The sequence below is a fragment of the Vipera berus genome (genome assembly GCF_964194415.1).
Source record: "Vipera berus genome assembly, chromosome: Z".
Taxonomy (NCBI): Eukaryota; Metazoa; Chordata; class Lepidosauria; order Squamata; family Viperidae; genus Vipera; species Vipera berus.
Window position 1 is genome coordinate 17,877,325 of NC_138205.1, and position 144,179 is coordinate 18,021,503.

A 144,179-nucleotide genomic window follows, 5' to 3' on the forward strand; every position below is an offset into this window, starting at 1 on the left:
TCCATCCAGCATTCTATATCCAGATTTGCAGGTCACTGTCATGAAGTCTCCAAACACATGGGATTCCTGGGCCAAATGTGTCTCGGCATTATCAACTGTCATGGGCCATGGACATCTTACGGCTTGGATGAACACAGAAAGAGCGACATGAGCACAATCTGGAAGGATCTAGTGCTAGGGATAGGCAACCTTGGCTCTTTTATGACTCGTGGACTTCAACTCCCAGAATTCCTGAGCCTGCATGGCACCAAGGATGGAAGCACCAAGGATGGAAGATCTCCATGATCTAAAACAGGGACCAGCAATTATGGCCACTTTATGACCTGTGGATATAAATCCCAGAATTCTTGAGCTCCAAGGAATTCTGGGAGTTGAAGTCCACAGGTTGTAAAGTGGCCATAGTTGTCCTCCCCGATCTAATGAATGCTTTGAAAGATAAACACGGGAGATTCCTTGTCAGACAAAACAAAATGTAATGAAAGGAAACATAGAAGGTTTTTTACTCTGGCAGGATGTCCCGCCTTCCTCTCAGAGGGCAGATAATCTGTCATTTACAACCCTTTTTTTAAATCAACCTTTCAAAGTTACAATGGCATTTTAAAAAGTGACTTGTGGTCACATGAGCAAAATTTGGGCACTTGGCAACCCGCATGTATTTATGACAGTTGCAATGTCTTGGGGGTGGGGGTGGTGTCATGTGATTGCCATTTGTGGCCTTCCGAGCCAGCTTCCAACAAGAGTGCTGAAGGAATATAGTTAGTCCTTGGCTTTCAATCATTTGTTTAGCGACCATTTGAAGTTACAACAGCACTGAAATAAGTGACTTATTGGTTGACTCAGCCTTCCATCCTTCCAAGGTTGGTAAAATGAGGACCCAGATAGGGGCAAATATGCTGACATTGTAAACCGCTCAGAAAGGGCTGTAAGCACTATGGAGTGGTATACAAATCTAACTGCTATTGCTTATGACTGGTCCTCGCACTTATGACCGTTGAAGCAGCAGCATCAGGGTTACGTGATCAAAATTCGGGCAATAGGCAACTGAAACTCATTTACAGTGGTTGCAGTGTTCCGGGATCATGTGATCGCCATTTAAGACCTTCCCAGCCTGCTTCTGACAGGAAGAGTCCATGAGGAAAGCCAGATTCGCTTAACAGCTGCATGCTTTACTTAACAACTGCAGTGATTTGTTTAGTAACTCTGGCAAAAATGTCATAAAATTGGGTTCAACTCATGTAACAATGACCTTGCTTAGCAACGGAAATTCTGCTCCCAATTGTAGTCATAACTCGAGGACTAGTTATAATGGGCTGGTTCAGCATAGAATGGGCATTTTATAGCCCGTGGACCACAACCAGCCCTTTGGCTGTCCCCACCAGGCCACAGCACCGGGGGAAGGGCTTAGGGGAATGGGGGATTAGCAGTGGGGGGGCAGGGAATGCTCCCACAAGTGGGGCGTTGCCAGGGGTGGGGCAGCAATGGCGGCAGGGGGTGTGGCATTGAAGGGGTGGGGCAGGGGAGAGGGCAGGGGGAGAGGAAGTAGCCCTCCAAAACAGTCCCAATTTCTCATGTGGCCTCTTGGGAAAATTAATTGCCAGTTAGAATAAGAATAACATCACTGGAATTATCTGGGAGATGAATGAAGACTGTAAACCAATATTTCTCAACTTTAGCAACTTTAAGATATGGTGGACTTCAACTCCCAGAATTCATGGCTGGCTGGAGAATTCTGGGAGTTGAAGCCAACACATGTTAAAAGTTGCTAAGCTTGGGAAATACTGCTGCAAACTATTTCAGAATCCTGCAGCCCTAAAAAATGATGTCAGTATGTACCTACCTGGAGAAATGCAACTCAGTCCACATTTACCATCGCACGCACACTTTCTGCTTTTCGAACATTGGCGGCGTTCACAGCTCCTCTGACATACGTGTCCTGTTCGCATTACAAAACTCTTTTTCCGTGAAGGACATGTGGTTTCAGTGATATTCCTTGCTGGAGAAAAGTGAAAAGTATAAATGTTTTATAAGATGCAACTGAAAAAAAGACTGGGTGTGGGAGGAGGAGGAGCTGAAATCCGAATATATTACACTTGATTTTAAAAAAAATATTTTATTTACTTTTTTAAAAAAACTACACAGAACATTTACAGCAGCAACAGCAAAATTATGAACCAAACCAGATTTTTAAAAATGGCAATATACACCTGTCTAATGGATAATCTATTTCTAGTTTGGTGCAGTGGTTAAGATGTTGATCTAGTCCTAGACAAAGGGAGACTGTGAATTCTAGTCCCATTTTAGGCATGGAAGCTGGTTGAGTGACTTTGGGCCCGTCAATCTCTCTCAATCCAACCCACCTCACAGGGTTGTTGTTGTGAAGAAAATAGGAGGAGGAAGGCATATTGGAATGCTAATGACTTTGAGTTGTGTATAAATGTATATATGTGGGTGTACTTATAGATACACACACACGCGCGCACACATATCTGTACAGGTAGTCCTCAAGTTAGAACCCTTTGTTTAGCAATCATCTGAAGTTGCAACAGCTCTGAACAAGTGGTTACTCACACTTACAACTGTTGCAGCATTCCCGTGGTCGCATGATCAAAATTCAGCTTAGCAACTGATAAGATACCAAGCTGATAAGAAACCTCTTAGCAACTGATATCTATTTACAACAGTTGCGGCAACCCCCGGATCATGCAATTGTCATTTGTGACCTTCCCAGTCAATGGGAGGGGGGGGGGAGTGGATTCACATAATGACCATATGATTCACTTAACAACTGCAGTGATTCACTTAACAACTGTGGCAAAAAAGGTCATAAAATTGGACATGACTTACCTAAGCCATGCTTAGCAAGGGAAATTCCAGTCACAATTGTAGTTATAAGTCAAGGACTGCCTCTATAAATCTATCTATCTCATAACATTTAAGACTGAGATTACAGTGGAAAAACAGAAGCCCCCCAAAGACATTCTCTGCAGCATACTAGTTCAAAAGATGTTGTTATTCAGATTAAAAAAAAACTAGATATCTTCCCTTTTCATTGTGAGCTTAAAAAAAGGGAAGAAAGTATCCCATTTGGCCTTTTCTAATCTAGATGAGGCATCCGAGAATGATGGGCCTTGTAGCGCAGAGACCAATAGAACAAAAGCTAAATTAGAAAATTTGTCAGGAATTAAGCTGTCTGTTAGTGTGACTTTGCCCCCAAAGGGGCTTTCTGATGGGAAACGTGATTTTGCTTTTTCTCTCTATCCTGTGACACATAAGGTAATATTGGTGTTTGGGCTCATTTCCTCTTTGTGTACTTTTTAAATGTCCCTCAGCAGAACCTTTTAAACTCTGCCTCATTAGCCTGTTGTTGGCTTTGATTCATTCCCCCAGAGCAGATTCCTGCAGATTTTCCAACAAGAAAGATGTCAAGCTGAAACTTAATCTAAACTGAAAACAAAGAAAGCCAAATTCAAACCAAAGCTCGTTCCCCCCCCCCCCACACACACAGTCTAGCAGAAGACGTGAAGGTGTGAACAGAACGTGAAGGAACAAAAATTGGATTCCTGTGTGATAAACACTGCTTAAAAGCAAAATGTCATGGATATTGTCTGGAGGGTCGGCTGAATAAACTTAAATACATAAATAAATAAATAAGAAAAACAACAATAAAAAAAACAGCCAGAGACTCCTTCCTTACCTGCTGCATATTTTAATTTTGCTGTTGATGATAGGAATTTATTTTAAGATTGTTCACTCATTGAGATGAGTGAATAAATGAATCAGTAAAATATGATGGGCTGTTAACTCAAGCCCCACCCCAGATTACACCCTTCGACTTACAACCATTTGTTTAGTGACTTTAGTTACAACTGCAGTTGAAAAAAAGTGACATGACTTGTTTTTCACACTTAGGACCGCTGCAGCATCCCCATGGTCACGTGATCAGGATTCAGATGCTTGGCAAATGGTTCATATTTATTTATTCATACAGAATTTATGACGGTTGCAGCATCCCGGGGTCACGTGATCAGCTTTCGCAACCTTCTGACAAGCAAAGTGAATGGGGAAGCTAGATTCCCTTAACCACCGTGTTACAAACTTAACAGCTGCGGTGATTAACTTAACAACTGTAGAAAGAAATGGGGCAAAACTCACTTAACAAATATCTCGCTTAGCAACAGAAATTTTGGGCTTAATTGTGGTCGTTGAGGACTACCTGTAATCATGAATACAACATTATTTTGACTATTTCTAGACCCTTCCCCCCCTTTTCTCAGTTTGTTTCCAGAGTCCTCTATCAGTAGGTAGGCAATAAATTACAGTATTTAAAATCTAATACGAAAATGAAGGAAACTTAAAAAAAAACCAGAAATAAACAAACATGCAAATTGAGGGAATATTTTTTTTTAACTCCACAAAAGCTAAAAAGTAATACAGTTCCCCCAGAGGCCAATAGATGTTTGTGGACTTTCTCCCTCTTCTAATTCAAAAGGAGACTTTGGTCTTCTCTCAGAGGGAAAGCTAATGTCAATTTTTTTTCCTAGTTTTCTTCAGAGAAAAGGAACGGGAAGAGAGATGACAGGGAAAGGCTGTCTGCTACTAGGTCAAACATACCGGTATTCTAATTTGGGGAGAAAATTACTTGTCCTGGGCCCCAATTATGGACCTTCCACGAAGAAAGTACAGGTAGTCCTTGACTTACAACCATTCATTTAGTGACCGTTCAAAATTACAATGCCATTGAAAAAAAATGGGGGTCTGACGGGTTCTTGCACTAAATCAGCATCCCCAAGGTCATGTGATCAAAATTCAGGCACTTGGCAACTGGCATGTATTTATGATGGTTGCACTGTCCCAGGGTCACACACGATCACCATTTGCGACCTTCCCAGCTGGCTTCTGCCAAGCAAAGTCAATGGAGGAAGCCAGATTTCCTTAACGACCACATGATTCATTTACTTCAGGCATGTCAAACTTGCGACGTCGTGTGACATCGCGCGAGGTATCGGAGCTTTTTCCCCATTGCCGGCAATGGGGTGGGTGCGGTTTCGTTGTGACGCGTCCGGCCCGCGGGCCGGCAGTTTGACACCCCTGATTTACTTACTTAACAGCTGCCTTGCTTAACAATGGTAATGTTGGACGTAATTACGATCGTAAGGGAAAGAATACTTGACCAAGGGGTTGAACTAGATGACCTCCAAGGTCCCTTTCAACTATTCTATTCTATTCTATTCTATTCTATTCTATTCTATTCTATTCTATTCTATTCTATTCTATTCTATTCTATTCTACTCTACTCTACTCTACTCTACTCTACTCTACTCTACTCTACTCTATTCATAAAGGGAAAACATCTTTCTCCACCTTGCCCTAAGAAGGTCTTGGATATCTCAGAGACATTTCAACTTCGGGGTCTTCCAAGTTGAACAGTAGAGATGTTCAGACACATTGGTACTGAAGATTTCCAAGAAGATGCCCGGCACATCTTCAGATAGAGTGCAGTTCAAGATTGCAGCGTCCCCCTTTTTGTTTTTACATAATTCTGATTAGAAAAGTACTTGGAACTGATCAACGTGAGTAAATCTTAAGGGCAGAAATGCCTAAGGGTATTACTGGGTGAGGAGGGAAGGGTGGTGTGGAGTTATTTATTAAAATGTCAACAACCAGGAATAACCTAGAGGAGATGATCTATGGGGCTAGAGAATTATTATGAAAGTCTAGCAAACCCCTAAGTAGCCTGATACCAAGGGTGAAATGTGCTGAAGGCTTTTTCTGCTCTGGCAATTATTAACAGGGATTGAATATAAAGTAGCTGGTAACTGAGGAACAATGGTGGAGGCAAGCAGAAATCAGCAAGAGGGACAAAATAGTGTTACTGGGAAGGCATTATCTCACCTATTACAACACTGGTAAAGTACAGGAGGTTCTCGACTTACGACCACAACTGAGTCCAAAATTTCCATTGCTAAGCAGGACAGCTGAGTGAGTTTTGACCCATTTTATGATCTTTCCTGCCACAGTTGTTAAGTGAATCACTGCAGGTGTTAAGTTAGTAACACGGTTGTTAAGTGAATCTGGCTTTCCCCACTGACTTTGCTTGTCAGGTCACAAAAGGGGATCACATGGCCAAGGGACATGGCAACCGTCATAAACACACGCCAGTTACCAAACATCTGAATTTTGATCATGTGACCAGAGGGATGCTGCAGCAGTCGTGTGAAAAATGGTCATCAGTCACTTTTTCCAGTGCTGTTGTAACTTTGAATGGTCACTAAATGAATGATTGTAAATCGAGTATTACCTGTGGTTTTATCCTTACCTGCCAGTTGATGTCTTATGCCTTTTCTTCAAAGCTCAACCTGTCTGAGAAGTGAAACTGGTTCCAACATACAGAACAGTTTTCAAAGCTTTCTGTTTGGGTATTTTAATTTTGGAAATCCTCCTTAATATGGAAAACTTATAGTCGTATGAGAGGAAAAAAATCAGTCCAAAAGCAAATTAGCTTGAGAACTAAGTTTTCTTGCATTTCCAATGAATTTTATTTTAGAATCCCAAGGCCAAGCAGGGCATCTCTCTCACTTTTTTTAGTGTTCCCAAACCGAATATCTAGTTCTCTGTGGTCCTATATGGGTCTTTGTATTGTTTGGCCACCAACTTGCTCCAAAATCTTTCACAATCATTTAATGACCCGTACTTTGCAGTGTTGGAGCACTCTTGCAAGATGGTTGATGGATTCACATATCATGTTAAACCATTGTTTAATGAAAATTAAGTGCACCACAACTGGCTAGGTTCATACAATATGCTGCCACAAACGATAGTTTATAGAACCAGAATGGTTGGGTGTAACACATTAAAACAAATCACCTTCTGGATTGGCTGGTATGTTTACTCAATCTACTATTACAGAAATTTAAGTTCCAATCGCTCTCCCAGGTTTAAATATCATCCAGGACAGTGGTGGGTTTCAGCCGGTTCTCACCACTTCGGCAGAACCGGTAGCTAATTTTTTGTTGCCCTGGCCCCGAATGGACTTCTGGAAGCACCATCCACACATAGAACCAGTTGTTCACATATTTGAATCCCACAACTGATCCAGGGGAAAATATGTGTTGACTTTTGAAAGAAGACTGATAGTTAAATTGGTTTTATTTTTCTAGTCTATACTTCCCACTGAACTCTGCAAACTAAACCACAGTTCATGAGGATTTGTGTGTGTGTGTGTGTGTGTGTGTGTGTGTGCGTGTGCGCACGCATGCACGCACGTGATGGAAATAAACTTTACCAATTCTTGTTTAAAACAATTCTAGCTCAGATCTGCATTATTTAACTATCACCCTTGTGTCTGGGTTTGCAATCCCAGATTGCACACATTTGAATGTCCCCCTTCTTCATTTGCTTGAGCAAAAGACAGTCAAACCTTTCTCTTCAGTGATTGTGAGCAGAAGGCACAACTTGTGTTCCTGTGCTTTTAACAGCCTTTTAATATCTAAGGAATTGTCATGGCTATATAAAGCAAAAAATCACCTGCCCTTGCACACAACCTTAATTGTGAAGAAGGTGACAATTCTTAATAAGATGCTAATGAGAAGTAACACCCATTTTCAAAAATCCCTGAGACTGCACTTTAAATATATCCTATATGGAAAGGAAGGGTGTGGGGTTAAGAAAGAAAATAGGTTTTGTTCATTAAGCATATCTTTTCTTGCATTTAATTTAGAAGAATCCAGCTGGAATATATCCAACTTTGAATGATTTTACTAAGCTAAGCTGGGTCAGACCTAATCGGGTCTGGCTGGGAAAATTTCATTACTGTAAATATTAGGACTAAAGAGCTGAAAAATATACAGGAAGAAGGCCAGTTCCATATTGGTGCCTAAATTGACTGTAAAATAACAAGCTCAAAAAATATGTTTTAATATACAAGAGGAAAGTTGCTTTACCATCCATGGCCACCAGATGGAGAACTATATTCTGAAACTGACAGTTTTATATTAATTTGCAAGAAAAAAATATCCCACACATTTATGTTCTGTACCTATTTGTTAGTTACTTCTGTCCTTTAGCCTATTTCTTTTTCTCAGAGATTCCATTACTGTGGAATCCAGTGGGCAGTAATGTATTCTGGAGTATTTCTTCATATTTTGCACCTTTATAAAGATTTTAAAACTTAGTCACTTTGGGGATAAATAAACCAAGCAATGAAACATAATCCAAGTTATTATGTATAGTATATTCCAAACAGAGAAAATACAACTATTATTAAACTTTTGCTCAGTAATAATATTGATGGAGTGCTATTTTATACAGTTGTGAAACTAGCGAAGCTGAATGTGAGTTCCATTGTTTACTTTGTGTAGCCCCACAAATAAACAATAGAACCATATCAATTGGACTACCATTATATAGCACATTCAAATCTATACTAAGTAGTTGAAAGGTATTTTCTGTGATGGTGGAAAATGGCATTCACATATAGTATGATTTTATATATATAAAATCTGAATACATGATTAAGCTTGTACTTCCCTAAAATAAGACATGCTGGCTTAAATATTTCTGGATCTTTCTCAGATGCATTAAATCTCTGTAGAAAATCAATAATTATGTAATTATAACATGTAATTACAGACACGCACACACACACATATATACATGTAAATGTGATTATGGAAAACAGCTTGAGTATATCTGAAGACAAATGAATGCGTAGATTTCATACAGTGTTAGAAAGTTAAATGAGGCATAAATACCTTCATTTTAGAAATATTTGCATTTTAGAAATTAACCATTGGATGGACAGAGAGAGAGAAAACGTGTGAAAGTATGCATGTAGAAGTTTATAAGTACAGACTGGCAATATTATTCAGTGCTTAGAATGTGGCATTCAAGATATGAGAAAGCTGAGTAGATAAATGTCATAGCTGCCTTGAACCATTTATCTGTGAAGCCTCAATTTTGTATCTGTAAAATAGCTTGAAAAAGGCTAAGTGTCTTCAGTAGATTTTTCAGAATAAATAATTAGATCCCCCTGGTAAGATCCTTTTATTCAGGGCAGTTTGCTTTGTGTCTTTGTATCCTGATGCAGGAAAAGTTTTTTAAAAGTATCTAATATCTCAAGCAGGGACGCGGTGGCTCAGTGGGTTAGTACACTGAGCTTGTCGATCAGAAGGTCGGCGGTTTGGCGGGTCGAATCCCGAGTGCCGCGTAACAGAGTGAGTGCCTGTTACTCGTCCCAGCTTCTGCCAACCTAGCAGTTCGAAAGCACGTAAAAATGCGAGTAGAAAAATAGGGACCACTACGGTGGGAAGGTAACAGCGTTCCGTGCGCCTTTGGCGTCCAGTCATGCCGGCCACATGACCACGGAGACGTCCTCGGACAAACGCTGGCTCTTCGGCTTTGAAACGGAGATGAGCACCGGCCCCTAGAGTCAGAAACGACTAGCACGCATGTGCGGGGGAACCTATACCTATACCTATAATATCTCAAGTCTTCAATACAAATATTGTTTTTATGTAGTTTATTATATATTTATTATTTTATTTCCACCTGAGTGGAAGAAAAGAAACAGATAATTAAACACATGTCCTTAATTTATCTTCTGGCAGAAGGGCTGACAATTATTTTTGCTCCTATGTCCAACTTGAGCTACAAAGCTGATAAGGCAAATCAGTGGAGGGTAGTCATATTTTAAACCAGGTATGTCCAACCTGCAACCCATAAGCTACATCCGGCTGTGGACAGCTAGCAATGCAGCCTCCCAAGTTAATAAAAACATGCCAAAAAATAAAGGAAGTTTGTTATTTATATACGTTCAGCATACTATATATTTTACAGGCGGCCCAAGATAATTTCTCTTCACTCAGTGAGGCCCAGGCAAGCCAAAAGGTTGGACAACCGTGTTTTAAGCAATCCGGAAGCTTTTATAGTGTCACAGCTGATGCTAGGTGTGCCACTCCATCAATGCACCTTAAAAATATTTTGGGCTGACTGTGGCTCACTTAGGCTAACAGCCAAGTTAGGATTGGTCAGAGCAGACCCAGGAAGGCTAGATGCTGAAGAAATAATCAACCTTACATTCTGCTTTAAGCCATGCTTTGTTCAATTCATGGTCTCTTGAATAAAAAACCCAGAGTTGGCTGGCCTCACTAAGCTCACTATGTGGCTGGGTTCATTTGGATACAGTAAGATTTAAGATTAAGATTTATTGAGATTTTTATACCGCCCTTCTCCCAAAGGGACTCAGGGCGGTTCACAGGGCATAAATATAAACAACAGTACAAACATTAAAAGATAATTAAATTAATGCCCAAGTTAAAACCAGAATAATAAAACAAACCTATAAAAAACCCAAGTACCCCCATCAGGCCAGACCCGCTAGTTCAAATAAATGGGTCTTCAACCCACGACGGAAGGATCGGAGGTCTGATGCCATCCGGAGCTCAACCGGCAGTTGATTCCATAACGCCGGAGCACCCACAGAGAAGGCCCTCCCCCTGGGGGCCACCAGTCGACATTCCCTGACAGGAGGCACCCTGAGGAGGCCCTCTCTGTGGGCGCGCACAGGGCGGAGGGGAGTCGACGCCGGCAGCAGGTGGTCCTCGAGGTATCGCGGACCCATGCCATGTAGGGACTTAAAGATCATAACCAAAACCTTGAACCTTACCCGGAAGACAACTGGTAACCAATGCAGCTCACGGAGCAAAGGTGTAACATGGGAGTACCGGGAAACTCCCAAGACAACTCTCGCGGCCGCATTCTGTACCAGTTGGAGCCTCCGAGTAGTCTTCAAGGGAAGTCCCATGTAGAGAGTGTTACAGTAGTCTAGGCGAGAGGTCACGAGCGCATGAGTGACCGTACACAAGGCCTCCCGGTCCAGATAGGGCCGCAACTGGCGCACCAGGCGAACCTGGGCAAAAGCCCCCCTAGTCACGGCCACTATGTGATCTTCCAAAGTGAGTCGTGAATCTAGGAGGACTCCCAAGTTGCGAGCCCTATCCACAGGGGGTAAAAGCTCACCCCCCATAGAAAGAGGTGGAACATCCCAGGTGTCTCGGGAAGCTGGAATGTACAGCCACTCAGTCTTGTCAGGGTTGAGTTGAAGTCTGTTCCTCCCCATCCAGACCCGAACCGCCTCCAGGCAACGGGACATCACAGCGAGGGCATCACTGGGGTGGTTTGGGGTCGAAATGAAAAGTTGGGTATCATCAGCATATTGATGATACCCAACTCCAAAACCACGAATGATCTCACCCAGCGGTTTCATATAGATGTTGAACAGGAGAGGCGAGAGGACCGACCCCTGAGGAACTCCACAAACGAGAGTCCTAGGGGTCGACCTCTGCCCCCCTGCCAACACCGACTGCGAGCGTCCCAGGAGATAGGAGGAGAACCACTGAAAAACCGTGCCTCCCACTCCCAATCCCCTGAGACGCCGCAGCAGGATACCATGGTCGATGGTATCGAAAGCCGCCGAGAGGTCTAATAGGACTAGGACAGAGGAATACCCCCTATCCCGAGCCCTCCAGAGATCATTCACCAGAGCGACCAATGCCGTCTCCGTGCTGTGCCCGGGCCTGAAACCTGATTGGTAAGGGTCCAGATAATCCGCTTCATCCAGGACCAGAGGGAGCTGATGCGCCACCACACTCTCAACAACCTTCGCAAGAAAGCGAAGGTTGGAGACTGGACGAAAGTTGTTCAATACAGCTGGGTCCAAGGCAGGCTTCTTGAGGAGAGGTCTCACCACCGCCTCCTTCAAGATGGTGGGGAAACAACCCTCACTCAAAGAAGCAGATATAACCGCCTGGAGCCAGCCTCGTGTCCTCTCCCTAGCTGCATAAACCAGCCAAGAAGGGCACGGGTCCAATAAACATGTGGTGGAACTCAGCTTCCCCATAATCCTGTCCACTTCATCAGGGGTCACAGAATCAAACTCCTCCCAGATAACATTGACAAGACCGCCCGTGTCCTGATCGTCAGACTCTGCCCAGCTGGAGTCCAAACCGGTCCGAATCCGAGCGATTTTATCCGACAGATGTTGACCAAACTCCTCGGCACGACCCTGCAAGGGATCCTCCCTCACCTCCTGATTAAGAAGGGAGCGAGTCACCCTAAACAAGGCGGCCGGGCGATTATCTGCGGACGCGATGAGGGTGGAGAAGTAATTACACCTCGCCTCCCTCATCGCAGCGAGATAAGACCTAATGTAGGTTCTTAACCGCAATCGGTCGGGTTCAGATCGGCTGGACCTCCAGCAGCTCTCTAGGCCCTGTTTCCGACGCTTCATCTCCCGGAGCTCCGCGGAGAACCATGGAGCTCGCTGGGATCTGCGCCGGGTCAGGGGCCGCAAGGGTACAACCCGGTCGAGTGCCTCAGTGGCTGCCCTTTCCCAGGCTTCCACTTTCCCAGGCATCCGCCGAGCTGTGAGCAATGGAGGCAGGTGGAGACCCCAGCGCCGCTTGGAATCTCTCAGGATCCATTAGGCGTCTGGGGCGGTACCATCTAGTTGGCTCCGTACCTCCACGGCGGGGGGTGGCAAAATGGAAGACCAGCCGCAGGAGGTGATGATCGGTCCATGACAGGGGCATAATAAATGGAAAGCCCCCACCAAGATCATCCAACCACCGTCCAGATAAGAAAATCAGGTCAAGGGTGTGGCCTCCCTCATGAGTTGGCTCAGAAATTACCTGCGTCAGGTCCATGGCCGTCATGGAAGCCATGAACTCCCGAGCAAGCTCAGATGAACCTCCCAGGGATGGTAGGTTGACGTCTCCCAAAACTATAAGTTTGGGGAACTCAACCACCAACCCTGAGAGGACATCGAGCAGCTCGGGCAGGGCTGCCGCTACGCGACTAGGCGAAATGTACACGAGCAGCAAGCCCAACTGCGCCCCAGAGCCAAATCTCATGAAGAGAGACTCACACCCGACTATCTGAGGAACGGTGGTCTCCCGCGGACATAAGGTCTCCCTAACGATCACCGCCACACCCCCACCCCTACCCTGAGCTCGAGGCTGGTGTAGCACCCGGAAGCCTGGTGGGCAAAGATCAACCAAAGGGACCCCACCCTCTGGGCCCAACCAAGTCTCCGTGATGCAAGCCAGGTCCGCATGCTCACCCTCAACTAAATCCCTAATAAGGGGAGCCTTGTTGACCACGGACCTGGCATTCAAGTACACCAGCCGGAGCTCAGGAGGCTGCACATCATCGCTCCCGGAACCTCGGGAAAGAAGCAGAGGGTCGGAGCGCCCCACCGCTTGCAAATAGCGGAGACGGCGCTCCCGGTAACGATATGGCCCCCTGTCTATCCGCCTGCTGCCATTCCCCGTCGTGGGAATTGGTAATCCCACGACCCGCTCATGAGCCCCGGAGACAACGACCCCTCGTTCTCCCCCCGCGCGGTCAGACCCAAGTCTGGCCTGAACTATGGTTGATTGGCCGCCCCCCAAAGCCAGACAACCCTTATCTCCCACCCCCCTCCCCAACCCCGTAAAAATTTTTGATAAAAACAAAATCAGGGGCCTCTTATTACATTTATGTTGACGGCCCCTACCCCTGCCCAGCCATCTCTCAGAGACCCAAAACTCGGGCCCTTCATCGAGGTTAGAATTTAAAGAGGCGGGTCGCACCCAGGCGAGGGGGGCACCCCTGAGGGCGAGCAAGTCCGTGCTAGTATATTGTCGCATGTTAGTCCAGCAAGTCCAGAATAGGTAGTCCTGGAGATGATCAAGTCCATAGGAGGGTCGAAGGCCGGAAAAGAAAATATCTGGATCCACACCCAGCTGCACTGCCACTTAGCTGGGTGCCCCAGTAAACAGGTCACCCCTGCCCTCTCACGGCAAGTTGCAACTCTGTACCTGGGGATGGTCAAAGATATACTCTGGGTAGGCATGCCCCATAGAGCTCCCACCTCTATGGGGCTGCAGATGTAAAAGTCAGCCACTCTCCCACCATGGCTGATACCCAGGACCGACCAAATCCAAAGGGGAGAGGGGGAGTAGTGGAAACCCAGCTCCTGTGTTCCTAACCCAGTACTTTGTGTTAAAAATTAGCAATTGTAGACCCCGGGGGAGAGATATGAAGGAACTCACCTTCTACGTGCTTGGAGCCTTCTGAGATCTGGCAAGAAAGAAGCAGGAGAAACAGCAGAGAGGCAAACCCAGACATGATACAAGATACAAGAAGTTTCTTGGGAATCCTGTGTGGGGGCAGGAGGTGGGGGGCTGCTTTCCGAGGGTGGGACACAGTGATCAGGTCAGTCCTATGTAAGGAAGGGCTGACAGGAAAGGGGTGAAGACCCAAGATTCTCCGGTGCTCTAGGGGCTGATCCGAGATTCTCTTCTGAAGGGTGAGGAGCAGGAGTCAGCCTTACAGGTTGGGACAACTGTATAAGATCCAGCAGGGATTCTCCCGTGGGATTATATACCGGTATATCCATTTCTTCAGCCCTGCGGCCAAAGTTATTCATTAATAAGTCCCAGAGAGCGCCCTGCCAAAGGGCAGGCTGGCTTCCACATTTGTCACCAGGAACTCTGAACTCAAAAACAGGGATCAGGAGATGGGGATGGATCCAGGAGTACAACTTCTCCATTCATCAGATTCACCCCACCACCACCACCACCACCACCACCACCTGCCACATCATTCATCCAGGAAGAGGCCCGGGGAGCAAATTCAGAACTTCCTGACCCACAACACCCCATTTCCTTGCTCAGTCTGTCCTAATTCTGCTTCTTCTGCAACCCCATCTTCTTCTTCTTCTTCTTCTCAACCACGTTGCTTTAGACCCACCTATTGGCTTGTCTTACAACGTGCCTTGAAGAGATGGGCTTTGTTTTGGGTGGGTGGCTGGGTTAGGTAGGTGGGATCACTGAACAGGAGAAGGCTGGGAACCTGGATTCTCTAAGGAGATATGGTGCAATTAAAAAGGAATTTAGAAAGAGGGGTGTGTGTGTGTTGTGTGTGTGTCCTGCTGGCTCCTTGGAGAAAGGCAACCGTTATGCTTTCTCTTTAAACTCTAACTCCTCCTTCCCAGCCTCAGGCCCCCCCTCCCCCCCCAAACCTCCCTGAGCAAGAGAGGCAGATCAGTCACAACCTGTTTCTCTCGCGCGCCTTCCTCTGCTGCTCCGTATCTTCCTCCGTTTTCTCCTCTCCCTTCTTCTCTTTTCCTTCTTTGCTCCACTCCCCACTTCCTTGCTCTTCTATCCAATTGCTCTCTTCCTCTCCCATCCCTCCCTCGGCATCTCCGGATTTTTCCCTCCATCCTTTCTGCTAGCCCCTTTCTTTGCAAACTCTCTTCCCTCTCTCTCTCTCTCTCTCGACCAAGCATCCCTTCATCTTCCGTCCGTCCTCTTTCCCTGCCCTTCATCGACCCCCATCTCCCGCTCTCATTTCCCTCCTCTCTTTCCCCGGCAGCCCTTCGTCTTTGTGGGTCAGGGCACCGGGGCTTCCCCCAGGGGGCAGCATGGCGCTCCTGAGCTCCCCCACCGAGACCGAGTGCTTAACCAAGCCGCTTTTCTGCCGCAAGGGGGCGCTCCGTCAGAAGGTCATCCACGAGGTGAAGAGCCACAAGTTTACCGCCCGCTTCTTCAAACAGCCCACTTTCTGCAGCCATTGCACAGACTTCATCTGGTGAGAGAAACCTCAGCCCCTAACTAACCCCTCCTTCCCCATTTGCCTTGACCCCCCCCCCTCTGGACCCTTTCCTGCTACCCAGCTCAGATGTTACCACCCTGTGATGGTTTGGGGCGTTATTGCTTTGCCCCAAAGCTGTATTTTTAAAAATTCCGTCCAGGTGCTGGAAAAATGCAGAACTGAGCAATAGATGCAGAATTTAGTAGGCTTGTTATTATTTATAGATTTATTTAGTGGCATAGATGTGCCTTCCTGTGCAGATCATCAGTTTCAATTAAAAGCCTGAAGATGCAAGATGCAAGAAAATGCAGAATTTGGTCAGGTCACAGATTTTACTGCTCTTTGCTGGAGAATTTATAAAATGTCAGCCCAGAAGGATTTTCTTTTCTGTCCATGTTGAATTAACCAGTGGTTTCTATGAGTGCTTCCAATTACACAGGTCCTAGCACTCTTAGCCAAAATATGTTGAATGGTGATACCACCTTGCCATCTTTACAAGATTTTATCTGTAGGGATAATGGATAATATAGAAAAACATGAGAGACTGACACGAGGAAAAAAGCCTCCTTATCTGCGTTGTAAAATTCTATAAGTAAGGCAAGATGTTTACACTTAAGGTACACTTTGCTGATAAAGGAACTTTCTGTGTTAATGTGTTGCCTTTAATGATCTTGTCAAGCCCGAACGAATGGCTTCATGCATGTATGAACCCTTCCTTCCTTCCTTCCTTCCTCTATGTTTTTCTGTAGCTCCATAGATTTTTGAGGTGCAACCTGATAGTTTAAAATCTATAACTCTGCTGCTGTAATTCTACCACTTTGCCTCTTCAGGCTTCTGTTCTTCAAACATAATTCCATATTTCTATTACAGTCCACATTTGTTCTTCAAACATAATTCCATATTTCCATTTCTGTCCCAATCCACAATTCTACTTCATTGACTCAATAATCCTATTTAACTGTTCTTTATTCTGATAGTCCTCTAAACCTTGTGGCACATTTGGCCCTCTTTCTCTCCTATAAGCAATCCGGACTGGTCTGATGGGTTTGGGGTTGGGTTTTTAATATGGCTTTAACTATTGTATATATCGGGCATAAATTATTTAATTGTTTTTTAACTTTTGTACTTTGTTTTTAAATATTTATTGCCCTGTACACCGCCCTGAGTCCTTCGGGAGAAGGGCGGTATAAAAATTTAATAAATATAAATATAAATATAATTTGTGGTCCTATGTAATTGTAGTTGATCCCATCCATAAATTCATCTTAAGGAATGAGTTAGGTATGTCCTCGGCTTCAGTCAGAGTTCTGCTTTCTGGAAATTCTGTAACAGACCTGGAAAGTATACCATGCTATGTTATCATAGACAAGATAATTTGTTTAAGAGGCTTGGCTCTGGATACTTCATCTTATTGAAGTTCTAGATATTTCTGGTTATTTTTTTCTGCTCAGAATGCTATCTTCCATTTTATCCCTCCATTTTATCCCACGGGGTGTGTGTGTGTGTGTGTGTGTGTGTGTGTGTACACACACACACACACACACACACACACACAGCATATTTCTAGAGCTAAAAAGAACACAAGTAAGGCCATGAGACTGATATGTTTCTAACTTGTCATCTGATGAGCTACAGATGCATTAACTGCTTTAATGGAGAAGATCAAACGGAATCTCAAGAGGCTTTTTGAGAGTGTGGGCACCTTACCATTGAAAAAAAAATCATGTACAATGAACCTCCTATGTTGTCAGGACCCACCCCAAACCACGTCTTAGGAAGCCAAATCTTAGTCCAAAAGGAATCTTTACTATGACATGCTTGGTTGTAGGAATACAAGACAGGACTTAATATTGTTCTACAAACTAAACCCTTATAAAGAGTTCCCGGTTCAACCCCCCCTTAACCCCATTTGGTCAGTCCCCCATCATTTACCTCGTATCATCCCTCTTGTGGGAAAAAGGAAGTTAGGATCTTTTATGTTTATTGCTCTCTTCCGTGACACAAGCCAGATGCTCCTACCCTAACCCCCCCCCTTTTGTTCCCCCAGTTCAAAAGGCTTCTCTTTTCCTTTGAAATGCCTAATACAGTCTCAATACACATTCGTTCCCTCTTCCTCGGGAGATGGCAGAATCCATGGAATAATGTTTTAAACATACATTTATGAATATGATATAAATGGATTCTGACATATGTATTAAATAGGGAGGTAGAAGATGGGTCCTTCCTTTCTGATGATCTGTATATATTCCATTCCTACATGGCAATTCCAGCATTCAAAGTGGGTGTGGCAGATAAAATAAGAAGATTGCAGTATTCAAAGAACAGTGTGGCCTAATTATACCTCCCTCCACGGGGCATCCCTTGTACAGTGTATCTGCACTGGGAAATTAATTCTAGCAAGTAGCATGTCCTTGAATTCTCTCTCTCCCCCTCCCACAGCCAACCCCCAGTCTCCAGCAAATAGTGACAACCTTCACACATGTTTTATTTCCTCAGCTGATAATGGATAGAGATCTTGAAATGTAGGAAAAGCCAATAGGTGGGTGCCATTGTCCATTGTCGGTAAGGTTGGCAGGATGAATCAGAAAGGCTGGATTGGTACCCTCAAGAGAAGGAGCAGAGGAGTGGGATTCTCACTTAAATGTCAGAAATTGTTATCTAATTGATAAACCTCCCCATCCTCTCTTTCATCACGTTTCAAAGCAAGGAACATCCTTAGTATGATCATCACTTCTCTAGCTCTATTAACTTCAGCAATCCAAAGACCTTTTCTTAAATGATATAGCTTGTTTTGTTTGATGCCTCTTGAGAGCCCGAACTATCTCCGGATCATTGGTTTGGTACCCCCTCCCGTTGTTTCTTCCAGTCAGAACTCTAGAAGGCGCATTTAGTACCCATCTCCCATTGGGACAAGTAAACCAGAATAGGTCAAAATGATTTGGGGCAAAATTACGGTAGTTGCTATTCCTTTTTCAAAGGCTCCCTTTGCCATCCCATTCTGCAACAAGCTTTCTCAAGATTTGCAAAAGTCACGATCTGTATAACTGTTGTTTGTTAAATAAACTACATTGGGTAGCCAGTGAATTTGGTGTAGAGGTTGTGTAGTTTGGTGTAGAGGTTGTGGCCTAGAAACCAAGGAGACAGTGAGTTCTAATCCCTCTTTAGGCATGAAAACTGGCTGGGTGAATTTGGACCAATCATCAGAAGATGGTGAATTATAGTCACCCCCTCTTAGAAATCAAAGCCAGCTTGTTGACTTTGGGCCAGTCTCTCTCTCTATATCTATATCTATATCTATATCTATATCTATATCTATATCTATATCTATATCTATATCTATATCTATATCTATATCTATATCTATATCTATATCTATATCTATATCTATATCTATATCTATATCTATATCATCTATATCTATATCTATATCATCTATATCTATATCTATATCTATATCTATATCTATATCTATATCTATATCTATATCTATATCTATATCTATATCTATATCTATATCTATATCTATATCTATATCTATATCTATATCTATATCTATATCTATATCTATGTTGTTGTTGTTGTTAGTTGCGAAGTTGTGTCCGACCCATTGCGACCCCATGGGCAACGTTCCTCCAGGCCTTCCTGTCCTCTACCATCTTCTGGATTCCATTTAAGCTCAAGCCTACTGCTTCAGTGACTCCATCCAGCCACCTCATTCTCTGTCGTCCACTTCTTCTATTGCCCTCAATCTTTCCCAGCATTAGGCTCTTCTCCAGTGAGTCCTTCCTTCTCATTAGGTGGCCAAAGTCTTTGAGTTTTAGCTTCAGGATCTGGCCTTCTAAAGAGCAGTCAGGGTTGATCTCCTCTAGGACTGACCGGTTTGATCGCCTTGCTGTCCAAGGGACTCGCAGGAGTCTTCTCCAGCACCAGAGTTCAAAGGCTTCAATTCTTTGGCGCTCAGCCTTTCTTATGGTCCAGCTTTCACTGCTTTCATATGTGTGTGTGTGTGTGTGTGTGTGTGTGTGTGTATGTGTATGTATTGCCCATATTTGCTGCCTTGAGTTATTTGTAAAAGTAATGAAGACAAGATAAAAAATTAAAATAAATTAATTAAAATAGAAAAAAGCACAGCAAGACTTAATATACTATGTAAACTAGGCTACCTTACCCTTGCTCAGTTTTTGGTAGAAAGCTGAAAATGTTTGGCTCTGCTGATGACTCCCTCTTATTTCACAGATACCCAGGGCTTTTTTTCTCATAGAACACCCAGAACGGAGTTCCGGCATGTTTTTTGGATGGAACCTTGTAGGGTAGGCAAGGCAGGTTGTATGACATGTGTGAGTTCCGGCACCTTTTTCTTTTACAAAAAAAGCACTGCAGATACCTATAATCATTTTTTTATTTAAATGAAAGCAGTAAGAATGTCAGTGGAGAGGGTGTATGTGTGAGGGAGTGAGAGAAGTATAGTGTGTGTGTGAGAAAAAGGAGAGAGAGAGAATATAAATATATACAGCTTAACTCTTTTCATTGTAGAAGTTTTTTTTCCCCGCAGCTAATTTCTCCAGCAATATTTCTCATTTTGTGTGGATGCAAAAAATAGAGGCCTTGTCCACTCTATTGGCTGAAGTCATTTTAGGGCTGAAATGCAATCTTTTTCTCTCCCTTCCCCCATTAAAGCTACTACTGTACCCATATTGTTGCTTGACCCAGAGAGCAAACTTACCAGTTCATCATATGAGTGCTTACACATTTTATCTTGCAAAGCCAGAAGCAGCTATGTCCATAGATTGCATCTGTTTTTGTTTCCCCAACCTAGATCTAAATCTCTCCTTTTGCCTATCAGCTGCCGCAATTTACTCAAACTTGTGAACACAGATCCTATCCTACTGTAGATCTTTGACATCCTGTCCTGAGCAGACTTCATACGGCATCTCTTTTCTGTTTCTCTAATGCCAGTGTTTCCCAACCGTGGCAACTTGAAGATGTGTGGACTTCATCTCCCAGAATTCCCCTGCCAGCCATGTTGTTGAAGTTCACACATCTTCAAGTTGCCACGGTTGGAAAACACTGGCATTAGAGAAACAGAAAAGAGATGCCGTAAGAAGTCTGCTCAGGACAGGATGTCAAAGATGTTCTGAGGTTCTGCTTTCTAGCCGAATGACATCTGAACAGGGTCAGTGCAGAGTATATTTTATGATGGCTACTTCTGGGATTCTTTATGTGGCTGGTTCCACAGCTCAGCAAGTGACAATGAAGCAATAATAAAGAGGACTGGCCCGATATGGTGGGGAAAAGTTTGGTGGTTCAGGCAAAAGCTTTGATAGAAAGACAGCTGCATGGCAGGAAGCAGCATCGAGTTAGTGTCAGGCCCTTGTTAAACTGGGAAGATCTCAAGTGGCAATCACATGACTCCAGGACTGTCAACCGTCATCAATCCATGCTGATTGCCAAATACCTTAATTTTAATCAGGATCGTGGGGATTAATTCGTGACTCCTTGTAGACAGCATAGAAACAAGTCTTTTTAGTGATCAGCTCTGCCAAACTGCCAACATTTTCATTCCGGTTGAAGAGGGACCACTAGGATTTGTGGGACCTTAAACACCAGTTCTTACCCTCCTATACAGCCATTCCTTAACTTATGATCACAGTTGGTACCTAGAACTTCCATTGCTAAGCTAGGCAGTCATTTAGGTGAGTCATGCCCAATTTTACGACCTTCTTGCTGGGTTTATTAAGCAAATCACCATAGTTATTAAGCGAATCATGCATTCATCAGGGGTGTCAAACTCAATTTCGTTCAGGGCCGCATCAGCATTGCGGTTGCCCTCAGGGGGCCGGGTGGGTATGGCCAGGGTGGGCGTGGCCTACTGGGTGGGCGTGGCTGGAGTGCGTATGGCCTATTGGGTGGGCACGGTCAGCTCTACATCGTTCGCATCAAGGGTGCCTATGGTGGCCTGGGCAGGAATGGGACAGATCTGAGGGTCTCTGGCAGAAGGAGATGGGATTGGGGCAAGTGCCAAGGCATGGTCCACTGGAGAAGCCTCACTGTTCCTCTCAGGCCATGGGGGGGGGGCTGGACGGTGGCACGGAGGTCAAATCCCCAGCCAAGCCCTCAAGCACCCGCAGCACTAAGCCCAGCCCCACTTCCGCAAGGGGGCACCCAGCTGCGCTTACCTCCTCCTCAAGGCTGCTGCTGCTGTGCTTGCTCTCCTTAGCCAGGTTGCCCATGGTGGGTACGAGGGCAAAGTCAAGAGGGAGGCCAACTCCCTCTCCATGTCAGGAGACCTGGCTTTGTATCCAAAGCTTCCTTAGCAATAGGATGGGAGACCCTGCAGGATAGGCCAGGAGGAGGGGGCAAGGGGATGGTGAAAGGGCAGCAGAGAAGGACTAAGGCAGGACTTCCCTCAGACCCTCCCTCTCCTTCCTTCCTTCCTTCCTCCCTAAGAGTGGTGGGAAAATATTTGAGATGAGGGAGGAAGAAAAACAGGCAAGAAACACAGCTGGGGAAGTGTCATCCTTTGTGAGGAATGAAGAAATGCACCATCGCCTGGAAGTGGCCAGCACATGGCCCTCACCTACTTCACATATCTGGCTTGGTGGGCTCTCGGGGAGGGGATGCCATGAGCAGCATGAGAGTCGATGTTACCTGCACAATTCTGCCTAGCCCCCAGCCTCCCCAGTTTGGGCAGGCAGCGGAATGCTCTCCTCACAGTGCTGAGAGGCTGAGCCAGGTGGCATGAATCTGAAGAGAAGCACAACGCTGCCCAGCCCCTAGCCTGCCCGAAGTAGGCAGAGCCATGTGCTGGCCACTTCCACGCAATGGTGCATTTCTTCATTCCTCACAAAGGGTGATACCTCCTCAGCGTGCGCCCAGGGGGCGGGGCCAACGCAGCGCGGGCCGGTTCCTCGCTGTTTCCAGACAGCTTTGTGGAGCTAAGACTGAATGCATTTCAGCATAGATGGCCACCATGAAATTGTACATTGGCTCCCGGTCGGCCTGGGCCAGGGCCAAGGCAGCAGGGGCTGTTCCCTCACTGTTTCCAGGATGGGTTCGCAGGCCACATGAAACTACTTCACAGGCCGCATCTGGCCCCCGGGCCTTGTGTTTGACATGTCTGCATTAAGTGAATCAGGCTTCCACCATTGACTTTGCTTGTTAGAAGCCAACTGGGAAGATCTCAAATGGCAATCACGTGACTCCGGGGCTGTCAACCGTCATCAATCTATGCTGATAGTCAAATATCTTAATTTTAATCATAAGGTCATGGGGATGCTGTATGTCTCTCTTTTTCAGTGCTGTCATAACTTCAAACAATTGCTAAATGAATGGTTGTAAGTTGAGGTCTACCCGTAACCCAAATTTGGTGCTCAAATGGATCTGTAGTACATATATAAATCCTTTATAGCTTGAAACTCAGGTAAATATAATGAAAAGGGAGGGGATTCTGAAAACCTGAAACAGGGAAGCAAGCAAGGATGACTCAATACCGTAGTCTGCAGCAAAGAAGATATGAAATGTCAGGTTGCAGTCTTCCATACTTTCAGGAAAAGTTGGCGGAGTAGATTTGGCGGAAAATAGCACAGCAGTAAACTTCAAAAGAATGGATTGATAAAGGCATGAGAAAACAAAAACGTTTCAGTTGGCAGCAACTGCACGTAGGGAAAAACCTGGCCATCGTCTTCCCAAAAAGTGGAAGTCTAAGTGGAAATTTACCACTGCTTGTACTTATTTAAGGCATGTATAGTTTGCTCTTTTGCTGGTGAGACGATTAATAGAAACAGGATAGTTCCTGCCCTTGTCTTGACAAGCCCCGAAAGACATAGCAGAAATGGAAAAGGTGATGGGGAATGAAAAAGGGCCCGAAAATCCACTTTTTAATTGCATCAGTTGCTAATAATGACTACTTGTAATATTGGGAGAAGTTATTAGTGTTCATCTCACAAACCGCTATAATGGAAACCAGCAAAATTGCTGGTTTCTTTGCTGCTTGGTGACAGAGGGAGACGAATCAGAGCTCAGCTAAAGTGCTTGGCTTCTGAGCAGGGCTGTCGGTCTCTCTGCCTCCCTCTGTGCAGCCTTGCAACATATTCTCGCACAGTTAACCAGCCTAAAAGATGAAATATGCATGAGGGAATTCGGTTATTGACTTTAAAGTGTAGCTGGAAGGGCCTCTAGTTTAGAAGTGTATTTTAACACGCAAGCACTGCCTTCAGACTCTGTTAAAATTGTCACGGTTGGCAGCCAAATAAATAGGTATCTGTGCATGCTCACCCATCTATTTAAATATATCTCCCTCCAACTTTTCTTTTTCTTCTTACAAGCTGCTAGAAAAAAATAATAAACCACAGGCTATTCTTCTAGCTTTAACAGCAGCTTTATCTTCAGATTAAAGCTGGTGAAAAAAACACTAAAGGTGGAGAGATAAATTATCACCTTGCTTTAAAGTAAGTTCTGCGTAAATAAAACAGGAGCAATGCAAACTACAAACCACACAGGTGCATGCAGGCATGCAGGATGTGCCAGTTTATTTTGGCATCACCTTTTAAAAGCATGCAGGCCCAAGCAAAAAAATAAGCCTCTAAGTGAGTCAAACATCTGGCTGTTATACTGATTAGCATGACAAAAAAAAAGCTGCTCCACCTACTCACACATACAGCCCGAATACTTATATCTTGCTATTCTAAAAAAGCAAAAGATTTGTACAATCTGAAAAAAAAGCCAGAGAAAAGAAAAACTTTGCCTTTTCTTTAGTATCTCTTTAGGTTACTGAACAGGTAAATGTAAAAGGAAGCTTGAAGGAAGACCTAGTTAAGTTTTAAAATTGTGTATCCCTCCCCTCAGTAAGCTATAGGCAGCTCCTGAAATCACATCCATGTAGCAGACTCTTCCTTATGTAAACAAAACCAAACCATCTTTTTGATTAAATAATTGTTCTGTGTCCTTTATCTTTAAAGAACAGAATATATACTGAGTCCCTATATACAGCTCCACAGGGGCAGTTTCATTCTAAAATGCAGCTGCTAAGGAGAGAATGGGAAATGGGAAATGTTCACTCCACTTGAAATGTGGGGTGTATTTCACATTTACTCCACATTTGCAAAAAACCCACATCTTGCAACCCCAGGCAGAATAGGAGATATTATAAAAGCTGTGGATGTTTTTTTTAATCGATTGCAATACTGTAGTGCTGCAACTACAGATTCCTGTTGTTGTTTGCTTTTAAATCAGATTTGCAGTTTGCAAATGTACAGAAGCCTTCATTTTTTTTTAAAAAAAGCAATTAATACCAAAATAAATGTATAAGTAACACTTCTCTACTCAATAATCTCTTAAAGGAAGCAGTGTACATAACTATCCCATCATTCTCTTAGGGATTTGCCCATTTATCAATTTGACATCCTGGTTTAACCACATTGTTGAACAAATTGTGGCTTAATTCACTTATGCTTAGACATACACCATGGATTAGAAACTGCAATAGCGTCTTTTCACATTGTGTTAATCCCAAACCAAATAATTTCATTATAGCTCAACTCAATATGTGAACTAGCTGTTACTTTCCATTGTTTGGCAGACACCTCCATCTATATGAAACTAGCCTTGGGATAGCTGTTCAAGAGATCAGAACCATTCCTGGATTTTTTTTTCCTGCCAGTCAAATGTCATTTTTCACTCCATTCTTATTCCTCTAACTCTCATGCCTGAAACCAATAAGTTCACTGTACAATTGCTTAGTTTTGCAACGCTTTAGAAAATTCCCTGGTTTGATTTTCTCTGCTTATAAAAGTAGTGTATCTGGCATACATGAAGGCTGTGACTGGGTGGAAGAACTTTCATAACATCAGCCAGAGAGAAAATAGATCTTTGAGTGGGAAAACATTGTTAGGAGGGCTGGGTGAAGTGGAGTGCACTGTCTGCAATATGTTTTTAGTGACTAATAAACCAGTGGATCATAACCCAATAATAATGTTTTTTAAATGTATTACAGCCACCCACCCCAATGGGCAGCTTACAAATACAGTACAATAAAATATTTTCAGTGTTTTTTAAACTTGGCAACTTCAAGAGGTATAGACTTCAACTCCAAGAATTCTGGGAGTTGGAAGTCCACATCTGAAAGTTGAAAAAATATTGGAACATGCAACCTTAGAGACACCACAGACAAAAATAATCAAACACCAACAAACCAACCAAGTCAAGGGCCCTACATATATTCAGCCTTAGGCCTGAGACCAAAGTCGGATCTTAAATGCTTTTTGGAAATCTAAGATTGCTGTCTGTATCGGGGTAGGGCATCTTGTCCCCAACATCATCTGTGACAGAGATTTCTTAGGAAAGAAAGGAGGTTTAGTGTAGAGTTTGCTGTGGAATTCTTTATTATTGTAAAATGTGTGGTGGAATAGTAGTAGCAATAATTTTCATATAATTTGTGCTAAGACAATGTTTCTCAACCTGAACAACCTTAAGATGCATGGATTTCAACTTCCCAGAATTCCCATGCTGCCTGGGGAATTCTGGGAGTTGAAGCCCACACATCTTAACATTGCCAAGGTTGAGAAACACTGCCCTAGTCCAGGGGTAGGCAACCTTGGCTGTTTTATGACTTGTGGACTTCAACTCCCAGAATTCCTGAGCCAGCCATGCTGAGGAGAAATGGAGAGATTTCCAAGCTGAGCCATGCTGGTTCAGGAATTCTGGGAGTTGAAGTCCACGAGTCATAAAAGAGCCAAGGTTGCCTACCCATGCCCTAGGGTATCACGCCATTCTAAACTATAAAAACATACATGATAAGATAGAAAAATGTGGGTTAGATAGCATCACCACCAGATGGATTCGTAGCTGGCTGACAGGCCGTATTCAGCGTGTGGTCCTCAGTGGAACTGCATCTACATGGAAGGAAGTGTGTAGTGGGGTGCCCCAGGGCTCTGTTCTGGGCCCAGTGCTCTTCAACATCTTCATCAACGATTTGGATAAGGGGATAGATGGGGAACTCATCAAATTTGCAGACGACACGCTGGCAGGAATAGCCAATACTCCAGAAGATAGGCTTAAAGTACAGGAGGATCTGGACAGACTCGAACACTGGGCGCTATCTAACAAAATGAAATCCAATGGTGAAAAAAGTAAGGTTCTACATTTAGGCAGGAAAAATCAAATGCACAGGTATAGTATAGGTGGTACTACCTTGCTCAATAGTAGTAACTGTGAGAGGGATCTCGGAGTCCTAGTAGACAATCACTTCAATATGAGCCAGCAGTGTGCTGCAGCTGCCAAAAAAGCCAACACAGTGCTAGGCTGCATTAACAGAGGGATAGAATCAAGATCAAGTGAAGTACTAATACCACTTTACAATGCTTTGGTAAGGCCACACCTGGAATACTGCATCCAGTTTTGGTCACCACAATCTAAAAAAGATGTCGAGACTCCAGAAAGGGTACAGAGAAGAGCAACAAAGATGATTGGGGGACTGGAGGCTAAAACATATAGGGAATGGTTGCTGGAATTGGGTATGTGTAGTTTAATGAAGAGAAGGGTGAGGGGTGACATGATAGCAGTGTTCCAGTATCTCAGGGGCTGCCACAAAGAAGAGGGAGTCAAGTTATTCTCCAAAGCACCTGAAAGCAGGACAAGAAGCAACGGATGGAAACTAGTCAAGGAGAGAAGCAACCTAGAACTAAGGAGAAACTTCCTGACAGTTAGAACAATTAACCAGTGGAACAACCTGCCTCCAGAAGTGGTGAATGCTCCAACACTGGAAGTTTTTAAGAAGAGACTGGACAGCCATTTGCCTGAAATGGTATAGGGTTTCCTGCCTGAGCAGGGGGTTGGACTAGATGTCCTCCAAGGTCCCTTCCAACTTATTATTATTACCCTGGAAATTTTAGGAAGATTGGTAACGGGAACGGAAAAGTCAAATGTTTTTTCCACTAATTTTTCCTTCCTTAAGAGAAAATGGGTTTTAAATTTGTCTCCTTCAAAATATTTGTCAAATATGCAGAAATTAGCCTTATTTTAATTGCTCTGTTCCATTTTCTGAAGGTCACCGGACAGAACCTGTGGGGTTTCTGGAGATGGACTGTCTGCCCCCGATCAAGTATTTAGAGACATGTTGATCTGATCTGGAAGTAGTATGTACTTTCCAGCAGAAAGTGATAAGAAATGATATAGTAAGAGCAGTGACTCATTCAGAGACACATGAGCAAACTCCTGTAGCATAAGGGCAGTTTTAGCCAATGGGAAGGCTATAATTATTTAATTGATTTACCTCACGGCATAGCAGTTACGGGTTTAAAACCTTGCTAGTGATGATTTAATAGGGACCCAAGGAGATTGTACTTATTTTGATTCATAGTATAATCCATTTTATGTCTTCCCAGAAGTAATTCTCATTTAATTCAATGGAACTTTCTTCCAGGAAAATTCATATAGGATTGCACTTTTAATTAAAAGGAGGGCCAGCTACCTCTCTGTCATAGAAATCTTATCCCCCACGTCTGCATCCTTATTTATTTATGCTGTTTTCCCAATCTCAGTCCAGAAAGAGGCTAAGCAATTTATAGGTAATGAAAAACATAATAAAACAACAGGAGCAAACACTAATAAGTTATGGTAATAATATAGCCATGGTTTATAATCCCATTAATGTATTAGCTCATACAGACCACCAGTAGCTCCGTACCTCAATCCCAAAAGCCTCCAAACAAATTGGTTTTTATTAGCTTCTGGAAGGCCTTGAAAAATTAGATTATTCTCAGGAGGCTAGCTACATTTATAGGGTTGCTCCTACAGATAAGCTCCTCTCCCACTGCACCTCCTGGTAGGTGTGAATCTTTATGCTGTTGTTCCTTCATAAAAGAATTCTATGCCTTAAATCAGTCTTTGCCAAAGTTGGCCACTTTCAGGTGCATGAATGTCAATTCCCAGAATTCCCCACCCAGCATAGCTTTTTCAGGGAAGAGAAGACATGCTGGCCACTGAAGCTGCATTATAAAGAGTGAATCCAGGAATTTACTGGCTAACACAGGGGTAGGCAACCTTGGCTCTTCTATGACTCGTGGACTTCAACTCCAGGAATTCTGGGAGTTAAAGTCCACGAGTCATAAAAGAGCCAAGGTTGCCTACCCCGGGCTAACCGATAGCTGGCTGGGGAATTCTGGGAGCTGAGGTCCACACATCTGAAAGTTGCCAACTTTGGAAAACACTGTCTTAAATCATAAAAAGGCAGACTTTTCAGGACAAATTGGAAAGCCGGAATTCCTGGATTCACTCTCTATGATGTGGCCAGCATCTCCCCTCCTCCCTGAGAAAGCCGGTGGGAGGCAGTGCACAGCATTAGCAGCTTAGCTGCTGGGGAGGGAGCTTCCCCAGAGCAAATGAGCTGGGTTACATCTGCAAGTCAGAGGCTTCCCAATCCTGCTTTAATGTTTGCAGACATAAGAGCTAAACGTTAAGGTGAGGTGATGAACAAAATGGTCTTGTTGAACAATGACAGTGTCACCCAGCTTCTGAAGGTCTCCATCAAGAGATATCAGGATAAGCACTTATATTATACAGAAAACTGTGTGTCTTTCTTTCAGAGAGTAAGAGGCTGTTTATGATGCTCTGGGAAAATGTAGTGTTACATGGGTATATGGTAAGAATTCATACATGTTTATCGCTCTGGTGAACCAGGCAAGGGGGCCATGTTACACACAGGGGAAGAAGCTGGGAGAACATGCTTTGTGGGCTCAAGACAAACAGCCCATAAGGATGTTGTTCTTGCAGCCTTGCTAAGAATCCAAGACCCTGTCATCTAAATTCTTTCCAAAGTGTTTTAAATATTTTATTATTTCTAAGCTTGAGTTTCACCTCCTCCGATAGCCCAGATGTTGTCCCTGTAAAGGACATACCATTTAGAGATGCACCACAAGGTACTATGTGAGGTTCTTTATGTGTGGTAATTAAATGCTTGCAACCTCATTCTTCTAGCCAATACTATTTGTCTGGTTTTCTTGGTGGAATTATTTCTGTCATAACCTGTTTGGCTCGCTTATTCCTTCTGTGCATTTCTAAATATAAATCCAAGTGCTGAAATTTAAGATGGGAGAAGCAAGTAAGTACTGTATATTGATAAGTCAGAGATAGATAAGACAGAGATAGATAGATGGATTTCTCCTTGTGTATTGACATAAGTTTTGCCAATTTATCACCCACCATCTGCCTCTTTTAGGTATTAATTGATCTCACTGGCAAAATATTTTTAAAAACCTGAATTCTAGTTGTCAGAGATGGTGACAGGGAGATGAATTTGACTAGCTGATTTCTTATGTAGCTCGGGATGCTGGAATCTTTGCTGCACGTAGCTTTAAGTTCCAGTTAAACTGATTTATTCCTCATGCCCATACACAACAATCTATTCAATTTACAGCACTAAATTAGTGCTAGGTAAGTTAATGGAATTCAAGAGGGGCTGAACTTGGATCACTTGTGGGAACATAATGACTCTAGGCTGATTCTTGTCTTGACTCTTCTCCCAGGCTGTGCATCTCCTTTTTCTGCTGTAGGAAAAGCTATGTTAGATCACACCAAAAATCTATGGATCCAGCATTCAGTTCCCACAGTGGTCAGTGGGTGTGTCTGGGAAATCCACAAGCAGAGTGTGAAGTGAGTGGCTCATCTATCTTCCTGCTGGCGTCCTTCAGCTCCTGTCTTTTAAGAACCATGCCCCATTGACCACGGTGGGATGTCTAGCCAAGCATTCATAGCTGCAACATTAACCACAAAGTATTAAAGCTTTTGCTCAATTGAGGGCATGGAACCCTAGGCAGGTTTTATTACAGGTGAACAAGCATTGTCTTATATGGATAAAAGGTACATAAATCTTGATCTTTTTTCTCAGAGATTTTGGCATTTCTGAAATCCATCTAGCAGTCTTCCCAAATGGTCCTCTTTAGAGGTATTGCACTCCTGCTTGCGCAGGGGGTTGGACTAGAAGATCTCCAAGGTCCCTTCCAACTCTGACATTCTATGTTCTATGATTTTTCTGATCATCCAGTATAGGAAATAGCCGTTGTTGGGAATGTAGGGAGCTAATGTCCAATATTTCTGGAGGGTAAGATTGGAGAAAGATGCCATATATTTTTCAGGCATTCTAACCCCTGAGCATTAATATTTTCTCCAGAGTCTAGCAAACTCTTTTCGATCTTTCTTGTCTTCTACAGCATACATGTGCATTTGTTAAGGTCACATTTAAGACATTTGCTAGCTCTGTGCTCTTTAAGCAGGCATCCTACGCTTTGTATAAACTAACCGTTTCTATTCCTTTTTTTTCTTTCTTTCTTTCCTGCAGGGGGATTGGAAAGCAGGGACTTCAGTGCTTAGGTAAGACTTTTCTTTTGACAATGCTCTTGGCGTGGTGCTCTTTTTCCCATTAGACCACCACATGGTGTGGAAGCACAATCAGGCTTATGGAGCACAGCAGCGGGGTTATTGGAGGGGAAGGAGAGGATGTGGGCGCTGCAGCCACATCCCTTTCTCCTTGAGTCCCAAAAGCATAGGGGCCCGGAGAGCATTTGGCGTGCTGCTGTTGACAAGGAGGAATGTGCTCTGCACATGCTCAGAGGCTCTCCTGGTCAGCTTGGTTGGCTCACAGCTTGCTCTTGATTAAAAGTGGGTTTGTAAGCACGAATTGTAATTTTTGTAAATGACAGTCTTGCGTTGGGGGTTTGCATCTTAACAGATAATGAATTCCCGGGGGAAAAGGCTGAATAGGTTCTCTTGTTTGAGTGCAAAAGGCGACCACAAGCTGTGAGAAGGATAAGAGACAATGCTCTGGGTTAATTCTTGGTTTTTGGACTTAGCCACATGCTGGCTGGGGAATTCTGGGAGTTGAAGTTCAGACATCTTACAAATAGCCAAACTTGAGAAACGCTGGTGCATGTATCAAGCTAAGGTCTTGTTCAGAGATAGCTGGGACTCAGTAGTGCTAGATTCTGAGGGCAAGTGAGAAGAGCAAAGGGTGTGGGGGCAGGGGCAGGCTGCCTCTAATTTCCCTAATTCCCATTTTAATCAAGCAATTTTTGCACACCCAGAGAGTCCCCGATCCAGTTTTATTGTTTCTCTGAACTACATTCCTTTGGGTTATTTTAGGACTGTGAAATGTCTCTTTCATTCTTGTATATTTTATATACACATCTATCTCCTGCACTGCCTTCATGCCTGACTTTACCTTCATTTTTCACTTGTCCTGTTGGCTTGTGGTCCCTATGTATTCATGTACATTTGGTCATGTATTCCTGTTTACATTTTGTTATTTATTTACTGATTTGTATTTCATATTTCTAAACCGGCCATCTCCCTGATAGAGAGATATTTGTTCATTTACTGTTCATTTACTTTTTCACTTTTGCATTTAATTTGTTTCATTTATTTCATTCACTCTTTGTTCATTTACAGGGGCCGTTTTACCCCACCAAGACTAGCAATTAATATACCCTGCCCAATGAATGCCGATTGGAGACAATAGGAGTAATTCTTCAGTGTAGCTAGAGAATTTAGTAAAGTTTGATCTTTTGCATATATCAGTTCCTGCCCTTCCAGCAATCTGCCTTTAATATATTTCATGTAATCCCTTTTCCCTCCGAAAGGCCATTGATAGTAGAATAAATTGTTCAGCTGTAATATACACTTTTTCATGCCTTATTTTCACACTGTGTATAAGGTAACCATCCAGATGCAGTGTGGGTGAATATGTCAATATGTGAATTGGCCTTGCGTGGTGTGTCACTAGCTACCTTGTACCTACATTCCCTTGGCCACTTGACTACTTCTCCTACTGTACTTCGGTGTGACGCCAACACACTGTTTTCTACTTGGCACCTTTATGTTTTCCTGTTCTCGGCTGCCACTGGCTCTTTGCTACTACAGAAATAAATCTCAACAGTTAGAGGAGCCAGAGGCTGAATAGTCTGGCTATCCAACAGGGAGATGCAGCCCTATAACTAGCTATGTGGTTTAGTTGGGCATAGATTTGGGTACATGCTTGAACATTTGAAACTGGAAAAGTTAGACTCATTTGACTAGTGCTAGAGTAGAAGAAAGGGACGCGGTGGCTCAGTGGGTTAGGACGATGAGCTTGTCGATCAGAAGGTCGGCAGTTTGGTGGGTCGAATCCCGAGTGCCACATAACAGAGTGAGCACCTGTTACTTGTCCCAGCTTCTGCCAACCTAGCAGTTCGAAAGCACATAAAAATGCAAGTAGAAAAATAGGGACCACTACGGTGGGAAGGCAACAGCGTTCTGTGTGCCTTTGGCATCTAGTCATGCCGGCCACATGACAATGGAGCACTGGCTCTTCGGCTTTGAAACGGAGATGAGCACCGGCCCCTAGAGTTGGAAACGACTAGCATGCATGTGCGGGGGAACCTTTACCTTTTACCCTAGAGTAGAAGAATAAGAATAGCATGAGAAGTGAAATTTGATTGGAAGGAAAAGATCCCAGAATAGGGCTAATAACTTTAATAGCTATCGGAAGACAAGCCCCATATGAATAGAGGTGCCAGCCAAACAAGTAATGCTTAGATTCACAAATTGAATTGAGTCGAGCTATAATGTAGTTATTTGGTTTGGTATTAATGCAATGTGAAAAGCTGCTATTGTAGTTTCTAACCTGTGATTTATGTGTTGTATGTGAATCAAATTACGATAGCTTGTTCAACAGTGTAGTTGAACTTGGGTTTAGCACAATGTGTGAACCCAGCAGTGAAACACTTTGATAATACTGTTCCTAGCAAGGTAGCTATTTTTCAAAATTAGGAAATTGCGGATGGTCAATTTCATGTAAACATTAAGCAAACATTATTTCTTGTTCATAAAGCTGGTAAGAACTGTGATACAGTGGGGCCTTAGCGGTGAGCAGATCTCCTTCATTGAAGGTGTTTAAGGAAAGGCTAAATAGTGCTGTGAGCACAGGTTGTCCTCGACTTACAACAATTCATTTAGTGACAATTTGAAGTTACAATGGCACTAAAACTGATTTATGACTGTTTTTCACACTTACAACCGTTGCAGCATCTCCATGGTCACGTGATCAAAATTCAGATGCATGGCAATTGACTCATTTATGATGGTTGCGGTGTCTCAGGGTTATATGGTCCCTTTTGACAAGCCACGTTAATGGAGAGGCCAGATTCATTTAACAGCTGTTACTAACTTAACAACTGCAGTGATTCACTTAACAACTGTGGCAAGAAAGGTCATAAAATGGGGCAAAATTCATTTAACAGTAGTTTCGCTTAGCAATTGAAATCTTGTGCTCAGTTGTGGTCATAAGTTGAGGACTACCTGTATAGGATTCTTCAATTGAGCCGGACTAGATGACCTCAAAGCCCCGATTTTATGATAGTATGTTATTTTATGTACACCATTTCCCAAGTAGAAAATGGATAACGTATGAAAGGGTCCTAATTTTTAGAATCCCTACAGATTAAAGTGAATCAAATGTAGTTTCTACCAACACATTTTATTTTTCTTTTACAGTAATCTACATGCAATTTTTCCCCTAATTCCTTGTGGAGGACCAGAGGAAGAGAGTCCCTTTCATTATTATCTTTTCAGAGATTTTCCTGCTGAGCTGTTTTTCTTCCCACACTGGGGGTTGGGATAGAAACCTATATATTTTTCTCCCATAGCAGACAGGGCGAAGCTATTTAAGAAGTATCTCCCTGCACTGGTTTCTCATGAAAAATTATAGCTTCCCATCTGCATTTCATGAAAGGAAGGCGGGGGGAATGAGGGATGAGTTGGGAATTACAGGCACCTCGGAGACACGCAGCTAAGGTTTCTTGGTAGCTAAGGCAGAAATCCACTGAAATTGGTTTTATTATATATTTTGACTGGGAACGGTGAGAATGTTAAAGGAAGGTTCCCTCTTCGTCCACAGATGTTGCAATTGATTTGTGAAATACTGTATGCTGACCCCTCTGCTCTCAACATTGCTAACATCTCCACTTTTCTATATCTAAGGTATACAAAGCAGCTCTGTTTTGTACGTTCAGCATCTTGCATGCAAACCAGTGCAAAAAATCCTCACAAATATTTTTGTATGCTGCCTGTCTCACTATATGTCTCCGGGTGAGGGGCGTGCTTATTTTCTCAGGCATGGCATCTTCTGCCTATTTCCTTCTTTGCCCATTGCCCTCATGGTGAACATTTTCACTGATATTTTGTCTTCTGCAGTTCCACCTGAGGATTTAGAAAATCTCCACCCGTCAAAACCACATATCTTACTAATGGAGATATTAATGGTCATCTGGCTCTTGGCATGTTCCTCAGGTTTCGGTCCCCTCCCTCTCAAAAGGCACTGACTGGGCTGTGTGTGCACCATCTCCTTCTTTCCCTGCCCTGAACTGGGATGACGTTCTAGAAATCACTTCCTAAATCTGACGGTTGCTAAGAAACCACCCTAGGGCTGTCAGGGAGATCGCTAGGCGACACCCTCTCCTCACTTTCCAATTACATCACACCTGCCAATCAACTGTGCCCCCCCCCCGTCTCATTCCAAATGTGCTTGGCTCAACCCTGCCATCAGCAACTTGAGCACCCAAACGCTTTCCCGCCCCCATTTTGTCTTCCAACTTCCTGGGGAAGATCCACCGTAGATCCTCCCTCCCAGCTCTTCTAGACCACCACATTCCCTCCCTCCCACATGACTTGCATATTATGCTTACCTTACATAGGCTGGAGATAGGGGATTCACATATAGAGGGGCTTCGGGCGAGGATCTCTGTTACTATGGCAACCCAGGGATGTTTATAGAAACGGCTCAGCCAAAGATAGGGATCGGGGGATAAGGGGGATAGCTGGTGAGGGGATCCTGATGCTGGCTTGCTTCTGAGGTATTCTCCATAGCTTCATACACATGAAAGAGCCGTGAGGGTCAAACTTTACTTGCTCTTTAGAAACCCTCAGCCTTACAATAATGGGACATTACCTGCTCATGGTCCTGAGTCAAGTCTCTGATGAGTTGGTTTAGCTATAAAATGCACTTGTTTGGTGTGTGTGTGTGTGTGTGTGTGTAAGTTAGCGAGAACAACAGAGGAACACTGATATGGTGAATTATATAATTTACTACAATTATATCAATAAAGGAGAACATTTGTAGCTCAGGGTTGAAATGTGTGTGTGGGGGGGGTCCCTTGGTGTTTCTGAGCTTGGTTGTTCTCTTGCAGACGTTCCATTACCCAAACATCATCTTCAGTTACATCATCAGTACTAATCATCTATTGCTAATCACATCATCACTATTTTTATTTTTAATTTTAACTGGGTTTTAATTTTCTCAGGGTTCTATTTAATTTCTTTTAATTTGTTTTAATGTTTGTATTGACTGTTTTTTAAATGCCCTGTAAACCGCCCTGAGTCCTTCGGGAAAGGGCGGTATATAAATCTAAATAAAATAAATAAATAAAAATAAATCACTAGCATTGATGATATTACTGAGTTTGGGTAATGTAACATCTGCAAGAAAACAACCAAGCTCAGAAAGCACCAAGGACCCCTCCTTACAGTTATATGATCACACTGCACAGCAACTCTTGGGCGGCTTACAATTAAAATCATGAATATAAAAATATTAAAAATAAGTCACCTCAGCTCAAAGAGACGGACCGGTTGTAAAGTTGGAGTGAGAGGTCCATTGCTAAAGATTCCTGCTGTTTTTCAGTTAAAGCTTTTAATCTGCAGCTGCTTTGCCTCATTTCTGGAACTTTTAGACCAGGTCTGGAGCAAATTGTCTTTTTTTGTAACTTCTAGTCCTCCCCACCTTTTTTTCTTTTAATATACCACACAAAATCTGTTAAGGAGGGAGGTTTAGGTAACTGCAAAGTGTCTTGATTAGACAGCGAGGAACTCTCCATCTGGAACCACCCTTTTGCAAACATCTTCTTTCCTCCTGCTTCCAGTTTGGTCCAATCTCTTCCCCCGCTGAGCTGGATACTCAGAGATTGTCCCTGCTTGTTGCCATAGAGACCCTCTTCCAAATCTCAGGCCTAAAGCTGCAGAAAGAAGAGGTGGGGGGGGATTGTAGGTGAGAAGAAAGTCATTCTCTCGCCCCACACCTGCCCTCCTGGATTAGCATCTTGGCTTTCTCTCAACAAGTTCCAGTGGCTTGCATTAAAGCAGGAGACTCGATCAATACTGTAAAATATTTGCTGACTTTGCAGACAAACAACTGCAGGTGTCATTTAAAAATTTTTTTTTTATTTTTTATTTTTTTAATTCCATTTATATCCCGCCCTTCTCCGAAGACTCAGGGCGGCTTACAAGCTTAGCAGTAGCCTTCATTCTATGTATATGCCTGCTTATTAGGGCTTTCACACCCACCCCCAAGCAGCATTATTACAAAGTCAGCTTATTGCCCCCAACAATCTGGGTCCTCATTTTACCTACCTCGGAAGGATGGAAGGCTGAGTCAACCTTGAGCCTGGTGGGACGCGAACCTGCACTAATTGCAGGCAGCTGGTGTTACTTAAGGAGGCATTAGCCCACTGCTCCACCAAGTCTCTTGTATGTCATGTCATGCATGTTGGCTCAGAATTCATGCTTTCTGAGCAATTTGGTATGTTTTTCAGAATGTCTTTAGGCCAAAAGAGTGCCTCAGATGCAGCCTTGTATTCTTATACACACACACACACACACACACACACACACACACACACACACACACACGTGCACACAAACCATAGACCAATCTATCTCGTGAATATAGTACAGTAAACTACAATTGGGACCAGAATTTCCATTGCCGAACAAGGTGGTTACTAAGTGAATCTTGTTTGATTTTGCAATTTTTTTTGGTTGTTAAATGAATCACTGCAACTGTTAAGTGAATCTGGCTTTCCTCACTGACTTGGCTTGTCAGACGCTGGTTGTGAAGTTCGCAAATGGTGATCGCATGACCCTGGGATGCTGCAATTATCATAAATACAAGCTGGTTGCCAAGAGTCTGTTCATGTGATTATGTGACTGTGGGGATGCTGCAATGGTTATAAGTGTGAGGACTGGTCGTAAATTACTTTTTTCAATGCTGTTTGAACTTTGAAGGATCACTAAATGAATGGTTGTAAGTCAAGGACTATGAATTATGCCTCAATTTTTTTTTATGTCTGGCACTTCATTGCTTAGGTTTTGAAAGTATTGTCCCCTGTTTCCCCCCCTCCCCTTTACTGTTTCAGTAAAAAGAGTGAAAAAAGAACATGTAACATGGAAAGAGCATATATTATGCACAACAAGATTATAAGGTGAAGAGAGCAGGGCGTATTTTTTATTGCAAATATTTACAGTTCTATCATTTCAGTTTTGTATAGCGGAAGAGACTGGAGACCCAATGCCTTCAAAGCAGATAGTAATGAATTAAGATAACACAACTTCACATGTTCCTTTTCTCTATTGTCACTTTCTGTAATCTTACCTTAGCATTCTTCTAACAAACAGTGTTTTTAACTCTTAAATTCTTAACAATATATTTTTTCTGGACTTCCATGTTCTTTCCCATTGTTCCTTTCTTTCACCGATTCCTTTGCCGAATTGCTTTTTCCCCACATCACACCTATATTTTTCATTAAACTTTTTCCTTCTGTGTCCCCTTTCTCAGTGTGCAGCTTTGTCGTACACAGAAGATGTCATGAATTTGTCACTTTTGAATGTCCAGGAGCTGGGAAAGGGCCCCAGACCGATGTAAGTCTCTTTTTCATTACAGAATTCTGTGTCTTTTGAGAGATAAGTGAGATTGTGGTGAGAAAAAAAATATATATTTTGGGGACAGTTGGAAACTTGGACAGTGGGCCTGTTCCCTCCATTCCAGGTGAACGTCCTGGTTTCCTTGCTATTTATACTGCTGACAGAGGGAATGGATACTTTCAGCAGCTGGCACGGTCCTATTTCTGCTGTCCTTGGCCTGAAATATTAAGGAATAAACTAGAAAAGATGGAAAGATTTGCCTCTTCTCTTTCAGAAGCACAAAATTTGCCAACTTTTTTTTTCTTGCATAAAATTTGGGGGTATATTCAGCCGTTCTGGGTGCAAAAGCAGATTTATGCCATACAGATGCAAACATATTTCCTTGTGTACACCATTTGTTCTGCTGTGAAGAAAATACACGAGCATGCACACACACACACACACACACACACACAGAGAGAGAGAGAGAGAGAGAGAGAGAGAGAGAGAGAGAGAGAGAGAGAGAGGGAGGCTGGATAGTGTAATTGTTAGAGCGCAGCCTTTGAAGCTGTCTGCCACGAACCATTTCGTGATCTTTTCTGTATTCATATTATTGTTAGATTGTTTTTATCCTGCTTTTATTACTTTTTTCTAAGTAATTCAAGACAGCGAACATATCTAATACTTCCTCCTCCTGCTTTCTCCACAACAACCCTGTGAGGTGGGCTGGGCTGAGAGAGAAGGACTGGCCGAAAGTCCACCAGCTGGCTTTCATGGCTAAGGCAGACCTAGAACTAACTGTATCCTGGTTTGTAGGCCAACATGCTAACCACTATACCAAATTGGCTTTTTCTATATGGTGAGAAAAGGGAATATAGGCTTTTTAGAGATGATGGTGGGAATTCAGATAAACAAAAGTGTTGTTTTCTGGCTGTCACACAATAATGGATGTGTGCCTTCACTAATTACATGTGTTTATACATTTTCTCTTTTGCAGGATCCCCGGAATAAGCATAAATTCAAAATCCATAGCTACAGCAGTCCCACTTTTTGTGATCATTGTGGCTCGCTCCTGTACGGACTAGTGCACCAGGGGATGAAATGCACCTGTGAGTAAGCATTAATTGTTCTCTAGAGTCGTGTGAATTGTTATAAGAAAAAGAATTAAAATGCTGTTACCTAAATAGTAGAAATGATTGTCACAAAAAGCTTCTTTCAACTAAGGGCTGCTGTGGCATGGAAAAAGTCCTCAATTCTAATATTATATCCCACCTTAAAACACAAGGCAGGCAGATAAATCATATTTTTATTATTAATAGTATGGTTGGTTGCACACTCAGTCAAATGGTTAGATTGGATTTTGTATTTTTATTCCTCTATCGAGTCCTTCCCATGGACCTAAGATAGGCAAATATTGTTCAATGGTGTTAAAGTTATTGTCACAGGATGTAAGCGGTTCCAAGTAAAGTTGCCTAAGAACTGCTCCAGATCTTTTGAGATTGCACCCAAGGTGCCTATGACTATGGCCACTGTCTTTGCTTTCTTTTGCCACAGTTGTCTATTTATGTTTGCAGGTCTTTGTATTTTGTGATCCCCCACCCCATTTCTTTCTCTTCTCTTATGTTGTCTCCATTGCTACTGCAATATCTACTATCCAAACTTTTTTCTTTTTTATTGACAGTTGTTAAGTCTGGCTTGTTATGCGGCATATGATAGTCTGTTTGAATTTTAAATTCCCAGGGCACCTTAGCTTCTCCATTTACTATTACATTTGTTTTATTTTGTGGCCCCACCAATTCTTGCTTGTAGGCAAATGGTATTTTTTGCAGATATTCCAATGCACCACTGTTGCTACTTGGTCAGGCTGTTGTTGCTAGTCAATCTATGCGATCTTCTTGCAACAGCGAACCAGGTAATTCACTGTTTCTTCAGCTTCCTTGAAGAGGTGGCACTTGCTATCTGTTGCTGTCTTCTCAACAATGGCTTTGTTCTTAAGGCTTGGTTTTGGGTAGCCATAAGTAGCCACTGTGTTTCTTTCTTTCTTTTTGCTTTTATTGATCATCAGGACTTGTTATCTGCTTTGCCTACTATTATTTTTTAATGTACTAGCCATGTAAGCCTTTGCTGTGCCATGCCTCTTTTCTATTCTTTTTCTATATTTCTTATAGGTCAATTTGATCTGTCTGGTATTTAGTAAGCCTTTGTGGTATACTAACTTTTTCACTGTCCTTCAGATATTCTTCCAATATTAGTAGTAGTTTGTGTGTGTATTTGCATAACAACATACACAGTATAATTTAAAGGTGAGAGTCTGCATTCGTCTAAAATACTCTACATCGCATGTGCTAAAAAAACTGGTTGCTTTCAATAATCAAGTTTAGTTCAAGTTTAGTTCAGTGGCTACTTTTTTTTAAAAAAAAGTTAATTAGAACCCTTATTCTTTCATTCTTCTACACTTGATGCACACTTTAAAAAGTGATAAAGAAGTATCGTTTTCTTCCTACTGTTCCCTTTGGGGCAGCAAAATGAGTTTGTAAAATAGAATATTGCACTACAGATAGGCAAGAGATACAACTTTGGTGCGCTGCCTCACAGGAGAAAGATTCTAGTTCTTCTCACCTATTGAGTCTATCTGCTTATTGGAAACTTTTTTTTTACATGAACAGAGCTTCTCAGGTTTACTGGAAATATTAAAATGTGACCCTCCATCTACGACTTCAATAGTAGCAGTCTGTTGCAAATCTTACTATCGTAGGTTTTTGAAAGTGTAGATGAAGATTAAGCGACTTTAAAATTGTAAGCCTTGTTGGAGTTCAGTGATAGCCAAATAACCATTAGTTGGGCAGATGACAATATATCTGGCGTACGCAGAAAATCAGATGCAATTTTGCAACTTCATTAGAACAAGGCAGCTCTATCTATTCTGGGTGTGTAGAAGTAGATTCCTCTGAAATTTACACCCCCGGGGATGTAGAAAAATGAAAATACATACAAAAAGAGATTTTCTGTAACCCACTGCAGTCAGTATCTATAACTGAGAAGCCACTGCATCATATATGGGTACCTGAATGTAAGTATGTTAAGGGCCAATAATTAGTTTCTTTAATGGAAGATGTGGCCAATATTATGGTTTTGCTTTCTCCCAAAGATTCAGAGTGGATCTCTGCAATCAGTTATAGAACAGATGGTGAACAGCCTTCAGCTAATTTGATGAATCTGACCTATGCTTTTTCTGAGATAGGCTTGCAAACACAGCCAAATGGCTTCTCCATTTCAAGCGTAATATCAGAAAGATGTTTGCATGTAGCAAAGAAGACTGTTATCTCATTAGAAGCATCTTAGTTAATAAATGATACAGACTTGCAGTGATTAATCTTTTTGTAAAAAACAAAGTATATGTTGCTTGTTACATTATGCAGCCGTAAACTGCAAGCTGGCACTCTCCTAAACGAGACTCCCTCTTCTATAAATGAATAAAAAAGAAATCTCTCTCTTTTTTTTAAAGATACCCCTTTCATCTAGGACATTTGTAACTTCCTGTAGTAAAATATTTAACTTAACAGAAAAAAAATGTGATTTCATTAATTGAACGCATATCTTAAAATTAGAAATAGGGATGTGCACGAAGCAGAAATCTGTTTTCATTTGAACTTGGAACAAACAGACCCAGATCCTACTGAATGTTTTGTTCTGATGTGTCAACCTTTTGAAATAGGCAGGGCCAAGAAACACAGAAATTCCAATAATGCTGCTTTATTGTAGTAGAATATATTAACAGAGACGCGGTGGCTCAGTGGGTTAGGACGCTGAGCTTGTTGATCAAATGGTCAGCAGTTTGGCGGGTTGAATCCCGAGTGCCGCGTAACAGAGTGAGCGCCTGTTACTCATCCCAGCTTCTGCCAACCTAGCAGTTCGAAAGCACGTAAAAAATGCAAGTAGAAAAATAGGGACCACTACGGTGGGAAGGTAACAGCGTTCCGTGCGCCTTTGGCGTCTAGTCATGCCGGCCACATGACCACGGAGACGTCCTCGGACAAGCGCTGGCTCTTCGGCTTTGAAACGGAGATGAGCACCGGCCCCTAGAGTTGGAAACGACCAGCACGCATGTGCAGGGGGGGGAACCTTTACCTTTACCTTATATTAACAGAATCTTGAAATCCTATCCTAGTGTTTCTCAAACTCAGCAATTCTAAGATGGGTGGACTTCGTCTTCCAGGATTCCCCAGCCAGTATGGCTAGAGAATTCTGGGAGTTGAAGCCCACCCATCTAAAAGTCTTTAGGGTTGAAAAATACTAAACACTGCCCTATTCAAGTTTCTCTCTATCCTTTATTATACTAATAAAACTAAAGTAGGGTTGTTTCTTAGTTTCTTTCTTACGCTTTCTTAAAACTCTGGACAATGTAAATGCTTCTCCAAGCGTCTCCTGGACAGTTGTATTTTACCAAGTTAATACAATTCCTTTATACAATCTTGGAACAAACTCTTAGAACACACACATTTTACATCAAGCTTACAACATTCAGAAGATTGAATTGATGGGATGTGAGGTTGCGTCCTGTGACCAGAACTCTAGGAATTCTGAAATATTGTTGAATTTTTGAAACAGGTAAATTTTGTTCTGATTGCTGTTTTGTTCTGACCTCAGAAGGCAAATGCAAAGCTCAGAAGACTCAAACTAACCATATTTAAGTTCAAAGGTTTTGAAAATGAAAATAACCAAGATTTATTTATTTAATATTTAGAAAAATCTTTCAATGTCAGCAATAAATTGAACTTGTGTCAGAGTAGGGAAATCTATTCTCTTTATTCCCATTTGCTTTCAGCTGATTTGCCAACCTTTGCTGCCCCCTGCAGGCTGTGAGATGAATGTGCACAAACGCTGTGTCCATTGTGTTCCCAGTTTGTGTGGCGTTGACCATACAGAGCGCCGTGGACGCCTCCAACTTCACATTGAGACATTTGGCAGCGATGAGATCCGGGTGACTGGTAAGGAAATGGTGTCATTGAGGTGTAATAGAATTGGACACATGAGTTTACTCACTTATTAATATCTTATTAGATGTCCTGTTCTCTACATTTCAGTGTTGAAGCTTATATTGGTGGCATCCTCAGGATTATGGGGTTAGTCTTCCAAAAAGAATGTACTTTGCTCTTCTGTCTTTTATATGGTGGGTTACATTGATTCAGTTTACCCAGATTTTTGATGAGCTCAAAGAATTCTGACATTCCTTTAACGCTGCTATTAATTGCCTCTTATAATTAAAAGTCACATAGAAAGTGATAGGATACGAGGACCTGAAACTTTATAAAAAGAAAGCAAGCTGAAGAAACTGGGACTCCTATTTTGTTTATGAATCAAAACCTCTTCATTCTTCACTTAAGGCAGGGGTAGGCAACCTCGGCTCTTTTATGACTCATGGACTTCAACTCCCAGAATTCCTGAGCCAGCTGTGCTGGCTCAGGAATTCTGGGAGTTGAAGTCCATGAGAGCCGAGGTTGCCAACCCCTGACTTAAGGAATTAGGAGCTTTTAAAAACAGGTAGAAATAAGAAAGCCCTCAGGGTCAAGCTAGCTTAGAAAAGATGGGAGAAGGCACGGAAGTGAGAATGCAGTACTGTTTGCCTAACATTATTTCTCTTTTTCAAGTAACAACCGTTTGCAAATTTGGCAGTCCTCAGGAAAACTTCAGGATTTTGCTAAGTATTCAAGGCAAACAAACATTGTTTCTGGGCAATAAGTTTCCATTATTTTCCCATCTTTGGATATGCAGAGATAGCTTCTGAACGTGCAGTTTCTACATAGGTTATTAATTCTTTCTTTGTCTCAAGATCACTTAGTTTATTAATATTCCATGCTTGTGACTATAACACCTCAAAGAAACTTGATTGATATTTTGAAAGGTCTACTTGGGAGTAACATAGATTTTGGGGGGGGTGATGAAATTGATCGGGTAGACAGAAGTATTTTCGGGAAGGAGCCCTAAACATTTCAAATTTATTTATTTTATTTCTTTATTCCACTTCTGTAGCTGCCCAATCCAATCATGTGATCAACTACCTTCGACTAAGTATTGTACTTAAAAACTGGTCTTGATTCTTTAATGCCACAAATTAAAAGGCCTCATTTTAAAGCATTGATGAATAATATGCCTTCAGCCAGCGCAAGCTTTAGTCCATGAGCAGACTAACTAATCCTTCTTTCAAACATTTCTGTGATAAAAATTTCAGAATATAGGGAACAAAATGAGCTGTAGCAGACATCCACAAATCTGCCTTTTCCCTCCACTTGTTTCAGAGAGGCCTTCAGTGAATTGTATAAGTGCAAGCATGTTTGCTCTCTTTTGCATTTTTAAAACATCTAGTTAGTTCTTTCGCAGTTCATTTAGGATCCAAGATTCAGCTTTTTTATTTGGTTCTGCTGTTCGATGTAAAATCCCCGTGCACCTTCTTGTGCGTATTTGCATACTCATTTCTGCAGTTCCTTCTCCCTCTCCCTCCCTCCCTCTCTCTCTCTCTCTCTCTCTCTCTCTCTCTCTCTCTCTCTCTGTGTGTGTGTCTCTCTCTCTCTCTCCCCCTCCCTCCCCCCCTCTCTCTCTCCTCAAAGTTTCCAGTTTAGTTAACGGTGGGCTGAAGCTGGACTGGGAAGTTGCAAAACCCCCCTTTTCATTCGAAGAGGGATTAACTTATTGTCATGAAAAATAGATAAAAACAATGAATAATTAAAAAAAATATTAAAGAGTAATGAAAAACAGAGGCAACCCAGGTGATGGGACTGGAGGTTGGAAGGCTCTTCAAAAGAGAAGAGGACTGCAGCACCGACAAGAAGACAGCGGCGGTTTTGATGGGCCGGGGTGAAGAATAGGCCTGATTGGGGTGGTGAAGGCTGGGCACCACCTGGGTTCTATTCCTAGCCCCAAAGCTTGACATTCCCCTCCTCTGCTTTTCACACCTTCCCCTGCACACTTTATCACTGTCTTTCTCCCGCATTCTGGAACACCAGCACGTAGGTGGTGACGAGAAAGCCACTGCTGCATTCTCCTTGACAGAAGGGAATTTCCTCACCCACCCTACCATCCCCTTCACCCCCATGCGCGCACGCACACACACACACACACACTCACACACGCAAACACACACAAGTTTGCTGCCGCAGCAGTTTTCCCTTAGCCCACAGCAGGTGGCCCAGGACAGATGCCAGAAGTTCCTCCTCCCTCAGCCCACCAGCAAACACAGGAGGTCTGCCTTCCTGCCCACTCACCCTTCCCTCTGGTACAAGGAGGCAGTTGGAAGCTAATAATCTTTTTTAGAAGCCGATTATCACCGTTTCTATTTCCCTCCCTCCCTCCTTTCCCTACCAGTTGGAGAAGCGCTGAACTTGATCCCAATGGATCCCAACGGTCTCTCTGATCCTTACGTGAAACTCAAGCTGATTCCTGATCCAAAGAATCTCACAAAGCAAAAGACCAGAACCGTCAGGTCCACTCTTAATCCTATCTGGAATGAAACCTTTGTTTTGTAAGTACAGGCGGGAGAGGCCTCGGGCCTTATTTATCCATCTTAGAAATTGTGGGAGGAGGTGTTTCATGGTGCTGACCAGCCCCCGTGGCTGTGCACTCCTCTGTGAGCCCCAAGCAAGATGGCAGAATCAGGTCTTGAGACATTTCTGAGAGACCAGGTTTTCCAAAGCCCTGGCTCACCTTTGGGGGAAGAATGTTCTAAAGCAGGGCTTTCAACCAGTGGTACGGGTACCACCTGTGGTACATTGGCACCTGGCAGGTGGTACACGACCATCCTAGAAAAGTGGTAGCAGGGGAGAGGAATGAGCTGAACCAGTGGCAGCACCGCACAAGCCTGAGTGAGAGACGGCTGGAGCTGCAGGGCTGTCAGGGCTCAGCGGAAGCGCCAGGATCAGCGCCAGGCTCCAGATGGAGCTCAGCGCTGATCCTGGCGCTTCTGCTGAGCCCAGAAGAAGCGCCGATCGGCTGGAATGTTGCAGCATCTCCAGGGTCTTGTGATTTGCATTCAGATGCTTGGCAACTGATTCATATTTATGACGGTCACAGTGTCCCAGGGTCATGTGAAGTGACCAAAACCTGCTGCAACCACCCACCAGAGGGAGGGAGAATAAAAAACAAACACCACCCCACCCCACTCCCGCTGCCAATCCTCAACAGAAATGCTCACAACAATGAAAACCTCGGACAGGAGGAAGAGCGCTGCCGGGTGGGCAGGCAGGTGTCTTGCTCGACTGTGGCTTGGGGGGGGCACTTTTTTCAGTGCCATTGTAACTTCTAACAGTCACTAAGCGTCGAGAACTACCTGTACTTCATCACTTTCCCCCCCTCCCTTTTTTTTTTTTTTGGTCATCAAGTTTTTGACACCTTGCTAGGTGACTGGTGATACTCAGATATTGCCATATCCTAAAAGTGGTACAATGGGTGAAAAGATTGAAAAGCCCTGCTTTAGCGGGACCAAGTGGGACAGGCTGATATAATGGGGCAAAGATGGTTCTATAGGTAACCTGGCCCTATGCCATGTGGGGCTTCAAAGATCATAGGCAACACTTGAATTGGACCCGGAAGCAAATCAGCACCAAAAGTGCACCTTGCCCAGCAGAGGGGTTTCAGGCATCGTTCTTTGGGCTCCCAAGGTTGATCGCGCAGTCTCCTTCCATACCAGCTGAAGCTTCCGGATGCTGTTCAAGGGTAGAACTCATTGCAATAATCCCAATGGGAGATGACCAGGGCACGAGTGACCGAGTGGAGAGCCTTCCTATCCAGGAAAGAGTACGCAACGTGAAGTAATAAGGAAATTTGTTCGCTTCAGGTTTTTTTTGACCTCCTTCTTTCCCCTTGTCACTCAACAGCACCCTGCAGCCAGGTGACATGGATCGGCGCCTCTCCATCGAGGTCTGGGACTGGGACCGGACAACCCGCAATGACTTCATGGGCGCCATGTCCTTTGGAGTCTCTGAGCTGTTCAAGGGCCCCTTGGAAGGCTGGTAAGGGGAAATCATCTGGGTAGGAAAAAAATGGAAGAGAACAATGGAGCAACTCAGTGGGCCACCAGTGCTCATATTCTCTCTCTTTCTCCGTCTTGGCGTCTTTTTGGATTTTATCTGTTTGCTTGGTTGGCACCATCCTCTTTCTCTTTCTCTTCCTCTGTCTCTCGCTCTCCTCTCCTTTAATTTAACCCTGCAAATACCTCCCATTTTTGGCTTCCATCCATTCATTCTCTTCCCCTCTCCCTGTTTCCTTCCATTTTCTTCCCCATCACCCCTCTTGCTCATTCGCTCCCTCTTTTGTCCACTTCCGCCCTGCCCAATGTCCCTGTCTGCGTTGCTGTCCCAGGTACAAATTGCTCAATCAGGAGGAGGGCGAATATTATAGTGTCCCTGTGGCGGATGCAGAAAACTGTGGGCTGCTGCAGAAATTTGAGGTAACCATGTGGCTCCATGACAATGTTTGGATTGGTACCCCATACGCTGTACACTGATCCGTACGCTGAGCTCTGCCACACAACACCAGCAAAATTGCCCTTTCTTATCCTCTGGGACAGTTTTACCCAGGGCAGTTTGCAAGAAGCTCACTGAAAGATGGGGTGGGATGGGTGACCAGCGAGAGCTCTTCCAGTCAGCAAACAAAAATTAGAAGCAACCCCTCTGCGGTGCAAGGCTCTAAAAAAGAAACTGTTTTTTTTGCAATAGAGCCACTTGCAATGTTCTTCGTATTTCACTGCTGTCCCATAGATGAGGCGCATGACTCAGTGGCTTAACGATGCTGGAGATGGTCTTTGCTTCAGCGGTTTGAGTCCTAGCACTGCATGGTGGGGGCGAGCTCCTGTCACTTGGCTCACCTCCTGCCCACCTGGCAGTTCGAAAGCGTGTTATACGCGAGTAGATAAATAGGTACCACTTCGGTGGGGAGACGAGCCGGTGCTTCATGCAGAGGGTTAGAATCCTGCTGGGAACGGACCTTCCCAATTGCCACACCCATTTGCAAGCCCAGCGAGAGCTTTGGAGGAGGGAAAGGGCCCCGGATGCTGCCACGGGAAAGCCTCTCGTCTTTCTTCCTGGTGTGGAACTAGCTCGCCCCCTGTGGTGCACTTTGGAAAGTGGGTGACCATGAACCAAACAGAGCTAGCAGTCTTAGGTAGCCAAACTGCTACTCAGCTTTAGCAGTGTAGTCTCCTGGCTAATTTACATTGCCATATGCTAAGCAAACAAACCCATAGTTGTTATCTTTTAAAGGCAGTTTGGGCTCTGTGTGATACACTCACTGTATTGTATGTAGCCTTCACAGTTTTAGGATCTACTGTGACAAACACCGATCAGCTTTAATGTGAGGCAAAATGATAGATGGTCCAGAGAGGGTTTTAGCAACCCTCTCTAGCTATTTTTTTTTCCTGGGAGAACACAGAGCTGTGTGTTTTATCCTGACCCTAGTCTGCTGAAATGGCATTCATTATCTCATCGTTAGCACTGAAACAAGTCTCAACTCTCTTCTCTGGATGGAGAGAATCATCTTTGTCCTTTGCCTTAGACAACGAAATTTCTTGAGATGTCCTATAAGTGGCTGTTGGGTGGTCCGGTTTAAGAATGGGCACAAATTACATTTTTAACGAAGAGGCAGGATAGAACAGAGGTTATTCAGGCAGCTACTTACATCTTGATGCTTTGTTTTCCAGGCTTGCAACTTTCCTCTGGAACTCTATGAGGTATAAAATTTTCTTCTGTTTCTTTTATTTTGAGAAGCGGGCGGGGGGGGGGGGATGGATGCTTTTGCTGCCATAAAAGCATCCACCAAAGCTCACCGTAGGCTTAGTGAAAGGGGGAAATGCAGGACACAAGAACAGAGGAAGAGCCCACTTGATCCCTTGAATCTACTGATGTTCATCCAATCCTTTTGTTTTTAGGACCAATTATGTTGGGGTTTTTTTTGGCTACTTGCAGTAAATTGCCCATCTCTGATCCCTTCTGGTAACTGTTGCTATGCTCCCTCTGAACTTGGAAACATGTCCTTAGCTAATATGCTTAACAGCCACAGATGTGTCTCTCCTTGGAAGCATCGTTGGCTGAATGTCAGTATTTAATTCTGGGGAAAAAGCGTTTCCTTAGACCCATCCATCAACTGGAGGAGGAAAATGGAGGTGGTAAATACTTTTGCAGCTAAAGTATGAGAGAAGGAAAGATAACACCAGCGTCACTGAGATGAATCCACTCGTTTGTGGCCTTCCCAGAAAGCAGTTCAGATAGTCCTCAAGTTATGACCAAAGTTGAGCCCCCAAATTTCTGTTGCTAAGCAAGGCAGTTGTTAAGTGGGTTTTGCCCCATTTTACAACTTTGTGTCACGGTTAAGTGAATCATGCAGTTGTTCAGCAAATCTGGCTTCCCCCCATTGACTTTGCTTGTCGCACGCCAGCAGGGAAAATTACAAATCTGATCACATGACCCGGGGGACACTGCAACCGTCATAAATACAAGCCAGTTGCCAAGCGTCTAAATTTTGATAACATGACCATGGGGATGCTGCAATGGTCATACAGTAAGTCACATTTTTTTAGTGCTGTTTAACTTCAGATGGAAGTAAAGGAACGGTTATAAGTTGAGGATTACCTGCACCTTGAATATCAGTCTTCTAGCTTGGAGATGACTGGGTGTTACCACTGGGATTTTCTGCCTAAAAAAACTGGGTCTGGAGTCGTGGCAAATTTCTCAGTTCACTGTGGATCTGCCCTGATTCTGTAATGATTTCACAGATCCTCTTGGGAAGAAAGTTGATTTGCAACTGCATGTGTATCAAAATCACTCCATTGTTCATGGAGATTCTCAGTCATCCAGGTGTTGGTTGTCCTGAAGGTGCGTTTTCACGAGGCAACTGGACTTCCTTGCTTTTCTTTGAAGTCGTTTCACTTTTCATCCAAGAAGCTTCTTCAGCTCTGACTGGATGGTGGGGAATGGAAGGATTTATACTCCTTGCAGGCAGCTGGTCCTTTGCATTCTTTTGGAGAGTTATTGAGGTCACTTGGAGCTGAAGAAACGTCTTCTCATCCAGTTGGAGCTGAAGAAGCTTCTTGGATGAGAAGCGAAACACCTTCAAAGAAAAACAAAGAAAGTCCAGTTGCCTCTTGAAAAAGCACCTTTGGGACACTCCATTGTTCATTCTCATACCCTCCCTAATATCCTAAGACTTTTACCGTTATGTACTAAATGTACCTTGTACCAGCTTCCATTTCAAAGGTATTTATTTATTTTATTTTATTTTATTGTAATTCCATTTATATCCCGCCCTTCTCCGAAGACTCAGGGCGGCTTACAAGCTTAGCAGTAGCCTTCATTCTATGTATATGTATGCCTGCTTATTAGGGGTTTCACACACCCCCAAGCGGCATTATTACAAAGTCAGCTTAATTGCCCCCAACAATCTGGGTATGAAGAAGCAGCTGAAACACCCCCCCCCCAAGGCACCCTCTTCAAAATGGCAGAGATTGCTGATGTTTGCACGTAACTCCAGCTGGGATGCCCTTAATTCTGAGACTGCAGGATCTTCACGCCCGCGTTTCTTCCTTTCGCCTTGCAGAAGGTTCGCCACGGCCCTATCCCATCTCCATCTCCGAGCCCCACCGACTCCAAGCGGGGTGGATTCTTTGGCATCAACCGCTTCCACATCTCGGACTTCAACTTCCTCATGGTTCTGGGCAAAGGAAGCTTTGGCAAGGTGGGTCTTCCACTAGGCCAGGGGTAGGCAACCTCGGCTCTTTTATGATTCATGGACTTCAACTCTATGCTGACTCAGGAATTCTGGGAGTTGAAGTCCATGAGTCATAAAAGAGCCAAGGTTGCCTACCCCTGCACTAGGCAGTGGCTCAGAGGTGCACAGAGAGGGAGGCACAAGGATCCAAGCACTGGCAGTGCCCAAATTGTGGGCCCTTGCCCAGGCTAGAATTCCCGTAAGTTAGGTGGGAACAAGACCCAAGGCTCTGGGGTTCTTTCCCCACAGGTGATGCTGGCCGAGCGCCGGGGGACAGAAGAGCTGTATGCCATCAAGATCCTAAAGAAAGATGTGATAATCCAAGATGATGATGTAGAATGTACTATGGTGGAAAAGCGAGTCTTAGCCATGGGGGAACGTCCACATTTCCTAACTCAGCTACACTCTACCTTTCAAACAGCGGTAATTCTTCTCTTGTCCAGAGTTATTTCATTAAACAGATATTAGCCCTTTAATTAAATAGATCGGGAGTGTCCGACCTTGGCCACTTTTAAGACCTGTGGACTTCATATTCCAGAATTCTCCAGACAGGTATGCTGGTTGGGGAGTTCTGGGAGTTAAAAGATCATACATCCTGAAAGTTTATTTTTATTTTATTTATTTTAATTCCATTTATATCCCGCCCTTCTTCGAAGACTCAGGGCGGCTTACAAGCTTAGCAGTAGCCTTCATTCTATGTATATGCCTGCTTATTAGGGCTTTCATACACCCCCCAAGCGGCATTATTACAAAGTCAGCTTAATTGCCCCCAACAATCTGGGTCCTCATTTTACCTACCTCGGAAGGATGGAAGGCTGAGTCAACCTTGAGCCTGGTGGGATGCGAACCTGCAGTTGCCAAAGATAGACACCTCTTATAAAAATAACACTACTAAGGTTTTGGATGGAAATAATGGATTCTCCCTGTGTGCAAAGGAAAGGTAAAGGTAAAGGTTCCCCCGCACATGCTTGTTAGTCGTTTCCGACTCTAGGGGCTGGTGCTCATCTCCGTTTCAAAGCCGAAGAGCCAGCACTTGTCCGAGGACGTCCCCGTGGTCATGTGGCCGGCATGACTAGATGCCAAAGGCGCACGGAACGCTGTTACCTTCCCACCGTAGTGGTCCCTATTTTTCTACTTGCATTTTTACATGCTTTCGAACTGCTAGGTTGGCAGAAGCTGGGACGAGTAACTGGCGCTCACTCTGTTACGCAGCACTCGGAATTCGACCCGACAAACTGCCGACCATCTGATCAACAAGCTCAGCGGCCTAACCCACTGAGCCACCACGTCCCTTACTTTTTAGTTAGGTAAAGGTAAAGGTTCCCCCGCACATGCGTGCTAGTCGTTTCCGACTCTAGGGGCCGGTGCTCATCTCCGTTTCAAAGCCGAAGCGCCAGCGCTTGTCCGAGGACGTCTCCGTGGTCATGTGGCCAGCATGACTAGACGCCAAAGGCGCACAGAACGCTGTTACCTTCCCACCGTAGTGGTCCCTATTTTTCTACTTGCATTTTTACGTGCTTTCGAACTGCTAGGTTGGCAGAAGCTGGGACAAGTAACAGGCGCTCACTCTGTTACGCGGCACTCGGGATTCGACCCGCCAAACTGCCGACCTTCTGATCGACAAGCTCAGCGTCCTAACCCACTGAGCCACCGCGTCCCTTTTATACTTTTTAGTTAATGAGGGCTTATTTACATAACCAAAGTATGTTTTATTTGGTGAACTGATGAAAGGATGCTAGAGCTTTTAGTCCCGTTACATAAAAGGATGGTTAGGGAAATGAGAAAACAAGGTATTGGGGAATTCTGGGAGTTGAAGTCCACACATATTAAAATGGCTGGGGTTGAGAAACACTGATTTAGACCATAAGAAAGGCTGAGCGCCAAAGAATTGAGGCCTTTGAACTGTGGTGCTGGAGAAGACTCCTGCGAATCCCTTGGACTGCAAGGCGATCAAACCGGTCAGTCCTAGAGGAGATCAACCCTGACTGCTCTTTAGAAGGCCAGATCCTGAAGCTAAAACTCAAGTACTTTGGCCACCTAATGAGAAGGAAGGACTCACTGGAGAAGAGCCTAATGCTGGGAAAGATCGAGGGCAATAGAAGAAGGGGACGACAGAGAATGAGGTGGCTGGATGGAGTCACTGAAGCAGTAGGCGTGAGCTTAAATGGACTCCAGAAGATGGTAGAGGACAGGAAGGCCTGGAGGAATGTTGTCCATAGGGTCGCGATGGGTCGGACACGACTTCGCAGCTAACAAATTAATTATTTAGTTTGTTCATCTGGGGACATATTCTGCTTTTTTTTCCTTTAAGGACCGACTGTATTTCGTTATGGAGTATGTCAATGGAGGAGATCTAATGTATCACATCCAGAAGGTTGGGAAATTCAAGGAACCCCATGCTATGTACGTGAGTCTCTTTGGGAACGTGGCTGGGATTGCTTCACACTAATTGTATGTCAACCATCATGCAATCCAAAGAAAAGTTACTCTAAAAACTTAAATTAGATTTAAAAAACATGATTAGCTCCAGAGGACAGTAAGGCTGGTTATTTGGTCATCTAGTATAATATCTTAGTCTAGTCCAGCCCTGCACTATCACCCAACAGCAGCATTGTTCCTTGTTTTACTTCTCAGGTTATAAGAAGTCCTCGACTTAGGACTGCAATAGATTCTACAATTATGGTCATAATTCGTGACACTTACTAAGCAGGTCATCATCTCACTGTGCCCAATTTTATGATCTTTTTAATGGCAGTTGTTAAGTGAACCCATTGTTACAGGGCACTTTCCCCCCCAGAAACCGGAAGTAACACTGGTTGAAATGTTTAGTTTGATTTTGAGAATCACGGGCAAGGATTCGTCCCAGCAGCCAAGTCAGAAAGGTGGTAGACAACTAATCTGCATATACTAGAGGTGGGGAATGGAATTCTGGGAGTTGAAGTCCACAAGTCATAAAAGGGCTGTTGTTCCTCACCCCTGGCATATACAATGGAATTAGGTGGGAAAGCAATAATTTATGGGATTGTGATATATATATATATGTGCTCATCTCCGTTTCAAAACCGAAGAGCCAGCGTTTGTCCGAGGACGTCTCCGTGGTCATGTGGCCGGCACGACTAGATGCCAAAGGCGCATGGAACGCCGTTACCTTCCCACCGTAGTGGTCACTATTTTTCTACTTGCATTTTTACGTGCTTTCGAACTGCTAGGTTGGCAGAAGCTGGGACGAGTAACAGGCGCTCACTCTGTTACGCGGCACTTGGGATTTGACCCACCAAACTGCCGACCTGATCAACACCGCCCTGAGTCCTTCGGGAAAAGAGCGGTATATAAATCGAATAAAATAAATAAATAAATAAATAAATAAATAAATAAATAAATAAATAAATAAATAAATATGAACATTCCTTGCAAAAAAATGCAGTTTGTACAGTGGTTAAGGCACCAGACTAGAAACCAGGACTCAAAAATGGACTTGAAGGCACTCATAAAGAAATAATTCTCAGCAAGTGGTTTCTGTCCTCTGGCAGAAAGAAGGGGGCATCTGCTCTTGCTCTGCCCCCCGGCAGATGTTTTCCCACCTGGCAGGGCAGCCAGGGCCAGACCTTCATCACTGGGTTAAAAAAACATGCTCTGGAAAAGCTGCTCTGAACATCCCAACACGGACTGCCCTGATTTAGGAATAGGCTTGGCAATAACCATCCCAACACAGCATGGGAAAATGCCGTAAGCACTCTGAAGATGCTAGCCATGAGCTATTTGCCGTCATCTTTCTAGTCACCATCTTTCCCTCTATTCTCCTACAGGTTTTATGCAGCTGAAATTGCAATTGGCCTGTTCTTTTTGCATAACAAGGGAATTATTTACAGGTGAGTCTCTGTTTGCTGTCCATTCGCCGTGCCCACCCAAGGCAGAGGAGGAGATGGAGTGATCTTGATTACAGCACTTTGGGGCTAACTACAAAATCCCAACATTTTTGTAAGAATTGAGAAGATACAGCTCCACTCATTTCCTTCTCTCCCATGATCTCTCCAGCCTTCTTTTTTTTTCTTCCCAATATCAAAATCTGAATACAGGTAGTAGCAATAGCACTTAGACTTATATACCGCTTCCCAGTGCTTTACAGCTCTCTCTCAGCGGTTTACAGAGTCAGCCTATTGCTCCCCAACAATCTGGGTCCTCCTCATTTTACCCACCTTGGAAAGATGGAAGGCTGAGTCATTCTTGAGCCCGTCAGGATCAAACTCCTGGCAGTGGGCAGAGTCAGCTTAATTCTCAACTTATGACCATAATTGACCCCGGAATTATGGTCGTGAGTCATGGCGGTCATCAAGTGGGTCACCACGCGACAGTGTTGATTTTACAACGCTTTTGCAGCGGTGGTTAATTGAACGCCATGATCGTTAAGCGAACGTGACAGTGGTTAATCCAGTTTTCCCAATGGGTGTTTTTTTTTGTTGGAAACGGGCAAAAAAATGCTGAAAATTGCAGTCATGTGACCATGAGAGGGTGCAAATGGCTGTCAAGCTGATTTCCAAGTGCCCAAATGCGATCACATGACTGTGGGGGGGAGGGCTCAGAACTCTGGAACTGGGTTGTAAGTAGATCTGGGAGGTCCATCATAACTTTGAACAGTCACTAACTGACTGGTCATTAAGTGAGGTCTTCCTGTAGCTAGAGATTCTGCGGTCATTGTATAATTGGAGCCCTCTCTTGGACAGACTCTGTTCCAATTTTTCATATTATTGTCTCTAGGGATTTGAAACTGGACAATGTCATGTTGGATGCTGATGGCCACATTAAGATCACAGATTTTGGGATGTGTAAAGAAAATATTTTCCCTGGCATCACCACCCGGACCTTTTGCGGAACACCTGACTATATTGCTCCAGAGGTACAGATCTCCACGACTGGCTGCTAGTACTTAAAAACATAATTTACTCAGGTCCCATCTACTTTAATTTGCTATTTCCAGTTTGTTTCTGGGCAGGAAGTAAGGTGAGACTCAAAACCCACAATGGCTTTATAGCCAAGACACTTAAGGAAACATCTTCAATTGCAAGTGCCTCATTCTTTTGGCTGCAGCTGGTTAGCATTTTAACTTGAGTCTTTTCTGCAATTCCTATGTTTAGAGATAATCTCTCTCCTAAGAGCAGAGAATTTTCATCTTAAATTCCTTTCTGTGGTCAAGCTAATTGATACTTTTAGCTGGTTGGATAATGTGGCTTGTATTTTTTTTAAAAAAACCTGTTTTTAAAGGTTTAATTCTTTTTTATTGTTTTATTTACTATTGGATTTTTAAATAAATCATCTCTCTACAGAGATTCAGGGGACTAATCTTAAATTCCTTTCAGTGGTCAGGCTTTTAGGTCATAAGTTTAAATGTCTTAACGCCGTGGTGGTTCCACAGGTGGCACGCAGAGCCCTCTCTGTGGGCACATGTGCTGTCACCCCAGTCCTGGGCCTTCAGTTGGGTTTTATAAAACCTTTTCGCTTTAGGCCTCCGCCGCCATGTGCAAAAAAAAAAAAAGGTTCAATCAATCCAGTTTCAACTTCTCGCAGGAAAAAAAAAATCTCGCAAAGTTGGAATTGATTGATTGAACTTTTTAGTCCCACCCAATCTGCCTGTTGTGATTCAGGGTCAGCCTGTGGGTTCGGCAGTTGGGTCGGATGACTCAGAGGAGGAGGAGGAGGGGGATGTTGAAGAGCTTGATGAGAGTCCTCAGCCAGGCCCCTCTCATCTGGTCACAACGCAGACCCAGCTGTGTGAGCCTGACAGCGTGGATGAAGATGACCCACAGCTGGCCCTGTTCAAGGACGCCCGACGCAGGAGGTAGTCAATCAGGAGTAAACAGAGGAAGGCAATGGGGCTTCTCGGAAGGAGGCAGAGAGAAGCCACGCCCTGAACTGTATTTAAGGGGGAATGCGTGGGAGGGCTGGTTTGCTGAAGGCAACCGCTTGAAAAGCTCCTGTTTCTTGGTTTGTATCTTGTTCTATTTGTTTTTGTAGCAATAAATTTGGCAGGCGTAATTCCAGCCTCTTGCCTTCTTGTAAAAGGGGTTGTCCCTGCCTTTTCTGCAGGGCCGGTAGCAGGCTGGTACAGAACACTGCCGTTACCACCGCAGCCAGGTGCCCCCCAAGGGACACGCCCACCCAACGGGCCACACCCAGCCAGCACCCCACGATACATAAGTGGGTTTTGGGTTGCAGTTTGGGCACTTGGTCTCTAAAAGGTTCGCCATCACTGTCTTAACGGTTTAGCCGGTTGGCTAGTTTTAATTGCTTTTATTTGTTTTTAAATCTGTAATAGTTTGGTGTTATTGTATTATTTTACAAAATGCCCTGGTCCTAGAAATAAAGTGATAAGTGGCATCCAAATGCAATTGACAAAACAATAAATAACCTGGATCCCTTTCTGGACTCTATAAATATTAAAGTCTGCTGCTCTTTAAAATTTCAGGGTTTCAGATTCCTACAGCCTAGGCTTACATAGTACATTCACACTCAATATATCCATTGTAGTTAGTGTGTTTTTGCATCTGAAATCTGGTTTTACAATTAAACATGTGAATTATTTAAATACAGGGACTCAACCTTCCTTTATCCCCTCTTAGGCACTATGTTCTCCCTAGGCTATTTCACTTTTAAGTTATGAAATTCTCCTTTGTGTCTAGTTTGGCGCTCAGAATATTTTGGATGGAGTGGGCAGTGAGTGAATGAAAACTCTGTTCTTTTATTGAATTTCAATCTTAATTGGTTGAAAAGTCCAGGATCCTAACTGTGTTATGACCATGGTTTTTAGGTTGAATCACAGCAATGCTTTTTACTTCAAGCCATCCTTGAAAAATAAAATGCAGTGTGAGGAGTAGAATAGCAGGTTTTTATTGGGGTCAAACTGCATGGAATGTATCTGCCCCATTTAAAAATTACTGTTTTATTTATCAGTTCAAAATGCAACCATCTGTCCCTGAATGTTCTACAATCTAAGTATTTCATAAGCCACCTTCTTTTGTAATAACAGTACACAACAGTACATATTTTATTCATTAGTGGAAACTTTGCTCCAGAATTTCCTACTTACTTCTGACTTACAACCTCAATTGGGATCGGAATTTCTGCCATAAGTCATTGTGGTTGTAAGTTGAATCACACTTGATTTGTATAGTGTCATTAAGCAAATCATGGTCAGTAAGCAAATCACACAGTCATTAAGCAAATCCAGCTTTCCCAATGGGTGTTTTTGTTGGAAACTGGCAAAATAAAGGTCACAAATTGCAATCAGGTGACGGCAGGATGCCTCAACCAATCGTAAATCCAAGCTGGCTGCCAAGTGCCTGAATTGCGATGATACAACCGTGGGGGTACAGGTCACAAGTCATTTTTTCCAAGGCCATCATAATTTTAAATAGTCGTTAAACAGCTGTAAGTTGAGGACTACCTGTACTGGCTTGCTTACTTTGTTCATTAGTTTATATTAAATACGATTCCTACTTTGCAAACTTGGACAAGATACTATTATTTCAGTTAGGTATTTGGTCTCAGTAGAGATCCATGAATTTTTCTCTTGGATTTCTTGGCTTTATTATTTATATTTGGCTTGGTTGTAGATGAATGTATCTTTAATTTTTTTAGCTGCTTGGTTGAAGCTGCCTCTGATCAAAATGTGAAATGAGATATACCTTAAAGGGCTCAAATTCTTGCTTTTCCCTCTCTTAAGATTATAGCCTATCAGCCCTATGGGAAGTCTGTGGACTGGTGGTCATTTGGTGTTCTTCTATACGAAATGTTAGCTGGACAGGTACGTTATATGCAAGGATTCTGGTAGGTGTATGCAAGGATTCCTTACCATTGACTCCATTTCAAATATGCGTTTACATTACCGAGAGAAAAGATTGAGAGCCACGAAGCCATGAGATCAGGAAGCAAAGGCTATTAGGGATTAAACTCAGCCATTACTATCTCCTGGGTGGGGGAATGTGTGCTCCAGAGAATTTTCGTCATTTCCTAGTGGGAAACAAATTAATTTTGAAAGATACAGATAAGGGACTGATCTCTTAAGTAGCTAGGTGTAGGGAATTTGTTGCTCATTGAGTCTCTGACAGTAAGCTATCCTTTGTTACTGGATTTTAAGGAGCACCAGTCTCATATGAGAAGCTAGGAGTAGCCTGGGGAAGAAGATGCTTAGTGGTTCTTAGCCAGGGCTTTTTTTGTCATAGAATGCTCAGAACGGAGTTCCGGCACCTTTTTTGGATGGAACCTTGCAGGGTAGGCAAGGCGGGTTATATGACATGTGTGAGTTCTGGCACCTTTTTCTTTTACAAAAAAAGCGCTGTTCTTAGCCCAGTGAAAACCTTCAGAATTGAGACTGAGAAAAAGAGGTTGCGTTAAAGCTGAACGTCACGTTTCCACTGAGTTTAGTGTTAGATGGACAATTCTTCATTAATTAATGTCATTTACACAGTTGCCCATCTCACCCGTGACTTTGGACCAGCTGACGAAATTATAACTGAGAAGCCCTCCAAACATAACCACCCCCCTCAGGGTCCAAGGAGAAATGATTAGCCATAGCAGCAGAGCCCATCCCCACCCTGACCCAGGGGTGTCAATCTGCTGGCCCACGGGCCGGATGTCTCATGCCGAAACCACACCTACTCCGTTGCCGGCAATGGAAGAAAAAAAAAAGTCGCGATATGTCGCGACACGTCACGTGATGTTGCGAGTTTGACACCCCTGGCCTGGGGGAACAGCCAGTGCGGCCCTCCTAATTTCTGGGCCGATGCCGTTCTAACAAGAAGACATTGTTTAATAAAAGATACCTGGAGCTTTCGTGCGATTTCAAAAATGTAAAGTAGAAATGGGGTAAGATTCTTTCCGTTTTTCCAGAGGCCTTCATACATTTTGTTCGTCACGCACGGAAGAGGACTACTTTGGTCCTCTGGATCGATCCAAGTGCGATTCTGCAACCTTCTTTTGCCCAAAACTTGGAAAGGTGGCTCAAAAGATGCAAGAAGTGTTGTTTATCAGTGTTACATGAAGTAGTTTTGTACATTACCGAGACTTCCAAGTTAGGAAAATGTATTTAACGGACCAAACATTGCACACACATGCTATGCTTTCTAGGGCGGGGGTGGAGGAAGTGGAAGAATTTATTGTTTATTTTTAAACTCGGTAACAGGATCTATGATAAGGCAACTAAAATGACAAATAGGATTATTGAAATTATATACTTAACTGCTGTTAATTAAAATAATGAGAGTTGTCTTAATCTAATGTTTTGCAAAGAAAGATACTTTGGGGAAAGGGGAAATCAAATGGAATTAACATAATGGAATATAGATCATAGAAATTAATTGTTAAGGATTGTCTTATAAATGTTATCCAGACAACATTCTGTTTATAAATTATGGTGTTATGTTAAAAAATTCAAATAAAATATTTTTTTTTTAAAAAGAATTTATTGTTTATTTTCCCTGTATTTTCTTGGTCTGCAGCCACCATTTGATGGAGAGGATGAGGATGAGCTCTTCCAATCGATTATGGAACACACAGTATCCTATCCTAAATCTCTTTCACGAGAGGGTGTCTCCATCTGCAAAGGAGTGAGTCTTGATTGAGAACCTAGGCACACCTAGGTGGAAGGGGCTCCTTATCATATTTCCTCAGACAACGTGAAAGATTGTACCTTGTCATCCTTCCCAGGTAGTCCAGAAAAGAAACACGACCAGTTCAGCTAATTCTACTGCATTGTAACGGAATCTCACAAGTTTGAAAGTACAAATCTCCTACTGTCTCTTTTACCATCTGATTAAGTTAGGGAAGTTCTTTTCTGGGTCCCCTTCCTCTTCCTGTTATGCAGCTGCAGGCTACCTCTCCTCTTATCTGATAGTTCCCTAGGCAGCTTCTCCTCCGGCTCCTCTGTCCCAAGGTCATTCCCACATATCATTACATATCTAGTGCTACAAGAAGCATTTCTAAGATGTACGGTTTTGCAGGGAAGGGTTAGTTGATAACAGGATTCCCCATTGTTTTTTGAGATGTATTGAACTTCAGTTCGAATAACTCTCAGCATCATGTCCAACACATCTGGGCTACGTTGAGGAATGCTGAAATGATGAACTGCCTTCTGAAGAAATCCGGCCTTTGACATTTATATGGATTTGTTCCCTGCTTGGTTTCAAAACTAGAAAGCAATCTCAGCTTATAGGGGAAAAATCACTAGGTTTGGAAACAATTAAGTATTTATTTCTTCTCTTTTCCCCCGTGGGTGTGCCTCTGCTTCCATGGGCAGATGTGGGAACCACCCCCCCTTTTTTTTGCTTATTTCAGTGTCTCCTTCTGTTTTGCCAAGTGCCGGGGCAAGTATCAGATGCCCAGGCAATTGGTACTTTTGGATCCAGAGACAATAAGCACATCAGTGAACGAAGGGATTTTTTAAAAGCTTTATTATTAGCCCAAGCAAACAGATTTAAAAGCATAACATAAAAAAGCATAGATACCAAGCAAGCTGATACCCAAATCTCTTATAAGCTGCCAGGGACTCCTGAATAAATGACAGCAGAGATGTCCTTCTTGTTGTTAGTTGCGAAGTCGTGTCTGACCCATTGCGACCCCATGGACAACGTTCCTCCAGGAGGTCCTTTTTGTACTGTCCATGGGGTTTTCATGGCAAAGGTACTGGAGTGGGTTGCCATTTCCTTCTCCAGTGGATCATGTTTTGTCAAAACTCTGCTATGAGCTGTCCGTCTTGGGTGGCCCTGCACAGCATAGCTCATAGCTTCATTGTATTACGCAAGCCCCTTTGCCACGACAAGGCAGTAATCCACGAAGGGGAGAGATGTCCTAAGGGTGGCCAATTCCCACAGTATGCAATGCTAAGGTCTGTGCCAAAGCTCCCAACAAAAGAACAATAACCCCAAAGGTTGTTTTTTTTTGGGTTTTTTTTTACACCAAAACCTGGTCCCATGACTTCATGGCCCTGCTAGAGTGATGAAGGACCTGACCTTGACTGTGTGGTCCATCACTCTGGGATGGGAATTAAAAGTCAAAGAGGCTTTCACTGTAAAGAAAGCTTTGCAGCTTGGTGAAGATTCTCCCTTCCTTTTCTTTTTGTTCAGTAGCAAGAGTAAAAAACCCCCCAAAAAAACAGGTTACGAAAAGTAGACTTTTCGTAATATGAAGGATAAATCAAAATATGTCACTAAGCTCCTTGAAATAACAGTGGTCTTCTGCATTGCCATTATATCTTCCAATCTGGTACTTTAGTTAACATAAAAATGCAGTGTTAGCAAAGTTCTCTCTGTCCCCTAGTTCTTGACCAAACATCCGCTGAAGCGCCTGGGGTCAGGACCAGAAGGGGAACGGGATATTCGGGAGCATGGATTTTTCCGCTGGATGGACTGGGAGAAACTGGAACAGTTGGAAATTGCTCCACCTTTCATACCCAGGCCTGTGAGTAGCTGTTGGTTGCCAAATGACAGGCTCACCAATTATTCCTCAAACAGAGTTTACATTATTTTGCTCTCGGCAATGTTTTCAAGAATAGAAAAATATGAGAGGAATGACAAAAGGATGGTTATGCAGGTAGTCCTCAACTTACGACCGCAGGTGGGATCAGAATTTCCATTGCTAAGCAAGGCAGGTGTCAAGTGAAGTTGTACTTTGATTTTATGGCCTTTTTTGCCACCATTGCTATTTGAATCACTGCAGTTAGTAAGTGAATCCCGAGATCATTAAACAAATCCAGCTTTCCTCATTGACTCTGCTTGTTGGAAGCTGGCTGGGAAGGTTGCAAATTGCAAATCGTATTTGCCAAATATAAATACAGGTGCCAGGTGCCAAATGCTCAGATTTTGATCACATAACCATGTGGAGGCTGCAGTGGTTGTAAGTACGAGGACTGGCTGTAAGTCACTTTTTTCAGTGCCGTTGTAACTTTGAACAACTGCTAAACAAATGGCTGTAAGATGAGGACTATATGAGTTCATGTGGTTCTGGGCAAAGAACTCTTTGCAGAAGCTTGTTTGTTTTTTTCCTTCCTCAGAATCCAAGTGTAAAATTCAGAATGTGTGTTCACCATTCATTTCATAAATATCATTTAGGTCAGGGATCCTCAACCTTGGCAACTATAAGACTGGTGGACTTCAACTGCCAGAATTCCTCAGCCACCAGAGCTTAAAGTTGCCAAGGTTGAGGACCCCTGATTTAGGTAGTTTAAGCGATAGCTAGTAAATGAGGAAAGAAATGTTTGTACCAAACAGGCTGAAGAATAACTTTCTCCTCAGCGTCTTCCCTCAATATCTCTTCTGTCCTTTTCTTTTTCTACATCTGCTCTAGTGTGGCCGGAGTGGCGAAAACTTTGACAAGTTCTTTACCCGGGCACCCCCAGCGCTGACACCCCCAGACCAGATGGTCCTGGCAAGCCTCGATCAGAGTGATTTCCAAGGATTTACTTACATCAACCCTGACTTCGTGCATCCATCCACGTTGCGGCGGGGAAGCCTCTCCCCAACCAGCATGCCTCTTTCCCCAACCAGCATGCCTCTTTCCCCAACTGGCATGCCTCTCTCCCCAGCAGGAATTATCCCTTCTCCTACTTCCCTAGTGTGAGAATGATCCGCAGTCACCCAACATCCCCACGTTAAACCTTGGCTGTTGGACTCTGTTCCTAAGAGCACGAGTCCCAAGCTGAAACCCAATCCTAACACTGATCTCCAGAAATATTTTGTTAATTGCATTCTCTGGTGTGTTGCTTCCCTCCTTCCTTCCTTCCCTTAGGTGCAATCGAACTGGTGAGGTTGGGAATGAGAAAGCGCGTGCACACACACACACACACACACACACACACACACACAGACGGACACAAATTCTCATACCAGAGTTCCCCAACCTTTCCGGCTTTGTGGACCGGCAGGAGGGGGGGGGAAGAAGGGATGGTTCTGTATGAGTGGGGGGCACGCACTCACCCGCTGCTCGCGCAAGTGGGGATGCAGGCATGGTCACTTGCCACTTCTGCAGCCTGGTTCCAAATGGCTCAAGGCCCGGTGGTGGGCCACAGCCCAGGGGTTGGGGATCTCTGACTCAGATGCATACACACACACACACACACCACACAACACAGTATATATTTAGGTAAATGAATATAGATATACAGCTATATCAAGGGAAAGAAAGTTTTAGAGTCTGGATAAGAGAGAAATTCTTATTACAATTAACTTTTGGCCGGTCCTGAAATTTGATCAAGGTTGTCCTCTCACTTATCAGACTACTGATGCAAGGAATTTTATAAAAATCGTTTCTGCCTTGTAATCTTTCCACGGCAGTTCAGCTTTTCTGTGTCTTTTCTGATGGTCCTTCAAATGATGTATGTAGGAGACCATGATTTGACTGAATATAGCGAATGAAAGAGTAGAAGACTGGTTCTAGTAATGTCTTTCTAATTTCCCCCAGGTAGTTAGGATACCAGATGACTCATTTGGTTAGAAATGGTTAAACCATTTACCAATTACCCAGCTAATTTTATGCCATGCGTACGTTTTGTAAAAACAAGTGGCCAAAGGGTAACGGCTGTATTTTGTGAGAGGGGTATTGTGAAATTTAACTTGAAGCTATTCAAACTATACCTTCTGCTCTTATTTCAGGACTGTAGAATGGTTGCCAAGCTTTAGAAAATATCCTGATCAATAATGCAAACAAAATGACAGCTATATAGTAAAACGTAGTTGTGCAGTGAAAACAGATCTAAATATGAAGCAAACATTGAATCACTTAACTCTGCCCTAGATTTGGTCTCTAGAACGGGAATACTGTGGCATGCATTTATTAAATTAGAGAAATCCACATTTAACAGAACCACCGTAAACCTGGATATGTAATTAATGGAGAAAGAGCAATCTCAGAATGCTACATTTATATAGAAAGTGTTGAGGGAAGAGAACTTACTCTTTAGCTGCTACTATTGTAGTATGTAGAGGAGCTATTTCTTCACAGGCTTAAAACACTGAGTTTCCTGCAGTTTTCCTTCAGATGTGTCAAAACTGTAGTTCCAGAAATCCCAATTTCAGCACATTTGCAGGATGCCAAGTTGGAAAACCCCATCTCAGAGGATATCTAGTTTACATTAAGTGATTCTGAGTTACTCCCTTGAAATACTTTTTTTTTAAATTGGGAAGCTATCAGGGAAGAATGACTGCCTTCTCTCTCCATTAATTAGTGGTTCAAATAAATTCTGATATTCATTTCAGTTCATATCCATTTGCAAATTATAATCTTCCGCTTCACCTCCACGGTGCTTTTCCTAGTCTTATCTGCGACAGTGGAATATTATAATACTTGATGTCTTCTTAAAACCTTGATTCCTTGCACCTCACACATTGTTTAGTAGACTTTCCTTCCCAAAATCTTGTGAAAACCTCATCAGTTCTCCCTCCTAGCCATCGCATCAGTGTTTCTCAACCTTGGCAGCACTAAGATATGAGGACTTCAATTCCTAGAATTGCCCAGCCAGCATGGCAGGCTAGGGTATTCTGGAAGTTGAAGTCCATACTTCTTAAAGTTGCCGAAGTTGAGAAATGTTGCATCACACAACCTCCTGGCCTTTTGAGTCTTAATTTCCCCAACATTAACACCTTCCTCTAACATGGCTTCCCCTCACCAACTCAACAGTTGTAAATAAAACCTTGAAAGAGAGCAATGACGGTGGCATATTTGGTATTAGACTTCAGGTAAAAGATGTGTCTTCTTCCACAGAACAGCATGTTGAGATAAAAACTTTGTCTTCTCTTTCATGCATTAACTATTATAAAAATGGATTTATTTATACGTACATAACAGATATGTGTACCTTCCATGTTTTCCATCTTTCTAAAGGGACATCCATCTCTTCCAAGCTACACCTGACTTGTCTTTTTAACGGCTTTAAAACTGAGGCATGGTAAACTGAGATCTTACTCTCTATTCTGAGAGCATCACTAATGACCGGAATGTAAACATCCCCTCATGATTCTTCCCCGTTCCTTTTTTTGGTGCAGGGAAAAAAAACAACAACCCCCCCCCCCCACATCTTGGTATTTATTTAGCTGATGATAGAACTCCACTGGAAAGTTAAAATTTTCCTGCCGTAGCCTGTGTCAGCTACTGAATTGTCGTGAGATGGCGCATTGAAAGTGCAATGTTTATTCACACTCTTGAAGTGTTTACTCATGTGAATTTGTGCTTCAGATGAATGAGAACTGAATTTAGTTGGCAGGTGGGGCGAGGTAAAAGGGTGACTTATTCTGCTGACAGCAGGACATATTTAGGAAAGACGAAAGATTGACACGTTAATCTCTCTGTTTCTCTGAAAATCTCTCTGAAAAAACAGTTTCTTGCTGTTTTTTCTCTACATTGGTTGAAACTCTTATGACTTTGTAGCAACCTTCTCCATACTGGTCTACAATTTCGTGTCCATCTCTTCTTCCTCAGTGCCGATTGAGGAAAAATGTTGTAGACCAATAACAACTGAAGCTGGGTAGACTTTCATTTTTTCTCCCTCTCTGGCAGACAGGGCATTTTAAAAATGTATAGAAATCCAATATATTGAGCTAGTGAGTGGAGGGGTAGGGAGAATTCCCAAGCTTTATATAACGTATCAGTCCTAGAATTGCAAAGCAAGATAGATATAGATGGAGAGGCCAAAATAAAGAGCTGCCAGAGGCATTGATGCCTATTTACATCTTAGGCCGATAATGTTACAGGAAAGCAGAGCGTTTTGCACAAGTCTCTAACGTAGCCCCTAGGGAGACCAGAAGGTTGTAGAATCCAGAGTTCTGAGTTTTATGAGCAGTGAAAAAAGGTCTATGGAGCTGAAGCGCAAAACATACCGTAGTAGCCTCTTTATGACCTGTGGACTTCAATTGGTTGGCTCAGTTGCTGGCTCAGGGATTCTGGGAGTTGAAGTCCATGGGTCATAAGGGGGCCATAGTTCCTCAGCCCTGCTCTCGAGGGTGCCAATTTGTTCTTTCCCAAATATTTCTATACTTCTTTCCTTCGACCCTAACAATGCATAAGTCTTCCATCAGTTTCCTGCCTCATTTTTCCCCCTCTGCTAATTACCCTGCTTCTGCCCCCGCCCCCCACTACCACCAATTTGGGGATAATCAGACACCCACGACTCCTACCTTCTCTTTGGCTTGTGATTCTCTGTAGCCAGTATCATAATCGAATGGACTCACCTATGCATTTCAACATAAAAGATATTTATCCAATCCTCAGCTTGTGTTTGTTTTTCTGTCAATAGCTCGGGTACAGATTTTGGGTGGTGGCTGATAATGGGATTCCTGACATGCATTTTGAAATATGTTTCCTAGATGGGGAAAAAAAACCCCTTAAATCCAGAGAACATTACTTTTAAGCAATGGCTTCAGTCGGATAATTTTAGACTGTAGACCTAAAAGGTCTTGCAGGAATTCTGCTCTTGGGATGGCAACAGCAATTTTTCTTGGCTGCTAATACTTGCAGTAGGACATTAAGCATAGAGACGGCCAGTGTTTTTTTTGTAAAAGAAAAAGGTGCCGGAACTCACACATGTCATACAACCTGCCTTGCCTACCCTACAAGGTTCCATCCAAAAAAGGTGCCGGAACTCCGTTCTGAGCGTTCTATGACAAAAAAAGCCCTGGAGACGGCACTTCTACAAGCTGCCTCTGCACCGTTCCCAAATCGGAGCTCCACCTCTGGGATGCCATAATGTGTCTGCTTAGCAGCTGGGCCCATTTATTTCCAGCTCAGCAGTCATGCCTCCAAATTCACAGGGAGTTTAGTTCTCCAGCTGAAACATTAGAGCTCTGCAGAGCTGGTGGGTAGGTGCTTTTTTTCACTGGCAGGAGCGCCGAGAAAAGAATGAAGCCGTGGCAGCTTTTCCTGACTATGGTAGTGGATTTTGACAAGTGAACACACTGTATATGCAGAGAGGGGCATTAGCTGGGTAGTTTTTATTGCCATTGCTGTTTTACTCCAATGGTCACCTGGAAGAAACTGGTTGGCTTGCTGCAGCATTTTTCAAACTTGGCAATTTTTAAGATGTGTGGACTTCCAAGTCCCAAAATTCATGCTGGCTGAGGAATTCTTGGAGTTGAAGTCCACCCAACATTGCCTTACAAGTAGTCCTCGACGTACGACCACAATAGAGCCCAGAATTTACATTGCCAAGTGAGACAGTTAAGCGAGCTTTGTCCCATTTACCACCTTTCTTGCCACATTTGTTAAGTGACTCACTGCAGTTGTTAAATTAGTAACGTGGTTGTTAAGTGAATCTGGCTTCCCCCTTGATTTTGCTTGTCAGAAGGTCGCAAAAAGGGATCACATATCCCCAGGACACTGCAACCGTCATAAATATGAACCAGTTTCTAGGCATCCGATTTTTGATCATGTGATCACGGCGATGCTGCAGTGGTCATGCGAAACAGTCATAAGTCACTTTTTTCAGTGCCGTTGTAACTTTGAATTGTCTCATAATGAATGGTGGTAAGTCAAGGACTACCTGTATTTTCCTTAAAAGTTTCTGCTTTGAAAATGGAAGCCACTCACAGCCTAAACAAATGGCTGAAAGTCGAGGACTACCTGGGTTGGATTTTCATGGCTGCTGATGGGGAAGACAATTATATTTTGGAAATTATATCTTGGAAGTCTTGGAAATGATTCTGACAGAGTGATGAACCACTATCTTTATAGAGGCTGAAGTGCAGGGCTTTTTTTTTAACAAAAATACATAGTTCGCATCAGGAATGGAATTCTTTCCTACCTGGAACAGATGTAATTAGGACTTATGAACACTAGAGGGCACTGCAGGATAGAAAGCAGTATTTCCCCCCACCACCACCTTTTTGGGAGGGGGAAGAATTAATCCCTTCTGGGTCTTTCCACCTCTGGGTCTTTCCAGCTTTCAGAACAGCTGTGTAACAGAACCAATAGGTGAGGATTTTCCTCAATTCTGGAAAGACTGAATTTGTAGCATTTGTACGAGGTATGTAACCATACCTGGTACAAGAATAGCTGGGGGAGAGAACAGCTCTTCTCAAACATTTATATGTTTATGTATCGTGGATTCTGATCTTGGCTTGGAAGGCTCAGGAAATTGAAGAAGGCAAAACAAGAAACACAGCGGACAAAGAGCTCAGGAAGATTTATGATCCTAGGTTAGGTTGGCCACCACGTGCTCTCTTGTGCTGGGAGATGTTGAACCAGCTGGTGAAGATTTGAGATTCAGGTATGCCCATAACTCCCATGTCTTTAAAATTTTAGCATTTGATGCTGTTCATCCTATGAATCCTTCCACCACAGCCATAACTATAAGAGTAAAGTTGAGAAGAGAAACGAGAGTTGTAGAGTTCTGTAGAATTGAGTCGTTGGGACTCTTCACCCAACCAGGTTGCTTATCCTTTGATGAGGCAACCTGAAAATTTCCAACCAGTGTGCAGATTTTTGCAAACTATTTGGACAGTACAAACTATTTGGGAGTACAATTATATATTGCATCACTGTGTGAAAAGTGAGTCAACTATATATGGCCAGCAAATCCTTAGGGTAGCCTCTGAAACTGCCTTCTAACCACAATAGCTGGAAATTGTTGGCCCCATGTCATGCCATTTTGAGGCAGGGAATATGGGAGAATTGTAATGTAACTTCTAGAAATACATTTTGCAAAGTCCCCCTCTCTAAAAAAGAAAGGAAAAAAAACCATTGATCTTCTATGTAAGATGACCAATTGTAGCTAGGCCTTGACTTTTAACTATGATTGAGATGGAATTACAGCAGGCACGTGATGTTGCGCGACGTATCGTGTCTTTCCCCCCATTGCTGGCAATGGGGTAGGTACGGTTTTGGCGTGACTCATCTGGCCCGCGGGCTGGCAGTTTGACATGCCTGCATTACAGTCATGATTGCTGTCATTAAGTGGGTCACCATGTGACCACTCCTGATTTTATGACCTTTTTTTCTAGTGGTCATAAAGCCAATGCTGCAGTTGCTAACTAATGCTATAAATTGTTAAGCAAACGCCATCCATGGTTGCTAAGAGAATCAAAGGGTATTTTTTGCTGGAAACTGGAAGTAAACCCTGGAAAACAGGAAAAAATGTCAAAAACCATGGTCACATGACTGCGGAATGCTGCAAATGGCTGTAAACATTAGCCAGTTGCCAAGCACCCACAATGTGATCACACGGAAATGTGTGTGCCATATGTCGCATCAGAACTTCAAAATTGAGTTGTAGGTACCTTTGGGGGGAGGGCAGGGTAAGCAATTGGTCATTAAGCAAGGACTTCCTGGAACCAGATGGCACAGGGTCCCCTTTACTGCCTGTTTCAATAGAGCAGGGGTGTCAAACTCAATTTCATTGAGGGCCACATCAGCCTTGCGGTTGCCCTCAAGGGGCCGGGTGGGTGTGACCTGGGTGGGCGTGGCTAGAGTGCATATGGCCTACTGGGTGGGCATGGCCAGCTCTACATTGTTCGCATCAAGGGTGCCTATGGGGGCCTGGGCAGGAGTGGGACAGATCTGAGGGTCTCTGGCAGAAGGAGGGTCTCTGGGCCAGGGCCAAGGCAGTGGGGGCCGTTCCCTCACTGTTTCCAGGATGGCTTCGCGGGCCACATGAAACCACTTTGTGGGCCGCATCCGGCCCCCGGGCCTTGTGTTTGACATGTCTGCAATAGAGAATGGGATGCTTTACTTTGGATTTTTGCACTAAACAGGGATGGGCTTGATAGCCTCAGTGGGACCCTTTCATTTCTATCATTTTATGCTCCTGTCCACCCTACATCATTACCACACATACAATAGATACTATCTTCCTCCCCAGAAATGTTTATTGCAAATACCAGATATAGAAATATTGGCAGTTTCTGCTATACACAGTGTTTTGTTATATGAAAAAGGATGTTTTGCTACCAGCAACTTTTAAATTTCATGGACTAAATATAACTATAGGGATTGTACTGTTGCTCCCAGAAGCAAGAACTTGGAAAATGTTTGGCGTATTTCGAAAAAAAGAAATAACATGGCTGCAGTTTTATGCTGAGTTTCAGGGAAAATGTGATAGAATCTGCTGAGAGAAGGGGAAAGAGAATGGTGAGTTGATAAAGAAAAGATATCTGAGTCTTGGGAACAGAGAAAGTGTAAGAAAGAAACTCAAAACAACACCTTGATTGGGTTAAGTAGAAAGTGGGGATACAACAGACTTTCAAGATTTGGTTACAATACCTTAACCATGTTAAGGTTCCAATCTATTCCTACATTATACAACTTTAATGGAGCCCGCCCATCATGGTCATAAGTCACGATGGGTATAAAGCAGGTGACCCATGTGACTGACCCAATTTTACAACCTTTTTTTGCAGCATTTGTTAAGTGAACATGGCAGTCGTAAACTGAACCAATGGTTTGGCTAGTCCAGGGGTAGGCAACCTTGGCTCTTTTATGACTCGTGGACTTCAACTCCCAGAATTCCAGAGCCAGCATGGCTCAGCTTGGAAACCTTTCCATTTCTCCTCAGCATGGCTGGCTCAGGAATTCTGGGAGTTGAAGTCCATGAGTCATAAAAGAGCCAAGGTTGCCTACCCCTGGGCTAGGGGTTGGTTTTGCCAAAAATTGGAAGCATTGCAAGTGGATTGTAAATGCAGTCCAGTTGCCGAGCAGATCACATGTGGTCATGTGACCCTAAGGCATGAAGGCGGTCATTGGAATTTCAGAACTGGGTTTTAGGTATCCCCAGGGAGGTCTGTCATAACTTTGAATGGTTGCTAAGCAACCAGTCATAAATTGAGGACCATATTTCCTGATCCTGCCTACATCAATGAGCTGACAGGAAAAAAAAGCTCTGTTAAACATTTTTCATTTACAGTGAAAAATGCTGAGGAACATACTATATGGGTGTGCTATATTATTATTGATACCCACTCTGTATATACGTGTCTTTGTGTGTATCTGAATCATAAGTCATAGTTAAAGCAAAGACAATTCACCAGAGCAAATGGCTTGTAGTTAGATACAACATTCGTCAGAGCTGATTCCGAATAGAGGAGACCGACTTTCTGCTATGTAAATAAATGTATATTTATGTTTGCATGTATCTTATTTTGCATTCCAACTGAGACATGTCCCATATGTAATGGTTGTCCTTCTTCCCTTTCAATAATCTCTCTATTATTGCCCGGGATTTCTGTGGCTATTTTCATCCAGATGTTCAGGCTGAAGAGGTAAAAGAGCAATGTTTCTCTGTCTGTGACGTCACTCTATCTGCAGTGGTTCAACTTTCACATTCTAGTCACCAACTGCTAGAGCTACAGAAAGACAGCTGGGCATCACTGTGTCTTCTTTCATTTCCCTGGGGGGGGGGAACCCTTAAAGATGGAAGTGAGTAAGTAATTGCAGGAGAAGAGATTTCCTGTTTTCCAAGGAAAGTCATGACAGGGAAGAAAAGGACCATAATTGAATAAAATCCACAGTTTTGGGGATACTGTTAGCCCTACTACATAGACCAGACTAAGATATCAACTCCACAGGAAGATTAAAATGACTTTTATTATGATCGTCTATGGCAGTGTTTGTCAGACTTGGCTACTTTAAGATGTATAGATTTCAACTTCCAGAATTCCCCAGAATGGGACTGTTTAATAGCCAGTTTGGTGCAGTGGTTAAGGCACTAAACTAGAAAGTTGGCAACCATGAGTTCAAGTCCCCCTTAGCCATGAAAACCAGCTGGGTGACTTTGGGCCTGTCACTCTCTCTCAGCCCAGACCACCTCACAGAGTTGTTGTTGTGGAGAAAATATGAAAAAGAAGCTGTATCTGATGTGTTTGCCTTGAGTTATTTGTAAAAAATAATAAAGGCAGGAAACAAACAAATTGGGACATAATGAACGGCCTTGTAGCTCACAATGGCTCATGGTAAGTTTTATCAGAACATTCCCATAGCAATTCCTGAATCTCAAGATGCAAATGTTTCTTCTGAAACCATTGTTCTCTGTAGATAACAGAAAGGCAGGAAGTAATGTGACATCTATTACATTATTAGTTGTGAATATATATGCATGCATCATTTTCCCCCTCCTTTTGGAAATAAATGAGAGCATCTCTTGTCTTCAGGGATGTATCTCTCACTATTCCTTTGGAGCAGTGTTTTTCAACCTTTTTTGGGCAAAGGCACACTTGTTTCATGAAAAAAATCACGAGGCACTCCACCGTTTTCCGCACCGTTGGACCTCCCCACGGTCGCTACATGAATGGTCGTAAGTCGAGGATGGCCTGTGTTCTCAAGGGGTTGGACTAGAATAGATGACCTCCAAGGTCCCCGCCAACTTCTTCTTCTTCTTCTTCTTCTTCTTCTTCTTCTTCTTCTTATTATTATTATTATTATTATTATTATTATTATTATTATTATTATTATTATTATTAGCCTCTTTATTTTATTTTATTTTATTTTGGGTCTTTTGTTTGTTTGTTTTTGCTGTGAAGGAAAAGGAAAGCTTGCATTTCTTTTTAATTTATCTTTCTGTATTTTCTTTTTTCTCTTCTTTTCTTTCTTCCTTCCTTCCTTCCTTCCCTCTCTTCCTTCCCTCTCTTTTCTTTCTTTATCTTCCTTCCTTCCTTTCTCTCTCCCACTTTCTTTCCCTCCCTCTCTCAATTTCTTGCTTTCTACTTGTTGTGGAAATTGGAAGCTACTTGCATTTCTTTTTAATTTTTCTTTCTGCATTTTTCTCCTTCATTTATTTTTCTTTCTTTCTCTTTCTTTCTTTCCTTCTTTCTTTCTTTTCTCTTTCTTTCTCTCTTTCTTTTCTCTTTCTTTTTTTCTATCTTCCTTCCTTTCTTTCCTGCCTTTCTCTCTCCCACTTTCTTTCCCTCCCTCTCTCAATTTCTTGCTTTCTACTTGTTGTGGAAACTGGAAGCTACTTGCATTTCTTTTTAATTTTTCTTCCTGGTTTTTTTCCTTCCTTCCTTCCTCCCTTCCTCTCTCTCTCTCTCTCTTTCTTTTCTATTCTCCTTTTTTTTCTTTCTCCCTCCCTTTTCCCCTTCCCCCTTTCTCCTTTTTTCCCTTCCTTTTTTCTTTCTTTCTCACCTTTACCATCAAAAGCACTTCACTCCAGAGGGGGGGGAAACCCCAAAGGTTTTTAATTGCTTTGGTCCAAAGGACATTTTATTATGCAACGTATCAAAAGGACAGGTTAAAAAAAATCAGCCATGTAATTTTTCAGACGCAAGCGAAGCCTCCAAGAGCGAAGCGGTCAGATCCCTCTATTTCGGGCTGGGGCGAGGGGTCGCGGCGAGCAAAGAAGGCGGAGCCAGGCAGCCGACCAGGTGGGAGTCTCGCATCCTCAGCCGTGCGGGGAGTAAGGAGTAAGCGGCGCATGCTGGGGAAGAAGAGTTTTTTCGAACGTTGCAGGCAACCAACCACGCGACAGCTCAGGCGAGCCGGGCTAGCCGCCCGTCCGTCATCCGCAGATAATCGCCCGGCCGCCCTGTTTAGGGTGACTCGCTCCCTCCTTAATCAAGAGGTGAGGGAGGAACCCTTGCAGGGTCATGCCGAGGAGTTTAACCATTATCTGTCGGACAAAATCGCTCGGATTCGGACCGGTCTGGACTCTGACTGGGCAGAGTCTGGCGATCAGGACACGGGCGGTCTTGTCGATATCACCTGGGAGGAGTTTGATTCTGTGACTCCGGAGGAAGTGGACAGGATTATGGGGAGGCTGAGCTCCACCACATGTTTATTGGACCCGTGCCCTTCCTGGCTGGTTTATGCAGCCCGGGAGAGGACACGCAGCTGGTTCCAAGCAGTTATATCAGCTTCTTTGAGTGAGGGTAGCTTCCCTGCCATCTTGAAAGAGGCGGTGGTGAGGCCTCTCCTCAAGAAGCCTGCCTTGGACCCAGCTGTATTGAACAACTTTCGTCCGGTCTCCAACCTTCGCTTTCTTGCGAAGGTTGTTGAGAGTGTGGTGGCGCATCAGCTCCCTTTGGTCCTGGATGAAGCGGATTATCTAGACCCATACCAATCGGGTTTCAGGCCCGGGCACAGCACGGAGACGGCATTGGTCGCGCTGGTGAATGATCTCTGGAGGGCTCGGGACAGGGGTCATTCCTCTGTTCTAGTCCTATTAGACCTCTCAGCGGCTTTCGATACCATCGACCATGGTATCCTGCTGCGGCGTCTCAGGGGATTGGGAGTGGGAGGCACGGTCTTACAGTGGTTCTCCTCCTATCTCCAGGGACGCTCGCAGTCGGTGTTGACAGGAGGGCAGAGGTCGACCGCGAGGTCTCTCGTTTGTGGAGTTCCTCAGGGGTCGGTCCTCTCGCCTCTCCTGTTCAACATCTACATGAAACCGCTGGGTGAGATCATTCGTGGCTTTGGAGTTGGGTATCATCAGTATGCTGATGATACCCAGCTTTTTCTTTCGACCCCAAACCACCCCAGTGATGCCCTCAACGTGATGTCCCGTTGCCTGGAGGCGGTTCGGGTCTGGATGGGGAGGAACAGACTTCAACTCAACCCCGACAAGACCGAGTGGCTTTGCATACCTTCATCCCGGGTTTATTCAGATATTCCATCTCTCTCTATGGGGGGTGAATTATTACCCCCCGTAGATAGGGCTCGCAACTTGGGAGTCCTCCTAGATTCACGGCTCACCTTGGAAGATCACATGGTGGCTGTGACTAGGGGGGCTTTCGCCCAGGTTCGCCTGGTGCGCCAGTTACGGCCCTATCTAAGCCGGGATGATTTATGCACGGTCACTCACGCGCTCGTGACCTCTCGTCTAGACTACTGCAACGCTCTCTACATGGGGCTTCCCTTGAGGACCACCTGGAGGCTCCAACTGGTACAGAATGCAGCCGCGAGAGTTGTGTTGGGAGTCTCCCGATACTCCCATGTCACACCTCTGCTCCGTGAGCTGCATTGGTTACCAGTTGTCTTCCGGGTGAGATTCAAGGTGCTAGTAATGGTGTTTAAAGCCCTACATGGCAGGGGTCCGGAGTACCTTAGGGAACACCTGCTGCCGGCGTCTACTTCCCTCCGCCCTGTGCGTTCCCACAGAGAGGGCCTCCTCAGGGTGCCACCGGTCAGAGAATGTCGACTGGTGGCCCCCAGGGCGAGATCCTTCTCTGTGGGCGCCCCGGAGCTATGGAACCAGTTACCGGTTGAGCTCCGGACGGCGCCCGATCTTCGCTCCTTTCGCCGCGATCTGAAAACATACTTGTTCGAGCAAGCCGGCCTGGCCTGAGGGGGGATTGGTGGGGTTTTTTACTATTTTTATTGGGGTTTTTTTTAGTATGTATTAACTGTATTTTTTAATTGGGCATGTATTTAATTACTTTTTATCTTTTGTAAATTTCTGTGTTTTATTCTTGCCCTGTACACCGCCCTGAGTCCTTCGGGAGAAGGGCGGTATAGAAATATTAATAAATTAAATTAAATTAAATTAAATCTTTCGATAAGCGAGCCGGTCGCCTCTCCCCAGCTTCTCTCTTCAGCAAGAGACCCTCCGAAGCCAGAGAAGGGGGCGGAGCTACGCTGCCGTGGAGCCCTGGTGCCTAGAGAGGTCGAGCCCACTTCTTTTCCCGGGCTTTTGCTTCCAGCGAAGTAGGGCCGTCAGCTTAGCCAAGGCTCCGGTGCCCAGCGCTCCCCGCCAGAGAGTCTTGCAGCGCCGCTCCGCCCGCAGCTGTTCCTCTTCCTCCTCCTCCTCCTCCTCCTCCTCCTCCTCCTCCTCCTCCTCCTCCTCTCACCGCTGTCTCCTAGGTCAGTGTTTTTTCAATTTTTCCCACGGCACACCAGGCAACATCTCGCGGCACACTAGTGTGCCGCGGAACAGTGGTTGAAAAACACTGCTTTGGAGAGATCCTTCCAGTATCTACTGCCAAATAAACACTGGAGCAAGGCTAGATTATTAGTTTGGGTTAGTGATTTCCATCCTTGGCAATGTTAAGACTTGTGGACTTCAACTCCCAGAATTCCATGCTGGCTAGGGAATTCTGGGAGCTGAAGTCCACAAGTCTTAACTTTGTCAAGTTGGCCAATCCTGCTTTGAGTCTTGTATTTTGATTCCACATTTATGCTAGAAAAACACTAAACGTACATTCAAAATCAACCTGAACAACAGGAGATAAACACAAGCAAGTTTCAACATGGAGGAGCAGAGAGGGAGGTTGGGATCTGATCTGAGATCTGCCTTGGAGACTTAAGTACAAGAAGTATTATGTATGTAAATTAGGCCTGGTTCCACCAATAATTTGTCAAATTCTTTTTCTAACAAAAAATTAAGTAGAGTGTAGCAATGCATCTAAGAACAAGGTATATTATTTAAACAAAGATAACATGATGAGTTACACCCATGCCAATAAGACTGGATGCTCTCAAACTTTGCTGTAAAATTTAAAATAGAATTGATCTTCCTTATCATCCTAATACCACAAATTCAGGATTCTGCTTTAAATAATACAATTTAATTAACATCAGATTGAAACCCTTGAGGAATATAATGGTTTTGGAAGACTGACAGAAAAAAAATCTTCCATATTAAGCTGGATGATGTTGCTTAATAAAAAGAGGTCTGAAAATTTGGTCCTTGTTTAACTCAAAAAATTGAAGAGAGAAGGAAAAAAACACACCTCCAAGTATGAGTGCTTGGAAAGAACCATTATCTTTATTTAACTCCCACCCTGCTCTTTTTAATATCGATGGGAAACACATCTAATTTAAACAAAGCCCTTATTAATTAAGAGACATCAGTTGAAATCCTAAATTCTCTGGCCACATTTCTGATAAAAACTGGGTAGAAGCTACACAATTTTCTGCCCAGAGTCACGAATATATGCACCAGCATGGGACAAATTTTCTCAAGCTCAAACCACAAGAATTAAATAGAAATTAAGTTGTTTCCTGGGTGTTTAAATCTCAGGGTTTTCAATACAGTTGGTTTTAAAATATGAATGAAAGTTTCTCCACTCTGCCTGGAGAAGCTGGTTGTCTACAAAGATGGATTGCAATCCTGTTGGGGCTGTAGCTTTGCCTGTGCGTGCCAAGCCCAGTCCCTACCAGATACACTTCAAATTTTCCTTCCTACTCTCTGAATAGCCCAGATTTTCCAAGCAATGCAGGAAAAACATGACACATTAGCTATAATATATGGGACAATTTAACCACCTCATAAGCCTGAGATACAGAACCCTGTCCCCCCTCCTGACTCCCCCCACTAAGGTTTTGGATGGAAATAATGGATTCTCCCTGTGTGCAAAGGAAAGGTAAAGGTAAAGGTTCCCCCGCACATGCGTGCTAGTCGTTTCCAACTCTAGGGGCCGGTGCTCATCTCCATTTCAAAGCCGAAGAGCCAGCGCTTGTCCGAGGACGTCTCCGTGGTCATGTGGCTGGCATGACTAGATGCCAGAGGCGCACGGAACGCTGTTACCTTCCCACCATAGTGGTCCCTATTTTTCTACTTGCATTTTTACGAGCTTTTGAACTGCTAGGTTGGCAGAAGCTGGGATGAGTAACAGGCGCTCACTCTGTTATGCAGCACTCGGGATTCGACCCACCAAACTGCCGACCTTTTTTTTTTTTTATTGAAAAGTTTTATCATACATTTTATCTTTAACAAACCCCCCTACCCCTCCCCTATCCCTCCCTCCTTACCCCTCCCCCCCTCCCCCCCCGACTTCCCAGAGCTAAGTACAAGGTATAAAAAACAAAAAAAAAGAATCATAAACAACCATATGCTAACAACCGTAAACTCTAAAATCTATCACTCTCTAGCTCATATAGGATAACTAGAAACACTATTAATATAAATTATATAAAAAAAAAGAAAAAAAAGAGAAAAGAAGGGAAGACTTATTCAAATGCTACATGAAACTTTTTAGTCCCATATTTGTTCTGGATATACTCAATCCATTTTCTCCACTCCATAATATAACGTTCTTGCGAGTGATCTTTCAAATAAGCCGAGATCTTTGCCATCTCTGCCAGGTCAGAAACCTTTAAAGTCCATTCTCCTATAGTCGGCAGTTCCTCCTTCTTCCAATACTGACCTATTAAGAGTCTTGCTGCCGTAATTAAATTCAACATCAACTTAGTGTCCACAACTGTAGCATCTGTAATTATTCCCAACAAAAAAAGTTGCGGACAAAACTTTATCCTCTGTTTAAAAATCTTCTGCATGCTCCACCAGACTTTTATCCAAAAAGCCTTAACCTTTTTACAAGTCCACCATATGTGAAAATATGTTGCGTCTTCGTCACCGCACCTCCAACATTTAGGCTGATAATTCGGATACATACCGGTACTTGCAAGCTTTTTAGGATCTAGATGCCATCTATAAAACATTTTGTAAAAATTCTCTCTTAGATTTTGAGCTTGTGTAAATTTTACGTTCCTCACCCAAATCCTTTCCCATGTATCCATTGTAACTACTTCTTGAATATTTTGGGCCCATTTAATCATACAATCTTTAACAAGCTCTGTTTCTGAGTCAATTTCTATCAATGCAAGATATATCCGTTTGATATGTGCGGGACCCTGATTTCTAATTTGTTTTATCAAATTTTCATCAGTCATTGTAAAACCAATTTTCTGGTCTTCTTTCCACCTGGCCCATAGCTGAGTATATTGAAACCAATTTTGAACAACCTTCTCTTCTCGCAAGAGGCTATATGATTTCAAACTCCAGACATTTCTTTCCAAGCTCAGAATCTCCTTATACGTAGTCACATCATGTTTGAAACCAGCATGTATATTTTCTATTGCGTGTTTTGGAATTGCCCACAGTGGTATTTTACAATCTAGCTTATGTCTATACTTCTTCCAAACTCTCAACAATGCCTGTCTTAGAATATGCACTCTAAACACATTGTCTACCTTCTTGTCATACAACAAATATGCATGCCAGCCAAACAACAAATCGTGGCCCTCAAGATTTAATAATCTCTCTTGTGTCAAATTAATCCAATCACTTATTCCTACTAATGCAGCAGCTTCATAATATAGTTTAAGATTGGGCATTTTAAGACCACCTCTCTCACGAGTATCCTGCATAATCTTAAGTTTAACTCGTGGCCTTTTCCCTGCCCAAACAAATTTATTGATACCTCGCTGCCATTCCTCCAAATTAGAATCTTTCTTAAGAATCGGTATCATTTGAAATAAAAATAGAAATTTAGGCAGGACGTTCATTTTCACTGCTGCGATCCGTCCCAACAAGGACAATTGCAATTTTTCCCAACTCTCCAATTCTTTTTGAATTTTCCCCCACAGTTTTTCATAATTATTTTTATATAACTTTGTATTAGAGGGTGACAAAAGCACCCCCAAATATTTTACCCTTTTAACAATCTCAAATCCAGTTAATCCTTCTAAGAGAGCCTTTTGCGAAACTGTCATATTTTTAGCCAGAATTTTGGTTTTCTGTATATTAACTTTAAATCCAGAAACCTTCCCGTATTGTGTTATTATCTCCATCAGGTCCACCACAGAGTTCTCTGGCTGGGTCACTGTAACAACCAGATCATCTGCGAATGCTCTCAATCTATAATCCTGATCTCTAATTTGTATACCCTTAATTTTTTTCAAATTCCGTATTTTAACCAATAATATCTCTAATGTTAATACAAATAACAAGGGCGATAACGGACACCCTTGCCTTGTGCCCTTCTCAATATTACATGCTTCTGTCAGACTATTATTAACTATAATTCGGGCAGCTTGTTTTTGATATAATGCCCTAATCGGTTGTAAAAATTTTTCCCCAAAATCCATTTTGTCTAAAACTCTCATCAAAAACTGCCAATTCAATTGATCAAAAGCTTTTTCAGCATCTAGAAAGATTAGCGCCGCCGGGATCTGGTTGTTCCTTTCCAAAAACTCTAACACATCAACTATATGCCTCACATTATTTTTCATTTGCCTACCACTAATAAACCCCGTTTGGTCCCCATGAATCACCTGTTGCAGAACCCTCATCAGTCTATTAGCCAACACCTTAGCAAATATCTTGTAATCTGTATTTAAAAGCGATATCGGTCTATAATTTTTACCTTGAGTAGCATCTTGGTCTTCCTTCGGAATCAAGGAAATAAAAGCTGTTCTCCAAGACGGTGGCACCTTTCCCCCCCTCTGGATTGTCTGGAACAGTTCCTTTAACGGTTTCATCATCTCTAATTGTAAATTTTTATAATAAGCCGCAGACAAACCATCCGTAAATGGTGCTTTAACCATCTTCAATTCCTTAATTGCTGTAAAAATTTCTTCTTCTGTAATTAATTGATTAATCCCCTCTTTTTGTACTTGCGTAAGAACCGGGATGCTAGCATTCTCCAAATATATATCAATGTCTTTTTCATTAATCTTCTCCTTAGCATATAATTTAGAATAAAAATCCACAAAAGCATCCTTAATAAGGTCCTGTTGAAACACAACCCTTCCTTTATGCTCAATTTTGTCTATATTAGAAGCCCTTTGCTTTTTCCTCAATCTATAAGCTAACCATCTACCTGGTTTGTTGGCGTTGCAAAAGGTATTATGCCTGGCAAACCGCAGATTGGTTGCCACTTGGTCAGCCATTAATTTATCAAATTGTCCTCTTAACAGTTTAATAGCCTCCTTAGTCTTCACATCCTCTGAATTCAAAATCAAAGCCTTTTCTTTTTCCTTTATTTCATTCTCCAGTTCTTTCCTCCTAGCTTCCACAGCACGTCTATGTTTATTATTCATATATATCAACACCCCTCTCATATAGGCCTTACTAGCATCCCAAACCATGTCCATAGAGGTGCCCTTATTCATATTAATTTCAAAAAAATCCTTCATCCGCTGTTTGCATTCTTCCACATTTCTCTAATTTCTAAACAAATTCTCATTTACGCGCCACGAGCGCCTATCTCTATTCTCCTTATCAATCTCTAGCCAAACTGGGCGGTGATCAGAAATAGTTCTTGCACAAATCTTCACCTTCTTAGTCCTTAAAAAAAAATCATTAGTCAACAAAATAAAATCAATCCTAGAAAAAGATTGATGTCTGTCAGAAAAAAAAGTATAGTCCTTTTCCTGCAAATGTCTCTCACGCCAAATATCTCGCAGTTCCAAGTCATCCTTCATTTCAAAAAAGGATTTAGGCAGTCTAGCATGACTTGGGACGCGCTTAAAAGCTCCAGCCTTGTCCATCTGTACATCCAAAACACCATTCCAATCTCCCATAAAAATAAAAGATTTATAATCCAACTGGGTAAGCTTTGTATGAAGTAAACTAAAAAAGTCAGCTTGTTGTTGATTAGGAGCATATAATCCAACTAAAAGCGTCTTTTTACCTTCTAGCAGCAGCTCTATCATAACGTATCTTCCATGCTTGTCTGCTTCAATTAAGTCTGCTGTTAAGGCACTTTTAACATAAACAACCACTCCATTTTTCTTATTCATTGCAGAAGCAGCAAATTGCGTACCCAGCCTTGAGTTCGATAAATACTTTTGATCCACAACCCTAATATGCGTTTCTTGCAAACATATAACATCTATCTTGAATTGTTTTAAATATTGAAAAACTTTCTTCCTCTTCTGTGGTGAGTTTAGTCCATTAACGTTCCAAGTTAAAAATTTAGTTGCCATGCATATCATCCCAAAGCTCTTGGAGCACTGCTTTGATAGGACTATCTTCTTTAGGCCGTGCTCCTCCCACTGCTTGGCTGTAAGTACGTTGTGGAAGTTCCATAGACTTCTGCTGATCTTGTTCTTTTGGTTTTTTTGATCGTTTTAAAGCAGCACGCGTCACCCTCTGCTCTCTAGGATCATCCAAAGAAGTTGTAGCTTGATCTCCTCCAGCACCGTTCTCCTCTGTCTGTCCATCTTCAGCCTTTTGATGTTCTCCTTCTCCAGATCCCTTTGCAGCTTCCAGAAGTGATAATGAGGTTGCTTTTAAAACGTTATTGTAAAAATCACGCGCCTGCATCACAGTAACCAGACGGTACCTTTTACCTTCATGCATCACCATCAACCCAACTGGAATCTCCCATCTGAACCTTATATCTCGTTGCTTGAGCTCTTGCACAAGAAATGTAAAATCCTTCCTCCTCCTTAAAATCTTTGGAGGGATTTCTTTTAGAACCAAAACTTCTTGATCAGCAATCACCACTTTAGAATCATAGGCAGCTTGTATAACTTCATCTCTAATTTCCCTCTTTGCAAAATAAACCACCACATCTCTAGGCAGCTTTCTCTGTCTAGCAATCCATGAATTCACACGAAACACTTTATCCATGCCTCCCTTTATTTCAGATGCTGGCTGATTCAATACCACTTCCAGAGCCTCAGAAATCAGCTGCTTTAAATCTTCCTTAATATTCTCTTTTAAGCCTCTGATTCTAACAGCAAACTGCATCTGGTAATATTGAGCAAGACTCAATTCTCTGTCCATTTTGTCTCTTAAATCTTCATTCTCCAATACTTTTGCTTCTAATATAGCATTCTTTTGAGTCAAATCTTCCACTTTTTCATCCAGATCTTCCACACATTCAGCCACTTTATGCACTGAAGACAAAATGTCTACCTTCATCACACTGAACTTCTGTTCCATCCTCTCTTCCATTCTCTCCTCCAATTTCTCCAATTTCTCCTCCATCTGTGTAAATTTATCACCCATTGATTCCAAAATTACCTGGGCATGTTTTTCAAGAGCATCTTGTAAATGCTTCGGTGTCAATACATCAGGAGGATGCAACGCCTGCAATGATGATTGTTGCACCGGAGAGGTTCCACCACTCCGAAGAGTTTTTGGGGGAGGTTTAGCCGCCATCTTTTACTTTCACTTGTGACGCACTTTCACTTTAAGTTTAAAAAGTCCATCAAGCTCGAGAGTAGAATATAATAATCCTCTTCACCTTTTCCTCTTGTACCGCTCTGCCTGCTCCTTTTATTCCATAGTCATTCCTTCAGGCAGGGGTGGTCGCAAACGCCTGGCTCTGCTCCAAGAAATCCGGAGCAGAGACGCTGACCAGCTGGGAGCGACCCAGGCTACGGGGGAGTTCAATCCTTCAGCCGCCCAAGCTACAAGCTCAGGCGGCCCCGGAGAACTCGACCCCTACCTGGGGCCTCACCCCCTCCTCTTCTCCCGAGGAGGGGGCTTCAAATTCACCCGAACAGCTGATCGGCGCTGTTTCGGGTGAAAATTACTCAGCTGAGCCGCGGGCAGCCCGGGAAGGCTGTCTCCGGCGCCGCGCCGCCACCGGAAGTCCAAACTGCCGACCTTCTGATCGACAAGCTCAGCGTCCTAACCCACTGAGCCACCGCATCCCTCTGTGCAAAGGAAAATAGTCCAGCAAATCAAGGTGATAAGAATAGTGTGGGCCTTCACCAGCCTGAATGGCTAATACAGTAGTCCTTGACTTACAACAGTTAGTTTAGCGACTGTTCAGAATTCCAATAGCACTAACAAAAGTGATTTCCCATCAGTCGTTACACTTATGATCATTGCAACGATCTGATGGTCATGTGAACAAAATCTGGGAGCTTGTATTTATGATGGCTGTAGCACCATCCGGAGGTCATGTGATCACCATTTGCAACCTTCCCAGCTGGCTTCCCCAAAACTGTGGGAATTCAGCCCACCCCCAAGAGAAGGAAATATTAAAAGGGCAGAAAAATGTATTTCCTCAAAGGATCTTAAAGAGGCAGAAAAGCATGCCCAGTTTTCTTCATAACACACAGTCTCCTTCCCCCCAAGCAGAAATCAGCTCTATAGAAATGCAGATGTAAACCATTCAGGAAGGTTGAAGCTAGAAGATTAAGAAGACAAAGACACCTAAAATCTACATACCCCACCCAAACTCTAAGACAGGACATAATAGGATTAACCCACAGATGCCAAAGGGGCACCCTCAGGTCAAAAGTACATGACACAGGAAATACAAAGCCTCAAACAGGAACAGGAAAAAACCTCAAGAGCCCCAGAGGGTATAAAAACCCACTCCCTACATGTGCTCTCTCTCTCTCTCTTTTCTTCCAGAGCCATCTTCCTGTCTGGCTCTCCTTTTCAATAAACTGCAACCTTCTTTCTAAAGCAGTCGCCATGTTGTTTATTCCCGGCTTGGACTGAACCATGATGAAGGCTTTTCCTTCAACAAAACAAAGGAAGAGAAGGGAAGCTGGATTCATTTTAACTGTGTGGTTCATTTAACAATTGCAGAGATTTGTAAGAACTGTGGCAAAAAGGTTGTAAAATTGGGTGTGACTCTCTTTAAGAACTGCCCTGCTTAGCAAGAGAAATGCTGGTCCCAATTGTAGTCATAAGTCAAGGACTACTGTGGGGGTGAGCTGATCCTATGACCCCAGAGGTCACCTGACTGTGACAGTGATGAGGGCATTAAACTTCATCCAAAGCAAAACAGCTATAGCTTATGGCTTGTCTAGTGGGGGAAATGCTCCTTTAACAGCCAATCTGCTAAGGATGACTTGAGGATACCTGTCTCAGGTACGGGTTAGAAGTGAGATGAAGGGAATGTCATGAAGATCTGGCAAAAAGAACTTGTTCACACCCAGACTATATCTAGGTGGGAAAAGTGGGGTCTCTGATAAATTGGTAGGGGAAAAAAAAAACCAGATAGTCTCAGTGATCCAAAATTAAACTTATCAGGCACAAAGCAGCCTCTTTGAAAGCCATTAGGTTGTTTAATCACCAATAAATCTACCATACATTTCTCCCTATTTTAATCTCCCCCACTTCCTGAATTTTTGCAAGTCAAGCTGTGGTCAAATGCACAAGAATTTGCACTAAATTAGTAGCCCTGTTCCTAATTGCTTGGATGGGTTGTTCTAGTTGCACACTGAGCATTGGCACCGCTCCCAGCATGGTGCCACACCCCCATAACCCCATACCGTCATGGATGGGAAGCAGCTGAATTGATTCTCCTCAGCTCAGCTGCACTGCAGTTCCAATAGCAAAATTTCATTTTTGCAGCGTCGGAGCTCCTTTGGACCCCTGCCAGTCCCCCGCCTTTCCAGCTCTTTGGTTTTCTCCCTCCCTCCCTCCCTAAAGCTGTTAAGCTGCCATTGTGCTCCACTGTCCGGGCCTTGGGCTTTGGAGCAGCTTTGCAAATAGCGACCTGCTTTTTTAAAACGCTTGTTGTTGCTTTTCTGCTGCAAACTAGGTGTGTGGCTGGGGAGAGGGGCACCCATTTTGGCATTGCTCTGTTTGGCCAGCTGGAGGAAATCCTGGCCAGCCCTGGCTTGTTCTGGCTTCAAGGCAGTAAGTAGCCTTACAGTTGCCACTTAAACAATCTTCCCTTTGCAGACCAGGTTATCTGTATCTTTAAACCTGAATAAGAAGGTTGGATGGTTTCACACTGCTGCATCCTTAACAAGCAAGGGGAAACTGTCCCTGGGGGAATGCCTGCTCAAGCCCCCCTTGTAGGGGAATCCAGGTTAAAGGGAAAGCTGGTGGTTGCTTAGAAACAGGACCTAGAGCTTGTCTTTTTGTCACAAATTATTTCCTTGCTGTGCAAAACTCTGCAGAGACCAAAAAGAGAAATCAGGGCACTGTTTACATCCCAGCATGTAACTGGAGAGGCCCAGAGCAGAACCAGAATAACTGAGGCGAGAGTCCTAAGGCTGAGATGCTGACATGGATGAATAGAAGCTGAGCTCCTTGCTGTCTGTGTAAGGTTAGCTGGAGAAAACCCACATGTAATTTTGTGCCTTGGCATTCCCCCCCCTCCTCTGTGTAATCTCTTCTCACAAGACTGCAGAATTTTTCGTTTCACTCCCCAGCCTCAGGGCCTCAGCCAGGCCTCAGCCCTAAATAATGAACAAAAATTCTTTTAAAAGGGCTTGTTTCTGTTACATTTTACATAGATGGGTTTAACTTGTCTTATGATGACTTGGAGATACAACAAATCGATTCAAACTGGACTTTTAAAAGACTGCATCATCTAAGTCAGGAGTAGGCCACCTTGGCTCTTTGATGACTCGTGGACTTCAACTCCCAGAATTCCTGAGCCAGTTGAAGTCCATGAGTCATAAAAGAGCCAAGGTGGCCTACCCCTGATCTAAGTTAATATGCTATGGAAGTTATGCAGGGATGCCAGCATTTTATATTGGGCGTACTATAATAATAATATATCACCTAAACACCATCATTGACAAAATCACCATCGGTCAATTGCAAAAGGCAGCTTTGCATGGAACAGTTTATATCCTGTGATGATACCTTTAATATCATCAAGCAAGAATATTTGCCTACCCCGTCGTTGGGAAGGACTGGATAAAGATGCCAAACCTAGTCTAAATGTCTGACTGACTGTGTGATGATACATAATAATAACAAAGTCAAGTTGTTGGTCACAATGCTCTGAATGAAATTCCTCTCTCTCTTTTTTTTTTAAAAAAGGCAGAGCTTAAATTGCACCATTGCTGTTCTTTTTGTCCATATCTTACAGACATCTGACTGCAGCTGAATATTCAGTGGCTTTCAGTTGTGCCCCTGAATACAATTCCAAATTAATTCACAATTAATATTGCCCATCAAAGAACTTCAATTTATGGCAAAAAAATTTCTGAGAAAACTTTCTCAGGCAGTTTTAGCTAAAGATTCATGAAATCTGGTCTAGTAATTCAAGAAAAAAAGAAATGATTTCAATGAAAGGGCTCACCCCCTGGTATTATTCTGTAGAACCATTTTATTGACTCTGTACCATCCGTAATAATTTTATTTTATTTTTATTTTAATCCCATTTATATCCCGCCCTTCTCCGAAGACTCAGGGCGGCTTACAATCTAAGCACAAATCAAATGTGCTTAGCAATAGCCTTCATTCTATGTATATGCCTGCTTATTAGGGCTTTCAGGCCCGCCCAAGCGGCATTATTACAAAGTCAGCTTATTGCCCCCAACAATCTGGGTCCTCATTTTACCTACCTCGGAAGGATGGAAGGCTGAGTCAACCTTGAGCCTGGTGGGATGCGAACCTGCACTAATTGCAGGCAGCTGGTGTTACTTAAGGAGGCATTAGCCCACTGCTCCATCAAGGCTCTATAAGGTGTGATTTACCACAAATAGCATCCCACTATGATGATGTACTTCAAACATTTATTTAGTTTTGCAAAAAAACTGAACAGGGCTTTCTCTGGAAAACAAAAAGCATAATTCCCCCCCCCCCAAAATAATAATAATAATAATAATAATAATAATAATAATAATAATAATAATAATAATAATAATAATTTTGCCACTGTTCTCCCTCGTTCCCCAAATACAGCACAGCAAAGCAGCCAACTTTGACTCTGGTAAAAGAAACGGGAATGGTCCTTCCTGTCTCCATAGAAACAGAGGTTATCTTCGGAACAAATTGAAGAAGTGAAGAGAAATATCTTCCATGCATCTTTATTTCTTATATCAGTGTTTCTCAATCTTGGCAACTTTAAGATGGCTGGACTTCAACTCCCAGAATCCCCTAGCCAGTATGGTTGAAAAACTCTGCCTTCCTTCATCAAAGCAACTTGGCTTGCAGTCCTTTCCAAGACTCATTGATGCATTAATCCCTGTTAATCCAAGGCAATACGTGGATTTTGAGGAAAATCAGCACAAAATAGCAAAGTCCGATGTAGTTTTTTTAGTGGCTCATTTCTATAAGGTAGTCATGAGAAACAGTGTTTCTCAATTTCAGCAGCTATGTGGATTTCAGCTCCCAGAATTCCCTATGTTCACGTGACTGCTTTCAATTGTTTTAAACCATCATCATATATCCAGTCTCACATTCTGGAATTCAAGAGGCACTCAGTGGAAAACAATTGTTTCAAACCGACAAAATAAACATTGTCACTTGAGAGTGGCTAAGGTTTCTAAAGCAGACAAAGGATGCTGGTTAGGCATCAACATATAAACTCATGGTGTAGACCTGTAGTTTCTTGCAACTTTCTCTCCACTTCCCTTCAGAAATTACTCTTAAATCAAGAAAGTTCCTCCTCTAAGTGGTTTCCCTACACTGTCTGCGTGGGCCTTCTCTGAGCGGAAAGCTGCAATTCATATCAGCTTATCAGTTGGACTGAGCTCTTAGAAATATTATTTATTGGAAAAGTTGCAAGAGCTATTTTTTTTAATGATGACACTTAATGGGAGGGAGGGAGAGAAAAAATGAGTTTTGAAAATTCTGCCTCTCCATTGATCTCACTATTGTAAATCTTGGCTAGTTAACTAGCAAGATGCTGGGTGGAAATTCATCTGAACAAAAAGTATTCAAGTCCTACGGATCCTTTTCAGGTTCCCCAAATGATAGGTTAAGAATTCACCTGTGGTTTGGGAAGTTAGGTTGGTAACCCTATCATTCTTAAAGGACTTAGCTAGAGATCGTATTTTTTTGGTGAATATGAAGGGTATGCAAAAAAGAAAAAAAAATCAAACAGGTAAACCAAATTGCAAGATTCTTTTGTTCTTTTTATGCTCTTCTAATTTTCTAACAGAAGAATTGTAATTTTTTGTTCTGGGTGGAACTTGGCTAAAGTTGGAAATTGAAATGAGATTTTGTTGTCTGACCTCAGTGTGAATTTACAAGGCTTTCAAGAAACAGGTCTTCTTGTTGAGTTAAAAATAACTATTTGTAAAAACTGGGTTTTAAATACAGCCCTTTATCTTCCCTCGATTTGTTGTTAGTGTCTCAGTTCACGAACACAGCTGTCTCTCATTCATCAACAGAGCTCTTTTCTCACAGTCCCCCCTGGCTCCCCCACCCCAAATTCAAACAAGACAAGCACAACTGGTTCTATTTACAAGTCACAAAACAGGGAAGAAAAGTGTGTCCAGAAGCTGGAAAAATAGGGTGGGAGGTAGAATGGGGAAGATTGATTCTTTCCGCCTCTGTCTGTAAAGGTTGTAGAGTGAGAGAAAGAGAGACTTTGATTTTTCCTCTGAAGTTTTTAGGAAGTATGGTCACTGGTGCTTCTCTTTCTGATGCAATATTCCCAAGGCTTTTTGGGCAAATCTGGGATAGACAATAGGATGAAGCAGGCTCCCCCGAAGATCAGAATTACTCCTGCAGACACTGCACAAGCCACGGACCAGGAATACTCATATTCCAGTGGGATGGTCTCATTGGAGGTGATCAGACACCGGACCGATTGTCGGAAAATCTCCAAAGTCACCAACACCATCAGTCCTGGAAGGGAAATAAAAAAGAGAGGGATGTAGGAGAAGAGCAGGCAGAACTAGTGGGTGGAGTTAAACATGTCATCAATTTATAAGTCTTGCATCACCACAAGAGATCCAAGTCCAGCCCATGAATTTCATTGACCCTTATTTAGTGCCAATTTTGTGTTGACCGTTAGTTGACTAGATTCTTATCTGTAATTTTGAATAAATCTATGCGGCAACCTTGCGAAGGCTCCTGATTCTTTATGCCTGACAAGAAGACAGTGTAGGGTAGTGTTTTTCAAATGTGGCATCTTTAAGATGTGTGGATTTCTGGAAGTTGAAGTCCATAGGCCCTAAAGTTGGTAAGTTTACAAATCACTGGTGTAGGATGTTCCCCTTGAGACATTTCCAGCTGTGAACCAAGACCACAAACAAGCAATATAGGGAGGAACACTGGATTAAGCTGGGCCACTTAGAAGGGCCTTGTGTGGCTCCTTTTATCTATCCTTAGGTGGATCTGTGGCCTCCTTATGTTTTAAGGCAGGGATGTCCAACCTTGGCAACTTTAAGACTTGTGGACATCAACTTCCAGAATTCCACAGCCAGATTGGACACCTCTGTTTTAAGGAATGTCATGGTTAAAAGAATATTCCCCCCATTCCCCCCACTCCATCTACTTCAGGAAAGAAAAGAAGGTTCTGCAGAATTCATACCTGATATTATAAAGAAGCACGATGCTGGCTTCAGGAGGAACTCAACTCCTTTGCTCAGGGCCATTGTGATGCAGAGGGATCCCATGGCCATCAAGGTGATGCTGAGGAGGGACACAACGGCTGCCGTGATGTTCAGTTCTACGCAGTGTTGCCAAGCAGGGGAGAAAAAGTCATTTCATTCCACCCAACATTTCACAGAGGAAGACAGGGCCATACTGGCAGGATAACTTGTGCCCTACCTCTGATGTTGGCCAGCAAGAAATCATCAATATCTAGAGCAGTGTTTCTCAACCTTGGCAACTTTAAGATGCATGGATTTCAGCCTGGGGAATTCTGGGAGTTGAAGTCTACACATCTTGAAGTTACTAAGGGTGAGAAACATTGATCTAAAGTCGCTGCTTCCCTCTTCACGTGTTGACCACCAAGTCATAATTCTTGTTAGCATGACTACAGCCAGGCATAACTGGAGGTATCAAGTTGGTGAAGGCCATTTTAGAGCAATACACACTGGCATGAGTATCATACATAAATGTGATGCTCAGGGCTATAATGTGAGCAGTTATTAGGTATAGCTCAGAAAGATGTGGATTTAATAGCAATGAGAATGGAAGAGAGAAAGCAGTGGAGTCACAAGTCACATACCAGCACATACACTCACTCACTCACTCACTCACTCACTCACTCACTCACTCACTCACTCTATCTATCTATCTATCTATCTATCTATCTATCTATCTATCTATCTATCTATCTATCTATCTATCTATCTATCTATCTATCTATCTATCTATCTATCTATCTATCTATCTATCATCTATCTATCTCAGTGGAGTCACAAGTCAAATACCAGCACATACACTCTATCTATCTATCTATCATCTATCTATCTATCTATCTATCTATCTATCTATCTATCTATCTATCTATCTATCTATCTATCTATCTATCTATCTATCTATCTATCATCTATCTATCTATCTATCTATCTATCTATCTATCTATCTATCTATCTATCTATCTATCCATCCTCTCTCTCTCTCCATCTATCATCTATCTATCTAGGTCAGGGGTGTCAAGCTGACGGCCTGCAGGCTGGATGCATCATAGTGAAACCATGCCCACCCCATTGCCGGCAATGGCAAAAAAAGTCACGATACATCACGACACATTGCATGACGTTGTGAGTTTGATCTAGGTAACGGTAAAGGTTTCCCCTATCTAGTCATGTCTGACTCTTGGGGGTGGTGCTCATCTTTGTTTCTTAACTGAGGGAGCCAACATTGTCCAAAGATACTTCCATGGTCATGTGGCCAGCATACCTATTTGCTGAGGTGAATGGAACATTGTTACCTTCCCACTGAAATGGTACCTATTTATCTACTTGCATTTGCATGCTTCCTAACTGCTAGGTTGGCAGGAGCTGGGGAAAGTAACAAGAGCTCACCCTGTCACACGGCACTTGTGTCTCGAACTCAGGCTGTCAGCTTCCCAGCTGGCAAGCTCAGTGTCTTTAACCACTGAGCTATCACGTCCCCCCACTGCCTGCCTGCCTGCCTCCCTCTCTCTCATTATCATGTATCTAATCTAATCTATTTCATCTGTCTATCATCCATCTATCTCTCTGTCTTTTGGGGATATAATCATATTTACCAAAAGATGAACAGCTATTTCTTCTCAGTCCCAGCAACCTTCAGTGTAATTTGAGATCTTTTGAATAATACCCTGGGAGCATTTTTCATGAACATTTAAAGATCTTTTTTGATTGAAAGCTGCAGTTACAACCCTAAAGGAAAGCTGCAGTGATTCACTGTTTGAGATTTTTCAAAAATGTAATGACTAAAAGAATGCCCAGATTTATTGGGTGGTGGAGTTCTTAAATTTAATCCATGAAAGGTGGTAGAAATTGATTTCAACATAATTTGTAACAGGATTATTGAATTGTGACTGTGCCATTATCAACTCAATGTTTTCTATAGTTAGGAGAGCTATTTATTTATTTATTAAACAAATGCATATAGCCAACTAACACACACAGTGACTCTGGGCAGTGTACAACATTAAAGATCCTCAGTTAAAAATTCACAGTTTAACAATTTAACCCCCTTCCCTTTAAGATGACAAGGTGTTAGTACATTTGCGCATAGAAGCACCAACAAATTTATTTTTACAAACATTAAATGCCCATTCATTTTCTGATTAGCTGTAATTATCTGGGCCTTTGCTTTTTTATGTTTGCGTAATGATTCAGACTTCCATTTCCATAGTCCCCAGCCAACATGGGTGACAGTCTGAGAATTATGGGATTTAGCCCAACACATCTGGAGGGCATTTAGGATGACTGCAGCAAGAAATCTAGATGAAGCCAAGTTAGAAGCAGGAGCTGCAGAACCTGGAGAGCAGAAAAATGTTTATTCTCCAAAGTGACTGCTGCATAGTTTAAGAATTTAATTCAGAAACAGAATAATGTTTTTTTCTGAGATAATAATAATAATAATAAGTTGGAAGGGACCTTGGAGGTCATCTAGTCCAACCCCCTGCTAAGGCAGGAAACCCTATACCATTTCAGACAAGTGGCTGGCCAGTCTCTTCTTGAAAACTTCCAGTGTTGGAGCATTCACTGCTTCTGGAGGCAGGTTGTTCCACTGGTTATTTGTTCTAACCGTCAGGAAGTTTCTCCTTAGTTCTAGGTTGCTTCTCTCCTTGACTAGTTTCCATCCGTTGCTTCTTGTCCTGCTTTCAGGTGCTTTGGAGAATAGCTTGACTGACCTCTTCTTTGTGGCAGCCCCTGAGATATTGGAAAACTGCTATCATGTCACCCCTCGTTCTTCTCTTCATTAAACTAGACATGCTCAATTCCAGCAGCCGTTCCTTATATGTTTTAGCCTCCAGTCCCCCAATCATCTTTGTTGCTCTTCTCTGTACCCTTTCTAGAGTCTCGACATCTTTTTTACATCGTGGTGACCAAAACTGGATGCAGTATTCCAGGTGTGGCCTTACCAAGGCATTGTAAAGTGGTATTAGTACTTAGATTTTGATAAACATTTTCTTTGAGACCTCAGTTGCCATCTGGAATAAGGTGGTGGCAGTAAAAATCTCTGAGGGAGATGGGTGGTTGAGAAATACGAAATATAAGCAAGCAAACAAACAAAAGTTTAGGTTGGATTGCAGAATCTTAGCATGCAGACTTTTGGCCTGCTTGTTGCGCCATTTCCCCAAAGTGCTTTTTTTCCAAAAGGTAACTGGACTTTTTTTCCCCCCAAAAGGCAACTGGATTCCAAGAATGTCCAGTTATCTTTTGGAAAAAGTACCTTTGGGGCAACGATGACCTGGATGATTGAGACTTTCCATAGACATTTGTTGTGGCTTGTGGATAAAGAGGATAAAGCAACAGAAGAGACACCTAGATCCCCACTGGGAGAAAATTAGGAATGGATCTAACCAGACATAAATAAAAGCTTTTTGTTAGAGCTTACCACGTGGTGACAAGGGTGGCAAAAAAGGTTTATTTCTCCACCCTTCTCTTCTACACATTGGCCAGTAGCCTTGTGCAGGGAAATCTAGATCCTTCTACACCTGGAGCATCTGCAAAACCCCCGTGAGAGCTATTCAAAACACCCAGTAGATAACATTGCTCCGATTCACTGTGAGTTGGCCTTCAGCTAGACTTGAAGCCCTAAACAGTTGGCTGAAGCAGTCTTGTGATGTTCTCAGAGATGAGTTGGAGTCTGTTCGTCCTGAGAAAATGCATATGGTCCTTGTAGCTGTGGGTCTGGCCAACTGTGCATTAAATCCCCGCTCTTCCTGGTTGCTTCAGACCTCTGGGGATGCAGGGATAAATGTGTCTTTGAGAAGCGGGATGGTTCCACCGGTTTTGAAAAAAGATAGTGTGGCGTGCCTGTTCTTCAACAGGCCAGCCTTGGATCCAGTTGAACTGGGCAACGTTCATCCAGTCTCCAATCACAGGCTTGGAAAATGTAAATGTTACCAGTAGCCCATACTCAAATTCTGGTTTGAGTAGAGAGAACGCAGCATGTTCCACCCATGTTAGAGCAGCAGGTTAGGATTGTGTCAATCGTTTAAAGCAGGATTTCTCACTTAGCAACTTTATGATGCATGGACTTCAACGTTCAGAATTCCCCTATCATCCCAAGCTGGGATGTCCATATATCTTAAATTTATTGACATTGAGAAACACTGCTTTGCAAGTTGGTGAGATGGCTTGCTCCTTTCCCCCTCTGTTCTGCATGATTCAGCATGATTGATGGATAATACATGGCCGATTCAACAAGAGAGATCCCTTAGAACAACGAAAATGTGATGCTGTGTCCTTAATGGTGGGTTTGAGGACAACTGTGGTGTAGCCCCCTTATCAGTTCAGACAGCCCCTCTCCAAACCTCCTTGAATCAGCATAGGCACCAAAAACCTTTCTATTTTCAAAAGGATGGGATGCAGAAGCTCTCAATTGACACACGGACGGACTGTAGCTCCTTTCTTTCCTGCCACACAAAACTTCAACCTGAATGCCTGCAATGGACTTACCCTTTTTTGTAGTCCTCAGGAAGATGTTGGCATTCTCCCCAGTGGTGAAGAATTTGAAATAAGAACAGTTAGCTTCTGAAAAGAAAGAAAGCATTTATCTCGTTTGTCATTAAGTTATACCACAGGTGTCCCAAAGGTGCTTTTTTTCAAGAGGCAACTGGACTTCCTTGTTTCGCTTCTCATCCAAGAAGCTTCTTCAGCTGACTGGATGGTGGGGAATGGAAGGATTTATACTCCTTGCAGACAGCTGGTCATTTGCATTCTTTTAGAGAGTCGCTGAGGCCACTTGGAGCTGAAGAAGCTTCCCATCCAATCAGAGCTGTAGAAGCTTCTTAGATGGGAAGCGAAACATCTTCAAGGAAAAACAAAGAAAGTCCAGTTGCCTCTTGAAAAAAGCACCTTTGGGACAACCAGCATCTGGATGACTGAGAGTCTCCAGAGATTTATGCCACAGGTCATTGTCAACTTAGGCTATTTGTTTAATAACTGTTCAAAGTTATGGTGGTGCTGAAAAAAGTGACTTACAACTGGTCCTTGCACTTCCAACTATGACACATCCCTATGGTCACGTCTCCATGGTCACGTGATCAGAATTTAGGTGCTTCACAATTGACTTGTCTTTATGACGGTTGCAGCGTTCCGAGTCACATGATCACCATTTGTGACCAAAAGGGCTTCTGACAAGAAAAGTCAAGGGGGGGGGAAGAGCCAGATTTGCTTAACAACCACAGTAAAAAAGGTCTTAAAATCGGATACAACTCACTTAACAACTGTATGGCAATGGACAGTTGGACAGTTCCAACTATAGTCATAAATCAGGGACTACCTTACTATATTCCTCCTCCTAATTTCTTCAAATTATCTCAAACAAAATTCATTTCTCATAAATCTCTCAATATTTCTTCCACTTTAAGTACTAAAAGAATAAATAAATCAAATCCTGGTCCAAAAAAGGACATTATGTTTTTGTTTTGGGTTTTTTTCTTTCCAAATACTGGCTATACAGAACAGTTCTAGCAAGGAAACCTAAGAATTGCTATGAATTTAAGAAAATCACCTCAGGATGGGCCCCTTTACTTTGTCTGGGGAAACGCTTTGCCATCCCATGTAGACTAGCATTAATCTCCTTCTATAATCCTTTTCCAGTGTAATTCCTTTTGCCTTTCCAGTTTCAGAAACAGCCACACTCAGACCTTTCTGTTGGACTGTACTGGAGGCTGTTTCTGACATCAAATTTCCCCTCTGAAATAAAATCTCTTTCTCAGGGACCACAGAATTGCTGCCCTGGTTACTATTAATAATTTAATTACTAACACCATAACGTACTATTTTTGTATGCCTTTCACGCCAAATAAATGTTGGTATAAATCTTTGCCAAATATTCACGATAGAAGCATTAAATATCAAATATATGCTGATAGAGTAAAACAGTTGCACAAGATAAGAAGCACGTTTTAACTGAAGCCCTTTTAAGATAGAAGGAAGGAAGGTTGCATGCAGTACTAGACAGTAACTTGATTAGGTTTTATATTTATAAGACCATTTTAGTTGTATGTAATCACATGCACTTTTCCTGTGTTTTAATGAATGTTTCATGACAGGAAATATTTTTGTATCAAAATCTAGATTACAATTTAGATGCAGCAAAAGTTGAAGCAAAGAACTGTGGTTAACTTGTCATTATTTAAGCTATTTAATCCAGAATACACTTTCACTGCAATGACTGTAAAACTGGAAATGTGCATTTCTTGATTTCATGAAACATTTGTCTAAAGTTTAAATCCTGAAAACAGAGAAAATGCACTGTTTAATTTTATATTGAATGATTTTCCGGATTTAAAGCAAATCAGTTTAGTTGCCAAGAAATTGTAGAGTTTATAAGGTAAATTAAATACTTTTGAATCAGGATTAAAATAGTGAAAATACAATCAGTTTAGATGTATTGATAGCTGACTGCAGGGGTGAAATAGATTTATAGATAGTCCTTGACTTACAACTACAACTGGGACCAGAGTTTCCATTGCTAAGCTAGGTGGTCGTTAAGTGAGTTTTGCTTGATTTTATGACCTTTTTTGCCATGGTAGTTAAGCAAATCACTTCAGCTGTTAAGTGAATCTCACAGTCACCAATCTGGATCTGAATCTGGCTTCCCACATTGACTTTGCTTGTCAGGAAGATCACAAATGGTGGTCACATGATCCTGGGAAGCTGCAACCATAGTAAATGTCTACTGGCTGCCGTGTACCCGAATTTGGATCCTCTGAGTGGGGATGGTGCCATGGTTGTAACTGTGAGGATCAGTTAGAAGTTACTTTTTTCAGTATCATTGTAACCAATCTGAACTCTTATGAGTCGTAGACAAAAATAATTAGATGACAGCATGTTACAGAAAGCTTGCCCATTGTACTTATATGATTTAATTATTTTAACTAAAGATTCCTGAAGTAACCTCTTGGCAATTTTCTCTTATTTCTCTTATAGTTTTCAATTTGGGGAGACATTACTTAACAAAAAAAAAAATGGAAGAAAAGAGAACAAAACAACAAAACATTTTTATATGAGAATTCCTATGCATATGCAGACAGATAATAACCCAATAATATCATTTTGGTTTCAATAAAGGATAAATGTAGTACTCCGTGGATTGAAGAGCTGATATATTTTGTGGCTTATGAATCAGGTGCTTTCAGATGTAAATTATGTAAAGCGGTTGCAATTAAAATGACAACTGTAATCCTACTGTATTTCTGCTGGCGCATGCTTTTTCCAAGTTGCCAACAATTTCTTACAGCATTCTCCTTTACATCATTATATATTATATAAAAAATTGCTGCCTGCCAGATGTTTCTGCCACAAAAAAGCATGTAATATTTGAAAAGAAAACACTTTTTCCTTTTAAGCATTCTTTGGCTTTGTAGACTGACATGGCCACCAGTTTCTTCCTGGATATCTGCAATGCACCAGCTGATTTTGCAGTCCTAACAACTAGCAACTTGCTCTTGATTTCCCCCCCCCCATAAAATAAAAATATTGTTCCACAGATACCATATAAATAAAAGATAAATATGTGTGTGTATACATACATTATGTTTACAGTATATATACTGTGTGTGTGTATATATATAGTGTATACAGTATATATATACTGCTCAAAAAATAAAGGGAACACAAGATAAGACATCCTACTATTAAATACAGTACATTGTGTTGTTTAAGTGTTCCCTTTATTTTTTTGAGCAGTATATATTGTGTATATATATGTATATGTATATGTATGTATGTATATATATATATATATATATATATATATATATATATATATATATATATATGTGTGTGTGTGTGTGTGTGTGTGTGTGTGTGTGTGTGTGTGTGAGAGAGAGAGAGAGAGAGAGAGAGAGAGAGAGAGAGAGAGAGAGAGAGAGAGAGAGAGAAAATAAGGGTAGTACCGGCAATGAGAATGAAGCTGCTGCAGTTGCTAATCTCTCTCTTTACATGTGAACCAATTTACAAACTTTATTCAAGAGAGATGCAATTTCTGGAATTTGGCAGCTGGAGCACAGGGCTCAGAGTCCTTCCCCCTAGATATTCTTTATGATTCATGCCTTGAGCCTCATCCTTTCCAAGTTTTGTTTTTTTGCATGACCTAGTGAAGTGGATTTAATTGTGTCCCCAAAGGAAAGCTTGAGCAATAACTGCATCTTTTTGAACTGGAGAAATTCCAAGTAGCCTCAGGGTGACAAGTCCTCTGTGGGTGAAGAGTGGAAAGACAGAAAGAAGATTGCACTCAGATTAACTATGATTTAAAATTGTAGCACCCTCCCAAAGCAGGATTTCTTGCCCAACCCGGCAGATTTTTGCCCAATGTAAAAATTATTTTTATGGGCCTTGGATTGGTGAGAAAAGATACCCCCTTTACACAGCATTGTAAGTTAGGAGCTGGCTGGCTGGAGACAAAGCATTTGCAAAATGGCAAGACTTGATAGCAAGGAAGCTGTGAGAAGTTTAATCCAGGAGGAAGTAGAGACTTGAGAAATGGTTTATGCCATAGGGCTGCCAGCAGAGAAGGCATCAAAAAAATTCATGACGGCAGCCACAGCCATGCAATGTAAGCTCCGCCCCCTTTTTATGCCATCTTTATGCCATCATCCTCTTGACTGTGCATTCACCCCTCCCTGCAGAAACCCCTGAAAAAGCCATCCAGTTTTTACACAATATTGACAATAGAGAAATTCTGTGACTGACGTGAGGTCAAGTCCATGTCAGAGCCATTAGATGTGCTAATGACAGGTAGTCCTTGAGTTATGACCACAAGTGAGCCCTAAGTTTCTGTTGCTAAGTGAGACATTTCTTAAGTGAGTTTTGTCTCACTTTACAACCTTTCTTGCCACAGCTGTTAAGTGAATCATTGTTAAGTTAGTAACACGGTTGTTAAGCGAATCAGGCTTAGCCACTGACTTTGCTTGTCTGGTTGCAAAAGGTGATCACATGACCCTGGGACACTGCAACTGTCATAAATATGTTTGAATACATTTGAACCGTTCGACGTAACTTCAAATGGTTGCTAAGTGATTAGTTGTAAGTCAAGGATTACCTGTACAGAGAGCTGGACCAGCTCAGTCAAAGGCAAGGATGGCTCTTTTTATGAAGGCATATCAGCTATCAAGTGGCCCCCATTCCTTTTTGGCCAGGTGATGCTCTTCTCTTCTGCCCAGCGCAGTAGCCCATGGTGGTGTCCTACCAAAGGCACTCAACCTTGTCAGATTTAGAAAGAGTCCTTCCTGAACTCAATGTGGTGGACAGCCAGAAACAGCCTTTCTCTAAAGTCATACCAAGCCATCTGATAAAAAAAAAATCACTGGTGTATCTTAGTCATGACATAGATTAGCCAAGAGCTCTGGCATTCCCTCTGAAGTTACAACATTCTTGCCTTTAAGCCATAGAGATACATTCATGGATACAGTTTGTCTGTTTACATAACCAATCTATAATCTGGATCTTTTTTCCCCCTTTAATTCAGATCTTCCACCTGTTAGAAACAGTCACCATGTGCTTTACTGCTCAACTACATAACTGTAACAGGAAACTTTACTGAGAACAAAAGAGCATAAAGTATATACCAGTGATGGTGAACCTTTTAGAGATCGAGTGCCCAAAACCCGCCCCCACCCTGCTTGCTGGCGAGGAGGGGGCCACGGTGGGAGGTGAGGCTGGGGCAACTGCACGCGTGCCCACAGAGAGGGCTCTGAGTGCCGCCTCTGGCACATGTGTCATACATTCTCCACCCCTGGTATATACCCTAGATCCAAACCTGTAAATACTGCTATCTACTGTCTGAATACTACTGTAGTTGTTGCATAGAAATACATTCCATCAATGACATCACCTAGGTTCCTTCTATGTAAGTGGTGGAGAACCTTTTTGGGACCGAGTGCCCAAACTGCAACCCCAAACCCACTTATGCATTGCTGGGTGCTGGGGGCATGGCCACCGAGTGGGCGATGCTCCAACGACCTGATCCGGGACTCAGAGGCCTGCAAAATTGGCCTGGGGGGGGAGCGAAATCGCTTTGCAGCCCTAGATCTGGGCAGCAGAAGCATTTTGCAGGCCTCTAATGCCTGGATTGGGCCTCTGGAGCATCAGAAAATCACCCCACGGCCATGGATGCAAACTCCAGAAGCTTTGAAAATGCTTCTGCTGCCCAGATCGGCTGGGGGGGGAGCGAAATCGCTCTGCAGCCCTAGATCTGGGCAGCAGAAGCATTTTGCAAGCCTCCGATGCCTGGACCGCTGGAGCATCATAAAATGATCGGCTGGGGGGGTGCAAAATCCCTCCAGAGGCTTACCTGGACTCGTGCTGCAGCTGCCTCCACCATCCAGCCTGGATCCACCCAGCTCTTGCAGCTGCCCCCTGACTCTCAGTGCAGAGAGCAAGAGCACAGGACCACATGGAGAGGGGGCGGGGCAGCCTGGCCCCGCCTCCCTCTTGGGTGATGGCATGCGTGCCCACAGGGACGGCTCTACGTGCCGCCTGTGGCACACGTGCCATAGGTTCGCCACCCCTGTTCTATGTCTCAAGTTTTTGGTATGGCTTCCTGTCATTCTGAAGTGGTCAACACTCCAAAACATTAGTTGATACCCTAAAAATTTAAAATATTTCCTCATCTAGGAAACAAACAAACAAATCTCAGAAAACCAGGCCCCAAATTTGAAAAAAAGTCATTGCATTTTGCATCCTGAATTGTGATCTCTCTTATTCTTTCAAAACGTTAAGCATGACCCTTCCCAAGCATTTATCAGGGCATTGACAGGGAGTGATCAAAATCAAGATGGTAGTCACAACTCCACAATTAAAGCCTTTCTTTCTGAACAAAGAGAAAAAAAGAAACTGGAGGAAGGCATCAAGTTTTGATCCAAAAGGCATCCAGTTCTGATCCAAAACTCCTAATATGTTTCAAATGGTGTTTTTTGTTCAACTATAATTCAAAAGGAATACATTTTATAGTGGGTAGCCTCTCTTGAAAGTAATAATCCATACAAATAGCTTCTCCCCACCATTTTTTTTAATCCAAGTGTGAGTCAACTAACACATTTGTACACATTTCCAGCACAGAACGATCCTTTCTTTCTGCTAATTCATTCTACTCTGGTGTAACAACAACAGATCTGATGAATAATCTTGTTTTTGTTTTAATAGTCAAACATCTGTCCATTCACAAATCCTGTTCCATTATTGGACTGCAAAATCTGTGGTTTTCTTCCAAATGTATTTTCCACATAAGTGACAAACTGAATAACTTATGCTTTGTTAGTTATAACCCACAAAAACATGATGCTCCATCAAGGAAATGACAAAATGTCTATTTTTCCTATTTGACTTAATACAATAGGTATAGAGGTCCCTGCAGATTTTCTCAATCATCTATTATTGCTTTTGGGCCATGTTTCCTTTATTTTCCATGATTCCTGTATTTTGGGTGGTTTGGGTGGACAAGTCAAATGGGCTGAGTGGCACATTTGCAATTTTGAAATTCGTGATGAGTTCCTTGATTTATATCTGCCTGATTCACTCCATATTATCAGGCATAAGAAATCAGGAAACAAGGCGGTTCAAATGAACGCAGGTTTGTTGCATACTTAACACTCTATAAGAATCTGAACTGTTAATAGTCAAAGCAAATTGGCAGAAGATAAGAGTAAACGGAATTCAAGGAATTCAACATACTTAGATCTCTTCTGGACACAAAGGGACTTGAGGCTGATAACATGCTTGATTCCTCCCTCCAGCTCATCCTACTCATCTCCTACATCTATGCTGATATTTTAGTTTTTTGTGCTGACTTTCAATGCAGTTTCTCTGTTTGTGACATTTTGTTGGCTGTACAAGCTCTGTTGCTTTTCACTTATTAGAGGATTCGCAAATCCCAAGGGAACTGATTGAAACATCCACCTTCTATTTCTTTCATCTGTTGATTCTTTTCTTGCTGTTACTGAACAATCTTTAGCAAGAAATTCGACTCTATGTTTCTTCCTGACAAAGTCACTAATATTTAACAAATTGGAATCCAAATCTGGAAAATGTATAGGTAGTCCTCAATTTAAGACCACAATTGAGCCCAAAATTTATGTTGCTAAGTGAGACAGTTGTTAAATATGTTTTGCCCCATGTTACGACCTTTCTTGCCACAATTGTTAAATGAATCATTGCAGTTGTTAAGTTAGTAACCCAGTTGTTAAATGAATCTGGCTTCCCCTTTGACTTTCCTTGTCAGAAGGTCGCAACAGTTGATCACATGACCCCGGGACACTGCAACCGTCATAAATATGAACTAGTTGCCTAGCATCCAAATTTTGATCTTATGACCATGGGAATGCTGCAATGGTCATACAGTAAGTGTGTCAGTTCATAAGTCAGTTTTTTCAGTGCCGTTGTAATTTCGAATGGTCCCTGAATGAACTGTTGTAAGTCAAGGACTAGCTGTAGTACATCCTTAACATGTAACCCAATTCATCAGCCAGTGCACATTTTATTTCAGCTTCACCAATCCTTTGCAAGCATATTTGTTTTCTGTTTTTCATTTCAGTCTCTCTTTGTATCCTGTATCAAGATCAACAAAAAATTTTTTTTCCCCAAACACTGGAGCTGTTGCTCCATTATGCATATATAATGTATCTTTAGGGAAGCTTATCTCATCCTCTTTTCTCCCCCAGAATGCCCTGTGGTACGTTCTGCGTCTTGCAGATAAGGAGTATTTTTCTCTAGCTTTCAAACCAGAAGCTTCTGTTTGTTCAAATAATCTCTCTATTCTCCTTGGGGATTCTTGCAGATGTATTTTAGATCTTCCTTGATCCAAACTCAGGCTATCCTGAAGCATTAATGCTATTATTTCAGCATCTTAAAATGTTGGGCCAGAGACATTTGAAGGAAAACAACTTTATCTTGCACTTCTGTGCCATTATTTTTGTAAAGTCGCGTGCTTCACATAGAGACGGACACAGAGCTGGGGTAACGATGAGTTTATTCAGAACAGAACGAACTGGGGAAACAGGGAAGCCTGGCGTCTATTTTTACCTGCCCAGGTGGATGGCATCCAATCAGTTCAAACCTGGGCTTCCTGCCAGTGCAGGTGACAATGGGTGTAGATCCTGGCTTCCCACCAGGCTGACCATGCCTGGGACTGTCAACAGCTTAACTCATTAGGCTTATCCTGAGTGAGCAGTTATCGCCCAGAGCTGTCCAACCCCTCTGCTGATCTGCACCATCAGCCTCCTGCTGTGCTGTCCTTTGTGTATGCTGGGAGGCATACACTGCAATTTTTAAGGAGCCTTCTTAGATCAAATCTGGGTGGCCTGAGATTCTTAAAAAGCACGTGCTTTCCATCAGATACCCTGTACAGCCAATAGTCTTTATACGGCAAAATTTTCTCTAAATTATTCCAAAGCTCTTTTGTGTCTTTCAGTTCTCTGATAGAAACAAGCACATTGTCATTACCGAACCAGAGATACATGCATGGGTGTTCCTCAGCTCCAGAGTCTTTTGCGTTTCCAGAACTTTCCATAATTCAGAGGTTTCCAAGAATATCTCAATAGTGACATGTCTGTTCTTCACAATCCTGGGAAGATAAAAATTGGCCTGGATATATTGCCTTGGGCATGTTGAGCTTCTTTGCTAGCAGCTGCTTGACAAAGGTAAAATAATAATAATTTTTTTTAAAAAAAAAACAGAAACAAAAAGAGACTCCAGCTGGTTCTCTTGCCTTTCTGCATGTTGTCAACCCAGAGACCGATAAGCTTTTGTAAAACTCTATTCCTGATTATGCCAACTCTGTAAACCGCGTAGAGAGGGCTGTAAGGCACTGTGAAGCGGTATGTAAGTGTAAGTGTTATTGCTATGGCTATTATCCAGGATTATCTAGTAGCCTGCAGCAGGAACTTAGCGGATATATTTCTGAAGCTATGCGGAGTGCTGAAGGAATATAGGTAGCACTTGACTTAGAACATTCATTTAGCCACCATTACAACAGCCCGGAAAAAAAGTCGTCATACTTACAACTGTTGCAGCATCCCCATGGTCACATGAAATTTTGATTTGGATGTTTGGCAACCAGCAAATATTTATGATAGTTACAGCATCCTGAGGTCATGCGATCACCATTTGTGACCTTCCCAGCCACTGTCCAACAAACAAAGTCAATGGGGACAGCTGGATTTGCTTAATGATCGCATAATTCACTTAATAGAATAACAGAGTTGGAAGGGACCTTGGAGGTCATCGAGTCCAACCCCCTGCTCAGGCAGGAAAGCCTATACCATTTCAGACAAATGGCTGTCCAGTCTCTTCTTAAAAACTTCCAGTGCTGGAACATTCACAGCTTCTGGAGGCAAATTGTCCCACTGATTAATTGTTCTAACTTCAGGAAATTTCTCCTTAGTTCTAAGTTGCCTCTCTCTTTGGTCAGTTTCCAACTGTTACTTCTTGTTCTGCCTTCAGGTGCTTTGGAGAATAGCTTGACTCCCTGTTCTGTGTGGCAGCCCCTGAGGTATTGGAACACTGCTATTATGTCACCCTGATTCCTTCCTTTTTTAAAACTAGACATACACAATTCCTGCAACTGTTCTTTATACAGGTGAAACTCAAAAAATTAGAATATCGTGCAAAAGTTCATTTATTTCAGTAATGCAACTTAAAAGGGGAAACTAATATATGAGATAGACTCATTACATGCAAAGCAAGATAGTTCAAGCTGTGATTTTTCATAATTGTGATGATTATGGCGTACAGCTCATGAAAACCCCAAATCCACAATCCTGAGAAAATTAGAATATTACATGCAATCAATAAAACAAGGAGTGTACATAGAACAATATCGGACCTCTGAAAAGTATAAGCATGCATATGTACTGAGTACTTGGTTTGGGCCCCTTTTGCAGCAATTACTGCCTCAATGCGGCATGGCATGGAAGCTATCAGTCTGTGGCACTGCTGAGGTGTTATGGAAGACCAGGATGCTTCAATAGCGGCCTTCAGCTCTTCTGCATTGTTCGGTCTCATGTCTCTCATCTTTCTCTTGGCAAGGCCCCATAGATTCTCTATGGGGTTCAGGTCAGGTGAGTTTGCTGGCCAATCAAGCACAGTAATCCCACGGTCATTGAACCAGGTTTTTGTGCTTTTGGCAGTGTGGGCAGGTGCCAAGTCCTGCTGGAAAATGAAGTCAGCATCCCCGTAAAGCTCATCTGCGGAAGGAAGCATGAAGTGCTCCAAAATCTCCTGGTAGACGGCTGCGTTGACCCTGGACTTAATGAAGTACAGTGGACCAACACTAGCAGATGACATGGCTCCCCAAATCAACACAGACTGTGGAAACTTCACACTGGACTTCAAGCATCTTGCAGTGTGTGCCTCTCCATTCTTCCTCCAGAATCCAGACTCTGGGTCCTTGGTTTCCAAATGAGATGCAAAAGTTGCTCTCATCAGAAAAGAGGACTTTGGACCACTGAGCAACAGACCAGGTCTGTTTTTCTTTAGCCCAGGTAAGATGCTTCTGACGTTGTTTGTTATTCAGGAGCGGCTTGACAAGAGGAATACGACATTTGAAGCCCCTGTCCAGGATCCGTCTGTGTGTGGTGGCTCTTGATGCACTGACTCCAGCCTCAATCCACTCCTTGTGAAAGTCCCCAACACTTTTGAATGGCCTTTTCCTGACAATCCTCTCCAGGCTGCGGTCATCCCTGCTGCTTGTGCAACTTTTTCTTCCACACTTTTCCCTTCCAGATAACTTTCTATTAATGTGCTTTGATACAGCACTTGGGAAACATCTATCTTCTTTTGCAATTACCTTTTGAGGCTTTCCCTCCTTATGGAGGGTGTCAATGATGGTTTTCTGCACAACTGTCAGGTCAGCATTCTTCCCCATGATTGTGATTCCTACTGAACCAGACTGAGAGACCATTTAAAGGCTCAGAAACCCTTTGCAGGTGTTATGGCTTAACTAGCTGATTAGAGTGGGACACTTTGAGCCTAGAATATTGCACCTTCTCACAATATTCTAATTTTCTGAGATTGTGGATTTGGGGTTTTCATGAGCTGTAAGCCATAATCATCACAATTATGAAAAATCACAGCTTGAACTATCTTGCTTTGCATGTAATGAGTCTATCTCATATATTAGTTTCCCCTTTTAAGTTGCATTACTGAAATAAATGAACTTTTGCACGATATTCTAATTTTTCGACTTTCACCTGTATGTTTTAGCCTCCAGCCCCCTAATCATCTTTGTTGCTCTTCTCTACACTCTTTCTAGAGTCTCAACATCTTTTTTACATCGTGGTGACCCAAACTGGATGCAGTATTCCAAGCGTGGCCTTACCAAGGCATTGTAAAGTGGTATTAATACTTTACGTCAGAGGTGTAAAACTTCCGCCCCTCGGGCCAGACACATCATGACAAAACCGTACCCACCCCATTGCCGGCAATGGGGAAAAAGCTCCGATACGTCACGCGATATCACATGATGTCGCGAGTTTGACATGTCTGCTTTACGTGATCTTGATTCTATCCCTCTGTTAATGCAGCCTACCACTGTGTTGGTTTTTTTGGCAGCTGCAGCACACGGCTGGCTCACATTTAAGTGATTCTCTACTAAGACTCCGAGATCCCTCTCACAGTCACTACTATATTGCTAAACATTTTTGAAAAGCAAGTTGTCCACCTTTGAAAAGAGCACTAAACTCATATATATCCAGTTAGGCAGAAGCATTTCCAGGAGTCAGGAATCCCATCTCTTTAATACAGATAGTTCTCAATTTATGGCCATTCTTTTAGCAACCATTCGAAGGGATGACAGTGCTGAAAAAAAATGACTCATGACTGGTCCTCACAACTATTGCAGCATCCCCATGCTCATTTGATTGCAATTTGCATGTTTGGCAGCCAGCATCTATTTATAATGATTGCAGTGTCCCGGAGTCACGTGATTGCCATTTCTGACCTTCCCAGTTGGCTTCTGATAACTAAAGTCAATGGGGAAGCCAACAGCAAGGTTTACTAATCAAGACAGTGTGATGTCTTGCTTAAGAAGTGCAGCAAAAAAGGTCATGAAATCAGGTGCAAGCATGTGATATCTCACTTAATGACCACACTGCTAATTATGATGAATTTTTTTTAATCCCAATGATGGTCACAAGTCAAGGACTATCTCTACAAGTCTACTTGTAGAAATATAAAAGCTTTTTGGATTAAAATTTGGTGGAACATTCAAAAGATTTTTAAGAGAAAGATAAAGTTTTCTCCGCAATTGTTTCTATTGGGTATTGTTGTAGATTGTGATGTTAAAGAAACTAACTTGATGTTGAACATGATAACAGCAGCACGGTTACTGGTGGGACAATATTGGAAGAAGGATAGTTTGCCCACTATAGAAGAATGGGTGTTTAAAGTTTCGAATCTTGCAGAAATGTCTAAGATTTCTGCTTATTTGAAAGATCATTCACAGGAAAGATATATTTCAGTTTGGAGGAGATGGATAAATTATATTCAGAACAAATATGGCACTAAAAAGTTCCATTTAGCTTATGAGTAGATTTTAGTGGGATATTGTTATTGGCACGTTGTTTGTAGTTATATTAAAGGGAGTTAAAGCATATTATGAATTTGGTTAATTGTATATTATGCACAATTTTTATTTAGAATATGATTATTGTAACTATAATCCTGTATTTAGCTCTGGGAAGTGGGGGGGGAAGTGGGCGGGTTTGGGGTGGGAGGGATTTGGGGATATATTGTAAAATTTTGTTTTTGTAAAACTCTTTAATAAAAAAAAAACCAAGTCAAGGACTATCTGAAATCGAAGCCAACGTGTAAGCTGAGGGAAGCACTTAGTGGTCAGAAGAAAGGGACACCCTCACGGGAGCCAGAAACAGCCATTACAGAATGAGCACATCCCCGTCCCTGCAACCTTGATTAGGGTATTGTTCTCCGCTTGATTATCTGGTATTAACCGCTGCTGGCCTGGGCATAAGATACGTTCTGCTCTTCTCCTTTCCTTCTTAGCTTTGCTGTTGTCTCTTTTGAATGGCATGAAAATGTGACTTATCTCTACCGTATGTGTCTACCAAGAAGAAAACCACAACTCCACCGACACTGAGAAGGCACGCTACTGTGCATAAACAGGGAGCAAAACCCACACTCTTTAGCACTGATGACATTACCTAGTGGGGTAATGAAATATCTCCAAGCATACAAACAAGCTCAGACAGCAACAAGGGCTCCACAATAAACTTAGCCTGCTGTGAGAAGGGGGCCAATGTCTTGTCTCATATCTAAACAATTCAGTCAGAGGAATGGGCGTTTCCTGGTCCAGGTGCAGAATGCAATTCTTCCAGACGCCAGAGGTCTGAGCCATGGATACCCAGATCAGATGGCGTTTCTTTCCAGACAGATCTGAATCTGATGTCTAGAAATATCTCTCTCCAACATTTCATTCTTGAAATAGAGATGTTGAGGGCTAATTGGTTTGAAAATGCCTGTGTGTCCATCCATCATTCCAAGTCATAAGGCTGGCCCGAGATTATTACGCCTCCCCCGGGAGAGAGGTCAGGAGTGAAGCCAGACCAAATTGTGCCCGTTGGCTATCATTTGTGCATAAAAAAGTGAATGGGGAATAGAAGTATAGCATCAACTTGGAGGGGAGAATTAAATTGAGCATGGTATCTGCTGAGACCTTCAGTCAGGCATCTAATTTCAGTTTGATGGACTGTCCGTTCTCCGCCACAGCCATCTGGTCAGCCACTGCTCCCGTTGTCAATACCAGCAGCCCCATTTCTAAACTGGAATGTATCCAGATATAACTTTCACACTTTCATTTCCAAGGCTCCGAGCAACCTTCACTTTTGTACAAAGGTTAGTATACAGTATAGCGGCTTCTGTCCAGAGTGTCTTGCCAGACCTGTGTTGTGGGACCGTTTATGGAGCTGCAATGCAGGGTCCCATTCCCATGGCCATCGCTAGCCTTGCCTTTAGACAACAGACAATTGTCAGTCACATCTGGAAATGGGCAACAAAGGGCTGGAGGAGCGAAGTGCTTAAGACAGATTAGAACTCAACGTTTCCCATTTTCTAGCCTGATGCTTTTAACTGCTACACAAAATTGGCTCTTTCACGTTTCGTACATGTTAACAATTTGGGGAGTGGGTGAAGTTAAGCATTAACTTTGCAGAACTAAATGCATCAATGTAGCCACTTCAAAAGATTTTTTTTCCTATTGGTGCTTCAGGAGGATCTCAGATAGATACAAGGAAGAAGGTTGCACAGATGAGCTGCCACCGTAGATAAATGTTCTCTTTTGTTGAATTACAGCTAGTCCCCAAATTACAATAGTTCGTTTGGTGACCATTTGAGGTTACAATGGCACTGAAAAAAGTGACACATGACTGTTTTTTTCACACTTATGACCGTTGCAGCGTCCCCATGGTCACATGATCAAAATTCAAACTTTTGGCTGCTGGCTCATATTTACGACGGTTGCAGCGTCCCAGGATCATGTGATCAGCTTTTGCCACCTTCTGACAAGCACTGCTAAGCTTGTAAGCCGCCCTGAGTCTTCGGAGAAGGGCGGGATATAAATGGAATTTTAAAAAAAAAGTCAATGGGGAAGCCAGATTCACTTAACAGCCGTATTACTAACTCAACAACTGAAGGGATTCACTTAATTGTGGCAAGAAAGGTTGTAAAATGGGGCAAACGTAATAACTGTCTCTCTTAGCAACATAAATTTTGGGCTCAGTTATGGTCATAAGTCAAGAACTAACTGTATTTTCTCCCACTGTGTCATACAGAGAGAGGTAGGTAATAAATATTTCACTCTATGTGTTTCATGAACCTGGATCATTTTACCTCAGTCTTACCACAGATGGGAAAAGATAGATCTGGCCCAAATTTCCAACCACCAAACTTCTCAAAACAGATTAGGATAGAAATGAGAGATACCAATAAAGGAGAATATTTGTAGCTCAGGGTTGAAACGAGTGTTGCTTGGTGTTCTCTGAGCTTGGTTGTTTTCTTGCAGACGTTTCATTACCCAAACCAGGTAACATCATCAAGGATAGGCCGTGAGATCATTCTTTGTCATAATTCCTCACATACTGTACTAAGCCTCTGAAGCTAATTATTTCACTGTTGCTTCATCTTTCTTTTTTTCCAAGGTTTTTTTTTAACATTTCTTCCTGTTTTGGTTGCTAGTCTGGCACTCAAAATACTTTCTAGTTTGTAAGATTGCCAATTTAGCACTTATGAATGTGCTACAGGGGGAAGCTGAACACTGTCTTGATGCTCATCATTACCGCATCAAAGGTTTCTTCCTAAATTCTTTTCCCCCACCCAGTTACACTCAGTTTACAACCATTCTGCACAGAAGCAATTTAAAAGTTGCTCTTCAGTGAGGAAACAGTAGAAAGAGAGTTTGGGTGTGAGAGAAAAACAAAAGATTTTCTCAATAACCTAGGACTAGCCCCAAAGATTTTCTGGTGTGTCTGGGCAGCACAAGCTGGCTTTACACATTGTGTAAGAGAATATCAAGGTTTGTTTTTAGTTCTGGGCATCCTGTGAATGTGGTTGATAAAATATTTTTTAAATCTTTTGGTGAACCTAGGTAACCATGAATAAAATTATTGATTCAAGAAAAAGGTTTGCACCACTTCAGGCTCAAGGATAAACAGGGCAACCTGTGTACGTTTGGTGACATTTCAACCTCAAGATAATCAAATTGTAATTTTTTTCCCTGAGAGGAATTTATGGTTTAACTCAAAAGTATTCATTTGTAAATAAAATTATATGAAATCTAATCTAACTTTTGCCGTGCTGATGATGCTTTTGGAACAGGCCTCTAACTAAAGTCAGTATACAATTTAGAATATTTCTACACCACCTAAACAGACCATGATGAAGAAATGTTAGTTTAACAAGATGACGGGATGCCCACAAGGGCTGTATCAAAAAAATCAAGGTGGTGGCCACAACCACACAGAGGATGAAGAAGAGAAAAATTATATAAAAACTTTAGCAATCTTGGCTGAAATGAGGAAGGTTCGATCTTCTACAAGGCATCCCTGGAAGGGGTATTTGTGACTAAAGTCAAGATGGTGGCCACAGCTGTGCTATCAAAGCCCCTCCCCTTTGGAGATGTGCAGCGCATATGATGTATATTGAAAAGGGGTGGGGCTTTGGTCCACACAATTAAAGCTCCACCCTTTTTTAAAATTTGCATTGTAGTACTAAAAGGAATGGGCCATGATTGTGTGGTTGTGGCCCCTGGACATAATGGAAAAATCAGAACTTAGTTCTTAAGGAAATAATAAGACCATGTATCTGACTCGGCACACCTGCCCTTTTAAAATTTTCTGACATTCAGCTTGAGACGATGTAAATACAGGTAGTCCTCAACTTACAACAGTTCGTTTAGTGACTTTTCGAAGTTAAAACAACAGCACTAAAAAAATGACGTATGACCGTTTTTCACACAATGATTGCCATGGTGACGCAGTGGTTAGAATGCAGTACTGCAGGCTACTTCTGCTGACTGCCGACTGCCAGCAGTTCGATAATCACCTGCTCAAGGTTGACTCAGCCTTCCCTCCTGAGGTCAGTGAAATGAGGATCCAGATTGTTGGGGGAAATAGGCTGACCCTGTAAACCACTTCGAGGGGGCTGTAAAGCACTGTGAAGCAGTATATAAGTCTCAACGCTATTGCTATTGCTATTGCAGCACACCCCCCCATGGTCATGTGATCAAAATTCAGGCACGTAGCAATTGGTTCATATTTGTGACGGTTGCAGTGTCCTGGGGTCAGGCGATCACCTTTTGCAACCTTCTGACAAGCAACGTCAATGGGGAAACCACTTAATAACTGTGTTACTAACTTAACAACTGGAGTGATTCACTTAAGAACTATGGCAAGAAAGGTTGTAAAATGGGGCAAAACTCACTTAACAAATGTTTTGCTTAGTAACAGAAATGTTGGGCTCAATTGTGGTCATAAGTGGAGGACTACCTGTGTTGCTGATATTACGGCAATTGCTCCATAGGGAAGGATACATTTCTGCCCTGATACAGTCCACAAGCTCGCTCATGTATGATTGTCTCTCATTGCTTCATTCAGCACTTGGCAAGGGGACTGAATCAAAAGACTTGACCAACTGTGGCACAGTGAGTCCTTGACTTACAACTATTTGTTTAGCTACCTGTTAAAGTTGCAATGGCACTGAAAAAAATGATTTATGACTGGTTCTTGGACTCATGACTGTTGCAGATCTTCATGGTCATGTGGTCAAAATTTGGGCACTAGGCAACTGGCATGCATTTCCAAGGCTTGCAGCATCCCTGAGTCATGTGATGGCCATTTACGATCTTCCGAACTGGCTTCCAACAAGCAAAGTCAATGGGGAAAGCTGGATCCCCTTAACAACCGCAGAATTCACTTCACAACTGCTTAAGGACTCTGCCAAACACGATTGTCAAATTGGGCCTGACTCACTTTAAAGCTGGCTTGCTTAGCACCAGAAATTCTGGTCCTAACTGTAGTCATAAGTCGAGGACTGCCTGTATTTCAATGCGATTTTGATCAGCCAAAATCAGTAGGGGGGATTTTTCGTAGTTGGTGGGTGAACGCCAGCATCACCTACACTCAGCGCGTCAGTGTCACATTCCTTGCGGCCAGCGGAGGAATCGGCTTCTTTCGTGGCGGGGCAGGATGGTGTGAAATTTTAGTGTGCAGCTTTGGATCTGGGATAACTGCCGCACATATGCCAAGTGTGGGGCAACAAGTAGAACTGGAGGATAAGACTTTGATCCGGAAAGAAGAACAAAGGGAGCACAGCTGCTCTAACCAAACTGAAACGCCCCCACAGCTGCATTTCTTTGCAGAAAGAGAGGGGGGGGGGAACATCAGCACAGCTAAGCAGCCTTTTGTTAGAAGTCGGCTTCATTGTGTAGGGAATTTAAAATGGAAGATGAATAACTTATCATCTAACTCAAAACAGAGGAAGGAAACCAGGCCTAGAGGGGTTTGGGTGAGGGTAGAGGGGGAGCTTCATGCAAATCTTTTGCTTTAAGCTGAGCACATTATAGTGCATTCAGACAGAAACACTGCTGTGTGTGCATGCAGGAGAAAACTGGCAATATGCAATACAGGTAGTCCTCGATTTATGGCCACAATGGAGATCGGGATTTCCTATGCTAAGGCAGTTGTTTAATGAGTTGTGCCTGATTTTATGACTTTTGCCATAGTTGTTTACTGAACCATTGCAGTTGCTAAGTGAATCATGTGGTCGTTAAACAAATCCAGCTTTCCCTCCCTCCTCCCCATTGACTTTGGTTGTCAGAAGTTGGCTGGCAAGGTCACAAATGATGAGCACATGACCCTGGGATGCTGCAGCCATCGTAAATACACGCCAGTTGCCAAGCACCTGAATTTTGATCCCATGACCCTGGGGATGCCGCAACGGTTGTAAGGATGAAGACCAATTATAAGTCACTTTTTCAGTGCTATTGTAACTTCAAACGGTTGCTAAAAGAACGTAGTTAGTTGAGGACTTCATGTAGTAAAGATTTTGTGGAATTTATTTATTTATTTTATTTTTTATTTATTTTATTGGGCATCACCAATGAAATTCAATGGTGAAAAAAGTAAGGTTCTACATTTAGGCTAGAAAAACCAAATGCACAGGTATAGTATAGGTGGTACCTTGCTCAATAGTAGTGACTGTGAGAGGGATCTTGGAGTCCTAGTAGACAGTCACTTCAAATATGAGCCAGCAGTGTGCTGCAGCTGCCAAAAAAGCCAACACAGTGCTAGGCTGCATTAACCGAGGGATAGAATCAAGATCACGTGAAGTGTTAATACCACTTTACAATGCCTTGGTAAGGCCACACCTGGAATACTGCATCCAGTTTTGGTCACCACGATGTAAAAAAGATGTTGAGACTCTAGAAAGAGTGCAGAGAAGAGCAACAAAGATGATTAGGGGGCTGGAGGCTAAAACATATAAGGAACAGTTGGTGGAATTGGGTATGTGTAGTTTAACAAAGAGAAGGGCGATGGGTGACATGATAGCAGTGTTCCAGTATCTCAGGGGCTGCCACAGAGAGGAGGGTGTTAAGTGAATCATGTGGTTATTAAGCAAATTTGGTTTCCCCCATTGACTTTGCTTGTCAGAAGCCAGCTGGGAAGGTTACAAATGGTGATCGCAGGAACCCTGGGACAATGCAAGTGTCATAAATACCAGTTGCAGTTGCCAAGTGCCAAAATTTTGATCATGTGACCATGCGGATGCAGCAACGGTTGTAAGTGTGAAAACCAGTCATATCACTTTTTTGCAGTGCTGTTGTAACTGCAAATGATCACTAAACAAATGGTTGAAAGTTGAGGACTACCTGTAACACTAGAGACCTGCTTTGTGCTTTTGTGATGTGAGGATAACTCAAGCTAGTCCAAGACAAATCATTCAGCATCACCTCCACACAATCTCTGTCTGCATTAAACTCTCCAAAGAAAGCATTCTAATGTGAGAGAAAATCTCAAATAGTAGTTGATCTCAGGGGTTTAGAAGTAAAGCAGAAACTGTTAATTAAAGGAAGTTAAAAACATGTCCTAGAGAAAGGCAGAGGTAAACCAGTTCTGTGTACGTGGAAACTAAATGGGTAAGGCTACCAAGTCAAACTTAACCCAAGAGAGGCCTTACATTTTCCACACTACTGAAGGAAACTCACCCACTTTAACTCCATGCTCCCAATAATTTGCAAGCCACACAGACTGAGTTAATTTTGCAAATTCAGTAGCACATAAAGCAGGGGTCTTCAAACTTGGCCCTTTTATGACTTGTGGACTTCAACTCCCACAATTCCTCAGCCAGGCACTGGCTGAGGAATTTTGGGAGTTGAAGTCCATAAGCCATAAAAGGGCCAAGTTTGAAGACCTCTGACATAAAGTATAAAAAACTAGTCCTTAAAAAACAGGAAACCTTTCAGAATAAGCTTAAATATTTGGCCTGGCTTTAGTTGTTAAGTATGGGATGATAGATTTGGAATGATAAATATAATTGCATCTTAAGTTCTTGATTTCTCCTCTTCCCTTTGAATTTGGCATTGATGGCAGAGATTATAAATTGAGATGGGAGATGCATGGCTTTTTAAAAAAAAATCTTTTGCTGTGACAGCTCATCAACATCCAAAATTAAAAACTGTTGAAAGTGATAACGTTAGTATTAGTCCAGGGATTAGACAAAGGATATGTATACTAAAGATGATACTTTGACTCGGCTTAATGACAGGGCTAGCCTGATGCAACCCAGCCAACATGCGTAATCGCAAAATTCCTAGAGAAAAGATGGGATATAAATGAAATGGTACATAACTGAAAATTTATAAGTGTCAGCATTTCTGAAATAGCAGATGCAATTAAGAAGTTTTAGCCCTGACAACACCTGTTCCTTCAACGCTTGAAATACTCCAAGATAATCTTGTCTCTTAATATCTACCCCAGCTGGAGAACCCTAGGAATTTCTGTTGTGCTTCAAATGAAATTTAGAAATCAAAGCCAAGCAACTGCAAGCATTAGCTATCTCTAAAAACTCACAATGTCTGAGCAAACAGTAAAGCAAAGAGAAAATGCGCTTGGATTATAAAAGGAGATTTTACGTAAAGGTACAGGTTCCCCCGCACACGCATGCTAGTCGTTTCCAACTCTAGGGGCCGGTGCTCATCTCCGTTTCAAAGCCGAAGGGCCAGCGCTTGTCCGAGGACGTCTCCGTGTTCATGTGGCCGGCATGACTAGATGCCAAAGGTGCACAGAACGCTGTTACCTTCCCACCGTAGTGGTCCCTATTTTTCTACTTGCGTTTTTACGTGCTTTCGAACTGCTAGGTTGGCAGAAGCTGGGATGAGTAACAGGCGCTCACTCCGTTACGCGGCACTTGGGATTCGATCCGCCAAACTGCCGACCTTCTGATTGACAAGCTCAGCGTCCTAGCCCACTGAGCCACCATGTCCCTTTGCCTATCTATATAAAAGGTAAAGGTTCCCCCGCACATGCGTGCTAGTCGTTTCCGACTCTAGGGGCCGGTGCTCATCTCCGTTTCAAAGCCGAAGAGTCAGCGCTTGTCCGAGGAAGTCTCCGTGGTCATGTGGCCTGCATGACTAGACGCCAAAGGCGCATGGAACGCTGTTACCTTCCCACCGTAGTGGTCCCTATTTTTCTACTTGCATTTTTACGTGCTTTCGAACTGCTAGGTTGGCAGAAGCTGGGACGAGTAACAGGCGCTCACTCCATTACGCGGCACTCGGGATTCGATCCGCCAAACTGCCGACCTTCTGATCGACAAGCTCAGCGTCCTAACCCACTGAGCCAGATTTTAGCTGGGGCCAATTTGTGTGATCTTGCAAGAAAATCTGCACCTTGAAATACTGAACCACAGCGTGAACAATTCTCTCTCAATGCCTTTGTGCGGAGGGGAGGAGAGACAGGAAGGACACTTTTCTCTTTCCCCATTGACTTTGTTTGTCAGAAGATTGCAAAAAGTGATCATATGACCCCAGGATGATTTGTGGGATTCAGCCGGTTCGCACCACTTCGGCAGCTAACCGGGAGCTAATTTTTTGTTGCCCAGGCCCAGAATGGACTTCCGGAAAGCGGCATCCACACAGAGAACCAGTTGTTCACATATTTGAATCCCACCACTGCCCACCGTAATAATAATAATAATAATAATAATAATAATAATAATAATAATAATAATAATAATAATAATAATAATAATAATAATAATAATAATAATAATAATAATAATAATAATAATAATAATAATAATAATAATAATAAGTTGGAAGGGACCTTGGAGGTTATCTAGTCCAACCCCCTGCTCAGGCAGGAAACCCTATACCATTTCAGGCAAATGGCTGTCCAGTCTCTTCTTAAAAACTTCCAGTGTTGGAGCATTCACCACTTCTGGAGGCAGGTTGTTCCACTGGTTAATTGTTCTAACCATCAGGAAGTTTCTCCTTAGTTCTAGGTTGCTTCTCTCCTTGGTTAGTTTCCATCCGTTGCTTCTTGTCCTGCTCTCAGGTGCTCTGGAGAACAGCTTGACTCCGTCTTCTTTGTGGCAGCCCTTGAGATATTGGAACACTGCTATCATGTCACCCCTCGCCCTTCTCTTCGTTAAACTACACATACCCAATTCCAGCAACCGTTCCCTATATGTTTTAGCCTCCAGTCCCCCAATCATCTTTGTTGCTCTTCTCTGTACCCTTTCTAGAGTCTCGACATCTTTTTTACATCGTGGTGACCAAAACTGGATGCAGTATTCCAGGGGTGGAATTTTGATCATGTGACCACATGGATGCTGCAACCGTCATCAGTGTGAACAGTGGTCATAATGGTCCCTTTTTCAGTGCCATGGTAACTTTGAACAGTCACTAAACAAATGGTTTTAAGTTGAGGACCACGTTAAGTTCTTCCAGTAATTACCGGTATGTATGACGATGAGAGCTGGACATTTAAAAAGTACAAAAGAACCATGATATGTGCCTTCAGATAGAACAGAGTGATTGCACGGAGAACCCCACCACTCAATCCTGAATTAAACAAAGACTGATTGCTTAAGATAGTAAAATACGTGGGGTGTCTGATGAGGCTGATGACGGAATGGAATAAAGGTTTGGGGGAAATGATGAGGTGGATAGATGGGATCAAAGAAAAATGTGCTAATCAGGAAGATTTGTTTCCTGGGGCCCTATAAGGGGGGCTGAATTCAGACACTCATGAACTGATGCTGTCCTTTTTTAAACAATCATTTTTACCAATTCAGTGGCCTCCTGATGCATTGGGAGAACAACTCCTACAATCCTCCAGACAACAGGGCAACTGGCTCTAGTCCATCCAGATGTAGAAGGCTGTTGTTAAGGCAATTCTCCATTCAAAGAGGGAATGCGCTTGTGGAAAGTGGGTCCTGCAAAATGTGCTAGCAGGGCCTTAGTCACCCATCATTAGTCAAAGGGAATAAACACTTCAGCAATTCTTCACAACAGTTCTTCGCCTATCATTGCAAAAAGACGCCAAGCCTGAAGTCATGAGCCTTGATTATAAGCAGCCTTGGTATATATGTGGAACGGAAGGGAGGGGGAGAAAGAGAGGAGAGACAGATGCCGTGCATCAGTTTGGGGGTTGTGAATAAATGAGGAGAGTGAATATGTCTAAGCAGGAAAATTAGCATTACTGTCAAGACGGGAGTGCAACAACGCCCTTCTCCCCTGGTCTTGCTAGCTGGAACTGCTGAAAAGTGTAATTTAGTAAGCCCTGCAGTGATTCCATTACATTAAGGAGAAGAGCCCCAGATTCAGTGATGGCTACTAAAACCTTATTTTCAAATTGCCCCCATCGCCTTGCCTGGGCCATGCCTTATGATTCTATGCAAGACGCACACGTTATGCTTCCACGTAAAAACACTGTAAGGAATTTTGTGTGACATCAGTGCCCACAAACTGTGTGTGTGAAGGCTTCACACACAGTCTCTTCCCCGTGCACATTTCTCTTCAGCTGCACGATTCTCCCCTGAGTGGCAGCAACATCTTCATAAATTGCCAGGTGGCATAACAGTTATGAGGAGGGCACCACTCAGGAGTAGCAGCTGTTTGGTTGGCTAAGGGGACTCCACTGGTGATGGAGTAGTAGACGGTGAATGGCTACAGAAGCGCAAAGTCTTTCCAATTACGTGTGTGTGTGTGTGTGTGTGTGTGTGTGACAGAAATAACCTGTGTGGAAAGTTGGGTTGGGTTTTCTGGGGAGGTGAGAAGGGCAGCAAACCCACCTATCTTCTCCAGGACTGGCCTCATCCATCCTACCTCCAGGCACATTTCCTGCAACACAGGGAAAAGCTCCTTGCAGCAGCAAAGGTCTTTGTATGAAGCAGCAGCAACGGGACGTGGAGTTGAAGGAGACCAGCAGAAGACACTAAAGAGGTCTACAAAGTTGACTATTCCAAACAGAGTTGGAGAACATATTTAGAAGAATTTACCAAAGAGAAGAAGAGCAAATACTTCCAACACTGGAAGTTTTTAAGAAGAGACTGGACAATCATTTGTCTGAAATGGTATAAGGTTTCCTGCCTGAGCAAGGGGTTGGACTAGAAGACCTCTAAGGTCCCTTCCAATTCTATTATTATTATTATTATTATTATTATTATTATTATTATTATTATTATTATTATTATTATTATTATTATTATTATTATTATTATTAATGCAAAGCACTCTTACCACCAGGTAGCTCCGCAGGCCCGCAGGTGTCTCTCTCTTCTCCCACATCGTAGACCCAGAGTTTCTTATAGCAGAATTTCCACAAGCCTAAGTGGGCGGCCTCGCAGATGGCGGAATGGTTCTGCTTGTAGGTGTTCAGTTCCACCCAGAATTCTGTGCCCACCGCCAGCACCGTCAGGGTCATCCCCACAATGGCCACAAAGAATGCCAGCTTGATCTTGCCTTCCTGCTCGTCCGCCAGAACTTTCTGCCGTTGGGTCTCTCCCCTCCTGTGCACGGTCATGCGCTGCTCCCGGTCCTGAAGGAAAAGGTTGGGCCACATCATTGCCCCTTTTCCTGATCCCTGCTTGTTTAGGGAATCTATTTTGCCCGGAAAAAAATAATAAAAATAAATAAAAGCTAGCTTGTCTGCTGCCCGTAAACACCCAAGCTCTGAGCCAGGTTTTGTGCTTGGGTTTGTTGCCCAGCTTTTTCTGAGTTTTATCTAGGTCAACACACTGCAAGCAGTGCTGAAAAGTTGTCGAGCGCTCTCCCCGCGCCCCTGTGTTTTCGAGGCAGTGCCCCCAACTTGGCAAGGAGCACAGCGGCTACCTCAGCCACCCTGGTGCCTTGGCAAGCCTACAGAGCACCTGTTAGTGTTCCTCAGCCATCCTCCAGGCAGCGAGGGTTATTTTAAGCTGTGAGGTTGATAGACAGTCTGGATGTGTTTGTGTGCAGGGGTATGGTGCTCTTAAAAAAGCAGACGCTTAAATTGGACCCTTTCAGGAACCGGGGGGGGGCCTCTTGCGCCAGCTGCCCATTCCCACAGCACCCCCTGTTGGGCATGGAAGAGCTCTGCCCCACCGCTCTGTGGAACCTGGTTTGCTTCCAACAGGCTTGTAAATCTTCTCCGTGTGCCGGTGGTTGTTTATCGTGGGCAAACGTATCAAATCCTTTTGCTCTCTTCTTCATGCATGGGCTTGATGGGGTTGACTGAGGCAATGAATTGTCCTGGTCTGGTTTATTATTTTGAAGTCCTACAAAAAAAGTTAAGATGTCCCTTGGAGAAAGTGGAGAAAGCCCTGATTTATTTTCGAAGCAGGGTGCTTGCATGTCCTGATGTGGCACTCAGTTGTGAATGATGCCTTTACAAGGCCGTTACTTTAAAACAGGCACATTTGGGGGAGTTCTTGGTGCTGTCTGAACTCCGTTGTTTGCTTGCAGATGTTTCATTATCCATGGCTGACTCAGGAATTCTGGGAGTTGAAGTCCATGAGTCATAAAAGAGCCGACGTTGCCTACCCCTGAACTAGGTGACAATATCAGCAGTAGTGAGTGTGGGCCTTGCTCCCTTTTTATAATACAGTAACTTGCCAGTGTTGGTGGCGGCTTTGTTTTGTCTTTGGTAGTTCCTTGTTTAGGGTATTATATTCTTAGAGTACAGGGAGTCTTCAACTTACAACCATTTGTTTAGTTACCATTCAAAGTTACAACAGTACTGAAAAAAGTGACCCACCACTGCTCCTTGCACTTCCAACAACTACAGCATCCCCGTGGCCACATGATCAAAATGTGGATGCTTGGCAACAAGCACTTATTATATGACTGCAAGGGGCCTAGAGTCACCTTGGCGAGACAGGGGACGTAGCGGTCAATAAATATAAATAAATAAACAAATTTACGAAGGCATCAGCACCCCGGTGTCGGGTAATCGACCATTAGTGACCTTCTGAGTTGGCTTCCGACAAGCAAATTCAATGGGGCAGAAGTCAGATGTGTTTCACAACTGCATGTTTCACTTAAGAACTGCAGTAATTTGCTTAACAACTGTGGCAAAAAAGGAGGTAAAACCAAATGCAATTCACTTAACAACTGCCTTGCTTAGTAACAGAAATTCTGGTCCCAGTTTTGAGGACTGCTTGTATTTGGATAGTGAATCCTTGGGGTGGTTTCTCTGTTTCTGTTCCCTCCTATAATTCTGTGGAGATAATTACTGAGTGGTGATAGGGGCCCCAGAAAAGTACAGGTAGTCCTCGACTTACAATGGTTAGCTTAGTGACTGTTCAAAGTTACAAGGCCACTGGGGAAAAAAATGACTTATCACCATTTTTCACACTTACGACCATTGCAGCACCTCCTTGGTCACATGATCAAAATTCAGACGCTTGGCAACCGGTTCATATTTATGACGGCTGCAGTGTCCCGGGGTCATGTGATCACCCTTGGCGACATTCTGACAAGCGCAATCAACAGGGAGGCCAGATTCCCTTAACATCCGTGTTACTGACTTAACGACTGCGATGATTCACTTAACCACTCTGGCAAGAAAGGTCGTAAAACGGGGCAAAACCCACTTAACAAATGTCTCACCTAGCAATAGAAATTTTGGGCTCAGTTGTAGCCATATGTCGAGGACTCCAGTGTTAGGTGAACATGTTTCTCCAGTGTTGATATTCCACATGCTCATGCGCGATCCTTCATCTCTTGACTCCACGACCCTCAATTTTCCAGATGTGCTCCAGATGTCTCTGTCCCCCCTGATTAAACAATGGGTCCACCGGGATCCTGGAAGGATGCCTGCTCTGTCGCCACACCTATGTGTCGCTCTGCCCTACCCGAAGATGTTTTGAAAGTCCCTCAAAGTCTGGCTCTTCTCTTGAGGCCTTGGTTTTATTTTCCTTGTTATCTATGGTTTTCTATTTTCTCCACTTTATCTGTGTCTTTGCAGGTAAGTCTCACGACCACAGCTGAGCACCCAACGTTTCCGTAACCAAGCAAGACAATTTTACCCCATTTTGCGACCTTTCTTGCTACATTTGTTAAGTGAATCACTGCGGTTAAGTTAGTAACACGGCTATTAAGTGAATCTGCCTTCCCCCATTAACTTTGCTTGTCAGAAGTTCACAAAAGTTGCGCACAGGACACCGCAACTGTGATGAATATGAACCCGTTGCCAGGCTTATCTGAATTTTGATCACGTGACCCTGGGGATGTTGCCACGGTCTTGTGAAAACTGGACCTAAGTCACTTTTTCCAGTGCTTCAAACGGTCACTAAATGAATGGATCTTAATGAATGAATGGTTGTACGTCTAGGGTTACCTGTAATTACATATAGAATTATAACTGTTTACTGTTTATTTATTTTATTTATTTATTTATTAATGGGGCTTATATCCCGCCCCATCTCCCGAAGGACTCAGGGCGGCTAACAGCAATAATATACAATAAATACAGAAATTAAGATAAAATTAAAATTAAAGGCCTCTGTACAATAAATTAAAATTAAAAATTAAAATAAATTAAAAATTAGAGTTAAAAATTGTAAACATAATTAAAATAAAAATTAAACATAATTAAATCCCTGTCAGTCCAGGTCAGCCAGGTGGAAAAGGAGTGTTTTGAGGCCGCGGCGAAAGGACTGGAGATCCGGGGCCATCCGAAGCTCAGGGGGGAGCTGGTTCCACAGGGCTGGCGCTCCGACAGAGAAGGCCCTCCCCCTGGGGGTCGCCAGCTGACATTGTCTAGCCGACGGTACCCTGAGGAGGCCCTCTCTGTGTGAGCGTACTGGGCGATGGGAATTCGTTCCCGGTAGCAGATGGTCCTGCAAGTATCCCGGGCCTAGGCCATGTAGGGCTTTAAAGGTAAGTACCAGCACCTTAAATCTCACCCGGAGGGCAACCGGTAACCAATGCAGCTCATGCAGGAGGGGTGTAATATGGGAGTATAAGGGTGCTCCCATCACTACCCGTGCAGCCGCACTCTGCACCAGCTGAAGCCTCCGGGTGGTCTTCAAGGGCAACCCCATGTAGAGAGCATTGCAGTAGTCTATACGGGAGGTAATGAGTGCGTGGGTGACTGTACGTAGGGCATCTCGGTCCAGAAAGGGGCGCAACTGGTGTACCAGGCGAATCTGGGCAAATGCCCCCCTATCCACGACTCCAATATGATCTTCAAAACTGAGTCGTGAATCCAGGAGGATGCCTAGATTGCGTGCTCTATCAACGGGAGGTAACATCTCTCCTCCTATAATCAAAGATGGAACCTCTTGGACTAAACGAGATGTCGGTACGTAAAGCCACTCAGTCTTGGCCGGGTTGAGCCGGAGCCTGTTCTTTCCCATCCAAATCTGTACCGCTTCCAGGCAACGGGACATCACATCGAGGGCATCACTGAGTTGGTTCGGGGTGGAGATGAAAAGTTAAAGATAAAATGTATTGAAAAACTTTTCAATAAAAAAAAACATCTTGTAAAAATTTTCTCTTAGGTTTTGTGCTTGTGTAAATTTTACATTTCTAACCCAAATTTTTCCCCAAGTATCCATCATTATGGGCTCTTGAATATTCTGAACCCATTTTATCATACAATCTTTAACTAACTCCGATTCTGAATCAATCTCTATAAGAGCATTATATAACCTTTTTATATGCGATTGACTTTGATCTCTAATTTGCTTTATCAAATATTCATCAACTTTTATTATACCAATTTTCTGATCTTCCTGCCATCTAGCTTGTAATTGTATAAACTGAAACCAAGTCTGTACTATCTTTTCTTCCTTTAAAACATTTAAAGGTTCCAGTTTCAAAATATTCCCTTCCATCCTAAGAAGTTCTTGATAAGTAATCACATCTTGTTTCTGCTCCACATTTATATTTCCTATTGCATGTCTAGGTATTGCCCATATAGGTATTTTATTATTTAATATATATTGGTACTTTTTCCAAACTCGGAGCAGAGCGTTCCTTAAGATATGAGTCTTAAAAATATTATCCACCTTTTTGTCATAAAATACATACGCATGCCATCCATACAATAAATCATACCCCTCAATATTCAATATTCTTTCATCCGTTAAATTGAACCAATCACTAATTGTTGATAACACAACTGCATCATAATATAATCTCAAATTGGGCATCTTCAAACCCCCTCTCTCACATGCATCTTGCATTATTTTAAGCTTTACTCTCGGTCTTTTCCCTGCCCAGATAAATTTATTAATACCGTTTTGCCACTCATTTAAATTTGCATCTTTCTTAAGTATTGGTATCATTTGGAACAAAAATAAAAATTTTGGTAAGACATTCATCTTCACGGCTGCTATTCTCCTCAACCAAGACAATTGTATTTTTTTCCAACTATCAATCTCCTTTTGTACTTTTTGCCATAACAATTCATAATTGTTTTTATATAATTTCACATTCGATGCTGTGATATATACCCCCCAAGTATTTAACCTTTTTTACTATTTCAAATCCTGTTAATTTTTCTAACGCTTCTCTTTGTTTTATAGTCATATTTTTTGTTAATATTTTAGTTTTTTGCTTATTAACTTTAAATCCAGAAACTTGTCCATATTGTATTATCACATCCAGTAATTCTAAGATCGATTGAGTAGGTTGACTTAAAGTAACAACCAAGTCATCTGCAAACGCTCTCAATCTATAATCTTGATGCCTAATTTTAATTCCCTTTATCTTATTTGATTCACGTATTTTAATCAATAATATTTCCAGCGTTAGAACAAACAACAATGGTGATAAAGGGCATCCCTGCCTGTAGGTGCTCTTTATGAAAAGAGCATGTAAGGGGAGGGGGGAAAGGAGTTGCTGTGTATGAGTCATCATCTAGGAATTATTTTTCTGTACCTTTTAGTTCCTAGTACCAAGACCAGATCTCTTTGTTCTGGAAAGGTATAAAAGGTGGAAGACATCTTTCCTGGTTGTTGCCTTCATCTCTCTACCAGCCACGAAGAGAGATGTGGCCACCCAAACTCTGTTTTGATCAAAATAAAAGTTGTTTGCTTGCTGAAACCTCAGCTCAGGAGTTTCCTTGGCTCTTTTAAATTCCTGAGTAACGCTGGGGCAATTGTGAGGCTAAGTGTAAAACCTTACAATATTTTAATTTTTTTCTGCTGTAGTCTTCTTCGATTAAGTATTTTTGGATAGAAACATAGAAACAGAAAATGGACAACAGAAAATGACCTTTCAGGTTTTTGTGTTTTGTTCATGTATTTAATATTTTAATTATTTTTTTATTTTATTTTTTTACATTTTTGTTGGATGATGGACATCTGTTTATCCCAAGAATGTTTAATGTTCAGTTACTGACCCATTATCTCCACTGAAAGTTGGTTCCAGTCTTCCACTACTCTTTCTATCTATGAAGTAATACTTTTGAATATTACTTTTTAACATCCCTCCTTGTCAGTATGAGGTTATGCCCTTCTGTTCTTGCTTTTTGCTTAATGTTGAAAATGAATTTCAGTAATGTAAAGAATAACGTATGTATCTTTGTGCTTTGTTCCCTTTGTTTTATTTCTTTTTCTGTCATTATTTTAAAAGCAATAACATTTATAAAAAAGCAAAAGAAGAATATACAGTATATTATTTCTGCCCCTCAATCATCTTAGGAAAAATAAGAGAAGAGAACGTTTTCTTCCTCCTCTGCCAAGTATCACTGGGGTGCTAATCACACACACAATCTGATCTTCTTTTTTTAAAAAGCAGATGTAGTCACTTTCATGATCCCTTCATTTGGCAGGACCTATAGAAAACCGTCTGGTTTGATTTCTTTTTTCCTGCTGCTTATATAAATAATGTGCACCTTTTCCTGGCAGCCCCTCAGCAGTAAAACTCTTAAATTTTAAAAATGTGTTGTATTTGGCAATCCATGGAAGGCACACAGTGCTCTAAAATCTAGACATAAATTAATGGGAAGTTGTGTGTGGGGGGGAGTAGGAGTAGGCAAAAACTAAGGCTTTTGATGGAAAAAAGCTTCAGGAGACTGGCTTGTAGTACGATTTGTATCATCAAAAAGCTGATTCATCCCTCCTCTAATCAGTCCCACAAGTTCAACATCCAGAGACACGTGTGAATGTGAAGAGACCCAGAGCTCGAGGCATCTGCTGGTATGTTAGCTACTACCAGAAACATGACTCATTTTGGGGCAACAACAAGCCAGGAAGATGGCTTCATTCTGGCAGTTTAAAGGTTGATCTAGGGACAGAAGAAGAAAAACCTCCAGAGACTGGACATCAGCTGAACAGAAGGAGGTCAGGATTTGCCGACTGCAAAAAAAACACTGTCCTGGATGAAGCTCAGAGGCTCCATGAATACTTCACCCTAAGTTGAGCTCTGAGGGAAGGTCTGAGGCAGGGTTAGGCAACCTTGGCTCTTTTATGACTCATGGACTTCAACTCCCAGAATTCCTGAGTCAGCATGGCTCAGCTTAGAATCCTCTCCGTTTTCCTTCAGCATGGCTGGCTCAGGAATTCTGGGAGTTGAAGTCCATGAGTCATAAAAGAGCCAAGGTTGCCTACCCCTGGTCTGAGGCATCAGAAGCAGATGTGGGAAGACGATCAAAGGGAGGAAACGCCCTGAAAAGACAAGACCTTGCATGGGATGTACCATCAACAGATAGCTGGGTAGGCAAACATTGGGAAATCCTGCCAGGGGCTGGAAAGAGCTAGATTAAAACACAGCACTGAAGCACTGATCATAGCCGCACTAAGAACAGACACTAAGCACCAGATCCATTGATCCCGGGCTCTACCACACTAGACAGGACACAGGTGCAATCTATGTAGAGAGGTCTCAGAAAGAGCACAATGTACAGGTAGTCCTCGACATACAACTGTTCATTTAGTGACCTTTCAAAGTTACAACGTCACCGAAAAATGTGACTTATGACCGTTTTTCCGTTACAACCTTCGTAGCATCCCCATGATCGTGTCATCAAAATTCAGATATTTGGAAACTGGTTCATATTTATGACCGTCATTGTGTCCCAGCGTCACGTGAATCCTCTTTTGCAACCTTCTGACAAGCAAAGTCGGTGGGGAAACCGGTTTCACTTAACAGCTGTGTTAACTGCAGGGATTCACTTAACAACTGTGGCAAGAAAGGTCGTAAAATGGGGCAAAACTCACTCAACAAATGTCTCACTTAGCAACAGAAATTTGGGGCTCACTTGTGGTCGTAAGTCGAGGACTACCTGTATTAGTGGCAGGGTATAAGATGCAGGCAGCAACAATGTAGACCGAATGGCACAACTAAGCTGCTATGATTAATTGTCAGAATCGCTTCATTCATTGCTTGGTGATTCCTAACTTGCCCATTGACCTAGTTAAATGCGTCCTAAGAACAGGGCGGTGAGTTGGAGTTTTAGAAAAGGCTAAAAATGGGGCCAAAACCAAATAAATATATATTATGCGTTTGGAAACACTATGATACAATATGCGAACAGGGCAATTGTACTTTGTTAAGCCAGGAATAGGATTGCAGGAATGAGTGAATTTTAGTTTTTTTTTTTTTTATTTGTATCTCAAATAGGACTGCACATATGTTATAGATGCGCATCCAGCAGGTGCCAGGGAATGAGCGATTTTGAGCATTGGCAGGGGGTCACTGGCCCAACAAATTTATATTTTTGAAATATTGGTGGAATCAAAAGCTACCCAAACGGGAAATGCCACACACGGTTGGGCTGCAATTAAGTGCCAGTTTAGGCAAGGTTTGTGGATGGAATTAAGCCCTCTTAACCCTTTCTTTGGCAATTAGGCAACTCACTCTTGCTAAAGAAAATGTGACTGAGTTTCTCAGTCATCCAGGTAACCTTTGTCCCAAAGGTCCTTTCCCCCCCCCCCAAAAAAAAGGCAATTGGACTTCCTTTGTTTTTTCAAGGAAAAAAACAAAGAAAGTCCTATTGCCTTTTGGGGGGGGGAAAAAGCACCCTTGAGAAACCTTAAGGTGTGAAGCAAAAATAAACTGGATAATATGTGTATGAGACAAGTGCATGAGTCTTGCTTTGCCCAGCCAGACAGATCCATTCTAGACAGACTAGCACGTTTTGTTTTGTTTAAAAAAAATGTCCATACATTGTAGAAGTGTCTGTAGGGCAAAAAAAATAAAATAAAATAAAAACCAACTAGGTGGCCTCAACAGGTGTAATAAAAGCTATACCTGTTTTGTATATGCACATTAAAAAAAACAGGTAGATTTTCAATCATACCACTGCAGTTCCCACCCTGACATTTTTTGGACCCTACCTTGTAGACATTCTGGTATTAAAGCCTTGGTTTTCTTTCACAGGCCCCTGAATGCGTTATCTGTTCTCAAGGCTCACAAAATGTGTGGGGCCTTTCTGCCACTCACAGCTTGGATATGCTTGTCTTTCCCTTCAATAACATCTTCCCAGAAAGTGTTTTCATAGGACTTTATTTGAAAGGTAGATTCCAGTAAAAATCCATGCATTTGTTTGTTGCTATTATGACAGACAGACAAGTGTTTTCGTGGTTAATGTTTCTATTGTTTTTCCCCCCCTCCAGCTATGAGTTTCTCTGTGTAGCACACTCACTGGATATTTGCCAGTGTTTTGTTCTTGTATTTTGAATACTTTATATATATATATATATATAAACCCACTTTATACAGAAAAACTTGGAACGGATGTTGCTTTTCCACTGAACAGTGTCCCCTTTCTCTTTCCACGTTTTAAATGTCCTTCTTTCTGAAGAGTTTTTTTTTAAAAAATGATATCATTGTCACAAAAAGAATGGGGGGAAAAATCTCACCCTTCTCTACATTTTCTAAGACCTGCCTCCGAACAAAGAATACATTTTCACTAAAACGTAAGAGAGAGAGAGAAAAATACTAGTTCTCAAAAGGCTAGAGGAAACACTAAAGAGACAATTAACAGTTTCTCACTGTTTTTGAGACATGGCTTTCCCATAATATTAGCTACTGAAAGAACAAAGCATGTCCCTAATGAACATCTTGGCAAACTGTATTTCTATTACCCAAACAATAAATTGTTCAAAGGTTTTAGTTACTCTTCATGACAAGTGATTGATTATATGCCATCAAGTCATTTTTTATTCCAAGCAACCACACAGATAGATTTTCTCCATGATAATTTAACAGAATAACACAGTTGGAAAGGGCTTTGAAGGTCTTCTAGTCCCACTGCTGAAGCAGGAAACCCTACACCATTTCAGACAAATGGTCATCCAATCTCTTCTTAAAAACCTCCAGTGGTGGAGCGCCTAGAACTTCTGGAGGCAAGTCGTTCCACTGGTTAATTATTCTAACTGTCTAATTTATCTCTAACCTCAGGTCTTCCAATGGTATCGTGATGAGAGCTGAGTCAAATCACCTTCTCTTCTGGCCTGGAATTCTGCATGTGTGACCCTAGAGTGGCAATCCTAAACCTGCTTACTAGGGAATAAGCCCCAATAGGAGTAGGGCTAATATAGTAAAGACAAATAGGACTTTGCTATTAATTCTGTAACCTGTGAATTCCAAAGCAAAATTCAGTAGCCAGAATGATACTAATTCACTGAACAACCAGACAGTAGGTTTGCTTAGACACAGTTCTACTGCTTCTAATTAATACTTACTAACTAAGCAAGATTGCAACAGCCTCCATGGGCTGCCTATGTAGTTTCAGCTGATTTGAATATTTGTTTAATATACTGCAGAATGTGGATCATTTGGTCTACAGTACTTCTCATTCATGGAAGGAGAAGTAAGATTCTGGTGATCCATCTTTTAATTTACATTTAATTTTGGAATGTTACCAGCTTCTCTTCCATCCCACTTCCCTATATATTAGATTACAGTTCTCCATTTTACTAATATCTATTTACCGAAAACTTCCCTGAGTCCATGTTTCAGGGTCACTATAAAAAATAAAATAAAAATAAAACAGTATCTATCTGGCACCTGACTGCCAGTCAACCCACATAGTCTTTTAATAATCTTGGTAAACCAGCAAATTTCAGCTTTTGCTTTGTAGTCAGGATGTAGCCAAAGTAAACTTTGGGTGAGAATGTCACTAAGTGGGAGATGGGGTAGTAGCATATAAATTATGCACTAGAGCAGTGTTTTTCAATTTTGGAAACTTTAAGATGCACGGGCTTCAACTTCCAGAGTTCCCCAATCAATAGGTCTGGCTGGGGAATTCTGTGAGTTGAAATCTATACATCTTAAGTGGCCAAGGTTGAAAAAAAAAACTGCCCCGGCTCTTAAGGGGTCCCTGGGTGCTGCAATGGTATAACAAGGAGAGGCGAGGTTGGCAGTGAGGATTTGCAGATTCAGGGAAAGCATCCACCAGTGAAGGAAATATGAGGGTAAGGAAGATCCTGTGTTTCACTACTGACCAAAAGTTTCGTTAACCAAGTCCTATGAAACATTTCAATAATTTCAGTAGTCTCTTCATAAATATCTCTCTGCGTATATTTGTCTCTGTGCACTTATAAATTTATCATATATGTAAAAAGTCTTCCTAGGAAGCTGATTCTGGGGTAGGTAGGACTAAGCAGAGATATAAACCATCTCTGTTTCTTTTTTTTAAAGTTCTTCCAGATGTAGAAAAGAAGATGATAACACTGGGAAAAATCTGTCAGTTGTTCTACTGCAGCAGCCTTCTCCAACCAGTTCTCTTCCAGATGTGATGGATCAGATCTCCCCTTATGTTGTCTTGACAACTAGGGAACTATGGTTGAACGTATCTGGGGAAGTCTGCTCTGTGGGGTGGACAAGACAAACCACTAGGACTAGTTGGCAGAATATCATTCAATATGGACAAGGGACAATTTTATAATACAGCAAGGATTCCCTCTTCTGCAGAGGCAGCTTCATCTCAGGAAAAGCTATGGCTCGGTCTTAAGAGTTGGGCCAAAGTCAAGGATAAAAAGGAAGGAAATATGGCAAAGCTAGTGGATTCGAAATACTTCTGACAACCACTAGGGGGCAGTAGGTCCATTTCGATTTTCAACCCCCCCCCCCCTTTTTTTGTACTTTTCTCCAGCACTGTTTTGGCACAAACTTTTGTCAGCCCTTAATTAAGCTGCAGTGGAAGAGAGGGTTTCCTTTCACCCCTGGAGGAAACAAATAATCTCTTGATCTACACTGCAGCCCCAAATTTGGCACAGTATGCTGTGGAAGCCATTTGTAGGAGGCTTAGGAGTGGGGGCTGGGCCTTCATCCACACTTGGCAGGCTGTAGGAGAGGTCTTCACTTCTTAGTGTATAAGAAGAATTACCTTTCTTCCCCATGGCTACAGAGTAAATAATCACAGCATTGCTTTTGAGTAGTCCACCATCAATTCTGGTTCTCCTCAAGGTGCCTGCTTGAAAGGACTGATGTTTGAGTAATTTCTTTTGATCTGGGGAATAAGAATGGGTGATCCCTGCACCCCTTTTTGAAAGCTTCTTGCTGAGCCTAGCCTGACTCCTCCATCTCTGTTCCACTAAAATTGTCGTCTTGGATCCTGTGGTTGGGTGAATCAGGGGAAGCAAATTCCTGGTTAGGTGGTTGGGTGAATGGATTGAGAAATGAAGGAGAGGGAGAAGAGGGGAAAGGAGTGGAAGGAAAGAGAGGGGAGAGGGAGGAGGGGAGGGGTGAGAGAGGAGAGGAGATGAAAGAGGGGAGGGGAGAGAGGAATGGAAAGGAGAGAAAGGGGAAGGGTGAGAGAGAGGAATGGAAAGGAGAAGGAGAGGAGCAGAGAGGAAAGAGGGGAAGGGAGAGGGAGAGGAGTGGAAAGGAGAAGGAGAGGAGCAGAGAGGAAAGAGGGGAAGGGAGAGGGAGAGGAGTGGAAAGGAGAAGGAGAGGAGCAGAGAGGAAAGAGGGGAAGGAAGAGGGAGAGGAGTGGAAAGAAGAGGAAGGAGGGGAGAAGATGAAGAAGCAAAGCAAAGCAAGCAAGAAAAGTGCTCACTGGGTGGATTGATTTCTCGCTTCTCAACATTCTGATTCGCCTGATGTCCTCTGGACAGTATTTTTTTTCTTCCCCTTTTTTTCCTTCCCATGCCCTCTCCTCTCTCAAGTCCATCCCTACACTGGCGTGGTCTTCCTGTTGAGTGTGTTGGTGTTGGAGGAAGCATCTTTACCCAGGGTACCAGTGGCTCCTGCTACCCCGGGCCCAGTCACCGTGACGGGCACTCCGGGATCTTTGGGGAAGGTATTGTGCAACTGTAAGAATCCGCCACCAGTCCCAGTCGCCCCGGAGGTTGTTGCCCCTGTGGAGGCGGTCTCACTGGCACCGCCATAGAGGGAACTGACATTGGCCTTGGATGGGTCCCTAGACAGTGTGTACATAGAGATGTCGGTGGAAGGGAAGCCCTTCAAGCCAACGGGAGAGGTTTCTCGAGACTGGGATGGCTCGGTGGAGCGGGAGCTGGAACGTGACCGGCGGCGGTATCGGAAACGGTAACTGGGCAGGCGCAAGATGGCCGAGGAGGAGGAAGAAGGGTTCTTCAAGAGTTCTGTGCGGCTTTTGCAATGGGCCTCGCGATTCTTCTCGATGTATATGTTGACTGCCAGCACGCCAATCATCTCGGCCAGGATGAAGGAAAGGCCACCAAAATAAAAGGACCAGCCGTAAGAATAGTGGCTCTTCTTCTCATCGTCACGTTTTGTGCCGGGATCACCAGCATTGGCCGAGATGTAGACAATGACGCCGATGATGTTACTGAGGCCTGTGGCACAGAGAAGGCAACAATGGACTGATTAGTAAAAGAAGAAGGAAAAAGGAAAACCCCTAAACTTGCAACCATTTGTTTAGCAAACATTTGAGGTTACAACAGAACTTTTAAAAAAAGATGACTTGGAACCAATCTTTGCATTTACAACTACAGATGGTCCTTGACTCACAACGGTTCATTTAGGTGACCATTCGAACTTACAACGGCACTGCGAAAAAGTGACTTATGATCAGTTTTCACACTTACGACTATTGCAGCATCCCCCATGGTCACGTGATCAAAACTGAGCTGCTTGGCAAGTGGCATGTATTTATGACGGCTGCAGTGTTCCAGGGTCATGTGATGACCTTTTACGACCTTCGGACAAGTCAATGGGGAAGCTGGGCTCACTTAACAACCGTATTACTTGCAATAGTGGCAAATATCCGTAGTTCGGGTGGAGCATGAGGGTGGGGGTTCGTTCTCCGAGCTTGTAGGTTGGTGTCCGAACATTTTGTTACCAGGCTAGGTAACATCTTCAGCAGAGTTTAGGGGACGTCGGTGTCAGTGTTTTGTTTGTAACGGCTTCAGGTGTGGGTGTGTCAAGTGAGGGTCTGTGGTGGGTCTTGTGATGGGCCAGACCCTCAGCTTTGCAAGCAAATGCCCCACCCCACACAAAAGAAGCTGTGTCCAGACTGTCTTCAGAAAGGTCAGGGCACACTGCCGTAGCACAACATTAAGAAAAGCATGAAGAGAAATGGCTGATTGACATCTTACTTTGTAACGGCAATCCCAAAAATTTCACATTCCGACACACAGCACCCAAATCACAACACACCACACAGCCAACCACTGTGCAAAAATGAACTCTACCGTACACAAAAGGGGTGTCAGAAATGACAGTCAGAATTCTCCAACCGCTAGGAAGAGCAATAGCCCATAATCCTACAGCCAGACTCCACCAGGAATTATCCAGAGCCAAAGACAAGATACAGAAGGATGAAAGAAACGAGGTAATCTACAAAATCAATTGTAACCCTTGCAACCAATTCTATGTGGGACAAACATCACCTCACTGAAAAACCAGGAACCACAAACGCCGGCTGGCAGTCAAATGCCATGATCCCAAATCCTTAAATCGCTACCCACACTGACACCAAACAGCACCAATTTGATTGGAGAAGCACAAAAACCATTGGCCATGCTACCACCCACCACACTCGTCAGTTCATCGAAACGTGGCACTCCACAAGCAATTCCATCAACAAGCACATTGATCTACAACCAGCCTACGAACCCCTCAGAATCCAAATCAACTGCACAGCCAACCAAAGACAACCGACCCTCAACCGATTCATGCAAACTACTTCCCACCAGCAATTCACCTCCCAATAACCCTGACCTGAGGTAACCTCCCCATCCCAAGACCCATTACAAGACCCTCACTTGACACAACTACACCTGACCCATCACAAGACCCATCACAATACTCACACTGATGACTCACACCTGACCCATCACAAGACCCTCACTTGACACACCCACATCTGACCCATCACAAGACCCATCACAAGACTCACACTGATGACTCACACTTGACCCATCACAAGACCCAAGACCTTCACTTGACACACCCACACCTGACCCATCACAAGACTCCCACTAATGACTCCCACCTGACCCATCACAAGACCCATCATAAGACCCTCACCTGACACAACCATACCTGACCCATCACAAGACCCAAGACCCTCACTTGACACACCCACACCTGACCAATCATAAGATCCATCACAAGACCCATCACAAAACACTCACCTGACACAACCATATCTGACCCATCACAAGACCCATTACAAGACCCTCACTTGACCCATCACACCTGACCCATCACAAGACCCATCACAAGACTTCCACTGTTGACACACCTGACCAATCACAAGACCTTCACTTGAACTATCACACCTGACCCATCACAAGACCCATCACAAGACCCTCACTTGACACACCCACACCTGACCTATCACAAGACCCATCACAAGACTGTCACTTGACACAACCATACCTGACCCATCACAAGACACATCACAAGACCCCCACTTGAGACAACCATACCTGACCCATCACAAGACACATCACAAGACCCCCACTTGAGACAACCATACCTGACCCATCACAAGACCCATCACAAGACCCTCATGATACACCCACACCTGACCCACCTGACCCATCACAAGACCCATTACAAGACCCTCACCTGACACAACCATACCTGACCCATCACAAGACCTTTACTTGAACTATCACACCTGACCCATCACAAGATACTTGCCACTCATACTTGACTCTTTAGAAGACTTATTACAAGGCCCTCATTTGACACACACCTGACCCATCACAAGACCCACTGATGACTCACACCTGACCCCACCACAAGACTCATTACAAGACTCTCACTTGACACACGCACACCTGACTCATCACAAGACCCACTGACCACACGAAGCCCTTATAAACAGAGGAGCACTGACAGTGACTTCCCCTAAACTCCACTGAAGATGTTACCTAGCCTGGTAATGAAACGTTCAGAAACCAACCCACAAGCTTGGAGAATGAACCTTCACCCTCAACTGTGTTACCAATGGAACAGCTGCAGTAGTTCACTTAACAACTGTGGCATGAAAGATTGTAAAGTGGGGCAAAACTCACCAAATGTTTCACTTAGCAACAGAAATTTGGGGCTCAACTGTGGTTGTACATCAAGGACTACCTGTATTGCAACATCTCCAGAGTCATGTAACCAAAATTCAGGGACTTGGCATCTGTGATGTACTTAGTTGCCATGTCCCACGGTGATGTGATTGCCATTTGTCACCTTCCCAGTTGCCTTCCAACAGGAAAAGTCAATGGGGGGGACGCCCGATTTGCTTAACAGTCACACGATTCACTGAACAACTGCAGTGAACCGCTTAGCAACTGCGGCAAAAAAGGGTCATCAAATTGGGTACAATTCATTTAATTGCTTAACAATGGAAATTCTGGTCCTGATTGTGGTTGTAAGTTGAGGACTACCTGAATGACGATTCAATAGCAGGACTATAGTTGCATAGCTTCAGATTGAAGGACCTCTGGCAATACTGTAGCTGATTTTATTTCATTTGTATTGGTAGGCTGAGAACTATCCCTTTAAGAGACAGGAGAAGAACTTCTGAGCTCCTTTCTCTCCTTCTTTGGAGGAGGAGGAGAGGGACTGGGGAGTAATACCCTAATTTTACTTTTGTTTTTTAAAAAGCTGAAAAGCACACTGGTATAAGTTGGTCATTAACTACTAATTTGAGTAGTGCAATCTGAGAAGCTCTGAAAGCTACAAAAAATGTGATCCATGGATCACAGCTTGCACACTCTACCCTGGATGACAGAGAACACCTACACACACACACACACACACAGAGAGAGAGAGAGAGAGAGAGAGAGAGAGAGAGAGAGAGAGAGAGAGAGAGAGAGAGAGAGAGAGACAGAGACAGAGACAGAGACAGAGACAGAGACAGAGACAGAGACAGAGACAGAGAGACAGAGACAGAGACAGAGACAAAGACAAAGACAGAGAGAGAGATTGGCTTCTCATTCCCCTATTCAGAAAGAAATGCCTGTAACAGAATATTTGTAGCTCAAGGTTGGACTGTGGGGTCTGTTAGATACTGGGTTCATTGCTTGATTGACGAGACGAGTGAGTTCAGCAAAGATCATTTATTTGGTTGCCGGAACTGAACTGAGAAACAGGGCTGTGAGTGCAGCAATTTATACCCTGGCCTCTAGGCAGTGGCCAATAGGTTTAAAGCAACCTATTGCCACCCTAGAGGCAGCCAATGGCGGTGCTGGAGACGGGTTGTCTGAGGAGCTGGGAGCCATTAGTCAGCTTCCCTGCTTGAGCAACCTTCCAGCAATTAACCCCACCTGATATTCCTTTAGCAAGACAAAGCCCAATACATTACAGGGTCCTTGATGCTCTCTGAGCTTTGTGGTTTTCTTGTAGATGTTTCATTAGCCAACTAGGCAACGTCATCAGTGCTAGAGGGGGATGGGGTTTGAATCATTGATGATGTTAACTAATTGGTTAATGAAAGGTCTGCAACCCCCCCCCCCCCCACCAAGCTCATAGTGCTGCAAGGACTCCACAGAAAGAATTGCAAACACTTTTCTGCAAGGCCTCTGATTGTGAAGCATCCGTGGTTTCTATTGGTACTTGGTGGTCCTTGACTTTCCTCGGGTCCTGCTGATAAGGGCCAAGATGCAGATTTTGATTATATGGCTGGTTGAATGGAAAGATAGAGGATCCATTACATTTAGATGTATACAATGGGAGTAGTAGGAAAACGAGAGGGCTTGGAGTCATTTAAAGCCCTTGCCTTATTTTACAGGACTGGAGAAGGAAGAGATAGATAAATGGATGGGTATAACAAGGATGAACGATGAATAAATAAAGAGCGGGAAGACGGAGAAAACATGGCATGTCTATGAATATGAAATAAAGCGACATATGGGCTTAGCGCCTTCAAACGGTAAAGCCATTTGGGCTGTATAGCACACTTGTATTGCAACGCTTAACCTGTACCTCTGGCTAAAGTTAGGCTTGCTAATAAGATATCCTGGAGATATTGTAAACCAGGACAGTTCTAAGCCCTTCCATATCGAGTAGGAAAGGAATCTATGGCAAATAGGAATGACCCTGTGGGAAGGATCCAGAGAAAGAAATATTTTGGGGAATATTAAAAAGGCAGAATATATTTCTCCAAAGGAATAATGGAGAAGATCTTTAAAAAGGCAGAAACGTCTCCCTCCCCCCAGCTAGAAAACTCAGCAGAAACCAGCTTTTAGAAATGCAGATGTAATAATCCATTCAGGAAGGTTGGAGCCAGGAAGCTAGAAGCTATGAGATTAGGAAGACAAAGACCTCCAAAATCTACATACTCCACCCATACTCTAAAAGACATGACCTTTGGTGACATAATAGGATTAGCCCACCAATATCAAAAGAGCACACTCAGACTCAGGTCAAAGTACATGACCCAGGAAATACAAAGCCTCAAACAGGAATGGGAAACAACCTCAAGAGCCCTAGAAAGGTATAAAAACCCACCACTCCCAGCTACATGTGGTCAGCTTTCCCAGAGCCATTCTTCTGTCTGGCTCTGCTCTTCAATAAACCACAACCTTCTTTCTAAAGCAGTCTCCATTTTGTTTATTCCCAGCTTGGACAGGACCCTGATGCAGAGTTTTCTTTCAGCAACCCAAAGGTGCTTTTCCAAAAGGCAGCTGGACTTTGTTTTTCCTTGAAGACATTTTGCTTCTCATCCAAGAAGCTTCTTTAGTTCTAAGAATGCATGCGATATCAGAACGGCTTTCCCCCACTCTAGATCCATTCATAGATCCATTCATAAACCAAGCCTGCAATTCCTAGAATTGCCAGTTACATTTCTGATTGCTATGGACACAACCGGAAGGGGAAAGTGGCAATCGTCATGAAGCTGAAGAAGGATGCATAAAATGGTACAAAGCAAGTAATGGATCAGGAGAGATGGATTACAGCAGCGCCTTCCCCCCACCCCCAACCTTTTAGGCACCAGGGATCGATTCCATGGATAGAGGTTTTTCCCACAGACCGGAGAGGGCATGGTTTTGTATGCTACCTGCATCCCATGGTTGGGGCTTCGCTTGTTTGCACGGCCTGGTTTCTGGTATGCTGCGGCCTGGTGTCGGTCCACAGATTGGGGGTTGGGGACCCCTAGATTACAGGATGAAGTGTTTGGCTGAGAGTTCTGATGAACAAACTATCTATGGCACTAATCTCTCTACAGATCCAGAGAGGGACAGTTTGCATCTACTTACTGTACAAGCAGTCCTTGACTTACGACCATTCATTTAGCAACCATTCAAAGTTGAGATGGTGTTGGGGAAAAATGACATGGAACCCGGTCCTTACACTTAAGGACTGTTGCAGTGTTCCCATGGTGACATGATCGCTATTAGGTTGCTTGGCAACTAACAAGTATTTACGATGGTTGCAGCATCCCGTTTGATCGCCGTTTGCAACCTTCCCAGCAAGCTTCCATGAAGCAAAGGCAATGGGGGAAGCTAGATTCACTCAACAATCCCAGCGGAAAAAAGTGGTAAAATTGGACACATTCACATGAGGACTCACTTAATGACCACATCACTTAGTGACAAATGTTGCGGTCCCAATTGTGGTCGTAAGTCAAGGACTACCTGTACGATCCTCACTACACCACTTACCTGCAGCAACAAACAGGATGCCAGCACCTAGAATAATGTTGCGCTTCGACTTGTAGACACGGCTGGCAGCTACGCAGAAACCCCCTAGCAACAGCAAAAGAGCACTTAGGATAGGAAAGATGCTTGAGGCTCGTACCACTCCTGTGCAGGGAGGGAGGGAGGGAGGGAGGGAAGGAAGGAAAGAAGGAAGGAAGGAAGGAAGGAAGGAAGGAAGGAAGGAAGGAAGGAAGGAAGGAAGGAAGGAAAAGCAGAATATAAAACAGGGCACGAAACATGTTTCAGAGCAAACTTCTTACACATGGAAAATTGGCAAACTGGAGCCTTAGGATATGTGTATTTTCTCTAAGTTTTAGTTTTTGTCAGGCATTCAGTGTCTACAAATGCTTCAGCTCCACTTTCTGCATTTTAGAACTAACTGGACAACCCATGACTGATGGAGTTATCCTTTCAGAGATATTTCCTTACCTAAACCGAGAAACAAAATGAGCATGGGTGGGCAAAAAAAAAGGGGGGGAACGGGAGTGATTTCTGACTTCCTGCTGGCTTCCCCATTGATTTTCCTTGTGGGAATCTGGCAAGGAATTTTTGGAAATGAGGATCGCACAACTGTGGCTGACTCTGGCCACAATGCAGCAGCCACAACTTTGTGAAAACGAGTGTGAAGATCCTTGAAATTTCAATCACATAGATACAGGGAGTTCCAGATTTTGTATGCATTCTTTAAATAAGTGGACTTGCGGTCCCTTTATTCAAATATTTTTGCACTATGATGCACCATTTGGGCCAACTGAAGGTTACAAACATACAGGAGAGGTTTAGTGGAATATAGGTAAAGGTAAAGGTTCCCCCACACATGTGTGCTAGTCGTTTCCAACTCTAGGGGCCGGTGCTCATCTCCGTTTCAAAGCCGAAAAGCCAGCGCTTGTCCGAGGACATCTTCATGGTCATGTGGCCGGCATGACTATACGCCAAAGGCACACGGAACGCTGTTACCTTCCCACCGTAGTGGTCCCTATTTTTCTACTTGCATTTTTATGTGCTTTCGAACTGCTAGGTTGGCAGAAGCTGGGACGAGTAACAGACGCTCACTCTGTTACGCGGCACTCAACCCGCCAAACTGCCAACCTTCTGATCGACAAGCTCAGCATCTTAACCCACTGAGCCACCGCGTCCCTACATAGTGGAATATAGGTAACACCATCTGTTTTACAGGATTTTTCAAAGTATCCTAGGATTATATAATAATGACACACATAGTAGATATTAAACACTTTAGAATGACAGGGGAAAAGCACACATAGTATTAAGAATTAAGCTAGTCAATTAAATCAACAGATTTTACTGTAGGGAGTCAAATTGGTTTGGAAATTAAGGTGAATGAAGACCAGCCTATGTGGTAAATGGGGGAGGTTATTTTTCATAGCTGTAGAAGGGTATGGAGAGAGCCTTGAATAACAGTATGCAGCAAGTATGAGGAAAATACAGCTAGTCCAGGGGTCGGCAACCTTAAACACTCAAAGAGCCACTTGGACTCGTTTCCCAGAGGAAAAAAACCACTGGGAGCCGCAAAACCTGAAGAGTTTAATTGAAAAGAAATAGAGGCTGCTGTGCATGAGTTCTCTCTCTCTCTCTCTCTTTCCCTCCCACCCACCCACCCTCCCTCCTCCTCCTCCTCTCCCTCCCTCCTCCTCCTCTCCCTCTCCCTCTCTCCGATCTTCTGCTCACCTGGCAAGCTGGCTTCACGCTGTTCTCGGACAAGCTGACACACATTCTTATTGGGCTGGCTCTCCTGTCCTTGAGAGCTGCTGCTTTCTGCTGCTTCCTGTGGAGACGCAGCAAAGGCAGGAGCCCCACTGAAAAAGCTTGTCAGCTTCTCAGAGAACAGTGTGAGGCTACCCTCTTTTTTACATACACACACACACACACACACACACACACACACACACACACACACTCAGAGAGAGAGAGAGAGACGCACAAGTGCCTCTCTGTGTCTCTGTGTCTCTCTCTCTCTGCAAATGGCGGAGGATGACTGGGAGCTGCAGAAGGCTGAAAGAGTCGCAGGTGGCTCCAGAGCCGCAGGTTGCCAACCTGTGAGCTAGTCCTTGGCTTACAATGATTCATTTTGTGACTGTTAAAAGTTACAACGGTACTGAAAATATAACTTATCTTTTTTCACACTTACGACCATTGCAACATCCCCATATGATCAACATCCCCATGAGATGCTTGGCAACTGACTCATATTTATGATGGTTGCCGTGTCCCAGATTTATGTAGTCACCCTTTGCCATGTTCTGACAAGCAAAGTCAACAGGGAAGCCAGATTCACTTAACAGCCGTGTTACTAACTTAACAACCGCAGTGATTCACTTAACAACGATGGCAAGAAAGATAGTAAAGTGGGGCAAAAGTCACTGAACAAATGTCTTGCTTAGTAACAGAAATTTTGGGCTCAGTTGTGGTTGTAAATTGAGGACTATCTGTATGAAATTTGCTAGGAAAAAACAGGAAGGCGTGAAGAAGAAACTCAGGATTCTCCCATCTCGATTCTCTTTAGTATAGAAAGCAAAAATGCACATTGGATCTCTTGTGGTATCACTACTTTATGGGTGATGGGCTAGTGATGGCCTTGCTTCCCTTCTACTTCCTTACCACTACTAGAATAAATTGACCAGGGATGTGATGCTGATGTCCAGAAGCAGCATATGACCTATCCTTTGCTTCCTGATGCTATAAACTCACAGACTAATTCAAGGCGTTTGGCTTGCTCGGTGACTTCTTCATAGCATAAGGTATTAGATGGATTTCTTTTTGGGAGGGGGTGCTTTTGAATCGGTGCTGATTCTGGCAACTGCTTGAACTAGTTCCTGCAGTTTTCATGGCAAGGTTTTGGAAGTGATTTGCCACTGCGTCTTTCCTAAATTTAAGAGGAAATGGTTGGCCCCAAAATGAACCAGATAGCTTTGTGCCTGGAGAACTAGAACTCCAATCCCCTGGTTTCTAGTAGGGTGCCTTAACCACCACATCAAACTGGCTCTTCCATTAGATAGCTTTACTTCTACTTGAGTTGCTATCTGGCAGAGGATAGAGATCACTCGCGCTCTGGGGTTGACCAAGGAGCAAATCAAAATTTGGTTTCAGAACTGTTGCATGAAATAAAAGAAGGGACATAAAGAAGGCACTGTTGGAGGTGCCACCTCAGCCAACGAAAGGGCACCCACTACTCTTATTTCAGCTGTATGTCAGTTTTATGCACTCATTCCTAAGTCTAGAGAATCTTGTTTCCTGATGAATCTTTTTTTTAAAAAAAAAAAGAGAGAGCAACATTCACATCAATTTTATGTGCATGTTTGTACAGCAAAAGCCGAAAGATGGCTGTGCTTTGATTTGTCTATTAATGACTGAGAAAGAGGAATTTTGATGGTTTTCATGAAAATGGGCTAAATATTTTCAGGGGACATGCAAGAGTTTTGTAGATAACACATTCTCTGGGTAATTGTGTTAAAACACAAGCATTAACAGCAATTAATAATTTTCTCCTATTTTGAGTTCCGGGTCCTGTCTCCCAGGGTGATCAAAGAACTGCCTCGGGAAAGCAATATGTGGGTGGATATATTCAGTTATATCACATCCATCCATCCATTCATCCATCCATCCATCCATCCATCCAAGTAATTTAGACCAGCGTTTCTCAACCTTGAGAACTTTATGTGTGAACTTCAGCTCCCAGAATTCCCCAGCTAGCATTCTCATGCTGGTTGGAGAATTATGGGAGCTGAGGACCAAATATCTTAAAGTTCTCAGAGTTGAGAAACATTGCTCTAAATTTCTTGGATGGATGGATGGATGGATGGATGGATGGATGGATTATATAGGCTGATTTAGAAACTATCTAACTCCAGAAGTCTCTGGCTATCTTACAATGCTAAAGCAGGAGGACAACAAGAGCAAAGAACATGGACATCCCAAAGACAAAAACTGGATAATAATCCATAGAGGCTGAGTGCCTACCTTATAGGTCCTGGGGAAACGGCCAGGTTTTCAACATTTTGAGCATCTTCAGGTCGGACCTATGTGGGTCTCTTGGGGAATATTATTAGAGCACCACAACAAGAAGGCACCTAATTGGATGGGATTATATTTTTTACTGTCTGAAGCAAATTTCTCAGTTGTGCCCTTATTAAGACAAAAATGGT

The 144,179-nt window shown here is 43.0% G+C and overlaps 4 protein-coding genes across 4 annotated transcripts in view; 1 reads left to right on the plus strand and 3 right to left on the minus strand.

The window, feature by feature from the left end:
* Positions 1 to 1,943, minus strand: part of LOC308678672 (beta-2-glycoprotein 1-like) — a gene marked incomplete at both ends in the record, with an annotated part of 9,032 nt that extends 7,089 nt beyond the window's left edge. The window contains one exon of the mRNA XM_081345902.1: positions 1,838 to 1,943. Coding sequence (XP_081202028.1) covers positions 1,838 to 1,943 — 106 coding nt within the window. The remainder of the gene's footprint in view (positions 1 to 1,837) is intronic.
* A 13,520-nt stretch (positions 1,944 to 15,463) lies between these two features.
* On the plus strand, positions 15,464 to 63,687 carry LOC308677886 (protein kinase C gamma type-like; the record flags this gene model as incomplete). The annotated part of the gene is made up of 18 exons (XM_081344581.1): positions 15,464 to 15,630; positions 30,965 to 30,996; positions 38,267 to 38,349; positions 39,329 to 39,440; positions 43,188 to 43,319; positions 45,691 to 45,847; positions 47,199 to 47,333; positions 47,683 to 47,770; positions 49,019 to 49,048; positions 50,911 to 51,048; positions 51,331 to 51,504; positions 53,393 to 53,484; positions 54,888 to 54,950; positions 55,837 to 55,975; positions 58,799 to 58,879; positions 60,573 to 60,680; positions 62,389 to 62,529; positions 63,415 to 63,687. The coding sequence occupies 18 exons, from the start codon at positions 15,464 to 15,466 to the stop codon at positions 63,685 to 63,687; spliced, it is 2,145 nt and encodes a 714-aa protein (XP_081200707.1).
* A 24,467-nt stretch (positions 63,688 to 88,154) lies between these two features.
* LOC308676905 (voltage-dependent calcium channel gamma-6 subunit-like) lies at positions 88,155 to 120,777 on the minus strand. Its single transcript, XM_081342966.1, has 4 exons — positions 120,248 to 120,777; positions 95,449 to 95,523; positions 90,909 to 91,046; positions 88,155 to 90,220 (listed from the first exon to the last, which is right to left on the minus strand). The coding sequence occupies exons 1-4, from the start codon at positions 120,570 to 120,572 to the stop codon at positions 89,982 to 89,984; spliced, it is 777 nt and encodes a 258-aa protein (XP_081199092.1). The 5' UTR covers positions 120,573 to 120,777; the 3' UTR covers positions 88,155 to 89,981.
* A 12,283-nt stretch (positions 120,778 to 133,060) lies between these two features.
* LOC308677477 (voltage-dependent calcium channel gamma-8 subunit-like) overlaps positions 133,061 to 144,179 on the minus strand; it is a gene marked incomplete at its 3' end in the record, with an annotated part of 19,138 nt that continues 8,019 nt past the window's right edge. The window contains exons 3-4 of the mRNA XM_081343921.1: positions 139,981 to 140,121; positions 133,061 to 133,704 (exon numbers count right to left, since the gene is read on the minus strand). Coding sequence (XP_081200047.1) covers positions 133,061 to 133,704; positions 139,981 to 140,121 — 785 coding nt within the window. The remainder of the gene's footprint in view (positions 133,705 to 139,980; positions 140,122 to 144,179) is intronic.

Bases quoted from the DNA above. Each gene is read 5' to 3' on its own strand.
- LOC308676905 (XM_081342966.1), bottom strand. From the start codon at position 120,572: ATGATGTGGCCCAACCTTTTCCTTCAGGACCGGGAGCAGCGCATGACC. The intron at 91,047-95,448 runs GTAAGTCCATTG...AACACTGCGTAG, and splicing joins CCTGAGGACTACAAAAAAGG to AACTGAACATCACGGCAGCC. The intron at 90,221-90,908 runs GTATGAATTCTG...TTTCCCTTCCAG, and splicing joins GTGCTTCTTTATAATATCAG to GACTGATGGTGTTGGTGACT.